The following is a 144,179-nucleotide window of genomic DNA, read 5'->3' on the forward strand; positions in this document are numbered from 1 at the left end:
AGCGTTATCGTAAGATCTATACTGTTATTCTGGAGGGCTCTATCTTTTAACATGGGCTGGGGGGGTGGTCCTGAAGTAACAGAGACGCGAAAAAATCTCACGCTAAAACTTGTGACTGGGGTGGCCCTTTTTGTGTTACCGTAAGATCTATACTGTTCTTCTGGAGGGCTCTAGCTTTCAACATGGGCTGGGGGGTGGTCCTGACGTAACAGAGACGCGAAAAAGTCTCACGCTAAAACATGCGGCTGGGGTGGTCCTAGCGGTTAGCTGGCGACGTGGGTGTCCGACCTTTATCGTAGGGCCTTCCAGCTTAACACGGTTCTGCTCTCGTCTTCTGTTCTCGTTTCTCCCCTTGGAACTGCGTCTGTCTCACGGCGGGAAGGTATGACATGCATTTAGGCATTCTTGTCTTAGTCTGTGGTATTCCATTTGCTCAGTCGTTACTCGTATTACTTTGGTTAATTTAATGTCACGATTTATTCGGAGCTATGTGACATACTACTGGATTTGCTTATCATGTCAGGGTTTTCATGGAAGGTGTTGGATTTGCCTGACACCTTACATATCACCACCCATCGAACTTAATTTTTGTACTGAAGTTCGGCAATGATTGAATCGTCGAAGCCAGTCAAAAATTATTCCGTTATCTAAATTTTGTTGCCTACTGTTCAGCCACGTTATTCTGTTCTATGCTAGTTTGTATTACTAATTTATATTTTTATATTCTTCCACATTATTCTCAAAAATGACAAGCGAAGAATAATTTAATGCTATTATTAATTTTTAATTATTTTCTTTCTTTATATAAGTGTGAAGTTTGTTTTTTAATAAGTTAATTATCGAAAGTGAGGAGTCTTTCACATCGATTTTCTTAGAAATATATATATTTTTTTATAAATGTAGTTATGAAGTAAAATGTATTCCTAACACATTTCCTAAATATCATGTACAAGCTGCCTGGAAATCGAGTTTGTAGACCAAGAAATAGAAGATGAACTCGCTGCTAAAGCTTTAATTTGTCAGGTAGTTTCAAATAACTCCACAATACGCTATAGAATAAGTAGGATGCCCTTGGCAGTTTAGATGAATCCACTTTTTGCCAGTCTGCGCTGAAGTCTGAAAAGCCTAAGATGGTGGAGGCAAGAAAGTTAAAAAATGTAAGATAACGATAATGGGGGTAATTTAAACAAAAAAATGCTAAATGGGGAACATTTACGTCTACATCTACACTACTGGCCATTAGAATTTCTGCAACAAGAAGATTTGCAGATAATATAAGAGTATTCATTGGAAAAATATATTATACTAGAATTGACATGTGATTACATTTTTACGCAATTTTGGTACATAGATCCTGAGAAATCAGTACCTAGAACAACCACCTCTGGACGTAATAACGGCCTTGATACGCCTGGGAATTGAGTCAAACAGAGCTTGGATGGCACGTGCAGGTACAGCTGCTCATGCAGCTTCACACGATACCACAGTTCATCAAGAGTAGTGACCGGCGTATTGTGACGAGCCAGTTGCTCGGCCACCATTGAACAGAGGTTTTCAGTTGGTGAGAGATCTGGAGAATGTGCTGGCCAGGGCAGCAATCGAACATTTTCTGTATCCAGAAAGACCCGTACAGGACCTGGAACACGCGGTCGTGCATTATCCTGCTGAAATGTAGGGCTTCGCAGGGATCGAATGAAGGACAGAGCCACGGGTCGTAACACATCTGAAATGTAACGTCCACTGATCGAAGTGCCGTCAATGAGAACAAGAGGTGACCGAGACGTGTACCCAATGACACCCCATACCATCACGCCAGGTGATACGTCAGTATGGCGATGACGAATACGCGCTTCCAATGTGCGTTCACCGCGATGTCGCCAAACACGAATGCGACGATCATGATGCTGTAAACAGAACCTGGATTCATCCGAAAAATGACGTTCTGCCATTCGTGCACCCGGTTTCGTCGTTGAGTACACCATCGCAGACGTTCCTGTCTGTGATGCAGCGTCAAGGGTAACCGCAGCCATGGTCTCCGAACTGATACTGATAGTCCATGCTGCTGCAAACGTCGTCGAACCGTTCGTGCAGATGGTTGTTGTCTTGCAAGCGTCCCCATCTGTTGACTCAGGGATCGAGACGTGGCTATACGATCCGTTACAGCTATGCCGATAAGATGCCTGTCATCTCGACTGCTAGTGATACGATGCCGTTCGGATCCAGCACGGCGTTCCGTATTACCCTCCTGATCCCACCGATTCCACATTGTGATAACAGTCATTGGATCTCGGCCAACGTGAGCAGCAATGTCGCCATACGATAAACTGCAATCCCGATAGGCTACAATCCGACCTTTCTCAAAGTCGGAATCGTGATGGTCACCATTTCTCCTTCTTACACGAGGCATCACAACAACATTTCACGAGGCAACACCGGTCAACTGCTGTAGGTGTCGCCACCGGCGCCAACCATGTGTGAGTGCTCTGAAAAGGTAATCATTTGCATATCACAGCATCTTCTTCGTGTCGGTCAAATTTCACGTCTGTAGCATGTCGTCTTCGTGGAGTAGAATTTTTAATATCCAGTAGTGTACATCTATACTCAGCGAACCAATGTGAAGTGCAAGTCCTACTGTACCAATTATTATTGTCCTTTTTCGTTCCACGGAAATAATAATTGTTTCAGTGTTTCTGTACATGGTGTAATTAGTCTGATGACATGGGAGAGATAGGTAGGAGACTGTACTATATTCCTGGAGTCATCATTTAAAGCCGTTTCTTCAAACTTTGTCAGTAGACTTTTTCGTCATGGTTTCCGTCTATCTTAAAGATCCTGTCAGTTTAATTCTTTCATCATCTCTCTGAAACTCGCTCACGGGCCAACCAAACCTACGGCCATTCGTGCTGCCCTTAGCTGTAGACGTTCAATATCCCCTGCTGATCCTATATGAATCAGGTCCCACACACTTGAGCGATATTCTGGGATGTGTTGCATGAGTGGTTTGTCAGCAATCTCGTTTGTAGACTGATTTTATTCTACCATTTAACCGAAGTCTGCTTCCTGACTTTACCCATGAATGAGCCTATGTGATGGTTCCACTCCATTTCTCTACCAAGTTCTACACCGAGGTATTTGTATGAATTTAAAGATTCTGACTATGACTCTCTGATGTTATTATATTCATAGGATACTATGAGTTGTTGTTTTGTGAAAGACACAGTTCTACATTTCTGTACACGAGGCAATCTGCCAGTCTTCCCCCGACTTTGAAATAGGTCTGATTGTATTTTTACAGGTTTGTTCCGACTGTACATCGTTCTAGACAACTGTATCACCTGCGAAAAGTCTGAGGTTACTATTTATTTTGCTTGTCGAATAATTAACGTATACCGTGAACAGCAAGGGAACCAACACACTTCCTAGGGTGCACCCACAGCTACTTCTAACTTCGTCGATGACTGTGCAAGAAAACACGCTACGTCCCCCCTACCAAGGAATCCTCAATCCAGTGACGAATTTCATCTGATACCCAACATGATCGTACTTTTGTAATAAGCGTAAGTGTGTTACTAAGTCGAACACTTTTCGACTATCGAGAGATACTGTCTTCGTCCACGGGTTTCAGGATGTCATGTGAGGAAAGTACGAGTCGGGTTCCACGTGATAGGCGTTTTCGGAATCTATGCCAGCTGGCACGGAGGAGAGCGTTCTGCTCGAGATTCTACAACATAATAATAATGTCGTGTGACTAGGGCCTCCTGTCGGGGAGACCGTTTGCCTGGTGCAAGTCTTACGATTTGACGCCACTTCGGCGACTTGCGCGTCGATGTGGATGAAATGATGATGATCAGGACAACACAACACCCAGTCACTGAGCGAAGAAAACCTCCGACCCAGCCAGGAATCTAACCCGGGCCCTGAGGATTGACATTCTGTCGCGCTGACCACTCAGTTACCAGGGGCGGACTATTCTACAACAAACAAATATCAAGGGTTTTCGACGGTGGTTTTGTGGATCACCTGTAGTGTAGGCAGGTGCAACCTTTGCTATTCACGTCTCAATCGGTATGAAATTTAAATTGGGGCAATACTCCCCGGTGTTTCTTTTTAAAGGAATACTTGACAACTGAGTTAAGCGTTTCTGCTTTTGTTACTCTTAATTTCAGTCGCTGCCTCGCCTATGAATGACTGGATGCTAACTTTCGTGCCACTAACAGCCATTACATATGACCAAAATTTCTTTGTGTTTGAAAGATCTTTCGACAATATTCTGCTGCGGTTGTCGTTGAACGCTTCATGCATCGCTCACTTGAATGTCAAATTCGTTTCATTCAGCATCTCTCCCTCTACAGGGTGTTACAAAAAGGTACGGCCAAACTTTCACGAAACATTCCTCACACACAAAGAAAGAAGATATGTTATGTGGACATGTGTCCGGAAACGCTTACTTTTCATGTTAGAGCTCATTTTATTACTTCTCTTCAAATCACATTAATCATGAAATGTAAACACGCAGCAACAAAACGTACCAGCGTGACTTCAAACACTTTGTTACAGGAAATGTTCAAAATGTCCTCCGTTAGCGAGGATACATGCATCCACCCTCCGTCGCATGGAATCCCTGATGCGCTGATGCAGCTCTGGAGAATGGCGTATTGTATCACAGCCGTCCACAATACGTGCACGAAGAGTCTCTACATTTGGTACCGGGGTTGCGTAGACAAGAGCTTTCAAATGCCCCCATAAATGAAAGTCAAGAGGGTTGAGGTCAGGAGAGCGTGAAGGCCATGGAATTGGTCCGCCTCTACCAATCCATCGGTCACCGAATTTGTTGTTGAGAAGCGTACGAACACTTCGACTGAAATGTGCAGGACCTCCATCGTGCATGTTTACACAAGCACCGAAGTGAATATTACCTTCCTCCAATTGGGCCAACTGGCGGTGAATCGAGGAAGTACAGTACATTCTGACGAAACTAAAATGAGCTCTAACACGGAAATTAAGCGTTTCCGGACACATGTCCACATAAAACATTGGCAAACAATCTAAACAAGAACCCTAAAAAGTTTTGGTCATATGTAAAATCGGTAAGCGGATCTAAATCCCCTATTCAGTCACTCGTTGACCACGATGGAACCGAAACAGAGGACGACCGAAGAAAGGCAGAAATACTGAATTCAGTGTTCCAAAACTGTTTCACTGCGGAAAATCGTAACACGGTCCCTGACTTCAGCCGTCGCACGGACGCCAAAATGGAAAATATTGAAATAAACGATATCGGAATTGAAAAACAACTGCTATCACTTAGTAGCGGAAAAGCATCCGGACCAGACGAGATACCCTTAAGATTCTACAGTGATTATGCTAAAGAACTTGCCCCCTTTCTATCAGCAATTTATCGTAGATCGCTGGAAGAACGTAAAGTACCTAGCGACTGGAAGAAAGCGCAGGTCGTTCCCATTTTCAAGAAGGATCATAAATCAGATGCGAATAATTATAGGCCTATTTCGCTTACGTCAATCTGTTGTAGAATAATGGAACATGTTTTGTGTTCTCGTATTATGACGTTCTTAGATAATACAAATCTCCTTCATCATAACCAACATGGATTCCGCAAACAGAGATCATGTGAAACTCAGCTCGCCCTATTTGCCCAAGAAATTCACAGTGCCGTAGACACTGGCGAGCAGATTGATGCCGTATTCCTGGACTTCAGGAAGGCATTTGATACGGTTCCGCACTTACGTTTAGTGAAAAAAATACGAGCTTACGGAATATCGGACCAGGTTTGTGATTGGATTCAGGATTTCCTAGAAGAAAGAACACAACATGTCATTCTTAACGGTTCAAAATCTGCAGATGTAGAGGTAATTTCGGGAGTACCGCAGGGAAGCGTGATAGGACCTTTATTGTTTACAATATACATAAATGACTTAGTTGACAACATCGGTAGCTCCGTGAGGCTATTTGCAGATGACACGGTTGTCTACAAGAAAGTAGCAACATCAGAAGACTCGTACGTACTCCAGGAGGACCTGCAGAGGATTAATGCATGGTGCGACAGCTGGCAGCTTTCCCTAAACGTAGATAAATGTAATATAATGCGCATACATAGGGGCAGAAATCCATTCCAGTACGATTATGCCATAGGTGGTAAATCATTGGAAGCGGTAACGACCGTAAAATACTTAGGAGTTACTATCCGGAGCGATCTGAAGTGGAATGATCACATAAAACAAATAGTGGGAAAAGCAGGCGCCAGGTTGAGATTCATAGGAAGAATTCTAAGAAAATGTGACTCATCGACGAAAGAAGTAGCTTACAAAACGCTTGTTCGTCCGATTCTTGAGTATTGCTCATCAGTATGGGACCCTTACCAGGTTGGATTAATAGAAGAGATAGACATGATCCAGCGAAAAGCAGCGCGATTCGTCATGGGGACATTTAGTCAGCGCGAGAGCGTTACGGAGATGCTGAACAAGCTCCAGTGGCGGACACTTCAAGAAAGGCGTTACGCAATACGGAGAGGTTTATTATCGAAATTACGAGAGAGCACATTCCGGGAAGAGATGGGCAACATATTACTACCGCCCACATATATCTCGCGTAATGATCACAACGAAAAGATCCGAGAAATTAGAGCAAATACGGAGACTTACAAGCAGTCGTTCTTTCCACGCACAATTCGTGAATGGAACAGGGAAGGGGGGATCAGATAGTGGTACAATAAGTACCCTCCGCCACACACCGTAAGGTGGCTCGCGGAGTATAGATGTAGATGTAGAACGTCTTTTGTTTATTTGTGTGTGAGGAATGTTTCCTGAAAGTTTGGCCGTAGCTTTTTGTAACACCCTGTATATCCCCCGCGCTTTGTTTTATACCTACTATGCAGTAGAGTATTCCTTAGAAGTTTCTATACAGTTACTGTATGCCATCGAGTATCTCTTCCATTGTGATATATTCTATTGTGTATATATCGACCCAGTGCATAGTGAATTATCGTTTTAAACATAAGCCATAGTTCCTGTCCATGTTCCTATCACAAACTAAAAGTTTCATGTTACTCACGCAGACATGACAGTAGCGCTTTTCAATCTAATATGCTGAAAAAATAAATCTTTCTGCCTGTTTTAGTTGATCTTTGTACATTCGTATTCGTCATTTCTATAAATGGTTCATGGTCACTGATAGCAGTTGCGATGTGGACTTCCTCAAGGAGGTCACGTATGTTTGCTGCTATTAGATTTCCATCATTTCTATCACGAGTGGGGCTCTGAACTATGTGCTCAGTTTTCAGACAAGCATTTAGTGTCGTTTTAGAAGATATCTTCTCATGCCTCATACTAACAAAACTTTAATTATCCTCATTGATTTTCGAATGACTGAAGTATCCTCCAGCGATTACAGTGTCAGGAAAATTATGTACAAGCAAAGGGAGGTTTCCTCTATACTTTTAGGTTATATCATCATGTGAGCATGGTGATCGATAACAGGACCCTATTATAATTTTATGCGCATGCTTGCTGCTGAGTGTCACCGGAAGTATCACACATGCAGCTCTAATTTCTATTTCAGTGGATTTAAATTTCTTGTTCACTGCAGCAAATACATCACCTTCATTACACATATACCTGTTCTTTTGGTATATGTGTAATTTTCCCCAAAGGTCTAACTACAGTCAGCTCCAGGCTTTAATCAGTTTGCTGTATCTAGTATTAAGAAACCTTCATTGGTTTTTAGGAGGGCTTCAAACTCAGGCACTTTGTTGAGAATGTTAGGATTTTAACACTCTCAGCTGCAGGAGACATGTCTAGTTGATCTTGCACTCTTACTTCTAAGGTTGCAACAGCTATCGTTATCCGAAATGGCTGAAGAGTCGCCTAATCCAAAAATCCCTTGTGTGCAGCCTACACACAGTTGGCTACTTGAGTCTCTGGTGTCTAGTGTACACAATTTGAGTGGGGGGGGGGGGGGCTAGAACTATCAGCCCTGTGGCGCAAGTCTAGAACGTCACAGCCTAGCTTCTCACAGAAGCTTCTGAGTCTCTAGTTCCAGCCTTCCATTCAACTTAGAATCACGGAACCATGACAAGTTCTGGGGAAAATGCTGCAAATTGTGAGCTTCGTTGAAACTGCGTGAGTAACGCTGGTATTCTCAACCCTCTCTGCTGGTCACTGGAATGATCGAAGCATGTCTTCAGAACCCAGACGACAGGCATCGTTTGTTCGAAGGTGCGCCACTTGCACACTGTTCAATCAATGGCTGCCTGAACAGCCTCTCAAACACGCTGAATGAGGCCTCCAGGCATACACACTGAGGCCGCAGATGTTCCTCCCCGTCCCTTTCTGCGATTTTCCTGTGGGGTACCATTATTCGCTTCACTTGTGAACTGTCGATGGTTACAGTCCCGATACCCAATTGATACAGGACACAGCATGTTTCCCAATACATGGAGTAAGTCTCACTGCACATCCACTCTCTTCCTCACCCTCTCTTCTATGAACCTCTCGCTCTCTCCCCACACCCTTCCCTCCAAACCCCTGTGCCTCTCCAGATGATCTCAGTGTAGTATTAAAATCAGTAGTCATTTATTTGAACTGTGTAAAAGTGGCACCAAGTTCGAAGATATGTAGTATTTACCAAAAAAATATGTAAGCTTTCGTTGAATTCGTCTCATGTTCTAAGACATTTGCGTAAAGTGGCGTCATGTTCAAAGATATTTGCCTGTGAACTGTACACACACACACACACACACACACACAAACACACACACACACACACACAAACACACACACACACACCCACCCACCCACACACACACACACACAACCATGATGTTTGACCTCTGTGTGGTACTGTCTCGACACTAACTTTCATGTCTTATGTAAGTGCGCAAAATATTTTCACATCTTCGTCATCATCATCATCATCATCATCATCACTCTCTCTCTCTCTCTCTCTCTGTTTCTCTTTGATGCTTATATTAGTAAGGCAACAACATTACAGAATATTACAGTAGGAATTAAAGGAATACTTTTTTTTTCAAAGTAGTTGAGATCTCCCCTTTAGTAGACATCCCCCAGTACCTGACCCTCTACCCAGTATCTACCGCACTGTGGAAACAAATCCCCATTTAAGAGTCTCAACATCTTTAGGGCATTTTCAAATAATTGTAAATAGTGAAGCTTCAAACTTATGATCACATACAAAAATGGCAATCATAAAACATCCAACAAAGAAGTTTACAGTAAAATAGAAAATAGAAACTCTTAATGAAATGAAAGGTTGAATCGAATTTAACGTTCCCTCACAAAAATTGACAGAAATATTGGGACAGACCGTTTGCATCGTTACCAGATCTCCCACATGGTTAAGGTCAGAGTCACCACTCCACCTCCATTCCCCCCTTTCCCACAACGACAACCCAGGTAGATGAGATAAAAGGGCACAAAATCCAAAATTTTGTGTTTCCATTGGTCTTGAAAGTTAGGACAGCTCGCATGGTCGTCAAATTTAACAAGGTAGATGATGAACAATGGTATAGCTGATGACAAGGTACACCATGTCCATTGTTTATTACCCAAAAATAACTGTTGTCAAAGATGTTTACAACAGCATCAGTCCAAAACAGTTGTTCTAGTGAGTATAATTTGTTGTTGTTGTGGTCTTCAGTCCTGAGACTGGTTTGATGCAGCTCTCCATGCTACTCTAACCTGTGCAAGCTTCTTCTTCTCCCACTACCTACTGCAGCCCACATTCTTCTGAATCTGCTTAGTGTATTCATCTCTTGGTCTCCCTCTACGATTTTTACCCTCCACACTGTCCTCCAGTACTGAATTGGTGATCCCTTGATGCCTCAGAACATGTCCTACCAACCAATCCCTTCAACTGGTCAAGTTATGCCACAAACTTCTCTTCTCCCCAATCCTATTCAATACTTCCTCATTAGTCATCTGATCTACCCATCTAATCTTCAGCGTTCTTCTGTAGCACCACATTTCGAAAGCTTCTATTCTCTTCTTGTCCAAATTATTTATCGTCCATGTTTCACTTCCATACATGGCTACACTCCATACAAATACTTTCAGAAATGACTTCCTGACACTTAAATCTATACTCGATGTTAACAAATTTCTCTTCTTCAGAAATGCTTGCCATTGCCAGTCTAAACTTTATATCCTCTCTACTTCGCCCATCATCAGTTTTTTGCTCCCCAAATAGCAAAACTCCTTTACTACCTTAAGTGTCTCATTTCCTAATCTAATTCCCTCAGCATCACTCGGCTTAATTCGACTACATTCCATTATCCTCGATTTGCTTTTGCTGATGTTCATCTGATATCCTCCTTTCAAGACACTATCCATTCCGTTCAACTGCTCTTCCCAGTCCTTTGCTGTCTCTGACAGAATTACAATGTCATCAGCGAACCTCAAAGTTTTTATTTCTTCTCCATGGATTTTAATGCCTACTCCGAATTTTTCTTTTGTTTCCTTCACTGCTTGCTCAATATACAGATTGAATAACATCGGGGATAGACTACAGCCTTGTCTCACTCGCTTCCCAAACTGCTTCCCTTTCATGTCCTTCGACTCATATAACTGCCATCTGGTTTCTGTGCGAATTGTAAATAGCCTTTCGCTCCCTGTATTTTACCCCTGCCACCTTCAGAATTTGAAAGAGAGTATTCCAGTCTACATTGTCAAAAGCTTTCTCGAAGTCTACAAATACTAGAAACGTAGGTTTGCCTTTCCTTAATCTAGCTTCTAAGATAAGTGGTAGGGTCAGTATTGCCTCACGTGTTCCAACATTTCTACGGAATCCAAACTGATCTTCCCCGAGGTCGGGTTCTACTAGTTTTTCCATTCGTCTGTAAAGAATTCGCGTTAGTATTTTGCAGCTGTGACTTATTAAACTGATAGTTCGGTAATTTTCACATCTGTCAACACCTGCTTTCTTGGGGATCGGAATTATTATATTCTTCTTGAAGTCTGAGGGTATTTCGCCTGTTTCATACATCTTGCTCACCAGATGGTAGAGTTTTGTCAGGACTGGCTCTCCCAAGGCCATCAGTAGTTCCAATAGTATGTTGTCTATTCCCGCGGCCTTGTTTCGACTCAAGTCTTTCAGTGCTCTGTCAAACTCTTCACGCAGTATCGTATCTCCCATTTCATCTTCATCTACATCCTCTTCCATTTCCATAATATTGTCCTCAAGTACGTCGCCCTTGTATAGACCCTCTATATACTCCTTCCACCTTTCTGCTTTCCCTTCTTTGGTTAGAACTGGGTTTCCATCTGAGATCTTAATGTTCATACAAGTGGTTTTCGTTTCTCCAAAGGTCTCTTTAATTTTCCTGTAGGCAGTATCTATCTTACCCCTAGTGAGATAAGCCTCTACATCCTTACATTTGTCCTCTAGCCATCCCTGCTTAGCCATTTTGCACTTCCTGTCGATCTCATTTTTGAGACGTTTGTATACCTTTTTGCCTGCTTCATTTACTGCATTTTTATATTTTCTCCTTTCATCAATCAAATTCAATATTTCTTCTGTTACCCAAGGATTTCTACTAGCCCTCGTCTTTTACCTACTTGATCCTCTGCTGCCTTCACTACTTCATCCCTCAATGCTATCCATTCATCTTCTACTGTATTTCTTTCCCTCATTCCTGTCAATTGTTCCCTTATGCTCTCCCTGAAACTCTGTACAACCTCTGGTTCTTTCAGTTTATCCAGGTCCCATCTTCTTAAATTCCCACTTTTTTGTAGTTTCTTCAGTTTTAATCTACAGGTCAGAACCAATAGACTGTTGTCAGAGTCCACATCTGTCCCTGGAAATGTCTTACAATTTAATACCTGGTTCTATATATCTGTCTTACCATTATATAATCTCTCTGAAACCTGTCAGTATCTCCAGGCTTCTTCCATGTATACAGCCTTCTCTTATGATTCTTGAACCAAGTGTTAGCTATGATTAAGTTGCGCTCTGTGCAAAATTCTACCAGGCGGCTTCCTCTTTCATTTCTTAGCCCCAATCCATATTCACCTACTACGTTTCCTTCTCTCCCTTTTCCTACTACCGAATTCCAGTCACCCATGACTATTAAATTTTCGTCACCCTTCACTATCTGAATGATTTCTTTTATTTCATCATACATTTCTTCAATTTCTTCGTCATCTGCAGAGCTAGTTGGCATATAAACTTGTACTACTGTAGTAGGTGTGGGCTTCGTATCTATCTTGGCCACAATAATGCGTTCACTATGCCGTTTGTAGTAGCTTACTCGCATTCCTAATTTCCTATTCATTATTAAACCTACTCCTACATTACCCCTATTTGATTTTGTGTTTATAACCCTGTAGTCACCTGACCAGAAGTCTTTTTCCTCCTGCCACTGAACTTCACTAATTCCCGCTATATCTAACATTAACCTATCCATTTCCCTTTTTAAATTTTCTAACCTACCCGCCCGATTAAGGGATCTGACATTCCACGCTCCGATCCGTAGAACGCCAGTTTTCTTTCTCCTGATAACGACATCCTCTTGAGTAGTCCCCACCCGGAGATCCGATTGGGGGACTATTTTACCTCCGGAATATTTTACCCAAGAGGACGCCATCATCATTTAATCATACTTAAAGCTGCATGCCTTCGGGAAAAATTACGGCCGCAGTTTCCCCTTGCTTTCAGCCGTTCACAGTACCAGCACAGCAAGGCCGTTTTTGTTATTGTTATAAGGCCAGATCAGTCAATCATGCAGACTGTTGCCCTTGCAACTACTGAAAAGGCTGCTGTCCTTCTTCAGGAACCACACGTTTGTCTGGCCTCTCAACAGATACCCCTCCGTTGTGGTTGCACCTACGGTACGGTTATCTGTATCGCTGAGGCACGCAAGCCTCCCCACCAACGGCAAGGTCCATGGTTCATGGGGGGAGGGATTATAATTTATCGGCCAGTTATTGCACTGCAATATATTACCCTGTTTAATACCCTTTATTGCTTTAATTTACTATAACGTTAGTTGCTTTAAGATCCAAAACATGACTGCCAAGAATTTATCACCGAATAGGTTTTTTCCGATGGGAAATTAAATTATGCTGGGAAAAACCAAGAGGTCTTGTTTATTCTAAGGACAAATTCAAACAACCTACTAAAACCCACTTGCGGCGGGAAATTAAAACAATCATAATAGTTTGATTGTTAAAACAGTTAAAAAAAGCTGGAAATTGTTTACCATACTGTCTCTGGAGAAATTAAGCGTAACATATAAAGTACGTTCTTGCTGTGTAACATTTACAGTGTGAAGATGCGTAAAAAATTACAATGCTTGCATCTTGTGCATGTTAACAATTTCCATAGGCTATTTATTTTATGGGTATCACCTAGTGTAGCATGGAGGAAGGTAATACATTTAGTTTCGTTATTGATGCTTACAAGCAGCCCTTATGTAACATATGAAGTAGAGCTTCGCCAAATAACAATTAGACTGTGGAGATCACAGGGCAGCATGGTATATTTATTTAGAATTTTCAAGGTTTAGGATTGGACTGGGGGAGAGGTGTGCACTTGCATCCCTACTGTAAAAAAATGGGGAGAGGGGGTGACAATCTCACCAGTAAGGATCTCATCGTTGTGTACGTATCCTGTGCCACACAGCACTGCACCAGTTCATATCACGTCGTGGGCGATGTACTTCACAACCACCAGCCACTACTGCGCATCCACGAGGGCTGCTCCAAGTAAGGCCTTTGTTGACATCTAACACAATCTCCCTGCGTCCCATCACCACACCACAGTCTGCTGGTTTTGATATCCCACCTCCTCTCTCTTGTAACAGCCACCATATCCAGGTGTGTATAGGCAGACAGTATCTGCTTCCAGCAACGTCCTCATGTGAAAAACAAATAACAAGAAATCATAGCTCAAATAGAAACTCTTAGGTATGTAATAAACACATTTCTTGGACCCAAATATACTCTATATTAAAACTCGTTAGTTATGTGAGAACTTATAACGTAGCAGCGCGTCAGCAAACGTGAATAATTTAATGAGCATAAAAAATCCGCCTCTATTACAAATAGAAACCGGATGCTGACCTAGGTTTCGGCGCGGATAACCATGCCTTCTTCGGAACAGACTAAAACTACAAATTGCCTAAAGAGGCATGGTCCAACATTAATACAGACCTCCCAAAAGGGCGAAAGACTCGCATAAAATGTGAAATAAAAGGCACGAGTGTACCATGTCAATAGTTGTACTTAGGTCAAACGTCAGAAGCGTGCTTCCTCTCCGCAGCCAACGTTCGGTGGGCCGCGGGCTCTCAGGTAAACTGAGGTGGCACCGGCAGCTAGGCTGTGAGAATGTCAGAAAGGAACGCGCATGCGCAAATTGAGAAATCGTCTTCTTCCATGTGACTGGCACAAAATGTGTTGCGAAAGTGATCCGATGACCGGGTCAAAGGCGTGGGAAGTTAATGCGTGTTTGTGTATAGTGTCCTAGCTCGAGGACGATTTTATAGAAGTATAGAACGTGTATAGGCTGAAACTATATAAGTGGGATAGCAAATTCCAAGGATGGTCAAAACGCATGCACGCAGGACAGACACAATGCCAGTAGCTAGAAGAAGGCTAAAAGTATGGGGGATGAGTAACCCATTTTTCAATTACTTGGGGCCGGTGATAGTATTTGATGACTACGCTTGGATAAGCGTGTAAAGTTACTATATTAAATTCTAAGCGCTATTGACCAGAAAAGGGTCAAATTAGTATGACAGGCTTAATGTGATTGCGTGAAAGGACGTACACGTCGCCTTAATGACCTTTAATACCTAATGACCGACAGAGGTCATTTTGAATAGTGCTATCGAATATGTACCACAATAGTGTAAAAAGAACCTCAAGCTAAACTAGTTTCTTAAAGTCAGTTACTTGAGGTACTGAACCGTGAAGTTTCATCAAGTGAGGTCTGTGAACGCATATAGCGTGGAACAGACAAACTACCTTTATGTTCTATAGCTGTTGACGTGAAAGGTCAAACAATGTAACGGGCTTAATATACATGCGTGAAAGGACGTACAACGTCGTTTTCATCGCCCTTATTGTCTATTGACCGACAGAGGTCAAAGTAATTTGTGCTATCAGGTGTTACCAAAATGGTATGCAAAGTTATGTGTATATGCGTGAAGAGACGTACGACGTCACTTCAACGTTTTTTTTAAAAAAAAAGGTTAAGAATTTATTTCCTAATTTAAAGCTAGAGCTCGGACTTGGAATGAATAAGACTAAAAACATCCTTCCGTCGCCATATTCAACTTGGATAATTATAACTAAGTGGGAATGGCTATTTGGACCATATTAGAAATATAGGAGCTTGTAAGAAATGAGAATACTGTGAACATGTACAAGAATCACTCCCTATAAGGCGTTAGATGAAAGAAAAAAGCATGTGTATTGTTTTAGTGTGCCCACGTTCGTAAGGGCAGCCGTCATAACTAAAATTAAGGAAACCTAGAGCGTGATTACCATAATTATCGCTGGTCACAGTAAATAACTTTCAACAACTACAGAAAGACCCCATGTTTTCGAATCCGAAAGTAGCTACTTCTGTGTTCATGTATGCATCTGTCTATCAACCAATATGCGGTATTTCCCATCACAGGTCCACAGACCTATATTGTTCTTACATATTTTTAACAAGCACCAAGAGATAATAGGTCAACATTTGGAAGCTATTGCCAATACTTCTAAAACGACGGTTAACACTTGACAAAACCTAGTATATTCATATATTTCTAGACAAAACGCACGCCATTTTCATCTTATTCGCATGATCACCAAGCCAGATATACTATGGTGATGGCAAAACGGTCTCACAGACTTTCTTGAACACAGTTCCTCCAAATTTACGCAGTACCATAAACGACGAACGCAGTCTGCTCTGTGACGATACAGCCTCTAAGAAGGCACATTACAAACATTGTGAGCAGACGCGATCGAGAGCGCGGAGTTCGTTACGCCTTGTGCGACAATTGTCAGCGTGCGAGTTACGTTTGACAGATAAGAGGGGATGGCAGCAAGCCACTTGGCGGCTGAAGTTCGCCGTCCAAGCGGCAACAACTTTGTAACTCGTCCGTCAGACGTCGGCGCTCACTAAGCTCTACTACTGGAGCGGACGCCAACTATGAGAAATTTTGATGCTAGCAGACGACTGACTCATCCTAGAAGCACGTGGCCTAAATTCCCGCCGCTCTAAAGCCGTTGGGGAGAAAAAATGATGGAAAGGGCCCCTATGACAGACTAAAGGATCTTGTCAAAGACTGAGAAATTAGATATGTTCTAATAAAATTTGAACCCTGTAAGTTACTGAATAGCCAGTACCAGAGAAATAAAGGGAAAATTTTAGCATGTTCGAGGGCATAAGTTTGCCCTCGGTGCGATGAACGATTTTTGAATTATTCTATGCTAAACAACTTACAAACTGTATGAATTAAAAAACATTGTAACTCAGTGACAGCTAAACCGCTTTTCATAAACTAAGTGTCAATGGATAGGTCTCATAGAGACCTATCAAAGAATTAAATAAAAATTGTGATAAACATTAGCATTTTTGAACGGTAATTCATATCGTAAAATAGTGGCACCATTAAAGAATAACAATAGGAAAGTAGAAACAGGCTCATAATTAGTTGTTTAAAGTTATAAAAAATAATGTCACCAAAGTAAGTTTTTCTTGCTAAAAGTGTAATTTATTTGAAAATCAGTGTGTGTGCTAAAAATCCAAGTTCAGTACTGAAAAGCTGACAAAGTTTGAAAGTGATTTCTGTGTCAGACTTTTATATATCAATAGATTTATGTTTTTACCTGATCAGGAAGCAAATATACTTGGTTTGACAGTTTTGCACGTGGCTGTTACTGAGCTGCAGTATACTAGTTTCAACATGGGATTATACAGCCAGCCGGTTGCATGTAACTGGTAGGTACAGTGACCTAGGTTCCGGCACCTGCTAGGGGTGTCCCCATCAGAATGAAATTTTGTCAAGTCGTAAGTGACGTTTCTAAAAAGCAATGATGATAACGTAGAACAGTTATGATCAAGTCAAAACTGAAATAAAACGTTCCAGCCTTTCCCGCGTATGCCCAGATGGAAACGACATCTGTCTGATTGCTTTCAGTTACATGCAACCGGTTGGCTGTATAATCCTACGTTGATGCTTGATTTTACTCATCACGTATGCGAGAGTGTTAATACCTGGCCACCATCTTGAATCAGGCTGGCTGGTCTGGATAGTACGCGCGAGCATCTCTGTATGAGTTGGATGGGTGGCGAGTTGGTCATCTCGTTAAAGTATTGAGTTTTTTTTAACTATCATGTTTTAGACTTAGACAATTTTCGCTTGTGTCGCCAGTGAACATTTGATACTATTGTCGAGCTGTGGACTCAAAGTATTGGTGACGAGTGTGAACTCTGATATTTTACTGCAAATGTAGGGTGTGGGTTTAGCTGTGGTATCGATAAGTATGTAACATACTTTTAACGTCAGAATCTAGCACCTTACAGGCTGAGCTGTAACTCTCACACATCTTTATAACCCTTATGAGCGCATTTTATTTCCACAGTTGGGGAGTGATTTAACAGGAAAGTTATTACTATGCTTTTATCAGTAATAGGTTTCCTTATTAGCTCAACAGCCGCAAAATGCTACGTCTCATAGTAATGAATTCTGAACGCAGCTGCTGTAGCAGATGATGGTTGATTTCTTTAGTACCCAACTCTCTCATACGCATTCCCCATCCAGGGAGTGCCTCCACGAACGATTCTTCATCTTCCTCCAAAAGTATACCCAGAAAAACTTCCGTGAACTCTCAATGTTAGCTGACAAACAATTATATACACAAAACCACATGAAGTGTACTCCCGACACGTAACACATGTTGCTGCTCTAACTACATAGACATATGTCAATATACGTGGAAGTGTGTTGCACCATCTGCATTGATTGCATTTTTTAACAAGTTAGGTGCTATTATTATTATTCTTATTGTCATATGTCAGACTCTACATCTACATCCATACTCCGCAAGCCACCTGACAGTGTGTGGCGGAGGGTACCTTGAGTTCCTCTATCGGTTCTCCCTTCTATTCCAGTCTCGTATTGTTCGTGGAAAGAACGATTGTCAGTATGCCTCTGTGTGGGCTCTGATCTCTCTGATTTTATCCTCATGGTCTCTTCGCGAGATATACGTAGGAGGGAGTAATACACTGCTTGACTCCTCGGTGAAGGTATGTTCTCGATACATCAACAAAAGCCCGTAACGAGTTACTGAGCGTCTCTCCTGCAGAGTCTTCCACTGGAGTTTATCTATCATCTCCGTAACGCTTTCGCGATTACTAAATGATCCTGTAACGGAGCGCGCTGCTCTCCGTTGGATCTTCTCTTTCTCTTCTATCAACCCTATCTGGTACGGACCCCACACTGCTGAGCAGTATTCAAGCAGTGGGCGAACAACCGTACTGTAACCTACTTCCTTTGTTTTTGGATTCCATTTCCTTAGGATTCCTCCAATGAATCTCAGTCAGGCATCTGCTTTACCGACGATCAACGTTATATGATCATTCCATTTTAAATCACTCCTAATGCGTACTCCCAGATAACTTATGGAATTAACTGCTTCCAGTTACTGACCTGCTATTTTGTAGCTAAATGATATGGGATCTTTCTTTCTGTGTATTCGCAGCACATTACACTTGTCTACATTGAGATTCAATTTCCATTCCATGCACCGTGCGTCAATTCGCTGCAGATCCTTCTGTATTTCAATACAATTTTCCATTGTTAAAACCTCTCGATATACCACAGTATCACCCGGAAAAAGCCTCAGTGAAGTTTCGATGTCATCCACAAGGCCTTATATGTATATTGTAAATAGCAACGGTCCTACGACACTCCCCTGCGGCACACCTGAAATCACTCTTACATTGGAAGACTTCTCTCCATTGAGAATGACATGCTGCGTTATGTTATCTAGGAACTCTTCAATCCAATCACACAATTGGTCTGATAGTTTATATGCTGTTACTTCGTTCATTAAACGACTGTGGGGAACTGTATCAAACGCCTTGCGGAAGTCAAGAAACACGGCATCTACCTGGGAACCCGTGTCTATGGCCCTTTGAGTCTCGTGAACGAATAACGCGAGCTGGGTTTCAGACGATCGTCATTTTCGAAACCCATGCTGATTCCTACAGAGTAGATTTCTAGTTTCCAGAAAAATGATTATACTCGAACATAATACAGGGCTATTACAAATGTTTGAAGCGATTTCATAAATTCACTGTAGCTCCATTCATTGACATATGGTCACGACACACTACAGATACATAGAAAAGCTCATAAAGTTTTGTTCGGCTGAAGCCGCACTTCAGGTTTCTGCCGCCAGAGCGCTCGAGAGCACAGTGAGACAAAATGGCGACAGGAGCCGAGAAAGCGTATGTCGTGCTTGAATTGCACTCACATCAGTCAGTCATAGCAGTGCAACGACACTTCAGGACGAAGTTCAACAAGATCCACCAACTGCTAACTCCATTCGGCGATGGTATGCGCAGTTTAAAGCTTCTGGATGCCTCTGTAAGGGGAAATCAACGGGTCGGCCTGCAGTGAGCGAAGAAACGGTTGAACGCGTGCGGGCAAGTTTCACGCGTAGCCCGCGGAAGTCGACTAAAAAGCAAGCAGGGAGCTAAACGTACCACAGCCAACGGTTTGGAAAATCTTACAGAAAAGGCAAAAGCAGAAGCCTTACCATTTACAATTGCTACAAGCTCTGTCACCCGATGACAAAGTCAAACGCTTTGAATTTTCGGCGCGGTTGCAACAGCTCATGGAAGAGGATGCTTTCAGTGCGAAACTTGTTTTCAGTGATGAAGCAACATTTTTTCTTAATGGTGAAGTGTTTAAACCTCCTCTACCAAGAAACGTGCCAGAACTACGAGCTCGCATCAACGATGCTTTCGAACTCATTGATGGGGACATGCTGCGCTGAGTGTGGGAGGAACTTGATTATCGGCTTGATGTCTGACGAATCACTAAAGCGCCACATATCGAACATTTGTGAATGCCTAAAAAACCTTTTTGAGTTTTTGTATGTGTGTGCAAAGCATTGTGAAAATATCTCAAATAATAAAGTTATTGTAGAGCTGTGAAATCGCTTCAATCATTTGTAATAACCCTGTACGTGTTCCAGAATTCTACAACTGATCGACGTTAGAGATATAGGTCTATAGTTCTGCACATCTGTTCAACATCCTTTCTTAAAAACGGGGATGGCCTGTGCCCTTTTCCAATCCTTTGGAACGCTACGCTCTTCTAGATACCTACGGTACACCGCTGCAAGAAGGGGGGCAAGCTCCTTCGCGTACTCTGTGTAAAGTCGACCTGGTATCCCATCAGGTCCAGAGGCCTTTCCTCTTTTGAGCGATTTTAATTGTTTCTCTATCCCTCTGTCGTCTATTCGATATCTACCATTTTGTCATCTGTGCGACAACCTAGAGAAGGAACTACAGTGCAGTCTTCCTCTGTGAAACAGCTTTGGAAAAAGACATTTAGTATTTCGGCCTTTAGTCTGTCATCCTCTGTTTCAGTACCGTTTTTGTCACACAGTGTCTGGACATTTTGTTTTGATCCACCTACCGCTTTGACATAAGACCAAAATCTCTTAGGGTTTTCTGCCAAGTCAGTACATAGAACTTTACTTTCGAATTTATTGAACGCCTCTCGCATGGTCCTCCTCACATTACATTTCGCTTCGCGTAATTTTTGTTTGTCTGCAAGGAGTTGGCTATGTTTATATTTACTGTGAAGTTCCCTTTGCTTCCGCAGCAGTTTTCTAAGGCGTTTGTTGAACCACGGTGGCTCTTTTCCATCTCTTACGCTCTTGCTTGGCACATACTCATCTAACGCATATTGTACGATGGTTTTGAACTTTGTCCACTGATCCTCAGCACTATCTGTACTTAAAACAAAACTTTTGTGTTGAGCCGTCACGTACTCTGAAATCGGCTTTTTGTCACTTTTGCTAAACAGAAAAATCTTCCTACTTTTTTTATATTTCTATTTACGACTGAAATCATCGATGCAGTAACCGCTTTATGATCACTGATTTCCTGTTATTCGTTAACTGTTTCAAATAATTCGGGTCTGTTTGTCACCAGAAGGTCTAATATGTTATCGTCACGAGTCGGTTCTCTGTTTAACTGCTCAAGGTAGTTTTAAGATAAAAAAAATTAACTGGATTCTTTGTCCCTGACACCCGTCATGAACGTTTGAGTCTTCCAGTCTATATCCGGCAAATTAAAACCTCCACCCAGAACTATAACATGCTGGAGAAATCTACTCGAAATATTTTCCAAATTATCCTTCAGGTGCTCTGCCACAACAGCTGCTGAGCCAGGGGGCCTATAGAGACATCCAATTACTATCTCTGAGCCTGCTTTAACCGTGACCTTCACCTAAATTATTTCTCATTTCGGATCTCCGTCAATTTCCTTCGATACTATGGCACTTCTTATCGCTATAAATACGCCTCCCCCTTCACTGTCCAACCTGTCTCTGCGGTATACATTCCAATCCGAGTTTAGAATGTTGTCATTTACGCAGACATAAATTGGAATAGAAATTTATCGAAACACTGAATACTACACCTTTGGATAGTCGAAAAGTGACATAAATATGAGCACACAGCCTTCTTCAGTTGCACTATTCTGTAAATTCAGAGAAACCATGTTTGCTTGGAGTGGACCTCCCAGATGCATTGTGGTGGACGGCAGCGGTGGCAGTACGCAGTCTGCGAAGTGATGTGAGTTGGTACAGTGCAGTGCAGAAAGGTTCCTAGTAGTGAACTTTGTGACGTGATTTGAAAAGACTGTCCCACATTTTGCTTGATTTAAGTAAATATGATGGAGCTTACATGTTCCAGTACTATCCTAGGTTCTGAGATCTTCTTATATAAATAGGCTGTGCTATCTTACGATCTGCGTAGTCTAATCGTCCTGGGGCAAGATTGTACTCGATATTTTACCTAGGGTTTGTGCGCAGACTGCTTTCTAATTCCAGCCGTCTTTTACAACGGGATATGTCTACTGTGATGATAGTGTCATAGTAATTGAAACTTTCTGCCACACAAATTGTGTGCTGAACCGAGATTCGAGGTCGGGACCTTTGCCTTTCTTGGGCAAATGCTCTACCGACAGAGCCAAGCACGACTCACGACCCGTCTTCACTGCTTCACTTCAGCCAGTATCTCGTCTCCTACCTTCCAGTCCTCACAGAAACTCTCCCGAGAAACATGAAAGACTAGCACTCCTAGAACAAAGGATATTACCGAGGCGTGGTTTAGCCACAGCCTGGGGGAAGTTTGCCGTATGAAATTTCCACTCTGGAAGAGTGCTAATCTTGCAAGTTTCGCAGGAGAGCTTCTTTGAGGTTTGGAAGGTAGAAGATGAGGTACTAGCAGAAGTAAAGATGTGAGGACGGATCGTGAGTTGTGCATGGGTCGTACAGTAGGTTGAGCATTTGCCCACGAAAGGGAAGGTCACGAGCTCGATTCTCGGTCGGCGCACAGTTGTAATCTGACAGGATGTTTCATATCAGCGCACACTCCACTGCGGTGTGAATATTTCATTCTGGTCATAGTAGTTGTTTTAACGCTCAGAATAACTTACTTTTATTTAGCTACTGTCATTTTAAACATGGAATAAGTAAGCAGTTCGAATTTTCTTTTAGAACAAGCAAGACATCTTTGATTTTCCTGCCAGATTAGAATTTCCCACTGGAAACAACAATATCTGGGGAACAATTCCTTGGCAGCCAATTCTGAGTCATGTATTACACTAACTGGGTAATAAATTATCATGAAAAGACCAATAAACTGCATAGTATATCATAATGAAGCAGTTGGGTAATAAATTGTAGGAACAAGTTATTCTGATTGAAGCATCTATTTTGGAATGTTGTTTCTCAGACATTATTTTTGGGTAATAAACCATAGGAGAGGCATGGCAGGTCATCAGTTGTACGATATCCGAAATAATAGATAAATCTGGCAATCACGCATGCTGCATGAATTTTACAGGAATAAGTCTGACAACCACACAGGTTTTCACAATTTCCCCAACCACTAAGATACCGATCCCAACTCTAGTTTTTGAATTTACTGGCTGTGCTGGGGGAAAGGCAGTTATTTGTGGATAATAATGCATAGAGGGATGGGACAGAATATCAGTTCTAATAATTGGGTAATAAATTATATCTAGCCAGCAACGGTGGCCGAGCGGTTCTAGGCGCTTCAGTCCGGAGCCGCAGGTTCGAATCCTGCCTCGGGCATGGATGTGTGTGATGTCCCTAGGTTATTTAGGTTTAAGTAGTTCTAAGTTCTAGGGGACTGATGACTTCAGATGTTAAGTCCCATAGTGCTCAGAGCCATTTGAACTAATAAATTACATAGGCGGCATGGCTGGAAATGACATACATTAACTGACGATAAATTCTGCATCCATGCAGATGTCTCAGCATTCAAGACTGATTGGAATGCACATTTTTCAATTTTAAGACTTTTTAACTCACTCCATTGGCCAACAACGCCGTGATATGAGGAGTCGGAGAGGTGACTTTTACTGTGACCCTGAGAGTGATCTTGTTACTGATGGAAAGGTTAACTACAGATATATTTGTTACTTCTGACACAATCTGCAATGTATACTTTACAATCACAACAAAAGCTTGTGTTTTGTCACGTACCAATGTTGCTATACCCTTACAATACGCTGTGTTTACTAGTTAGCACTGCGAAAATTTATGCATGATGTTACGAAAGTAACTGAGCACTGAATTAACTTCCACTGTCTGTGGCTTTCTGGTTCTTGTGAGCGAACAGAGGTATCTGGGATTCACACAACTCTCTGCGCCCACGTTAAAACGTTTTTCTGACGTCACATGTTGACATCAGTACACTCAATGCTGTTTCTCAAAATATCAATATGTCATGTTACGTGCATTAATATTTCTCACCTAACATGACTACGGTTTCTCGGAGAATCACTTTATGTAGCGCTGCATTGTTCATTTTGTCTAGTGGCTACCTGATTTTTTAACTAGCAAGACTGAAATCTGTTAAACGGTTATCCACCAACCTCTCAAATGGTTCAAATGGCTCTGAGCACTATGCGACTTAACTTCTGAGGTCATCAGTCGCCTAGAACTTAGAACTAATTAAACCTAACTAACCTAAGGACATCACACACATCCATGCCCGAGGCAGGATTCGAACCTGCTACCGTAGCGGTCGCTCGGCTCCAGACTGCAGCGCCCAGAATCGCACGGCCACTCCGGCCGGCACCAACCTCTCAAATTATCACTTTGTTGTATGTTGTACGATCTTGATATGTTTCGAGGAACTATTTAATATTTTCTTGTTTATAGATCCTTTGTTTCCTGTAACACCCAAAGACACAAGTAACGTCTTGGAACAGTAATAGTGAACATAGATCGTACAATGAAAAACAATTTTTTTTTCCTTTTGTAATTATATGTTCTCATGAAAGTGTTGAAGCAGGTGATTTTCACAACATGTAGCCCAAGTTCCATATTCCAATACAACGAAAACTGATGTCATAGTTTTGAATACATATCAGGCTCTATTTTTGGTGTTTTCCATTTTCAGGGTGTCCTAAACCTGGGAGAGTAAAAATAGTCAAGTGCAACGTTTGCATCTGCAGCCGTACATGGATATGGATTTGTAGTAACTTCGATTGCCGATCACGATTACGCTGTGCGTACCATTATCATCATAACTGTTTTTAAAAATTGACCTATAAATTTAGCCTTTTCGTTGATTTCTAAGTTTTTGTTTCTGCCAACTACTACACAGATTTATTTTAGTTAGCTGTTTGTGCGTGTGACAACAGAAACTACCTGGTAATCTATTTCCTAAAGTCATTGACTGTCTAGTTTTCCCTATCTCTTTGTCTGTCTCATCTTCTACAGTCTTCTGCACCTCTAAGTCTGTAACTGATTCGTAGAAACATTTCATTGTAGGCTTGACTAGACACGTGCTGACTTCCTGTTCCGAGAAACTTCAGGTGTCTTTCTAATGGTATTTCTGAAGGTGAAATGAATATCGATTCTGCTATGTGTAGTTCAAGCTAGCTGAGACAAACAATTCTCATCATACGTTTCATTTGCCTCGAAGGAAAACTTCAGGTTCATTTTCAGTACAAGCACCAGAGGAAAGGAATCCGGAGTTTGCTGTGAAGTTCACTCAGATAGCAAGTTGTGCGGAGAGAAACGGATAACTCCGGCACACTGCCCGACTGTGCAGCTACAAGTGAACAAACGTCTCCTCTGTCTATGCTGTCAGCAATACATTCTCCACGTACATCTATATTCCACAAAGTACTGTGATGTGCTTGGCAGAGTGTACTTCCCAATCTACCAGTTATTAGAACTTCTTTACGTTCCAGTCACATATATGGAGCCCGGAAGATAATAAATCTGCTGTCTTCGGAAGTACAGTGGTTCAAATCCTTGCCATTCCATCCACATTTAAATTTTTTGTGATTTCCCTAAATCGTTTGAATCGAATGCTGGAATGGTTCCTGTGGAAGGGCGTGGTCGTCCGCTCCCCCATCTTTCCCAGTTGGAACTTGTGCTGCGTCCGTAATCATCTTGTTACCGACAGGAGGGTGATTTATCCTCTTCCAGGTTTCCTATTGCCTTTGCTTGCTAGGTGTGGTTAGCAGATCCCAGGTAGCTAGCTTGCCGTCGCATAAGTCATCCATCTTCGAAGAACGAGACACTGATTTCTAAACAGGCTATCAGAAGAGTCACAGAAGAGTAAGAGCTTATACTTATTTGCTTTGGCACGCCATCGTCTTTAACATGTGGAGTCAGCGTATTTCAAACTGACTAGATCAGTGGACAGATTGTCTGACAGTCGTATGCGCTAGTATCCGAATAAAGATTGTGTCTTTCCAAGCGCGCAGACCACCTTCAAAGGATATCACAGAAAGATGATTCGGTGTATCGTCACACAGTTTAAGATCAAAGCAAATCACCAAGAGATATTCAAACATTAAACCGAGAGGATGTGAGGATCGGCGAAAGACCCCGAAATGCGCACAGAACAGAAGGCTGGATAGAATTGATTGGTGCGTATAGTCTGTCGGTAAACTGAAGAGCGAGCTAGCGAGTCCCCACTCTGCCAACCAAGCTACGTCACAAGGCACTTCTACGGGCCATTTCACAACGCAGTACCGGCCCTGCCGCGGCGCGCTACTTAAATCTGTGGCGACGCCGTGTATAGATACATCTCGGCTGCGTTCATTTTTAGACAAATGTATTAAGACCATACAAAAAACGATACCTTCTTCCGAAAAACAATATTACAGAGTAAATAATGTTAAGATAAGAATGGAAGTCAGAATTATACTACAAACATAGAACCGAATGCCTGTTCGTGTGAATGTAGTGTATGTTCCTCTATTGCTATTCCTAAAACGAACCCCATATAATGCAGTCAATCTATAGAATTTGAGGCTTGTTCTTACTTTGTGTTTCTACTAAAAGGTAGATGTTTTCTTTGAAGGACTGCATTGAAACTTAACAATTTTTGCAACATGAAGAGTGTTTGAAAAGTAAGCAGAAATGTATAATTTTGCGTGTTGTATTAGTCCGATTTGCACTACTTTTTGTCACTGTCTTCGTAAACATGTCTCAAAAGTATGTGTACAATGTTATGCATATTGAGTATTCACTCTGTTGTCAGCTGTCAAAAAGGTTACATGTGTTTTGGTAGCATCAAAGATTATTTGTTTTGTATAAAAATAGAATAGAGATTCTGTATTAAATTTTGTTATAGAATTGAAATGAAGTGTATGAAATTTTTAGAAATGTTAAATATTGCTTTTGGTGAGCCTGTTATAAGTGAACCAAGTGGTATAAACATTTCAAAGCGGGCCTTAAAGGACAGCGGTTTTACAAGGATGGATGAGATTAAAAATGCACAGTTAAGAGACCTGTAAACTACCCCGAAGAAACAGTTCCTAAAGAATTCCGGAAATTGGAAAAAGTACTGGCACAAGTGTATAGTATGTAATGGGGAATATTTTGAAGAGGATAACATTGCTGCTACGGTCGCAGGTTCGAATCCTGTCTCGGGCATGGATGTGTGTGATGTCCTTAGGTCAGTTAGGTTTAAGTAGTTCTAAGTTCTAGGGGACTGATGACCACAGATGTTAAGTCCCATAGTGCTCAGAGCCATTTGAACCATTTGATAACATTGCTGTAGATCAACAAATAAAGTTCTTACCAAAAAATAAAAATTAATACGTGAACGCATCTCGCATGTCAAGCTTTTTGAGTTCCAGAATCCACGTACATGTTTCGAAGAAAATTTCAGCAGTGTTTAGAATTCAAGCAATATGCCTCAGAATCAGGTGAAGAGTGACCAAGATAGAGATTTAGTGTTCCATAAGCATCAAAGGTTTTACGTGATTTAGAAACTGTCTATTACGATCGATTTACTCCCAAGATTACTGGTATTCCTTCGTGGCAATTCCACTAAACCATGCGGCTTATTTTCGCGTTCCTGCCTTATGCGTCCTATTGGACGCGGCTGACGTTTGCATAAATTGCAGCCCTTTGATTGCGACTGGTAATATTAGCCAACAGTTCTTTTTGGGTCGCCTCTTTAATACACAATGTAGTAACATTAGAGACGATCGAACGCTCGTTACTCCGCAAGTACCTCCTCTTCCTCGTATTCTGCACTTTTTCTTGCAATCCTAGACGATTATCCATCACTTCCGGAAATCGAAGTTCGAGAAATGGCTCTGAGCACTATGGGACTTAACATCTATGGTCATCAGTCCCCTAGAACTTAGAACTACTTAAACCTAACTAACCTAAGGACAGCACACAACACACAGTCATCACGGAAATCGAAGTATATCAGTAAGTATACAAAGTTAACTGACTGACACTGGCAACTAATATCATACGAACAGAAACTACGTATATCACTGCACGCCGATCTACATCTCTAGACAGGTAACGGGCAACAGATTTTGGGTGGCCTTGTAGGCCGGTGGCAGCGTTCTTCCGGGAAAGGCCACTTCCCCCACCAAAAGCGCTGCTCGCTCTTGAGTTTACAGACAGACTGTAGTTGTAGTTTCCTCTCCTGTATCAACCTCTTCATCTCAGAGTGCACTTGCAACATACGTCCTCATTGATTTTCTGGATATATTCTAATCTCTGTCTTTCCCTACAGTTTTTACCCTCTACAGATTCTTCTAGTACAGTGGAAGTTATTCTCTGACGTCTTAAGAGGTGCTCTATCATCCTGTCCTATCTTGTCAGTTTTCCATATACTTCGTTCCTCGACCGTTCTGCGGAACACCTCCTCATTCCTTACTTTATAAACCCGCTCTATTTTCACCGTTTTTCTGTAGCTCCCAGTGGCGATGCGTCCAGTAAGGCACTAAGGCATAGCCTACACATAAAAATTCCAAAATAATTCGTTCACACTAAATTTAATCGAATCTGATCACGTACCCTCGTAAATGTCTTCAAATATTTTACATCTGAACTTCGTATATGCACCCGCCAGTATTACAATCCACCACTCCTCTAGCTTTGCAGTGAATAGCAGCTCTGAATTCCAAGTTTCTTACGAGTGTGCGCAGTAAGTCCGTTTCTTTCACGTGGGGCAATGGGGTTCCTACAGCGTGGATACCGTTTATAAAAGGGGCAATGGGGTTCCTACAGCGTGGATACCGTTTATAAAAGCTAGCGTTTGATTTCGTTTCTTCTTCTCGCCAGCAGGCGGATACACGCCTTGGAAGGACAAGTCATTCAGCAGCTCAGTAACAGGTAGCGCTACTTCGCATCGTCTAGCACGCTAGCAGCAAGCCGAGCAAAATGAGAAACCATTAACTTTTAATTTAAATGTTTAATTAAAATACAAAGAACAAGAAGGCATTCATAATTCAGAGAACATAAATGTGAATGCATCATTGGATGTTGTTGCATGATAATAGGGAACAGCCTATGTATTTTCATTGTTCCTCAGATTAAAATTTAGTAGCCTTACATATTTCGAAAGTTTGGTAGTTCCCTAACGTAGCTGTAGGCTTTCATATCAACAATACTAGACGTGCTTGTGGTGAAACCTGGAATCTGGATTCTGTAGTTAAAATGTATTAAGTAATGGAAGTGATTAACTGATTGTGAAGTACGAGTATATTTCGGTGTGCCCCGTCACGTGTGAGGTGTCATCGACAATTTGTCTTGTCATTGCGTTGTCGAGAGGAAAACTTTTAGTTGTCTAATATTGAAATCATTATCCTGTAACGCATGGTATTGATGACTATCTCACACTGCATGGTCGCTTTTATTTTATCACAAGGCCCACTGAATTTTTAATAGAAAACCCTGCATTCTTCTGTCGCCTTTCTTTGGAAGGTAAACTCCTGGTGAAGGAACGAAAGCTGAAGCTAAGTCTGTTTATTAAAATGTCTTATGGAAAATTTTTAAGACGTTTCCAAACACAATGATACAATTCAAATCGTTGGATAAGTGGCAGTGTTGTAAGGAACAAACATTTTTGTTATTACTGTGTATTATTGGAATGGGTAACAACGGTCTTGAATAACGTAAGTGGGTAGTAGGCGAAGAGAGTCTTCAAATTTTCCTTTCGAAAGATAAATGGCATGGATCATCCATTTCACATATCACAGCAGCTGTTAAATACAGTCAGCTAGCTACAGTACTACAGTAAGAACTGACCATGCTCTTTCAGAAGCAACACGCCTGCAGTTTTCCAAACATAATGAGAAGATTGATCGAAACAGATATATTACGAAGACACTTATTTCGACTATCGGCTTTTTAGCACAGCAACAGTTAGCTCTTAGCTGGGTGTGTGTGTTTGTCCTTAGAATAATTTAGATTAAGTAGTGTGTAAGCTTAGGGACTGATGGCCTTAGCAGTTAAGTCCCATAAGATTTCACACGCATTTGAACATTTTTTCCTTTTATATAAGTACAAATCGACGAAACAACGGATGTCTCGACTAGAAGTTGAATGAGTGTAATTTTTCGTTTCGCAAATAACGAATCAGGGGAAATACAAGAGAGATTCGTAGGGTTGTACGACATATCAAAAGACTGGAGCGCACGAGGCATAGCCACTGTTTTGTTGCAAGTGCTAAGCAGCTGGAATATCGAAAAACACAAATTAGTGTCGCAAACATACGACGGCTGCAGTACAACGGCAGGGAAAAATTTACGGTGTCCATTTTACTGTGCTCTCTTTATCCACTGCTACGCACATCAGCTGAACTTGATTTTCCTCTATGCTTGTAAAAAAAAATCACGCAAGTAGAAATTTTTGTGGCTAATCTATCAGGATTTCATGCACTTTTTAGTCGTTCCAATAAAAGAAGTGAACTTCCGAGGGAAAGGGGATTTACACTACCAAATCCTTGAGAAACAAGGTGGAATTTTCATTCACGTGCTGTGCAAACCATTATTCTTCAGTATACAGACACGATAGCAGCGTTTAACGATGTGATAAACAATAAAGAGCGCAACTGGGCTAAATACTACACTGCATAATGAAACTTTTCTTTTTCTACTGCAGCTGTACAGTTTGAATCTCCAGCATACAAATATCTTGTCTGACGTCTTGCAAAGCAAAACGGCGGGCATAAGATGCTGTGAGCTCGGAATTGGAAACTGCGTTAAGGCAACTGAAGTACTAAGATGTGAGGAAATTATTCTGAAATGTGTAGTGGAAGCTAAGAGCCTTATAAATTCAGCAGGAGTATCTGGAATTAATTTTAACGAAACAGAAGCAAGCATTCAGAAATTGAGAAGGTCAGGATTCGAAATAATTGACATAATACTAGTAAACATAGAATCTAGATTCCAGGAATTTCGTGAAACAGGCTTTCGAGAAATTGTAAATGAGAAAAAGTTCTCAGGTTATGGCGGACCAAACAATTTCCAGATACGTGAAGTTGAAAAACTGCCTGAAATATATACTTTCCTTGACTTTTGAAAACTGAAAGGAGAACTTACGTCTATTTACAGCACTGAGGATAAACGTTTACAGCCTCAGGACCTCCTTAAATACATTATGAACAAAAGGAGTAAAAACATCTTCTCGGAATGAATGAAATTACTGTCGTTGGTTCTTGCAATTCCAGCAACAACTGCGTCTTGCGAAATAAGTACGTTAATACGTACATTCGCAACACAACGACAAATAACAGACTATCAAACTTGGCGATTTTGGCAATAGAGATACGAACTGTTAAAAAGCTTCTTATCTCCTGTTATCGATTTTTACGCCCAGAAAAATTACAGGAGGATAGAATTAATATATAAGAAGATGTAACGGTGTGCTAATATGTGTTACACTTTTATTAATATGCAGCTGTTTAATATTTTGATGTATTTATTTATAACAATTTCTATAGTAGTTTCAATGATAGTACAAATATGTAATTAAGTTACTTCTGCAGTGTTTCTGTTTTACAAGTTTTTGTTTTAAGATTTATTCTTTTTTCGATATTCGCAATTCTCGGCCTACCCTACAAAAAATGCCACGCTTCGCCTCTGGTAGATTCACATCTCAAATGCTTCAATTTTCCTCCGTTCCGGTTTTCATACAGTCCATGTTACACTACCGTACAGTGATGTGCTCCAACGTACATTCTCAGAAATTCCTTCGTCAAATTAAGGCCTATATTTCATGCTATCACACTTTCTTTGGCCCAGAATGCCCATTTTGCCAGTGCTAGTCTGCTGTCGATGTCCTCCTCGCTCCGTCCATCATGGGTTATTTTTCTGCCTGAATAGCAGAATTCCTTAGTCTATTTCGTGATTCCCCATTCTTATGTGAAATGTGTCGCTGTTCTCATTTCTGCTACTTCTCATTCCTTTTGTCTTTCTTCGATTTACTCTTCATTTATATTCTGTACCCATTAGACTGTTCATTCCATTCTAAACATTCTGTAGCTCTCTACTTTCACTGAGAACAGTAATGTCATCAACAAATCTTATCACTAATATCCCTTCATCCTGAATTTTAATCTTGCACTTGAATCTTTCTTTCATTTCCGTTATTGTCTCTTCGATGTACAGATTGATTAATTGGGACGAAACACTTCACCCTTTTTAATCCGACCACTTTGTCATTGATCTTCCACTCTTACTGTTCCCTCTTGCCCCTTGTACATGTTCTGTACAACCTTATTTCCACCGTACCTTGTCCCCATTTTTCTCAGGGTTTCAAACATCTTGCATGATTTTGCACAGTCTAACGTTATTTCCATATCGACAAATTCTTGATTTCTCTTCATTCTTGCTTCCATTATCAACAGTCAAAACTGCCTACCTGATGCCTTTACCTCTCCTAAATCCAAACTGATCGTCATCTAGCTCATCCTCAATTTTCTTTCCGTTCTTCGGTACATTAGGCAACGGCCTTGCCACAGTGGATACACCGGTTCCCGTGAGATCACCGCAGTTAAGCGCTGTCGGGCGTGGTCGGCATTTCGATGGGTGACCATCCAGGCCGCCATGCGCTGTTGGCATTTTTCGTGGTGCACTCAGCCTCGTGATGCCAATTGAGGAGCTTCTCGACCGAATAGTAGCGGCTTCGGTCAAGAATACCATCTTACGACCGGGAGAGCGGTGTGCTGCCCCCACTCCACCCCCCCCCCTTATCCGCATCCTCCACTGAGGATGACACGGCGGTCGGATGGTCTAGTTCTAAGTCTAGGGGACTGATGACCTCAGATGTTAAGTCCCATAATGCTTAGAGCCATTTGAACCATTTGACTCTATTGAACAACTTTTACATCGGAAATCGGAATAACACAGGCACTGCAATATCACATTCATCTGACACCGGGCAAGTGAATTTCAAGTAAAACATCTCATCCTGTGCTGGAATAGACTTAGTGGATGTACGAGTACAGGTTGCAGGCACATGGTTGACGACATGTGGAAGTTCGGGTGTGGCACTGATTCGTGCTCAGCTAGGCAAACGGTAAGGCGACCGCTCGCGATGAGGGGAAAATCCGGGTTCGAGGCCCGGTCCGGCACGAAGTTTCATTGTCATAATTCCATTATACAACTGATTGTTGTTCACTTTCGCAACTGCGAATACATTTCGTGCACATCATTTAAAGTGGGCATTATGGCACTCATTGTTTACATTTTGGGACGAAGCCATATCTCCTTTATCTGCAGCGTCATCATGTCAAAAGCACGACCCCCTTTCCCAGTTCCTTTCACCTCACCATTCTTCCTTTTCCCCTCCACTATCCCTTCTGCTGCCAGTCACTGTTTAGTATTAAAATTATACCGCTTGTCACAGCTTAATACTTCACAGATCAGCCGGCCGAAGTGGCCGTGCGGTTAAAGGCGCTGCAGTCTGGAACCGCAAGACCGCTACGATCGCAGGTTCGAATCCTGCCTCGGGCATGGATGTTTGTGATGTCCTTAGGTTAGTTAGGTTTAACTAGTTCTAAGTTCTAGGGGACTAATGACCTCAGCAGTTGAGTCCCATAGTGTTCAGAGCCAACCACTTCACAGATCACTAAAATGGAACAGCCAATCGCGATATAACCATATTCTCTGCACTGAAAAATATCCGAACGATCTGAATTTTTTTTTGTGCCATATTTACCCCAACCATTACATTAGGGGTGTAAATTGCGGTGTTTCGGCTGTCCTCGAATTTGTCTGACTGCTTTAAAGTGTTAGTTACGATCGAAAGTATCTAATCGAAAAATTATCTAGAGTGTATAACATGCACTATTTAGAAACACTTTACGGTTGTGCAAAAGTATGTGAGCTCAAAGTTTCTGATGTTTTTTCAAAAGTACTCAAGCAACTTCTTAAAGCCGTACTAGTCTAGTTACAAATCTTAATTTGTTTTCCTCAGGCACAGTGAAGGCTCACATTAATAATTTCGTACATATAAATTGTACTACAAAGCTCTTCAAGTGTTACAAGGCAGGCAGCTAGGCACAGCCACCACTGAACTCGCTGATTGAGTGTTTTTGTGGTGAAACAAGCCTTGTTCTGACGTGGTATCCAGTTGGCGCAATTAAGAGACGAGTTTAGAAGTAAAAGTAAGTTCGGAAATACCCATAGAGAGTGTTACAGGTCTATTGTTGCTTTTTGCAATACCTGTAAATAACATGGTAGAGAACTTTCATGACGGTTTTTCCGGATGATGCTGTTTTATACAGATAAGTGGCAGGAGATTTTCGCGAAAAGCAGGAAGACCTGCTGAGGCTCGACACTTGGCGCAGAGAGTGGCAACTGACTCGCAACATAAACAAATGTAACGTTGTGTGTATAAGTAGAGAGAGACCCATTGTTCTATGATTACGCTAATGCAGAACAATCTGTAGAAGAAGTTACTTCTATAAAATATCTAGGAATGTGCATACAGAGCGATTTAAAGTGGAACGACCACCTAAAATTATTCGCAGGAAAGGCAGATACCACACCGAGACTAATTGGAAGATCCGACGGGAAATGTAATCCATCAGCAGAGTAGGTAGCATGTTTTGAAAGAAAACACTGCTCGAATACTGCGTATCGGTACGTGGTCCGTCCAAGACAGAATTGATAGATGAAACAGATAAACAGAGCGTTTCATTACACGTTCATTTACCAAGTACAAAAGTTTCAGAGGAATGATCTGCCGGCAACCGTTCTTCCCACAAACTGCTTGCAACTGGAACAGGAAAGGGGTGACGTGACAGTGCTACACAAAGTACCCTCCGCCACATACGTCAGAGTGTGTTTCGGGGTACATACGGAAATGTAGTAGATGTAGATGTAAGAGTAAGACGCAGATGCCGAATGTCTTTGGCAGGCGTTTGTTGACTGCACATTTTGCTTGATCCGAAAAGTCTTCTTTTATTGCTGATATCTGTATTACAAGCATTACGCCGTTGGTCCGAAGCATAATTTTATGCCTATTTCGTCTTCCAATGCTGAAGACATCATCAGAGGCTTTAACGACTCAGGAAACTGTTACAAACAAGATCAGCAAGCCTAACTACACGTAAGTATAAATGCAACAGTCGGTTCGCGACATCAGCAGACCGCTGTCTAAGATTGCAGAGTCGCACCAAAATATGTTATGGAGCTTGTAGTGGGAAAGAGTTGGCGGTGATAGTTTTATTTATCACTAAGGCCTACCACCTGTGTGATTTCAATCCGTCTTTTCAAATAGTTCAAATGGCTCTGAGCACTATGGGACCAACATCTGAGGTCATGAGCCCCATAGACTTAGAATAACTTAAACCTTACTAACCTAAGGACACATCCATGCCCGAGGCAGGATTCGAATCTTCGTCTTTTCTGTTTAAGTTCTTTTTCGTGTATTCGTATTTCTGTGGCCTCTCTGTTCATCATAGTGTAATAATTATTAGATCTTGCTAAAACCACAGTGTCAGGGAAACGAAGTTGGAAGTTCTCCGATCCTACTTTATGATCTGCCACTGATGATTTATCCGTCTTACTCAGGCGAAAGTTGATCTTATATTCCTTAATGTGGGTGATAGTACTTCTTTTCCTAGCTTCTATTCACTTGGCTGCAAGTGTAAAGGATTTAGGATTCACCTGCTGTGGAAAGCGTTGGGCATAGGTCTTTTACAGTGTTCTAATATTCGGGGAATATTCTTGTTGGTTTAAACACTACATCAGTACCGTGTTTTCTGAGATCCATTACAGTTTTTAGAAATGGAAGGAAAATATTACCTTTAGATGGTTCTTTCTGTTAGAAGCCGGCTGGGGTGGACGAGCGGTTCTAGGCGCTGCAGTCTGGAACCGCGAGGCCGTTAGGGTCGCAAGTTCAAATCCTGCCTCGGGCATGGATGTGTGTGATGTCCTTAGGTTAGTAAGGTTTAAGTAGTTCTAAGTTCTAGGGGACTGATGTCCTCAGAAGTTAAGTCCCATAGTGCTCAGAGCCATTTGAACCATTTGAACCTGTTAGAAGTTCTAGGCCTTTTAAAGCAGTGTTACAAACACTGTGAGTGTTGACACACTATTTATCACTTGGCCAGAGCAGCCGTTTCTTCTTAAAGCTGTTCTTAAAGGATCGAGCTCGTCTTCCTAGTACTATGGTTCAAAAATTCTTTTAGTCCAGTCCACATCTAAAATACGTAAAGGGTATTCTCATTTCAATCTCAGTAAATATTACAGAACATAGTGTCATCACCTAAGGGTTTTCAGTATTGTCTCACCACCAGTTTATGGAAGATGGAGGTAATCTAACAAAATAACAACAATATACATTAGAAGATATGTAATTGAATGGTCAACTGTACTTGAAATGTGTGTTGTGTGCTTTGAACCTTATATTTTTATTTTGGCGGGAATTATGATTCTTCGAGGTCTGTGGTTGTACTTTGTATTATCATAAGCAGCCTATGCATGTATCTTAGGTTTATTAGAAAAATAATAAATAGTTTTATGATAAATAATTTTACAACAAGTTGTACGTTTGAGATGTCGACTCTGTCACCTTCATTGGAGATGTTAGATCCCTGTCCCTGTCTGTGGTCGTGTTGTATTTGAACATACGAAAAGTTGGACAGTTTAAATGATGTAGTACAAACACATTCTTCCTTCCTCCGATACTGAAATGTCGTGCGGCTGTGTGTGCACGTCGGTGTGGTGTTTTACAGCATGTATTTTTATTAGAGGTTGGTGTTATTTAATAGTTTCCTGGAGGAAATACAGTCTGTAAACGTTTTAGAGGGTCATGGTACTGTAATTATGATTGATAAATATTACAGCAGTTCGTTTTGTGCATAACCTCATCTAGGCCCAGTCATATGTAATAAAAAACAATGCTTGCAAGTCAGTACCATCAATCAGAATTTTTTAGTGATAGTTTATCTTCTTTTTCCCTAAGTTGGTTGTGAACATTACCGAAAAACGTTAGATGATGTTAGTGTTTTCTGTGCTATTTCCTCAGATTGAAATGAAAGTAGCATACACGTATTTTAAACGTCAGGATAGCATTTGAAAGACTTAATAAGGATCACAGAACAACCACTGTCAGTCACCAACCATTATCAATGGCTGTGGAGATCACAAGATCCAATATGGATGAAATAAAATTTAGATTTAATTCAAGAGTGTGGTGCGACTAACATCAGGCTTTGGACTAATTAATTACACTCTTTCCGTAATTCAGAATGTATATTTGATTGTATGTTTGCTTAGAGTTTAGCCAACATATATTTTCTGCAATTATAAGCTTCGTCAGGATAAACATACCACACCGATCATGAGGCCTGACTTGTAAGGTCAATGTATGTTTAGCACGTTACTTTTTAGACAGATATGTTTAGGCATGAAAGTAGCATTAAGACACAAAATTTGACGGCTCATAGTCGTGTTTTAAGCATCAATTTCATGGATATGTGTGAGTGTACGTATATGTAGAAAATATAGGATTGCGGTACTTGACATACACTTTTCAATCCCTTGCGTTGCTGACGTGCTTTTGGAGATATTTTAAAGGTTGAATAACACTGTAACACTTACAAAGCATCAAAAATGAGGGAATTCATTTAATCTGAACTCTGTTGTACCTTATGCTATGATACGTTGATAGAACTGTTAGCACGAACAAGTGCAGGCATCTTCTGGTGACGGGGAGTATCAGGAGCTTAAAGCAGTACGTCGCACATTTAAAAAATGCAACGCCTTAAAGGCAAAAGAACGGAGGCCAGAACGTATATGTTTTCTAGAATGTCCCCAGAGTACAAAGAAGACACAACAGGAAGTACGTTGGTTTGGTCGTTGTCCGGAAATGTTACACATCGAGGTATCACGTGAGTTCAAATGGAGAAGCCGTGAGCTGCGGCAATGTCCCGTCAGTGTCCATGTGTCGTCACACAAGATGCCATGCAGGGCTCTGGCAAGAAACACGAATGTTGAAGGGGTGACATAGCCGGCTGCTCAATATAGACACAGAGGTGGTTGCGTCCAAGGGAGGGAGTTTAGTTCAGAAAGCCGCTCAGGAAGGACTTCTCTGTAGGTCAGGACCAGTGCTTGGACATTCAGTATTCTCTCTGGCTCTGCTCACGTTCGTACGTAGTCACATACCTCCCTCCAGGGGACTTAGGACAATTAGGATTTGTGTATTCAATCAAGTCATTTATTGGTTTTTCCTCATACGAGTGTTAAAGGTCGTAGTTATTCAAGTCTTGCCCTTTGTTCGCATATTTCCCCTACCGAGTTCCGTAACTCTTTCAGATTATTCTGTTAACAATCTCAACGTTAGCTAACTGGGCGGACTATCCTTAGTTTCCTATGTCATTTAGCGTTTAGGTCGCGCACTGGATGGGACAAACAGTTGATTTTATTTCATGTTTAGAAGTAATGCAGAATAGTATTTAAAGCAAAACTCATCTTCAGAGATTATGTAGTATTCTCTTTAGCCGCTTTCATGTCGTATCGTTGTCTCTGTAGAGCTGTACCATGCGAAGCAAGGAGAGGATGTTGGTTGGTGTCCGGTATCCTCCTTCTATAACACAGACTGCACGCAATTGATAACTGAGTTCTTTATTCATAAACAAAGAGCTACTTAACATTAAGTTTAATTGCGGTGTGGTACAAGATCTCTTCTGTACAGCCCATCGTCATCATCATCATCAGTTATCTGCTATATTAGCAGGTCCTTTGCCTCTCCATTTTCTGCGATCCATTGCTTCCTTCTTAACGCTGCTGTATGTTGCACCGTTCATCATGTCATCCAGTATCTGGAATCGCTTCCTTCCTCGCTCCCTTTTCCCTTCTACATAACCTTCTAAAACTGTTTTTATCAGTCCGTCATTATTTCTTAATATATGCTCAAACCAATTTCTTTTTCTTCTCTTTATTACATCTGGTAACTATCCTATCTCTCCCACTCTTCTCAGTACCTCTTCATTTTTTACTCTGTCCGTCCAACTCATTCTTTCCACCCTCCGCCATGTCCAGATCTCAAAAACCTCCAGCCTTTCTCTGTCTTTCTTCCTCATAGTTCACGTTTCAGCGCCATATAGAAAAACATTCCATACAAGACATTTTATGAGTCTCTTCCTGAGTTCTCTGTCCAGACTACTGCAGAAAATTCTCCTTTTCTTATAAAACCCCTCTCTTGCCATTGCTATCCTTGTTTAAATTTCTGTGGTGCACTTCCAGTCGGTGTTTATCCTGCTTCCAAGATAAAATTTTTCCTCTGTTTTAGTATTTCTCCATTCAGCACTATTTTTATTTCCTTATTTCCACCTAGTGCCAATAGCTTTGTTTCATTTGTGTTAATTTTCATTCGATATTTTTTCCGTTAGTTTCAATGGTGTCCACCAAATCCTGTAATTCTTTTTCCCATGTGACTAGAAGGACCATGTCATCAGCAAACCTCAATCACCCTACTCTTCTTCCTCCAATTTCTACTCCTTTGCCATCTAATGAGCATTGTTCAATCATATTTTCCAAGTAGAGGTTGAAAAGAGTAGGTGGTAGACAGCATCCTTGACTTACCCCTTTTCCTAGTCCGATCCAGTTTGTACTTTCTCCTCTCACTTTAATTCAGGCTTTTTGATTAAGATATAATGAGTTTACAAGTCTTCTGGTTTTACTGTCCACTCTCTTTTCCCTCATTATAGTCGCCAGCTTGTCCCAAACCACATTGTCAAATGCCTTTTCTAGATCGATGAAGCACATATATAGGTCTCTTCCTTTTTCAAGAAACCTTTCTCCCAGGATTCGTAGGAGCCCGTATTCTGTCTAAAGCCAAACTGCTCCTCGCCAGCCCACGTAACCTCAATGCTCTTGAAGTAGAAGTCCGCTGTTTTCAGTATAAGGTTGCTATGTGCTGTCTGTCTCTGTGCTAGAGGCTAACTTTGCAGCTCCGTCGCAGTGACACACTGGAACTCCACCGCATACAGACCCGAACTAACTGACATAACGGTCTTGAACTGACTAACCAAATGGCTCTCCGGTCCCCAGCGGCGATCCTAAATACTGGCGGCTGAGAGGACGTTGGCGGCGCATTTCCAGCGAGTCTTGTCGTTGGCCTCTATCGATACTTTCGTAACCTCTATGCCGCATGGTGTGCTGGCGCCAGTGTACACCAGCACAGATTATGTATTACTAATTTAACAAGTACTTTGCATAATCAGACTTTTATTCTTATCTATTGATGAGAGTATGTATTATAATCATTCTCATGCTCATAACAAGTTTACATGTTTGAATAGCACTATTTATTTGTTCACATACGTTTAGCCACGAAAATACCGGAGGGGTAGTTACTTTACAGTGCAGAATCAAGTTGTGGACAGCTATTTGACGGATATGTGCAGATGTGGGTGTAATATTGTGTCATATAACATGGTGACAAATGTAAAAATCACTGTTTTTATGTTGATGACGTACTTCCCCAGATGTTCTAGATGTGGAAAGACGTGTGTGATACTTGGTAAACATTCAGATTTGGAAAAAAATTAATTTTGCGGTAATTATAATGTTTGACGGTCTTTGATATTTGTGTTAGAGACTAGTTTTTGACATGGCAATAACACCGTTTACTCTGACTGACAGCTGCACTGTATGCTATACAGCAGATCGGCGCTAGTGACCATTTGTGCTTTGAAAAGTAGCATGCATGTCATACACTCCTGGAAATTGAAATAAGAACACCGTGAATTCATTGTCCCAGGAAGGGGAAACTTTATTGACACATTCCTGGGGTCAGATACATCACATGATCACACTGACAGAACCACAGGCACATAGACACAGGCAACAGAGCATGCACAATGTCGGCACTAGTACAGTGTATATCCACCTTTCGCAGCAATGCAGGCTGCTATTCTCCGATGGAGACGATCGTAGAGATGCTGGATGTAGTCCTGTGGAACGGCTTGCCATGCCATTTCCACCTGGCGCCTCAGTTGGACCAGCGTTCGTGCTGGACGTGCAGGCCGCGTGAGACGACGCTTCATCCAGTCCCAAACATGCTCAATGGGGGACAGATCCGGAGATCTTGCTGGCCAGGGTAGTTGACTTACACCTTCTAGAGCACGTTGGGTGGCACGGGATACATGCGGACGTGCATTGTCCTGTTGGAACAGCAAGTTCCCTTGCCGGTCTAGGAATGGTAGAACGATGGGTTCGATGACGGTTTGGATGTACCGTGCACTATTCAGTGTCCCCTCGACGATCACCAGTGGTGTACGGCCAGTGTAGGAGATCGCTCCCCACACCATGATGCCGGGTGTTGGCCCTGTGTGCCTCGGTCGTATGCAGTCCTGATTGTGGCGCTCACCTGCACGGCGCCAAACACGCATACGACCATCATTGGCACCAAGGCAGAAGCGACTCTCATCGCTGAAGACGACACGTCTCCATTCGTCCCTCCATTCACGCCTGTCGCGACACCACTGGAGGCGGGCTGCACGATGTTGGGGCGTGAGCGGAAGACGGCCTAACGGTGTGCGGGACCGTAGCCCAGCTTCATGGAGACGGTTGCGAATGGTCCTCGCCGATACCCAAGGAGCAACAGTGTCCCTAATTTGCTGGGAAGTGGCGGTGCGGTCCCCTACGGCACTGCGTAGGATCCTACGGTCTTGGCGTGCATCCGTGCGTCGCTGCGGTCCGGTCACAGGTCGACGGGCACGTGCACCTTCCGCCGACCACTGGCGACAACATCGATGTACTGTGGAGACCTCACGCCCCACGTGTTGAGCAATTCGGCGGTACGTCCACCCGGCCTCCCGCATGCTCACTATACGCCCTCGCTCAAAGTCCGTCAGCTGCACATACGGTTCACGTCCACGCTGTCGCGGCATGTTACCAGTGTTAAAGACTGCGATGGAGCTCCGTATGCCACGGCAAACTGGCTGACACTGACGGCGGCGGTGCACAAATGTTGCGCAGCTAGCGCCATTCGACGGCCAACACCGCGGTTCCTGGTGTGTCCGCTGTGCCGTGCGTGTGATCATTGCTTGTACAGCCCTCTCGCAGTGTCCGGAGCAAGTATGGTGGGTCTGACACACCGGTGTCAATGTGTTCTTTTTTCCATTTCCAGGAGTGTATAACACCGAATCGACGTCAGCAAGACAGGACTTGTTGGAACAAGCAAAACGCTCTGTCAGTTAGCGTTTGTGCTTGCCTGCCTACCTTGTGGCTCTTGAAAAGCATCACAGAATAATTTACACGTGGAAAATAATTAATTTGAAGTCTTGCTGTGCCTATGATAAAGAAACTAAGCACTGAATGTATACAAGTATTATTTAACGTAATTTTTCAGCAAATTCTTTTGATGTTGTTGCGGTCTTCAGTACAGAGACTGGTTTGATGCATCTTTCCATGCTACCTTATCGTGTGCAAGCTTCTGTATCTCCCAGTACCTATTGCAACCTACATCTTTCTAAATCTGCTTAGTGTATTCATTTCTCGGTCTCCCTCTACGGCTTTTACCCTCCACGCTGCCTTCCAATACGAAATTGGTGATCCCTTGATGCCTCAGAACACGTTCTACCAACCGTTCCCTTCTTCTAGTCAAGTTGTGCCACAAATTTCTCTTCTCTCCAATTCTATTCAATACCTCCTCATTAGTTATTTGATCTACCCATCTAATCTTCAGCATTCTTCTGTAGCACCACATTTCGAAAGCTTCTATTCCCTTCTTGTCCAAACTATTTACCATCCATGTTTCACTTCCATACGTGTCTATACTCCATACAAATACTTTCAGAAACGACTTCCTGACACTTAAATCTATACTTGATGTCAACAAATTTATCTTATTCGAAACGCTTTCCTTGCCATTGCCAGTCTACGTTTTATATTCTCTCTACTTCGACCATCATCAGTTATTTTGCTCCCCAAATAGCAAAACTCATTTCCTACTTTAAGTGTCTCATTTCCTAGTCTAATTCCCTCAGCATCACCCTACTTAATTCGGCTACATTTCATATCCTCGTTTTGCTTCTGTTGATGTTCGTCTTATATCCACCTTTCAAGACACTGTCCATTCCGTTCAACTGCTCTTCCAAGTCCTTTGCTGTCTCTGACAGAACTACAATGTCATCGGTGAACCTCAAAGTTTTTATTTCTTCTCCATGGATTTTAATGCCTACTCCGAATTTTTCTTTTGTTTCCTTTACTGCTTGCTCAATATACACACTGAAAAACATCGGCGAGAGGCTACAACTCTGTCTCACTCCCTTCCCAACCACTGCTTCAATTTCGTGCCCCTCGACTCTTATAACTGCAGTCTGGTTTCTACACAAATTGTAAATAGCATTTCGCTCACTGTTTTCTACCCCTGCCACCTTCAGAATTTGAAAGAGAGTATTCCAGTCAACACTGTGAAAAGCTTTCTCTAAGTCTACAAATGCTAGAAACGTAGGTTTGCCTTTCCTTAATCTATCTTCTAAGATATGTCGTAGGGTCAGTATTGCCACACGTGTTCCAGTATGACTGCGGAATCCAAACTGATCTTCCCCGAAGTCAGCTTCTACCAGTTTTTCCATTCGTCAGTAAAAAATTCGTGTTACTACTTTAGCACCCGTGACTTATTAAACTGATAGTTGGGTAATTTTCACATCTGTCAACACCTGCTTTCTTTGGGATTGGAATTATTATATTGTATTTGAAGTCTGAGGGTATTTCACCTGTCTCATACATCTTGCCCACCAGATGGTAGAGTTTTGTCAGGGCTGACTCTCCTAAGGCTGTCAGTAGTTCTAATTAAATGTTGTCTACTCCCGGGGCCGTGTTTCGAATTAGGTCTTTCAGTGCTCTGTCACACTCATCACGCGGTATCATATCTCCCATTCCATCTTCATCTACATCCTCTTTCATTTCCATTTTGTTGTCTTTAAGGATATCGCCCTTGTATGGACCCTCTATATACTCATTGCACCTTACTGCTGCTTTCCCTTCTTTGCTTAGAACTGGGTTCCCATCTGAGCTGTTGATATTCATACAAGTGGTTCTATTTTCTCCAAATGTCTCTTTAATTTTCCTGTAGGCAGTATCTATCTTACCCCTACTGATATATGCCTCTACATCCTTACATTTGTCCTATAGCCATCCCTGCTTAGCCACTTTGCACTTCCTGTCGATCTCATTTTTGAGACTTTGGTATTCATTTTTGCCTGTTTCATTTACTATATTTTTATATTTTCTCCTTTCATCAATCAAATTCAATATTTCTTCTGTTACCCAAGGATTTCTACTAGCTCTCGTCTTTTTACCTACTTGACCCTCTGCTGCCTTCAATATTTCATTCCTCAAAGCTACCCATTCTTTTTCTCCTGTATTTCTTTCCCCCATTCCTGTCAATCGTTCCCTAATGCTCTCCCTGAAACACGCTACAGCCTCTGGTTCTGTCAGTTTATCCAGATCCCATCGCCTTATATTCCCATCTTTTTCCAGTTTCTTCAGTTTTAATCTACCAATCATAACCAATAGACTGTGGTCAGAGTCCACATCTGCCCCTGGAAATGTCTTACAATAAAAACCTGGTTAACAAATCTCTGTCTTACCATTATATAACCTATCTGAAATCTTCCAGCATCTCCAGGCCTCTTCAATGCATACAACCTTCTTTCATGATTCTCGAACCAAGTGTTAGCTATGATTAAGTTATGCTCTATGCTAAATTCTACCACGTGGCTTCATTTCTTACCCCCATTCCATATTCACCTACTATGTTTCCTTCTCTTTATTTTCCTACTACCGAATTGCATTCACCCATGACTATTAAATTTTTCTCTCCCTTCACTATCTGAATAATTTCATTTATCTCATCATACATTTCATCAAGCTAGTTGGAATATACACTTGTACTACTGTGATGGGCGTGGGCTTCGTGTCTGTCTTAGCAGCAATAATGTGTTTACTATGCTGTTTGTAGTAGCTTACCCGCACTCCTATTTTTTATTCATTAATAAACCAACTCCAGCATTACCCTTATTTGACTTTTGTATTTATAACCTGTATTCACCTGATCAGAAGTCTTGTTCCTTCTGCCACCGAACTTCAGAAATTCTCACTATATCTAACTTTAACCTATCAATTTCCCTTTTTAAATTATCTAACCTGCCTGCCCGATTAAGGGATCTGACATTCGACGCTTCGATCCGTAGAACGGCAGTTTTCATTCTCCTGATAACGACGTCCTCTTGAGTGGTCCCCGCCCGGATTTCGGAATGAGGGACTATTTTACCTCCGGGATATTTTACCCAAGACAACACCATCATCATTTAGCCATGCAGTAAAGCTGCATGCCCTCGGGAAAAGTTACGGCTGCAGTTTCCCCTTGCTTTCAGTACCATTACAATAAGGCCGTTTTGGTTAATGTTACAAGGCCAGATTAGTCAATCATCCAGCCTGTTGCCCCTGCAACTATTGAAAAGGCTGCTGCCCCTCTTCAGGAACCACACGTTTGTCTGCCCACGCAACAGATACCCCTCCATTATGGTTGCACCTACGGTACGGCTATCTGTATCGCTCAGGCACGCAAGCCTCTCCACCAACAGCAAGGTCCATGGTTCATGAAGGGGAATCTATTGATATTCCGCAAAAATTTCTGTGTGTTAGGATAGTTTTGAACAGACTGTAAAGTTCTTTCAGAAACTAAAAGGTGCACTTGTTACTTACTTTTGTGTATAAGTACTTTTGATCATGGTGAAACCAATTCAGAGCGGTCAGATAAATTCGAGCTGAGGCGAAAATATTGCAAGCTACCCCGTCTATATAATTTTTTTTTCTATAAATATTGAGCAAACCAGAATTCAGGACATTCGGATGCTGTAGAGCGCAAACCAAGAAGGCTACACTGCGATTGGATTTCTCATTTTAATCGTCTGTAAAATAGTAAGCTGTGTATCACCATGTTTTACTAGTATTCTATGAATGGAGTGGAGTAGTGGAAGGGAGAAGGGTGGTGAGGGGAGGGTACATGGAGGGGTGGAGGGAGAAGTGAGAGAGGGACGGGGCCTATTACTTGATAATTTTATTGATTACGTGACGCGTCTTTGCCGCAAAAAGTGAACAGTGTGTCCCTAAATGTCCAGTATAAACATTGTTGTACAGGTAGTACGAAAGCACTAATACCATGGATTATCCAGAAATTATACGAGCGGTAGTCGCAAAGTTTTAACTGTAATCTAAATTAAACCAAGACATGATCATAATGTCGATGGTGTTTCTCTACTTATTCATCACTGAGCATGAGGCACTTGTCTCAACCATTACGGAACTGCAACAAAACGCATTGCACATACTTTCTGATACGGAATTCTTGTAAAAGCAAAATTTTTATGTCCCCAAGGCGGTCAGTGAGTGAAGTCTAAAAATGGTTCAAATGGCTCTGTGCACAATGGGACTTAACATCTGAGGTCATCAGTCCCCTATAGCTTAGAACTACTTGAACCCATCCAACCTAATGACGTCACACACATCCATGCCCGAGGCAGGATTCGAACCTGCGACCGTAGCAGTCGCGCGGTTCCGGACTGACGCGCCTAGAACCGGCGAGTGAAGACTTCCACTTTAAATTCTTAGCACTGACGGTATACTGAAGCTGACTTGGCACTATAATGATCCACATGATATGCAGAAACTGATTGCTGCTGACTTAAATATAGGAATGCTCTCTTCTGTCTAACGCATTGAAACGCAGACCCTTCGTGTAGATCACTGTTCAGGTGTGTTGTAGCTCTATTTCTATCATACCTGCACTAATATTCAATCATCGGATTTATTACTGACAACAGTCACTTATTCAGAAGAAACTGTAACATTCATTCATTGAACACTATAGACAGCAAAACAGTATGCACTTGGGTAATGCTTCCTTAAGGTTTCTGCAGAATGGTTGTACTATTCAGCAGGACCACACGCAGGTAGCAGGTTTCTACATTTCTGCAAAATTTTCGACAGTCTAGGACACTGGCCGCCTCTCGTAGTGTAGTCGATAGTGTAGCTGCCTGTAGATCGCGCAGTCCCGGGTTCGATTCGCGGCCAATCCTCTACTTAAACTGTTGGGAAGGCGGCCAAGTGACACCCTTTGCAGGTGACCCTGTTGTGTACGTAAAGGTCTCGATGTTCAGAGATATTCTGGATAAGTTGCTCAGAACCTATATTTGATGTGATGAATGGCAGCTTGTTTTGTAATGGTTAGACGCAACTTGGACAACCTCCTCTGCAATGGTCTGATATGATGATTATGGTATGTTGCTTGTCTCAATCACGTCTCTTGTACATCTAGGCGTGTAGTTTCGAAACGGTGCGTTATGGAACGAGAATATCAAGAGAGTTGTGTAGAAAGTGAAGGTTCCATCACGACTTATTTCAAGAGTTCTGGGTAATTGTACAACACTTACGAAAGAGATCGCACAATACACGCATGATCGTTCCATTCTTCAGTACTGCTTCAGCGTTTGAGATCTCCACTGCATCAGACTACAGGAACACATCGAAGCGACTGGAAGGCCTCCTCCTGGTTTCGTTATCAGTTAGTTTTGTCAGCAGGGGAGTGTTGCAGAAATGCTCAGTGAGATTAGATGGGAGTCCTAGGAGAGAAATGCGAAAACGCTCCTCTCCCCCCCCCCCCCTCTCTCTCTCTCTCTGTCTCTCGGCTGTAAAAATAACTGTCTATAGTTTTTCAGCAGCGTGGAGAGGTAAGTAAACTAAGCTGCACATCCCTTACACATTTCTTTCTTGTTTCCTCCAAGGGTTAATTATCGAACTTCCTTTCCTGTTATTCTCTCCGGCCAGTTTTTGTATCCTCTCTGTGCCTGCGCCCTTAGCCAGGACTCTTAATACTACCCTCTCGCTAAGTCACTGAGAATCACAGTCTATTATTTCACCCACCCCTCCATTCGCGTGTGGAACAGGATAAGTTATGACTAGTAGAGGTTCAAGGCACAATGTCCTGCGCAGTGCATAACATATGCTGATTTTTGTTTCTCGTAAGATTCAAACAGAAATGTTGAAATAGTTTTCTCGATTCTAAAATGTTCCCTAATTATATAATATTGGCGTGAAAAGAAGAAATACGCTTTACCGACAAAACTACTCATTTTTTTCCTGTATGTCTCTCTAGATGTGGACTGCGAGGCAACTGCAACGCCATTTAGCCATTTGGAAACGGTGAATGGGAATTGTCCGCCAGGTACCACATTTCGACGGAACTGTAATCTGTGCTATTGCTTGGAGGATGGTACGTCAGCAGTATGCGAGGGCCAATCTTGTAAGGACGTCATAGGTAAGTTTCAGTCTGCCAGAGCAGACACTGGTAGCTCTGTATGATGGAAACGGTGGGTCAGCTCCATCATCAACATCGTCGTCACGCACCTGGCAGCCACTGCTAGACTGAGGGCTCCACGGGACTTTTTTCTTTAATCAAGGACTTCTATTACGCATACATGTAGCTTCTACATGGTATCTCACGTCATTCACTCAGTTTACATTACATCATCGTCTCTGTCTCTTCCAGTCTCTTCAAAATCCAGCAAATAGAATTATAGATTTATCTGTCATCTATGTACTATAATGCGCAAAAGTATCCGAAAGACCTGAATTGTTATCCCCCTGATTTGCATGCAACAAACATAACGTAGATGTCTAGCGGGTCCTCTAATCGCTCTGCGGTACAATATTTCGACTATACAAAAGGGATATGACGAGAGGCCACTAGACAACACTGTTCTTTAAGGCAATCCGTGCGATATAACGTCACACCGTGATACTGCAAAAACTAGGAAAAACACGAAATTAGAGGTGACTTAGTCCCTAACGCTTGTACAGGTTACAACGATTTTCAAAACCTTTACCATCTCATTAAAATCTGAACAAATAACTATGGCACATAAACTATGTAGCAATCCTTAAACAAAATAAATGTTTGCATGAACAAGATGTTCTGAGACAATGTCTGGACTAAGAAAGGTCTATGACAGTTCGAAGTATTTTTCCTCTGTATAAGGTTTTCCTGCACCTGCTAAATGTCCCAGTGACGATTAGTTTTTGCATAAACTAGTCGTTAAAGGAACTAGTTAAGGAAAACGCAATAAACAGCGGTAAACGCTGTATAGAAACCGCAATATTAATTATGTATAATCAGTAACGTCACTGTACTAATTATTCACGAAGAATTATTTGTCCACATGTTTGAACTATAAAGACACGACGAAATTTTTTGTTGAGGATATGGACTGAAACCCAGTAGACGTAGCCACTGTTAACTAAAATACACTTACGCACCTACCCGGGACTTGATCGAGGCGACGATCATCAATGCTGACTAGCCGTAAAGAGACGTGAAATATAAAGGTTTTCAACAGTATTAGTTAACACATCTGAACTTGTAACGAAATGACGAAATTATTTCTACTATATCAAAACAATTATCGCCTTGTTAACTAACCACAGCTGGCCGGGGTGGCCAAGCAGCTATAGGCGCTACAGTCTGGAATCGCGTGACCGCTACGGTCGCAGGTGCGAATCCGGCCTCGGGCAAGGATGTTTGTGATGTCCTTAGGTTGGCTAGGTTTGAGTAGTTATAAGTCCTACGGGACTGATGACCTCAGAAGTTCCATAGTGCTCAGAGCCTTTTGATCCATTTTTGAACTAACCACGAAAGACGTTTAATGTGCTCTCCTTCACAAGTAACCGTGTATGCATGTGCTGAAAACTGGAATGCTGTGATTTAAAATGTTGTGACAGGATTTTCTACCAAGCAAGTTATTGGATTGTTAACTAAGTAAAATCAGATGTTTGAAATCGAATTTATTTACCAGCAGCGAGCTGTATCAATATGAGATGAGGGTACAATTTGTTTTGCTTGCCTAGGAATCGAACCCAGGGCATACTGCCGCTGTTTCCCATCCATAAACAGACGTTAGGTATAAACTGCTTGCACACCATTAGTGAGATGCTCGCGTGTTTCACTAGAAATAGCGGTACCTATCGTTATTGTTGACTATTCATGAACAGACATAAAATATGCAATTTATTTTTGGTGGTAGGTCAGTGGGCACAAGCTAGGGCGTAAAATGAAATTATGAATATGTTTGTGCTGGACTGGGATTACAACCCAGATACGTTCCATTCCTAGAGATGCGAATTCGAATTCCAATCGAGGACCAAAAACTGCTACTTCTCAAGTTCAAATTAAGTATGAATACCGTGAACGAAATAAGCATTCCCAAATTAAATGAAATAAACTTTTTAGTGCTAGTTTACTGACGACAGAGTTTGTGCTACCGGCGACTGCCGCCTTTGTTGTGGCGCCATTTAAACAGGCTCTGACTCTGTTGGTAGTGAAGGGATATTGTGTTTATTGCGGATTCTGAACCAGTGTGCGACCTAACATTCTGGACTTGGCATTACCATGTTGTTGCTGTAGTGGTCTTCAGTCCTGAGACTATTTTGATGCAGCTTTCCATGCTACTCTATCCTTTGCAAGCTTCTTCATCTCCCAGTACTTACTGCAACCTACATCCTTCTGAATCTGTTTAGTATATTCAGCTCTTGGTCTCACTCTACGATTTTTACCCTTCACGCTGCCGTACAATGCTAAATTTGTGATCCCTTGATACCTCAGAACATGCCCTACCAACCGGTCCCTTCTTCTTGTCAAGTTGTACCACAAACTCCTCTTCTCCCCAATTCTATTCAATACCTCCTCATTAGTTAAGTGATCTACGCGACTAATCTTCAGAATTCTTCTGTAGCACCGACTTAATTCGACTACATTCCATGATCCTCGTTTTGCTTTTGTTGATGTTCATCTTCTATCCTCCTTTCAAGACACTGTCCATTCCGTTCAACTGCTTTTCCAAGTCCTTTTCTGTCTCTGACAGAATTACAATGTCATCGGTGAACCTCAAAGTTTTTATTACTTCTCCATGGATTTTAATACCTTCTCCGAATTTTTCTTTGTTTTCTTTACTGGTTGCTCAATATACGGATTGAATAGCATCGGGGATAGGCTACAACCCTGTCTCACTCCCTTCCCAACCACTGCTTCCCTTTCATGCCCCTCGACTCTTATAACTGCCATCTGGTTCCTGTACAAATTGTAAATAGCCCTTCGCTCCCTGTATTTTACCCCTGCCACCTCAGAATTGGAAAGAGAGTATTCCAGTCAACATTGTGTAAAGCTTTCTCTAAGTTTACAAATGCTTATCCTTAATCTCTCTTCTAAAATAAGGAGTAGGGTCAGTATTGCCTCACGTGTTCCAACGTTTCTAAGGAATCCAAACTGATCTTCTCCGAGGTCGGCTTCTACTAGTTTTTCCATTAGCCTGTAAAGAATCCGCGTTAGTATTTTGCAGCTGTGACTTATTGAACTGATAGTTCGGTGAATTAGATCTCTTCGTGAATGTTAGAAATGGACACGATGAGTGAGAATCAAACCTATACCCTGCAAGTATCAAACTACGATCAACCCAGCATACCACTGCAACTCACAGTTGGCAACGTCCTGATCGTGTTGTTATGTCCGACGGTCCACCTAGAAGCTGTGAAAAAATCCGGCTCTCTCGATTAACTGGTCAATTACCTGCTATTTTCTAATGCCGGTATTATTCTCATCTCAAGACCGCATGATATAAGGACCATTCTGGTCTTCATAGCTCCGATTTGAAGCCTATATCAAATTTGTTCTATGGCAACTAATGTTTTAGTTCGAGAAATACAACTGCAGCGTGTGAGGATACCAGATAATTCGATGATTACTGTCATGACTGCTATTAATATCTTCATTATGCTGCTACTACACATGTGATTGAAGGAAAGGTATATGCCCTTTGATAATTTTTAGAACCATCTGCCAAATGTAGTAATTATGTAGTTCGTTCCATGTATAGGGAACACCTTACGATTTAATTTCGGAAATATCCAATTCTTCGTTAATCACATTAAAATTAAATTAACTACTGAAACCTTTATTTGAGAGCAGAAATCATGTTGCTTTTCTATATTTATTTGCTCTTAGCAACGATACTTGTGAAATGCGAAATCTGGAGGTAAAACACTATTCAAAATGCAGGGATGTTAATGTCTGCCGTTAAATGTCAAGTGTATGATTTACAGATGACTTGGTCAGACTGTTATGAATCATATTTTGCTGCTGATTAAAATCTCCCTTATTTTTGTGTGTCGTGTTTAATAAACTACCGAAAAGCCATATCCAGTATGCAATGTAGTAATATAGTAATTGGTTACAATGTACCATGATAGCGGTACAGAAAAGTCTACCATCTTAAGAAAAAATACCCCAAACTTGACAGAAGCAGTAAGAAAGGGATTAACATGTATGTAATTCTGTAAATGTTATGTCTATACATCTATGGACTAGAGAGTAGTAGCGATATAATGGCGGAGAGGTTTTAATTCGATGTCTTACTGTTGACCTGCCTTCGAGATTCTATTTTACAGAGGAGGAAAAAGCATTGTCACCTCCAGTAGCTGAACCGACAATAGGCGCACTTTGCAATATCCTGTCCAAACACTTTACCCCTAGGCTAGCAGCCATCTGCAACAAACCTGCCACATTGCTGCCAAATGTATGCTGCAATGTTGCCAATTCTCCATTTGACTGGTGACAGGGAGAAGACGCCTGCTAAAGCAAAAAGACTCTTCAGCTTGTAACCATAGGACAAGCTCGCGCGACGTCTACATCTACATTTACATTTAAACTCCGCAAGCCACCCAACGGTGTCTGGTTGAGGGCACTTTACGTGCCACTGTCATTACCTCCCTTTCCTGTTCCAGTCGCGTATGGTTCACGGGAAGAACGATAGCCGGAAAGCCTCATTGCACGCTCGACTATCTCTAATTTCACATTAGTGATCTCCTTGGGAGGTATAAGTAGGGGGAAACAATATATTCGATAAGTCATCTAGAAACGCACCCTCTCGAAACCTGGACAACAAGCTACACCACGATGCAGAGCGACTCTCCTGCAGAGTCTGCCAATTGGATCTGCTAAACATCTCCGTAACGCTATCACGTTTAACAAATAACCCTGTGACGAAATGCGTCGCTCTTCTTTGGATCTTCTCTATCTCCTCAGTCAACCCGACCTGGTACGGATCCCACACTGATGAGCAGTACTCAAGTATAGGTCGAACGAATGTTTTGTAAGCCACCTCCTTTGTTGATGGACTACATTTCCCAAGGACTCTCCCAGTCATCTCAACCTGGCACCCGCCTTACCAACAATTAATTTTATATGATCATTCCACTTCAAATCGTTCTGTACCCATACTTTCAGATATTTTAGAGAAGTAACTTCTACCAGTGTTTGTTCTGCTATCATGTAATCATACAATACCTTATCCTTCTTTCTATATATTCACAATACATTACATTTGTCTACGTTAAGGGTCAGTTGCCACTCCCTGTACCAAGTGCCTATTCGCTACAGATCTTCCTGCATATCGCTGCAATTTTCTAATGCTGCAACTTCTTTGTATACTACAGCATCATCCGCGAAAAGCAGCATGGAACTTCCGACACTATCTACTAGGTCATTTTTATATACTGTGAAAAGCAATGGTCCCGTAACACTCCCTGTGGCACGCCAGAGGTTACTTTAACGTCTGTAGACGTCTCTCCATTGAAAACAACATGCTGTGTTCTGTTTGCTGAAAACTCTTCAATCCAGCCACACAGGTGGTCTGATATTCCGTAGGCTCTTACTTTATTAGGCGACAGTGCGGAACTGTATCGAACGCCTTCCGGAAGTCAAGGAAAATGGCATCTACCTGTGAGCCTGTATCTAATATTTTCTGTGTTTCATGAACAAATAAAGCGAGTTGGGTTTCACAACATCGCTGTTTCCGGAATCCATGTTGATTCCTACACAGCAGATTCTGGGTTTCCAGAAATGACATGATACGTGAGCAAAAAACGTGTTGTAAAATTCTACAACAGATCGATGTCAGGTATAAAGGCCTATAGTTTTGCGCATCTACTCGACGATCATTCTGGAAATCTGGAACTACCTGTGCTCTTTCCCAATCATTAGGAACCTTCCGTTCCTCTAGAGACTTGCGGTACACGGATGTTAGAAGGGGAGCCAGTTCTTTCGCGTACTCTGTGTGGAATCGAATTGGTGTCCCGTCAGGTCCAGTGGACTTTCCTCTCTTGAGTGATTTCAGTTCCTTTTCTATTCCTTGGACACTTATTTCGAAGTCAGCTATTTTTTCGTTCGTGCGAGGATTAATGAAGGAACTGCAGTGCGGTCTTCCTATGTGAAACAGCTTTGGGAAAAGATGTTCAGTATTTCAGCTTTATGCGTGTCATCCTATGTTTCAATGCCATTATCACCCCAGAGTGGATATGCTGTTTCGATCCACTTACTGATTTAACGTAAGACCAGAACTTCCTAGGATTTTCTGTCAAGTCGGTACATAGAATTTTACTTTCGAATTCACTGAACGCTTCACGCATAGCCCTCCTTACGCTAACTTTGAAATCGTTTAGCTTCTGTTTGTCTGAGAGGTTTTGGCTGCGTTTAAACTTCGAGTGAAGCTCTCTTTGCTTTCGCAGTAGTTTCCTCACTTTGTTGTTGTACCACGGTGTGTTTTTCCCGTCCCTCACAGTTTTATTTGGCACGTACCTGTCTAAAACGCATTCTACGATTGCCTTGAACATTTCCATAAACACTCAACATTGTCAGTGTCGGAACAGAAATTTTCGTTTTGATCTGCTAGGTAGTCCGAAATCTGTCTCCTATTACTCTATTTTTAAAATTCCTATTTACTTCTATATTCATGGATGCTGCAACGGCCTTATGATCACTGATTCCCTGTTCTGCTCTTACAGAGTCGAAAAGTTCGGGTCTGTTTGTTATCAGTAGCTCCAAGATGTTATCTTTACAAGTCACTTGTCTGTTTAATTGCTCGAGGTAATTTTCGGATAGTGCACTCAGTATAATGTCACTCGATGCTCTGTCCTTACCACCCGTCCTAAACATATGAGTGTCCCAGTCTATATCTGGTATCTCCACCTAAGACTATAATATGCTAAGGAATTTTATGTGAAATGTATTCCGGATTTTCTCTCAGTTGTTCTGTCACTAATGCTGCTGAGTCGGGAGGTCGGCAAAAGGATCCAATTATTAACCTAGCTTGGTTGTTGAGTATAACCTCCACCCATAATAATTCACAGTAACTATCCACTTCTATTTCACTTCAGGATAAACTACTACTAACGGCGACAGACACACCACCAACGGTTGAATGAAATCTATCCTTTCCAAACACCGTCTGTGCCTTTGTAAAAATTTCGACAGAGTTTATCTCTGGCTTCAGCCAGCTTTCCGTACCTATAACGATTTCAGCTTCTGTGCTTTCTATCAGTGCTTGAAGTTCCCGTACTTTACCAACGCCGCTTCGACAGTTTACAATTGCAATATCGATTGCTGCTTGGTCCCCGCATGTCCTGACTTTGCGCTGCACCCTTTGAGGCTGTTGCCGATTCTGTACTTACCCGAGGCCATCTAACCTAAAAAAAATAACCGCCCCGCCCACGCCACACAATCCCTGCTACCCGTGTAGCCGCCTGCTGTGTGTAGTGGATTCCTGACATATCTAGCGGAACCCGATACCCCACCACCCTATGGCGGAAGTCGAGGAATCTGCAGCCCACACGGTCGCAGAACCGTCTCAGCCTCTGATTCAGACCCTCCACTCGGCTCTGTAGCAAAGGTCCGCAGTCAGTCCTGTCGACGATGCTGCAGATGGTGAGCTCTGCTTTCATCCCGCTAGCGAGACTGGCAGTCTTCACCAAATCAGATAGACGCCGGAAGCCAGAGAGGATTTCCTCCGATCCATAGCGACACACATCATTGGTGCTGACATGAGCGACCACCTGCAGATGGATGCACCCTGTACCCTTCATGGCATCCGGAAGGACCCATTCCACATTTGGAATGACTCCCCCCGGTATGCACACCGAGTGCACATTGGTTTTCTTTCCCTCCCATGCAGCCATATCCCTAAGGGGCCTCATTACGCGCCTGACGTTTTAGCTCCCAACTACCAGTAAGCCCGCCCTGTGCTACCGCCCGGGTCTTGCAGACTGGGAGGCAACCTCTGGAACAGGACAAGCAGCCATGTCCGGCCGAAGATCAGTATCAGCCGGAGACAGAACCTGAAACCGGTTCATCACAGACGTGGCAGGGCCGACGTTGACTCTAGCGGCGATTACTACCACTTTGACGGGGACCTGAATTAACAAACGTAAAGGCCAATTAGCTACCGATTGCAATTTGAACATCAGGTATAAATATCGGGGGAATAATTTACGTAGCTGTAGTAGCAATTTTTGTTATTATGTCTTATAAGAACTGCAAACTGAAGAAAATCATTCTCCAGAAGTGATTAGGTTCTGCAGCATCACCTGACGCCGTTAACAGAATGAGTAAATAATATTCGTTTTGTAATATAATACGTGAAAATAATTTTTATTACATAGGATTTCTTTGGCACTACTGCTGACACATAATAAAACACATGAATCCACAACATGACACTGATTACAAAACGCGAACATCAACAAAGACATTTCATAAACTGCGAATAACACATTGTTTCATCTACATCTACACTCCTGGAAATGGAAAAAAGAACACATTGACACCGGTGTGTCAGACCCACCATACTTGCTCCGGACACTGCGAGAGGGCTGTACAAGCAATGATCACACGTACGGCACAGCGGACACACCAGGAACCGCGGTGTTGGCCGTCGAATGGCGCTAGCTGCGCAGCATTTGTGCACCGCCGCCGTCAGTGTCAGCCAGTTTGCCGTGGCATACGGAGCTCCATCGCAGTCTTTAACACTGGTAGCATGCCGCGACAGTGTGGACGTGAACCGTATGTGCAGTTGACGGACTTTGAGCGAGGGCGTATAGTGGGCATGCAGGAGGCCGGGTGGACGTACCGCCGAATTGCTCAACACGTGGGGCGTGAGGTCTCCACAGTACATCGATGTTGTCGCCAGTGGTCGGCGGAAGGTGCACGTGCCCGTCGACCTGGGACCGGACCGCAGCGACGCACGGATGCATGCGAAGACCGTAGGATCTTACGCAGTGCCGTAGGGGACCTCATCGCCACTTCCCAGCAAATTAGGGACACTGTTGCTCCTGGGGTATCGGCGAGGACCATTCGCAACCGTCTCCATGAAGCTGGGCTACGGTCCCGCACACCGTTAGGCCGTCTTCCGCTCACGCCCCAACATCGTGCAGCCCGCCTCCAGTGGTGTTGCGACAGGCGTGAATGGAGGGACGAATGGAGACGTGTCGTCTTCAGCGATGAGAGTCGCTTCTGCCTTGGTGCCAATGATGGTCGTATGCGTGTTTGGCGCCGTGCAGGTGAGCGCCACAATCAGGACTGCATACGACCGAGGCACACAGGGCCAACACCCGGCATCATGGTGTGGGGAGCGATCTCCTACACTGGCCGTACACCACTGGTGATCGTCGAGGGGACACTGAATAGTGCACGGTACATCCAAACCGTCATCGAACCCATCGTTCTACCATTCCTAGACCGGCAAGGGAACTTGCTGTTCCAACAGGACAATGCACGTCCGCATGTATCCCGTGCCACCCAACGTGCTCTAGAAGGTGTAAGTCAACTACCCTGGCCAGCAAGATCTCCGGATCTTGCTGGGACTGGATGAAGCGTCGTCTCACGCGGTCTGCACGTCCAGCACGAACGCTGGTCCAACTGAGGCGCCAGGTGGAAATGGCATGGCAAGCCGTTCCACAGGACTACATCCAGCATCTCTACGATCGTCTCCATGGGAGAATAGCAGCCTGCAATGCTGCGAAAGGTGGATATACACTGTACTAGTGCCGACATTGTGCATGCTCTGTTGCCTGTGTCTATGTGCCTGTAGTTCTGTCAGTGTGATCATGTGATGTATCTGACCCCAGGAATGTGTCAATAAAGTCTCCCCTTCCTGGGACAATGAATTCACGGTGTTCTTATTTCAATTTCCAGGAGTGTATATTTCACAAGCCACATTAAGGTGTTTGATACAGGGCAATATATATACCACTATCATTTCCCCATTTGTTTACTCGAAGGCCCGAATATTTCGTAGGAAGAACGATTGCTAGTAAACCTCTGTGTGTGCAAGAATTTCTCTAATTTTACCTCCATGGTCTTTTCGACTGATGTAAGTAGGAGGAATCCATGTATTAGCTGACTATTCATGTGACGTTAGCTCTCGGTATTATACAGCTGTGCATACCGTCATGTGGGATCCCTCTGTTGCAGCGTCTGCAACTAAAAGTGACTAAGCATCTCTCTGAAGCTTTCGTGCTTACTAAATAACCGTGTAACTAACGGTGTTACTCTTGTTTGGCTTTTAGAATGATGATTAGCTTTCAGCTAATTGCCAAACGAGTGATTTGTAAACTATCAGTTAACACACCTGAACTTGAAACTAAATGGCGAAATTTTTTGTGCTAAATCAAGACCCTTATCTCCCTGTTAACTAACCACGAAAGACGTTTAATATACTTTTCTTCACAAGTAACCACATGAACATGTGTTGAAAATTGCGATGGTGTGTTGTAAAATTCTGTGACAGAGTTTTGTACTCAGTATGATATCGGATGGGTAACTTAGTAAAAGCAAATGTTAAATATCGAATTCACCAGCAGCGAGATGTATCAATATGTAGTAACGATACACTCATTTTCTGCCCAGGAAACGAACCCGGCACCCACTGTCGCCCTTATCAATCCATAAACAGATATAAACTATTAAATGTTTGCTCATCAGTAGTAAGATGCTCACATATTTGACTAGAAATAATGGCAGCTATCGTTATTGTTGACAATTCATAAAGGGCCATTAAAAATGAAAATGAAAATTATTTTTTGCTGCTATTTCGGTGTGCACACACTATGGCTTACAAGGAAATTATAAATATTTCCGTACTGGACCAGGATTCCAACGCAGATACGTCCCATTCATAGAGAACCGAATACTAACTCCACTCCATCACCAAAATTTTCTGCGTCTCAAATTTACATTAATTATGAGCCCTGTGAACGTAATGCCCATTGGGTCATTAAATGAAAAAAAAAAAAATTGTGCGTGTTTACGCGAACAGAATTTCTGTCTTCTGCAACTACCGCCTTTCTTGTGGTGCAATTCTAACAGGGTCTGACCCTGTTGCTGGCGAAGGGATATGATGTTTATGCGGATTCTGAACTATGGTGTAACATAATGTTCTTCACTTGGCGTTACCAGAGATGCAGTAGATCCGTTAGTGAGTGTTAAAAATAAACGATCTAGGTGAGAATGGAACCCACACCACGCAATTATCAAACTAGGATCCACCACTGTACCATAACGGTAATTTCGTGTGCAATGGATACACACCGATTGCAGAATTTAAGAATTTAAGGCTCTGCATCAATTCCTGTTCAGGTAGTGCAACATCAGACACCAGCTCGTGATGCCAACTCATTGCTCTTTTCACTTGATTCTGTAATCACTGAAATAAAATCACATAACCTCCCAACACGAGAGGTTTAATTTCGTTCCTCCATTCGTGCTGGGAGATTTATTTTCTTATCGATCAGCTCTTTTCCTTCCTGCCAGCGAAATGTGAGAAAATTTGCCCTGTAGTAGATCCACAGCTCGCTATTTTAATGTTGTTGTAGGTGAAGGACTATAGTTTCCTCTTAAACGTCTTAAGCAACAACGTTCTCTGATTTCCCAAAAGTGAAATGCTCATTGTCGAGGTAGGAAGACTTCTAAATCAAAGTCCCCAAAGTCTGGGGCAGGTATATCTCTTCGTCTGACGGCACTACGTAAGTACTTATCCTAAGAGGCATCACAAGTTGTATTCGTATAGCTGTAGAAATCGTTAGTTGAAGCAAAGTTTAGCACCTGTAGTAATCGTTCTACTATAAATAGAGAAGTATTATATACTGAAGGCTGAGTTCATCTTGAAATTGAGGCGTATTTATAATACGGAAGCTACTGGAGATTAAATGTTCTTGATTTCCTCCACAGAGCATTCGAAGTCGTATACACACAACACTACAAATAATGTAAACGATAAAAGCAGCATTGTCCATCTAAACTAGTAACTCTTTGTTTACAACAAATTAAAAAAATAATTATAATGCAGGATTGGTAGTTCATTCTAAGACTTTTCAGACCTAGCGCTTTAGTTGCTATGCTATCCCGGCTTGGCTGAAAATGTTGTTACAGACGTGTATGGCGTGCTTTAGCGAGATCACCATGACCTGAATCACTACATGAATATAAATGTTGCTTTAAACCTCTGAAAACGATTTATTCATTTCTATGTATGAAGATTAGAGACAAAATAATTGTCATGATACTCAAAATAATACTTAAGAGGAATTTATTTATGAAATATTTTTCGTAGTATGTAGACAGGGATGGATGTGCCTTCTGAGGCAAAGAAACGTCCACGGACTACCACGGAGTATCAAGACAATAGTATACTCCAATGCAGTGATGATGACCCATTCAGGACCAGCACAGAAAGAAGGAACATCCTTCAACTAAGCGTGAGCAGGTCGACTATACGACGACGTCTCAACGAGAAGGGAAGGTATGGACGAAAATCCGCGTTTATGGAAATGTTGAAAGAGCAACATAGGGCTACTAGGTTAAACTTCGCTCTGGAGTACAGGAATAAGTCACTTTCAAACTGGGAGCAACTTATATTTAAGGACTAGAAGGTGTTTTCTACTGCGCCAAATAGTTCTGTCCTTGTATATCGCCCACGTCGAGCGAGATTTGACAGAAACTATGTTCATCAGAGGCAAAGGTGTGGCCGAACTTCTGTCACGGTTTGGGGATGGATATCAGCAGATTGTTGTGACGTTTTCTGGGAAGTGGACCGTCCGCTTGCTAGTCATTGCTGCTGCCAAATACTGGAGAATATAATGCTTCCTTCTGTTCGTCAGAGGTTTTAGGGAGGCAGTATAATATTCCAACATGACCGTTCCCCAGTCCATACAGCAAATTGTGTAAAGCAATGGTTTCAAATAAATGGAGACATCGATCTCCTGGACTGGCCTCCAAAAGCTACTGACCTCAATCCTGTAGAGCACGTATGGGCAGAGATGGAGAAAATTGTTAGGTGTAGAAGGTCTACACCAACAACCAAGGCATCGCTGTCCGAAGCAGTTCATGATTCATGGGAAGAGCTGTCGCAGAATAACAGATTCATCCGGAAACTTGTTGCCTCTGTTCCCCGGCGGCTAAATGCTGTTGTAGAGGGGGATGGAAACTGGACGCTGAATCCATTGTGTCATTGGGGAGGAATCTTTATTACAAAAGAACGTTTTGTTTACCGTTCGATTGCTCTTATTGAGCATTTATGTTACTATGAAACAAAAGAAAAGTGTGTTTACCCTAAACTTTTTTTCAAATGAAGGTGTGATATAACTAAATCGAAAAAGATTGATCATCACCAGCTAAGACATTTAATTGAAAGAAGAAGATCATAACTCAATTAGTCTATTTCACTCTTTTTCAGTCATTCAAAGGACTATTGATTTTAAATTATTTTGTGATAATTGATCAAGAAGATCAAGACGACTATGAGAACAATATTTTTTTTTCACATGGCAAATGACGTCAAATCCGACGAAGCCATCAAAGTGAAAGAATTAATTTTGTTTGACGTCAGTGAGAAGGCATATTACTTTTAGTTATTTGTGCAGGCAGGACTCCAGTACCGACGGGAGCATAAAAGAGAGATTATTTTTATTTAATACTGAGTGGAAAACACAATACCAAAAGCGAATAATCAGAAAAGTGCGAGTATGGCTCGCACTATGTGAGTTCTGTACAAACAAAATTACGTACTTAGATAACAGTAATTCCTTTTGATTGGTACCATCGTGCAAGATTTTGTATTGGACACCACTCCGGTGACTTGTGTGGCTGGCCGGTGTGGCCGAGCGGTTCTAGGCGCTTCAGTCCGGAACCGCGCGACCGCTACGGTCGCAGGTTCGAAACCTGCCCGGGCATGGATGTGTGTGGTGTCCTTAGGTTAGTTAGGTTTAAGTAGTTCTAATTCTAGGGGACTGCTGACCTCAGAAGTTAAGTCTCATAGTGCTCAGAGCCATTTGAACCATTTTTTGACTTGTGTGTCCCAAAACTACTCCAGTCATCCAAGCGGGGAGAAGCCAAGTACAGTTAAATTGATAGACCGAAACACGCGATGTTTCTGCCCAATCGTTACATCGTTGAGAGGTGAACGCTAGGTTAAAATGAAGACTGAAAAATCCATGGTATAAACGAGATTCGATCCTGAAACGTTTCTAATTGCAAGCGCGCACTTTACCACTAAACCAGGATGCCGGAAGCTTCCGACCAATATTCATCCGTAACTTTTATGGATTACGTTTGCGAGTATCAGACCGTTTGACATACCAGGCTGTATCTTTCGAGAGAAGCAACTTAGGAGCTTAAATTTATTTACGCCGTACGGGACCGTAGACCTTAGCACGTGGCACAACTTCTACTTAATATCTTTAGATGTCCTGAGAACAAGAGGTCTTAACAGACGGAAAGACAGGCAGGTGGATAACAAATGGCAAAGAAATTATATTTGTGCGTGCATTTCATTACAAATCAACAATCTTCGAATTTATTCCTTTACTTGTACTTTATTATTTTATGTATCTGCACACATGCTAAATTCCAAACATTTGTGGTAGTTCCATGACGCTCCTGTATGACAAAGAGTATTTCGCGGCCGAATTTACATAATCTGTTGATAATCCTTAACGACTTGTGGTACTTTGAATTAATCAGACAGGCGTTTTTTGTACCTTTATCGTGATGCGTTGTATTTCATTTTTCTGGGTATAGTGCATACTAAATATGGACTTTAGTTATTTCTGTACACGAAACATCGTCGCCCCTATAAATCGTCGCATGAACGAAAAAATAGATATAGAACTACGTGACCACGGGATAGTAGAGCTACAGAAATCACTCATCAGAAGAATGGGCACTGCACCTGCAAGTACACCAACTGGATTATACACGAAGTATATGAAAGAACTGGCTCCTTTCCTAATATCATTTTACCGTAGATGTCCTGATGAGCCATCCTAATGATAGGAAAAAAGCAAAGGTTATTCTCATTTCCAGGAAGGGTCGTCGGAAAGATGCACAAAACTATAGGTTTACATTTCTGACGTCGGTCTGTTGTAGAACTTCGTAATATGTTTCCTGCTCGCACATTAAGCAGCTTTCAGAGTTTCAAAACCTACTCTGTAAGAATAAACACGATTTCAGTAAACAAGGATCGTGTGCAACTCAGAACGCTCTTTTCCCCCACGAGACTCCAGAAAACAGTAGAAACAGGAGACAAGGTAGATACCTTGACTTCTTACAGTCTTGACTTCTTACAATCGTTTGACAAATACTTAAATATTACTCATCATCTGAGATCCATACCATGTAGGATAGCCAAAATAGAGAAGATCCAAGTAATCCTGTAGTTACTCGATTATTTAATAAGCACGAAAGCGTCAGAGAGTTGCTCATTCAATTCCAGGTGAAGACGTTGGAAAAGAGGCAGCTTCCACGGCGGTATGTTTTACTGTTTAATACCAAGACCGTAGGTAACTTGAAAAATCGGACAATAAATTGTTTCTTGCTACTTATATCTCGCAGAAAGACCGTGATGATAAAATTAGAGAGATTATAATGCACATAGATGCTTACCAGCAATCGTCCTTCCCACGAAACATTCGTGCCTAGAGCAAACAATTGGAGAAGTGATAGTGATGTAGAAAGTGCTCTGTATCACACACCGTAACACGGCTTGTGAGATGTAGATGAAACAATGTGTTATTCACAGTTTATGAAACGTCTTTGTTGATGTTCGCGTTTCGTATTCAGTGTCATGTTGTGGTTTCATCTGTTTTATTGTGGGTCAGAGGTAGTGCCAAAGAAATCCTACGAAATAAAAATTGTTTTCACGTATGTAATAGCAAAAAGAATATTATTTACTCATTCTGTTAACGGCGTCAGGTGGTGCTACAGAACCTAATCGCTTCTGGAGAATGATTTTCTTTAGTTTTCAGTTCTTATAACAGATAATAAAAAAATTGCTACTATAGCTATTTAAAAGGAGGATCCCGTAGAATATTCCCCCGATATTTATACCTGATGTTCAAGTTGCAATCAGTAGCTAATTGGCATTTGCGTTTGTCAATTCGGGTCCCCTTCAAAGTGGTAATAAGCGGCGCTAGCGCCAACGCCGGCCCTGCCACGACTGTGTTGCGTGAGCTTGTCCTGTGGTTACAAGCTGAAGAGGCTTCTCGCGTTAGCAGGCGTCGTCTACCTGTCACCAGTCTAATGGAGAATTGGCAACATTGCAGCATACATTTGGCAGCAGTGTGGCCTTCGAATTACTTCCTGGACTGGTGCAAAAGTTTCCTTCTAAATTCACTCACTAATATCTTATCATTCTCATTAAATATCCTGAATGATTCTCCCCTAGAGGATGATACAGAAGGTATGAAATGAATAATTTTGATGCCAGGAAGCTGGTTTCAACAGAAACTGCAGCTGGTTTCGCTATTTACGTCGCTGTTTAGCTGACGAATCTACGATAGCGACGACAACGGGGCAATGTTTATTGCAGATGGACGCTAGTGTAGGGGTAAAGTGTGCGGGCAGGAAATTGCAAAGTGCGCCTATTGTCGGTTCAGATACTGGAGGTGACAATGCTTTTTCCTCCTCTGTAAAATAGAATCTCGAAGGCAGGTCAACAGTAAGACATCGAATTAAAACCTCTCCGCCATTATATCGCTACTACTCTCTAGTCCATAGATTTATAGACATAACATTTACAGAATTACATACATGTTAATCCCTTTCTTACTGCTTCTGTCAAATTTGGGGTATTTTTTCTTAAGATGGTAGACTTTTCTGTACCGTTATCATGGTACATTGTAACCAATTACTATATTACTACATTGCATACTGGATATGGCTTTTCGGTAGTTTATTAAACACGACACACAAAAATAAGGGAGATTTTAATCAGCAGCAAAATATGATTCACAACAGTCTGACCAAGTCATCTGTAAATCATACACTTGACATTTAATGGCAGACATTAACATCCCTGCATTTTAAATAGTGTTTTACCTCCAGATTTCGCATTTTACAGCCGTCGTTGCTAAGCGCAAATAAATAAAGAAAAGCAACATGATTTCTGCTCTCAAATAAAGGTTTCAGCAATTAATTTAATTTTAATGTGATTAACGAAGAATTGGAGATTTCCGACGTTAAATCGAAAAGTATTTCTCTGTAGATGGAAGGAACTACATAATTACTATATTTGGGCACATGGTTCTAAAAATGATCAAAGAGCATATGCCTTTCCTTCAGTCACATGTGTAGTAACAGCATAATAAAGATAATAACAGCAATCATGACAGTAATCATCGAATTATCTGGTAACCTCACATGCTGCAGTTGTATTTCTCGAACTAAAACATTAGTTGTCATAGAACAAATTTCATATTTGCATCAAATCCGAGACATCAACACTAAAATGGCCCATATATCATGCAGTCATGAGATTAGACTAACATCTGCATTAGAAACTAGCAGGTAAGTAACCAGTTAATCGAGAGAGCCGGATTTTTTGTCACAGCTTCTAGGCGCATCGTCGGACATAACAACACAATCAGGACGTTGCCAACTGTAAGTTGCAGTGGTCTGCTGGGTTGATCGTAGTTTGATACTTGCAGGGTATCGGTTTGATTCTCACTCATGGCGTCCATTTCTAACATTCACGAAAAGATCTAATTCACCTATGGTAATGCCAAGTCCAGAATGTTAGGTCGCACGGTGGTTCAGAATCCGCAATAAACACAATACCCCTTCACTATCAAGAGCGTCAGAGCCTGTTTAAATGGCGCCATAACAAAGGCGGCAGTCGCCGATGGCACAAAGTCTGTCGTCAATAAACTAGCACTAAAACGTTTATTTCATTTAATTTAGGAGTGGTTGTTTCATTGACAGGTTCATATTTAATTTGAACTTGATACGTTGCAATTTTTGGTCCTCGACTGGAATTCGAATTCGGATCTCTAGTAATGGAACGTATCTGGGTTGTAATCCCGGTCCAGCACAAACATATTCATAATTTCATTTTACGCCCTAGCTTGTGCCCACTGACCTACCACCAAAAACAAATCGCATATTTTATGTCTGTTCATGAATAGTCAACAATAACGATAGGTACCGTTATTTCTAGTGAAACATGCGAGCATCTCACTAATGGTGAGCCAGCAGTTGATACTGAACGTCTATTTATGGATGGGAAAAAGAAACAGTATGCGCCGGTTTCGATTCCCGGGGAAGCAAAACAAGTTGTACCCTCATCTCATATTGATACAGCTCGCTGCTGGTAAATAAATTCAATTTCAAACATCTGATTTTACTTAGTTAACAATCTAATAACGTGCTCGGTAGAAAATCCCGTCACAACATTTTAAATCATAGCATTCCAATTCTCAGCACATGCACACTTGATTACTTGTGAAGGAGAGTATATTAAACGTCCTTCGTTGTTAGTTAACAGGACGATAATGGTTTTGATATAGTAGAAAATATTTCATCATTTCTTTACAAGTTCAAATGTGTTAACTAATACTGGTGAAAACCTTTATATTTCACGTCTCTTTATGGCTAGTCAGCATTGATGATCGTTGCCTTGATCAAGTCGCGGGCAGGTGCGAAAGTGTATTTTAGTTCGTAGTGGCTACATCTGCTGGGTTTCTGTCCAGATCCAGAACATAAATTTCGTCATGTCATTTTTATAGTTCAAACATGTGGAGAAATAATTCTTCATGAATAATTAGTACAGTAACGTTACTGATTATACTCCATTAATATTGCTGTTTCTATAGAGTGTTTACCATTGTTTATCGCGTTTACTTTAACTAGTTTGTCTAACGACCAGTTTATGCAAAAACCAATCGTCACTGGGACATTTAGCAAATGCGAGAAAACCTTATACGGAGGAAGAATACTTCGAACTGTCACATACCTTTCTCAGTCAAGACACTGTCTCAGAATTTCTTGTTCACGCAAACATTTATTTTGTTTAAAGATTGCTACATAGTTTACGTGCCATAGTTAGTTGTTGCAGATTGTAATAAGATGGTAACCTTTTGAAAATCATTGTAACCTGTACAAGCGTTAGGGACTAACACGTCTGTAATCACGTGTTTTTCTAGTTTTCAAGTATCATGGTGTTATGTTACATCGCACTAATTGCCTTATAGAACAGTGTTGTCTAGTGGTCTCTCGTGGTATCCATTTTGTTTAGTCGAACCACTGTACCGCAGAGCGACTAGAGGACCCGCTAGACATCTATATTATGTTGGTAGCATGCAAATCAGTGGGATCACAATTCAGGTCGTTCGGATACTTTTTCGCATGACAGTACATGGCTCGCGTCCAGTACATCTGTCCATAATTCTTTTTGTTCTCATAATTCGCTCTCCAATACCTGGCTGCTCCTGTCTCATAATAACTCACAGTATGCATTTCTCGTTCTTTATCGAACAACCATCAGTTGTTAAACGACCTTCGCATTAAAAATCCACATGTACCTTCCATCTGTCAACACTAGTAATTCACACTGATGGTCAAATTACATTTCCAAGCAACTGGGAAGCTCAGCCTTGAATACCCTACTAAGATTACTCCAGGACATTTTTAGTCCTTTGTTTATTTCATATCTTACCCATTCAATCACTGTCTTCGGCTTCTTTGTGAGCTGGTTCTTCGATTTCATTGTTATTAGACACAATTTTGCTTTCGATTTATGCATCATGCTTTATTTTACTTTGATTGTGTTCGATTTTGAGGTTTAGTTTCGAACCTGCTCTTTTAAGATCTTTCATTCTCTGTTGGATTTATCTACACTTAAGACTGTTTCCAGATTAATGAAGATGATTTGTACTCGGGTGACAAAAGTTATGGACTACCTCCCAATATCGTGTCGGTTCACCTTTTTCCTGTCGTAGTGCAGCAACTCGACCTGGCGTGGATCCAACATGTCGTTGGAAGTCCCCTGCAGATATATTGAGCCATGGCTTTATAGACGCATTTATTACGAAATTGTTGCCGGTGCAGGAGTTTGTGCACGAACTAACTTCTCGATTATGTACAACATGTGTTTGATGGGATTCGTATAGGGCATCTGGCTGGCCAAATCCTTGATTTGAAATTTCCAGGAGTTTCTTCGAACCACCGCGAAGAGTTGTGGCTCGGTGACATAGCGCATAGATATCTATCAAAATTCCATGGTGTTTGGAAATATGAAGTCCATGAATGGTTGTACAGTCGTGGACAAAACGAGCGAGACCCCTCATCTTTTCGTTATGCTGATCCGCATAGCTCTAAAGTGTGCTACAAAGCATAACAGGCAAGGGGATGAAGTGATACTAACATACTATGCAAGTTCGCTAAGCTGATGTGCTGAGATAGCTAGCACTGGCGAAACTCGCGCTTCGAAGACGCCACAGCATCGTCTGCCACCCCTAAGTGGGAAACTAAATACGTCAAATATAAGCCAATGTGTTGTATTCGCATATCTGTGATTATGACTTGCATCTGAAGTGTGGTTATGGATAGCACGTATGCTCAGATTGCGAATCTAACATCACGAATAAAGACAAGGGGAAATGAATTAGGCGTCCTTCCTCTTCCGTAACATCAAGTATATTTTAGTTATTCTTTTTTAAATGAACTGCGCAGAAAATCATTCACCAGATGTGAATAACTTATTAGTTACACCAGATGACATTAACAGCTTGCCGGCGCGGGTTAGCCGTGCGCTCAACGGCGTCACATCGCGGACCGCGCGGCCTCTTGCGCCGTCAGTTCGAATCCTTCCCCAGGCATGGATGTGGGTTAGGCGACTGATGACCTAAGCAGTTTGGTGGCATAGTTCTTAGAGCCATTTTTTGACGTTTCGCGTAAATTTTCTTTACATAAACGACCGTATCTTCAGATTGCGTTGACATAGATCACTTTTTTACACAACCAAGGGATCGTAAACCGCAGGAACTGCGATACATTTCCGCTTATTATGTCCACCCGTACTCGAGATGAACGGGTTTTAAGGGTTGGGTAGACAGATGGACGGTCAAGAAATTGAGACTAGTAGGGTTCCAGTTTTATCGATTTACGTGACGAAATCCTAACAACGAAAATAGCTACCACAGTTACTGAAGATGAGGGCCACATAATAATTTCACCTACTCTTTATTAGAAATGTTCCAGTTGCAGTCGATACATCAGCACATTAATCGTAGCTACGCTTTCGACCCAAATTACATTTACAGGAATGCAAATAAAATCCATTTGCCTATACACGTGGTAATTCAGATCCCATGATTAATGCCACCGTGTTTTGGATGTGCGAGCATTTCCATTGCTAGATACCTTAAGGAACACCTCGGCTAATGAACGTTTTCTGGCTGTGGCACGTCTAATGGAGAATTCGAAACATTGTAGAATACGTTTGGCAGCTACGTCTCCGTTTATTTCCTGGGGTGATGCAGAATTATCCTACCAAATTTACCCGCTAATAACAGCTTATTGTTATTTCGATAAACGTCCCGAATGACCGTCACATAAGCGGTGACATGAAGGTAGACAATTCATGTTTTTGAGTCCAGAAAGCTCTATGCTACAGAAACTGCAGATCATTTTGCCATTTTCATTGCGAAATTGCCGGCTTATTCATGTCTGGGGTAATAATAGAGGGCTGTTTGCCTGGGTTGTCTGCTAGCGTAGTGAAAGGTGTTTGCTACTGCAAGGGAGGTCTGGTTTGTTTTCAGTTATAATCTCGATGGAGGCAGATAGGCTATCAGTAAAGAAATCTTAAGATATTCTCGCAACCCCAATACATTTTATTGCTACCTTCATTCTGTACCGGCGCCCTGTGGATGTCGAAATGAAACTCTTGTTGAATTTCATACTTCTTACTGCCTACTTTTTCCGCTTTTGTCAATAATTGAATTGACTTAAGTGTGGCACTGAATGATTTTTAACTGAATTTCGTTATGAATCTTCACGCATTGCTAAATTTGCACACTTTCATTCTAGGTCAGCAACGGTAATCCAGTATGACTGGTCTGAACGTTGACACAGACCATTTCGCGGCCGAATGCGCATAGTATTTTGTTAATTCGTTACGATCTGGTGTCATTTGTCTCTCTAAAACAGTTATGTCATCTCGATAAGCTGAAATTCATTTTTATTAGTACAGTTCATTCTAATTAGCTTTTCTTCTTTCTTTTATATCTTATATTTAGATGTTGTGGTAAACAAACTAATCAGCATTAATATAGTCTTACACATGACTGAAAACAGTCTGACAAATTTCGGATAGGTTTTCAATTTCACGCCTGTGCGTAGGATGTTGATAGCACTTCGTCGCCTTGCCTGTTATGCTGTGTAGCAGACTTTAAAGCTGTGCGGATCAGCATAACGAAAAGGCGAGGGGTCTCGCTCGTTTTGCCCACGACTGTACATGGTCTCCAAGTAGTCAAAAATAGCAATTTCCAGTCATTGGTCGGTTCAGTTGGACCAAAGGGCCCAGTCTATTCCAAGTAAACCCAGCCTACACCATTATGAAGCCACCAGCAGGTTGCTCACTGCCTTGTTGACAACTTGTGTCCATGGCTTCGTGGGATCGAGCCCTAACATCAGTTCTTACCAACTGAAAATCTGGAGTCATCTGACCAGACGACAGTTTTCCAGTCGCCTAGGGTCCAATACACGTGATCATCGGCCCAGGAGAAGTGCTGTAGGCGATGTCGTGCTATTAGCAAAGGCTCTCGGATCGATCTCTTCTGCTGGCATACACCATTAACGCCGAATTTCCTCGCGCTGCCCTAACGGCTACTTTCGCCGAACGTCACACACTGATTTCTGCGATTTTTCACTGTTGCTTGTTTGTTAGCACCGACAAGTGCACGCGAATGTCGCTGCTCTCTGTCGCTGAGTGACGACCGTCGGCCACTGCGTTGCCCGTGGTGAGAGGTAATGCCTGAAATTTGGTATTCTCCGCACACACTTGGCACTGTGGGTCTCGGAATATTGAATCCCCAAACGATTTCTGAAACGGAAAGGCCCATTAGTCTAGTTCCAACTACCATTCCTCGTTCAGACTCTGTTAATTCCTGTCGTGGGGCCATAATCAGGTCGTATAACTTTTGACATGAATCACCTGCGTACAAAAGACTCATCCGCCAACGAACAGCCCTTTTATACCGTAGTTAAGGATCATATCGCCATCTCTACATGTCCAAATCGCTATCCCATCGCTTTTTGACACTTCAGCGTAGGTATTCAGTGAAGGCTTTCACAACCGGATGTCTTACTGCTAATTACTCTCCCGCGTCGTATGGTCGTGGTCCTCTAAACCTTTCTATTCCTAACGTTTCGTTCTCAGCTGCACCGGGCATTCTCAGATGTGCTTCTGGTTCGGTGAGTCTTGCCGACTGGTGGACTGGACGTCGCAAAGTGACATCAGTACAGCAAGAAAAGGACGTGTACAAGTTTACACATTTCGACAGACATAATCATTGTGAAAGCTAGAACTCAACTATCGACTGTCGTCTGTGAATTATAAAACTTAACTATCGCTATTGTGGAGGTACTGCCCACACATCACTAAGTGTCTTGGCTTCATAAGTTCTATTAAAATTACCTCCATATTTATATGTTTCGTTGGCTTCTTTACGCAGCCGTGAATAATACACTGTCCAGTCGCATAAACGTGACCACACGTCACATGCCTGAAGAGCCACCTATTGTAGTGCGGATCAGTGCAAGACGTGGAGGAGAGATTGAATGTGGTTCTGGAAGATACCAACACGCATATGGAGCCATGCCGACTTCAGTGCTGTGACAGCTGCGCTAGATTTGTCGATAGTAGATCCATGGGCCAGAGACCAGTTGGGATGGTCGCCCAGATTTTCGATTGCGTTTAAATCCGGCGAGTTTGGTGACCAGTGGAGTACGGTAAACTTACCCTGGTGCTCTTCGGACCACGCACGCACACTGCGAACTGTGTGACACGTTGCATTATCCTACTAGTAGGTGGCATCGCGCCACCTCGCTCTGTTTAAGTACAGGCTTAATCTTCTCAGCTTGTTCCATTAACGGATAATTTCTGTTCTTTCTGGTATCACATCTGAAAGTAAAACCAAAGAATAGCTGTTTATTAGAATTTTTAGTTTCTTTTACGTTATGATAACCCATTATCATATTGTTGTGCCTTTTTCTCTCATTTCTTTCTTTCTAACTCTTTCTATGGGTTTCGTACCTCATCACCGGAATGTGAGAATGTTGTAGCGCAGTCTTAAAATACTTCCACAGGCTATCTTTTATTTATTATTACACTGAAGTGCCAAAGAAACTGGTACAGACATGCGTGTTTACGTACAGAGATATGTAAACGGGCAGAATACGGCGCTGCGGTCGGCAACGCCTATATAACACAACAAATGTCTGGCGCAGTTGTTAGATCGCTTACTGACGCTATACTGACAGGTTATCAAGATTTAAGTGAGTTTGAATCTGGTTTTACACTCGGCGCACGAGCGAATGGGGATTTTCCCGTACAACCATTTCACGAGTGTACCGTGAATGTCAGGAATCCGGTAAAACATCACATCTCCGACATCGCTGCAAGAACCGGACCAACAACGACTGCAGTGCTACCCTTCCGCAAATTGCAGCATATTCTGAAGCTGGGTCATCAGTAAGTGTCAGCGTGTGAACCGTTCAACGGTACATCGTCGTTATGGGCTTTCGGAGTCGAAGGCCCAGTCGTGTACCCTTGATGATTGCACGACACAAAACTTTACGCCTCGCCTGGACCCGTCAACACCGACTTTGGACTTTTGATGACTGGAAACATGTTGCCTGGTCGGAAGAGTCTCTTTTCAAATTATATCGAGAGGATGGACGTGTACTTGTATGGAGACAACCTCATGAATTCATGGACCCTGCATGTCAGCAGGGGACTGTTCTGGTTCGTAGAGGCTCTGTAATGGTGTGGGGTGTGTCCAGCTGGAGTGATATGGGACCCCTGATACGTCTAGATACGACTCTGACAGTTGACACGTACGTAAGCATCCTGTCCGATCATCCGCACCCATTCATGTCCATTGCGCATTCCGACAGTCTTCGGCAATTCCAGTGAGACCATGCGACCTCCCACACGTCCAGAATGGCTGCAGGGTGGCTCCAGGAACACTCTTCTGAGATTACACACTTCCGCTGGGCACCAAACCCCCCGGAAATGAACATTATTGAGGGTACAGTATCTGGGGTGCGCTGCTGAGAAGAGATCTCCACCCCCTAGTACTCTTACGGATTTATGAACAGCCCTGTAGGATTCATGGTGCCAACTCTCTCCAGCACTACTTCAGACATTAGTCGAGTCCATGCTACGTCGTGTTGCGGCACTGTTACGAGCTCGCGGGGGCTCTAACGATATTAGGCAGGTGCACCAGTTTCTTTGCTCTTCAGCGGAAAATAAGTTTTCCGTTTCTGTCTGATATTCGTAATACTCATTTTCTTTTTCCTGCTAACAAAAACGTTTGTTCCTGAACATCCGCATACCTCTATTACCTTTAAATAAAACGCAAGATTACATTTTGAAATTATATGGTCTTCATACAATCTTCACCTGATACTATTGCCCATTATAAATTAATATGTCTTGAGATTATTAACTAATGTAATTTTTTGTATACAGATAATTAAAAAGTTTTAACCTACGCAACTTCTTGTTTGTAAATGATGTTTGATGATGTTTGGTTTGTGGGGCGCTCAACTGCTCGGTCATCTGTGCCCATACAAAGTTCCAGTTTTTGACTCAGTCGAATCTAGCACGAATGAGGATGATGATGATGATAAAGACAACACAAACACCGAGTCCCCAGGCAGAGAAAATCCCCAGCCCGGCCGGGAATCGAACCCGGGACCCCGTGATCCAGAGACAGCAACACTACCCACTATACCACGACCTGCGGACTTATATCTAAAAGAGAAGTAGTGAAAGAAGTTACGTTTGAAAGGTTATTGTAATTGTTAGTACACCCAGTTATCGTGTTGGTGCACCGAAGTTGCTCGGCCTGCCCACGGGCCAAAGGCATCGTCTGTGTTTCCTTGTGTCCACAAATCATAGTTGTTTTTCGCACGGACCGGGATATCATCGTTCCTGGTTGTATCAGTTGGCACCTGGGACCCAAAGAACCGTACGCTATTCCGTAAAGTCCCGAACTGTGGTGAGACACTTGCAGGTGTTACACCTTGGCAGACGTACACCCACAGTAGAAATAGCCTGGGCTTCTTTTCTTCTGAATCTCAGCGCTATTTCTAGACATGAGCTGAGCTCCTGCCCAGAGAGTGTCCTAGCAGCTACACCCCCAATTTCCTTACATTGTGTGTCTCCATCGAGAGGATCTAGAAAAGACGCCAGAACCATAAAGACTTCGTTCAGTCTTCTGCTCTGTCATACAGAACAATAAGGAGTCCAAATACCCCATAAAATGGTTTTCTTCGTGAGACTGCTATTAACAGTCTACTATTGGGCTCATACTTTAATAACTTTTGTAGAAGTCCCACGTTTGACTAAACATATGACTGTTAGATAATAAAGAGGTTCGTGCAGTCTGTTGGTGACATGGCATAAAGGAAGAATAAAGTTTAGTATCTAGTGGTCAGTCACTGAAGATGGAGTACAAGTTTAGATTACGAAAGGATGGGGAAATAAACCACCCTGGCATTTTCCTGGAGCAAAGTAAGGAAGTCAAGGGAAACCTAAATCTGCATGGATTGGTTGGGATTTGAACCATCGTCCCCCCAAACACAAACCAATTGTGCTATACCAAACAACAGTGGTGGCTTGTGCAGAATTATACTAATATGCTACAATGTTGTGGCCTATAGGCTTTCGCTTTACAATTAAATTGAATGTATTCATTTTTTGTGTATAAATTGAACTGCTTAAGTTTATTTCAGTTTTTTAATTAATCGTTTAACACTATGAGGAATAAAGTAAAATGAAAGAAGTGTGCTAATAACGGAGACAGTGCCCAAGCAGATGAACTGCCAGTCGATGTACTTGACCACTGGCATACCACGCCAGTATTTGAACAGCTCACGAAAAGTCCCTCATCCTCTACATGTAAATCCTTAGCCCTTATTTCACCTTTTGCTATGGCTCATTCAGGCGAAATATTGTAGGAACTTGAAAGGGACATCTACCTGCTTCTACCCACATAGTTTGAGCCAAATTGCTGATCGCTGTCTGACGCCCTCCTGTTTTTAGATTTATATTTGTAATAGACCTGCTTAACTCTTTTTAAGGCTCACTTGGTCTCCCGATGATCTGCTGGAAGAGTTAAGCTATAAAATCTACACGGTGAAAAGTTATTAGGTAACACAAACAGTGCTTTTGTTCAAATGGCTCTACGCACTATGGGACTTAATATCTGGGGTCATCAGTCCCCTAGACTTAGAACTACTTAAACCTAACTAACCTAAGGACATCACACACATAATCATGTCTCCCCGTGTTGGCAGCTGTCAACAAACGTGTTCCCATTCCAGAGGCGAAGATTGGAGATGAGAGATTTTGTAAGAAAGTCTCTTCGCAACGAAAAGCGCCTTTGTTTTAATGATTGCCGCCTCAATTCATTTATCATATCTGTGTCGACATCTCACATATTCCACTATAATACAAAATGAGCTGCCCTTCTTCGAATGTTTTCGATGTCCTCCGCGATTCCAGTTTCGTAAGTATCCCTCACTGCCAGCAGCCCTCTAGCAGAGGTCAGACAAGCACAGTGTAGATAGTCTCTTTAATAGACCTACAGCATCGACTAAGTGTCCTGGTAATAAACGCTGTCTTTGATTTATCTTCGGCTCAACATTATCTACAACAGTGTCAAAAATTAAGGAAACAATCGGAAATTTTCAATGTTGCGTTTATTTTGCCACAAAACATTATAAACAGGTGATAGTAAAGTGGAAACAATGTATAGAATACAGAACGTATTCAGCTGGAAAATGCATAACGGTAGACAAAAATGTTCTTGTTTTTTTTTTTCGAACTTAACGTATTTGAACACACATTCTGACAACTGGTTAATATGCTCAGTATGGACTGTGACCACCTCTGACATCGATTCAGGCCTGATAACGACGGGATCTTATGATGAGGCAATAACCCCCATTCTTCCTGCGGAGTTGCTCACAAGTCCTGGAGAGTGGTTGGTGGATGCTGACGTGATGCAGACACGCACTATGGGACTCAAATCCGGAGAGCGAGCAGGCCACGATATGCGTTTAATGTTTTCTGTTTCCAAAAAAACATCAACCACCCGAGCTCTGTGAGATCGAGGATAATTGTGCATCATTACGAAGTCTGGACACACAGCTACTGGCAACAACTGCGCACGTGATCCCAAGATCTCATCGCGGTACGTGGCAGGAGTTAAATCTTGCTGATTCACCCACACAATTTCATGAACAGGTGTTCGAGTGATCAACATTACCAGTGACCACAACATTAAGGATCATCCTCTATATCGGTCTCTTCCTACAATGTTTGGGTCCCTCGTGCCCTCCAGATGCGAATCCGTCAGGAATCAATCTCCAGACCAAATCGGGATTCATCTGTGAAAAGGACATTGACCCACCGTTCGACCGACCAGATGGCAGGTTGACGGTTCCACTCTAGACGTTTCGTTCTGTGAAGACACGCCAGAGGAAAGCAGACAGCAGGTATTCAACAAAAAAGGCCACTCTGCTGAAGCCTTCTGTACACCGTTTGCGTCCAGGGGATGTTGCGAGGTCAGATGCCAGTTGCATTATAGTACTAAGGCGGTAGCGTCGTCCCTTTACAGACAAATAACGGTCCACTCTTTGTGATGTCACACGTGGTCGGCTAGTCCTGGTCTCCAGGATGCAGTTTCGGTATCTATAAACTGTCGCTTCAACCGAGAAACCACAGACCGATTCACATTAAGCCATTGGGCCACATCAGTTTGTGACTCTCCTGCTTCCATTCTTCCTATGGCCCTCCGTAACATTAAGTCTTTATGCGTCTTCTCTGTGTCATATTCCACCGTCTCTGACTGTGTACACAACGACTGTGGATGTGACACTACCCAGCAAACACTACCCCGCTTGATAGGTGCTCTGACGGCATTGCTGGCGTGCTTGTCAATAGATCGGAATGCCATCTTCCGTGCAGAACACAATCATAACGACATCTGTTGACAGTTTGTATGATTATATCATGAATTAGACACAGGACGGGGAAACAGAAGTTTATTACTTTAATTTCGGACACCAGTGTATGTGATCGTCCCAGTTTCAGGTGTTCGTAATTGTAATTCGTAGGTATTTAGTTGAATTGACAGCCTTTAGATTTGTCTGATGTGTCGTGTAGCCGAAATTTTGGGTCTTCCTCTCAGCACTCATTATCTAGACTCAGTTGCCACTTTTCGCGTCCAGGCAACCATTGTAGGCAAAACCACCCCTTCCGTCTCCTTGATTTTTATATCACTATCTACGGTCGTCCTATCAACCGCACCCCCACCCTCAAGTACTTTGGCGTCACCCTTGACCGTCGCCTTTCCTGGACCACCCATTCCCAGACAATCCAAGCCAAGGCACGCTCCTGACTCCGCCTCCTCAATCTCCTCTCTGGCTGCACATGGTGCTGGGACCCCTCCAATGTCCTCCACACTTACAAATACCTCATCTGCCCTATACTCATCCCACTTGGATCTCCGCCCCTCCTACCTACTACTTCTAATCCTGGAACGCCTCCTATCCCCCAAGCGGTTCCTCTATGACTTAATTCCTTTCCCTTACCTCCTCCTCTTTCTTGAACGGATATGGATCCTTTACACCTCCTGTAAACTTGATCCCACTCACCCGCTTGTCTCTCCTGTCCCTTCCCACCCCAATCCGCTGCCACGCCTGTACTCCTGCATCCCACCCTCTCTCCATCTCACCACCCTCCATACCCTTGCCCAAGGTGGCTTCCACCAACTCCCCCTCCCAGATGATGCCCACCTCCCCTCCATTTACCCCTCCTACCAGATTTGATCCTCCCCTTCCTTCTCATGAGATTTTCCTCGAGGGCTCCCTCTTCGCTCCCTCCTATTTTCCTTCCCTCTCTTCTCTCCCTCTCCTCGCCCCCCTGGTCTTCCACACACACCCTACCCTCTCCCCTCCCACTCACATCCTTTCTCCCATTGGCGTCCTCCCGACCTCCCTCCTACCCTCCCCTATTCCATGTGGCAGGCCACCCTCCCCCCTTTTTCGTACAGTAGTGTGTGCAGTGCGTCAAAGATCATTGTCAGTGTTTTCTGTGCAGTGTTTCTCCTTCCAGTGTCATTGTGCCTCGTCAGTGTCCTCCACTCATTGTGCCTTCGTGTACAGCTGCACTTGCTTACGCAATTCAGTTTCTTCCATTCAAATGTTTCTGTTATTATCATTATGTGTGTCACCTGTTTTTTCATATTCGTATTTTCTGTATATCTGTCTACATGTTATCTGTTCTATGGTTTTCTGTGGCTGAAGAGCGGCGTAGATAGGCCACCGCCAGCCTACCTTTTGTACAAGGCTTTACAATAACAATAAAGGAAAAAAAATTTCTCGTCATACATGGTGGCTGCACCCCTCTACCATCCTCCATACATAGAGATCATTAATCCCCAAATTCTATAAGTCCCTACAGATCCTCGAGCGCCATGGACTCCACCTCGCCTTCAGTGTACACCTCCGGTCCCCCACGCAGATCCTCTTTGACCTGATTCCTTTCCCCCATCTGCTCCTTTTACTCGAACATTCCTGCGTCCACTAAAGCTCCCTCTTACTTGATCCCCATCCTCCCATGGTTGCTGCTCTCCTCTTCAACCTCTGTCCGCTGCCCTCCTTCACCATTGTGTCCCTCCTACCCTCCACACTACACCCTTCATATCCATTCCCGAGGTGGCTTCTGTCAACCCCCCATCCCACATGATGCCCTCTCTCCTTCCATTTATTCCTCCTATCAACTATGATCCTCACCTCCCCCACCCTCCCTCTGCCCTTTTCCTGTGCTCCCTCTCCCCCCTTCCATCCTCTTTTTTCTTGACCTACCCACTCCATGACTCCATTCTTTCCCCTTTGGTCCTTTTCCTTTCCCCTCCACTGCCTTCCCCACTCCTTCTCGCGACCAACATGCCCCCTTTTCCTGTGTCCTCTCCCTCCATCAGCTCCCCCTTTTCTCCTTTCCTCTTCTCCCTCATCGGTCCAGGTTCCCCCCCCCCCCCCATCTGCTGTCGTGTCTCTTGTATAGTGCTGTTTTAAGTGCGTGTTCAGGGTTGCGCATCCCTTGTCATTGTTGTGAACAGACACCATACTGTCGCTAGGTTAGGTTTTAAACTGTTGCCAACAGAAACCAGACTATCGCCGTGTTTTTAATTGTGCCTGTCTGTTTACTATGTGTTTTAATCAGCATTACCGACCCTTTGTTTTTATATTCTCTTCGCAATTTTTCATCTTGTTCCAGTTTTCATCAGTCAGCGTCTTATTGCCTGTTTTTATTTTTATGGTATCTCCTAATTTCGTTTATAATTTTTCTGTAGGCTGCAGAGCAGCATATTACGCTTCTGCCAGCCCCCCCCCCCTCCCCCCTCTGAGGGCCAATCGAAATCCAATAAAGGAAAACAAATCGTGTAAATCATTTTCCAATTGGTTTTGATCCTCTGTTGTTCTGCTGACTGTGAATGACAGCATCACTTGTAAACAATATAAGATGACTGTTCAGATTGCCTTTTAAATCTTTTATAGCAGATTAGGAAGAACAGACGGCCTACAACACTTCGTTTAATGACGCCAAATGTCTTCCATTTTACTCGATGACTTTCTGACAATTACTATGGCCTAGGACCTCTCTGATACGAAATCACGAATTCAGTGGCACAACTGAGATTGAACGCCATAGGCACGCAGTTTCATTAGATGCTGCTTAGGAGTAAAGCTACCAAAAGGTTTTTGGAAATTTAGAAACAAGGAATCAGTCTGAAATCTTTTATCAATAGCAGTCATTACTTTGTGCGAATAAAGTGCTTGTTGTGTTTCACAAGAACGATACTTTTCCTGGAGCCAATTCGTTATAGTCGATCACAATACATGTTCCATAATCCTACTGTATATCGATGTCAGGGATATGTATCTACAATTAACTTGATTACTTCTACTCATTTCTAGGATATCGGTGTGATATGCGCAGCTTTCCAACCTTTACGTAGGGATTTTTCATCGACGAGCGATTGTAGTTGATTGTTAAGTACAGAGCTATTGTATCAGCATACTATGAAAAAAATCTAATTGGTACACAATATGAAGCGGAGGATTTGCCTGTATTAAGTGATTTAAGCTGCTTTGCTACACTGTACTTATCGAATCCAAAGTTACTCATGTCGACAGCAACTCTTGATTCGAATTGTGGAATATTTACTTTGTCTTCATGGTGAAGAAATTTCGGAAACTGCATTTTGTTAGTGTGCGCTGTCATCGGCAACACTACCATCGGCATCGCGCAATGAAGGTATTGGCTGTACAAGTTTGAGTCAGTAACTCGCAAGCTGGGATAGACACATCAAAGCAGCCTAAAATTTATTTTCCCTTGTAAACTTGAACACTTATCCTGTCGTTCGACAAAGCGTTAAAAGGCTGCAGCACAGAATTCTTGTGGCAGCGTTCATACATAACGAGTGAGCTGTCAGGATATAACAAGTTTATTTGGTTCCTTAAACTGTTGCAACTCTCAAGATCTATGTGTCCTCTGGGTAGCGAAATAGCCCTAGACAGGATAACAAGTGCGACCAGTTAGTTAGTTAGTCAGTTAGTTGGTTGGCTGTGTGTTCCATTGATCAATCGCATGGTACAGTAGCTGTTATGATGTGAAATGTGACATGTGCTCAAGAAATGCACACATGAAACAATATTTTTTGTATATATTTATTACAATATAGAGTTAAAGATTAATATTTTTATTATTTACCCCATTCCCTTAAATGGCACAAAATGCATATACTATATTTATAGATTTATTTATTCCTATTCAAGAATTCATTTATGGTATAGAAGGAGTTGTCAAGGAGATACGATTCCAATTTATTTTTTAAGCTATTACTGCTGTCTGCCAGACATTTTATTTCATATGGTAATTTGTCTAAAATTTTTATAGCAGCTTATTTTACCCCTTTCTGTGCCAAAGATAGGTTGAATAAAGGATAGTGTAAGTCTTTCTTTTTTCTGGTATTGTAATCATGAAAGTCACTGTTATTTTTAAACTGGTCCATGTTGTTGAGAACCAATTTCATTAGTGAGTAAATGTACTATTGTAAGAATTCCGAATCTTTTAAAAAGATGCCTACAATACGTGCGACTATGAACCCCACACATAATTCTAACCACTTTCTTTTGAGCAGTGAATACTTTTTGTCTAAATGTTGAGTTACCCCAAAATATTATTCTGTATGACATCACAGAGTGAAAGTATGCAGAATGTGTTAGCTTACTAATCTCTGTATCCTCAAAACTGGCAATTATTGTTGAACCTAGTTGCTTTAGAAGATCCAAAATATGATTTTTCCAATTAAGAGTCTCATCCATATGTACACCCAAAAACTGAGTGTGCTCTACCCTGTCTATTGACTTCTGGTGATGTGTTATGTCTATTGAAGGAACTGTATTTTTAGCAGCAGAAAATTGGATGTACTGTGTTTATTCAATATTTAGATCAAGCCCATTTGCAGAAAAGCGATTAATGACTTTTCCAAAGACCTTATTTATATAATTTTCAATTGGAGTTTCTTTTACTGGATTAATAATGATACTTATATCGTCAGCAAACAGTGTCAGTTCAGCCTCCCGTTTCAGATAGGAAGGGAGGTCGTTCACATACATCAAGTACAGAAGGGGACCCATGATTGAACCCTGTGGAACACCTACTGTAATGTCACCCCAGTTAGATGAAATGGCAAAAATATTTTAATCACTTTACCCATATAAGGAACCTTTTTGTTTCCTGTTCTGTAGGTATGACTTAAACCACTCATATGCTATTCCATTTATTTCATAGAATTGTAATATCTGTAACATATTGTCATGGTTCACACAGTCAGATGCTTTGGACAAGTCACAGAAAATTTTTATTGGTGACATTTCACTATTTAAAGACTGTATTATGTGGACAATGAAATTGTATATTGCTGTCTCAGTGGAACAGCATTTTTGAAATCCTAACTGTCATTTACAAAGTATCCCATTACTGTTGAGGTGGCTAACCACTCCTGAGTACATTACTTTCTTGAAGATTTTTGAAAATGCTGTAAGCAAGGATACTGGGCGATAATTATTGAGATCTGTGGTGTCCCCCTTTTTGTAGAGAGGCCTGACAATGGCATATTTTAACCTGTCTGGGAAAATACCTTGAGTTAGTGATGCATTACATATGTGACTCAGAACATCAACTGTAATTCCTCGACATTGTTTTAATACCTTATTAGAGATGTCATTTACTCCAACAGAATATTTATTTTTCAAAGATTTAATAATTTCAATTATTTCACAAGAGGTTGTTACGTGAAACTTAATCTGACTACATTTGTTCAAAATAGTCTCTTCTTGTACTGCCTGGCTTTTTCTTTTGAACTTGTTCTCACCAATTTTTTCTCCTACACTTAAGAAAGTTTGTTAAATACATTAGCTACTTGTGTGCTTTTGGTTAGGATAGTCTCGTTCTCTTTAATGGTAATACTACCTACCCCAGTGGTTACTTTTCCTATCTCCCTTTCTAACAACATTCCATATTGTTTTTATATTAATGCTGGAGTTGTTAATTTCTTCCCTAACATATATATTTCTTGATTTCCTTATAACTTTTCTCAGTATGTTACAATAATTTTTATAGTGTAAAACTACTTCTGGATCTTTACTAGTTCTTGATGTCTCATACAGTTTTCTTTTTCTTTCAGAATACACTTTAATACCTTTAATAATCCAAGGTTCCTTTGAAAAATGTGTGGTGTTGCATTTAGTAGTTTTCTTTGGGAAAGAATGTTCAAAAAGGGATATAAATTTATCAAGAAATATGTTGCATTTGTCATTAGTATTTGGCTCACTATATACATCTCCCCAATTAACATTTCTTAAGCTTTCTCTGCAGTGCTCTATAGATACTGGGTTGAGTGACCTCACACTTTTACTTAATGGTTTCCGACCTGTACACCCTGTTAGGTTTGATAAGTTAATCGGTTGTGCATCATGGTCTGACAATCCATTTACCACAGGGAAAGCATGTGTTAGTTTTACGTCCTCTTTCTGTATGAATACATTAGCTGTTAGTGTGCTACTGTCTTGAGCTATATGTGTAGGGAAATTGATCACTGACTCTAAGTGATGTTAATAACACTTCTGGTTCACTTTTCCTATCAGAATTACTTAGAAAGTTTACACTAAAATCACCACAGATTAATAACTTCTTCTTTTTGTCTGACAAACAGCATAATAGGAAGTCAAACTTTTTTATGAACAGCTCCCAGTGTCCTAATGGGGACCTGTACACTGTTGCTAATATCAATACTACATTATGTAGCTGAAGTTCACATGCAAAAACCTCGAAGTGATGATCAACAGAAAATTTGCTTATTTCTCCAGTTTTGTATTTATACCACTGTTTTATGAAAATAGCAACTCCTCCTTTATGTATCCTAGATCTATAAGATGCTAAATTATACGCACTTATACTGACACTATTCATGCCCACAGTTACAAGGTGTTCAGACAGATAGCGTATATCAATCGCATTCTTATTTTCGAGATTATCTAAACACACTTTCAGCTCATCTACTTTTTTATTCCCCTAATATTTTGATGAAGTAAGTTGATACTGTCCTTAGCTTTACCCCTGTTTGCTGTACATAAAGTTTCTTTTGTTCTATTTATCTTGATTGTCATCTGTCCGGACTTTGGCTTTAACTTAAAAAACCTGTCTACCAGGACCCATTAACCACACGGATCACCCCTTGTGTGACTGTGGACCCCATTACAGTTTCTTCTAACAGAGAAGCTAACTCATTTTGCCCATCCTATTCAGGTGCAGGCCATGTGTAGTGTATCCCCACCTACCAATAGCATTTATAGGATCAACAGTTATGTGAGATTTTGCCGGTTTCTGGAGCATCCTGTATCCCCACCTACCAGTACCATTTACTGGAACAACAGTTATGTGAGATTTTTCCGGTGTCTGGAGCATCCTGTTCAGCTCAGCAATGTTTACCCAGGGCTGATCATGGCGCTAAAACACCTCCACAAACCCCACGCTTGAGTGCTCAGTTTCTGCTCCTATTTTATCCAGGTCACTCCTAATACTGTATCTTGGGTTCATAGCCAGGCTGTTTCCTGCTCCTCCAACTATAATTACTTGATCTTCCTTCTCAAAGTCCCTGCATAGCTGACTGAAGGTTGCTGTCATCTGGCTAAGGCTAGCGTGATTTTTCCTCCTTTGCTGAATTCCTGTATCCAACTGAACAAAATTGTCCATTAAATTCAGCTCTAAGCAAATACGGGACGAATTTCGCTACAGACTTGCTCTGTGCATATTCCCTCGGCTCACAAAAGTCGCGGTTTTCTAGTAGAGTATGCACTCATAGCACACCTACCATCTTCGTCTTACTCACCTCATTATGCATTGGCTGCGGAGTACTGTGGATCGGTTACCTTCCACGCGACACAGGCTTTCTTCCTTCCTTCTAGATACGCAAAGGAGCGAAATTTAGAGTCATACACCGAATTCTGGCTGTTAAAAATCATTCAACAGCAAAGATTGCAAGGAAATCGCTATCGTGTACCTTGTTTGTGTGATATAACAAACATATGTGAGCAACATGTATATGCACATGGTGGCCTTTTGCTGAAGGTGTTTTATGTTTTTAATTATTTTAGGATGACAGACCTTTCATAATGCTGATTTTTATACACTTGACACCTTGTGCGTGATGTTCAGCGCAAAATAAACATTTTTTAAAAGAAAAAGATTTTTGGGACCTGAAGGCAACAGTAAAGTCCGTTGAAACCGGTTGTCTTCAGTGAAGAAATATTTTAAGAGATCTTGGTTGTTGAATGGATTAAAACAGATCGCTCTTCAGTACTATCAAAATGAGAAAATTCAGCAGCAGTCTGACATCTGCGACATATTTTTTTATTCACTCTCGTATTCAGTCTTCTCTTTCGTATTTTACAGATACGAGGCGATGAAATATCGAACTGAGAAGGTGCTTGTTTGTGGCTTTCTGAAAGCGGCGAGCTTGCAGTGATTACCATATCAGCAGCTATGGTTTTTCTGTAGATGCTAAATAATTAATTATTTTCTTGTACTAATATCAACAGTAAAGTCCCATAAATTTATAGAAGAGCCTCCCAATTCCAATCTAAATAGAATTTTCTGATGTTGTGAGTCGTACTTCCCCCCCCCCCCCCCCCCACCTCCACTCTGCTTTTTTCCTTAATGTAGGCGCGCGCACACACAACACACACACACACACACACACACACACACACACACACATACGCTCACACTCTCACATTGTAAACGTTAGCTCTATCGAACAAATCAAAGATTACCGACGTTAGAGGTTATCAACAGTGAAATTAGTAATCAATGGGTGACGTAGTATTAAATCTGTCCCTTTGTTTCTTGACAAGGTTTCCACGCAGGGTATAAGCAAAACCCTCCATCTCTATTTCCTAGGCTACTTGCTAATTTAATTTCAATTACTTGCTTAATAAACTATCCTGGAAGTGCATGCTACAATCTCAGTGTCGTTATATTACATAGGTTGACCAGTGTCGAGACAATGTTGCTCGGCTGTTGTAAGCACGTGTGACGCTTATGTTCAGTACATCATCCTCCACAGTCTTCCTGATAGTCTCAAAAATATACTAGGTGCCACCACTGCAAGGAACACTATAGAAACCCGCCTCGCGTAAACCAAGATCATGCGTAACGGAACCTAAAAGGACAGTGATCTTAGATGTAGGTCTGAACACTCGTTCATATCGTATTTCCGCAAAACAGGACTAATCTTCTTGTAAAAGCTCCCTGCGCAAGGGCCGGCCGGAGTGGCCGAGCGGTTCCAGGCGCTTCGCGACCGCTACGGTCACAGGTTCGAATCCTGCCTCGGGCATAGATGTGTGTGATGTCCTTAGGTTAGGTAGGTTTAAGTAGTTCTACGTTCTAGGGGACTGATGACCTCAGATGTTAAGTCCCACAATGCTCAGGGCCATTTGAACCATTTCAACCTGCGTAAGGTGCCAACTAGGTGTTATCACTCATCCGGTGCATGTTTGTTCGATATCGCAAATCGCGTCATACTTGTCTTTCACTATATGCATCCTGACAAGAGATGATCTCGAATTGAGTTAACTTAGCTGACAAACTCTCAAGGTCTGAAACATCGTGGGCCTTATGAACCAAAGTACGAAGTACACCACAACGCTGAGGCGCTTGGTCACAACCACCAGCCGGTAGATGGGAGTCAGTGTGAGCAGGCTTTCATTACACAGCAGGTCTCACGCCGAACGCATTTTAATTGCAAGCCTCGAATTCGTTGTGTTCGATTTCTGGTGGATTCCAGCATTCAAGGCAAGAATGGCCACTCCTCTGTGGCACCACGGGACTCTTGTCGGTGGAACATAGCTTTGACGCACCCCTCCTTGTTTTCACAGAAGAATACTGCATCTCTTCATGCTTGGCAAAGTTTGGTGAGCCACTTTCAACCAGCCTTCACCCGCACACCGTTTCCCGACGTCCTCATCACACCTCACAATGAACAGGGTTTGTCTTATTTATTTGCACCACTCTATTACAGTGGTTATTGTTCTGTAATCAAGTTCTACTCCTGTGTAAGTGTAAATGTATATTTGGATCGGCATTAAGTAGAAATTTTTGCATTAAGAATTCTGCAGTGCCTCTTCTCCCGTAGATTCACCTGTGGTAGTCTGACCTTATTATTTATTCCGCTGAAATTTTGTTCGGTAATCGTTAAGTGTTTCCCAGTGATTGTGTTTGTGTTACGTTTTTCCAACGTAGTTTCTATATCTAAAAATGGCAGTCATGTACCTGCTTCCCTTCTATCTGTACATTTATGGCCTTGCCTGCTGTTCACTGGCTTTATTTGCACGTTCGAAATATTTTCTATAAGGGGCTCAAAAATTGTTCAAATGTCTCTGAGCACTTGGGACTTAACTACTGAGGTCATCAGTGCCCTAGAACTTAGAACTACTTAAAGCTAACTAACCTAAGGACATCATACACATCCATGCACAAGGCAGGAATCGAACCTGCGACCGTAGCGGTCGAGCGACTCCTATAAGGGGCGTTCAAAAAGAAAGGAACCGGAGGCATAATTACCCTGGCTGTTGAGACAGTTGTCAAGGCAGTGAATGGCTGTCTCATTAAATTCCCGGGGCTGCGATGTTAAAACAGTTCCACACGTACAGCTGGACGTCTTCATCCGAAGTGAATCGTTTGCCATACAGTGGCTTTTTAAGGGGACCAAAAATGGCGTAATCACAGGGAGAGAGGTCCATACTCTATGCAGGGTGGCCGAGAACCTCCCATTTGAATTTCTGCAAGAGTGCGGCAACGGTTTTGGCCGTAGGAGGCTTTGGATTGTCGAGGAGCAGAAGGACCCTACGGGTGAGATTGCCTGGTCTTTTTTATTTGATCGCTTGGCGAAGAGTGGTCAAGGTTTGCGAGTAACGCTGGACGTTCACCGTTGTCCCGTGTTGCACGAAGTGAATCAGAAGGGGCCCATCATGGTCAAAGAGGAACGTCAGCATAACCTTTCCAGCAGTCGTGTGGATGACCTTGGCTTTTTTGGTGGTGATGACCCTGGATGCTTCCACTAGAGACTTTGTCGTTTTGATTCTGGTTCGAAGTGATGACACCATGACTCATCTCCAGCTACCACTCGTGCCAGCAACGCATTTCCTTCCCGAACATAGTGTTGCAGATGAGCAAGACAGTGGGCCATTCGACATGCTTCCCAGTGTGGTTCAAGACCTCTCACACTTGGAGCATGTGCAGTCGTTCCTTTATGATGGTGTGACCTCTTCTGACACTCAGCCCGACCACGGCGGCTATGGCTTTCACAGTCATTCGGCGGTCCTGGGTAATGAGTGTATCCACCAGCTGCACGGTGTCATCGGTAATGCAGTGTGGCGCTCCAGACAGTGCATCATCGGCCAACGACACCCGTCCTTCCATGAAGCGCTTGTGCCACGTCTTGACCCTTGCAAAAGGACATGAAGTGTGACGTCGACGAATCTCCGTTCCTCCTACTCCTTCCTCTGTCAGAAAACGGACAACATCTTTTTGCTCTTTCCTTTTGACACCTCCATGTCACTGTTTGAAATGCGACTGGCAGCGTTGGACGAATGATGCACGTTGCTGCTGATTCTGTATAGTAAGGTGACGTGCAAGCGTGCCCCTCTAGCGACGGGCTGCGAACTTCCACGCTCTGGTCGTAGCCACATCTCGCTACACACGCCACGATATTACCCTCCTGCCACCGTTTTACGCGTTCCAGACTCCGGCTCGTTTCTTTTTAATGCCCCTTATGGTTTCTCTTGTTTGTTATCTTAGGTTTGTGAGCGCGTGTGACCGAGGGATTTTTGACTTAGTTTTGGTTTATATTATGTGTGTGTGGTATTTTGTATTTTTTATTTTCTGTATCAGCCCAATCAATTTATGAAAATTTGTAGTCAAAGATTCCTGTTACATTATGTAGAAGATAATATAACATGATTTTTTCGTAAACTACCCTAGTCTAAGTTATGCAAGGTGCACTCCACTGACCCCTGGTCACAGGAGAGCCCTTAATGCCTGGTATCAAGACCACAGTACACGGTCATTGGAACAGTGGTCCCAGGCTATGTTCACAGACGAGTCCAGGTATAGTCTGAACAGTGATTCTCGCTGGGGTTTCAATGGCGTGAACCAGGAACCAGATACCTATCCCTTAATGTCCTTGAAAGGGAGCTGTAAGGAGGTTCATCATATACTGTGTTGCGGTTTTGTGTTCTTGTTGTAAATACGTTAATGTTATATTGTATAGTAGGGACAAACAGAGTGTTATAGCACTGGTTTTAAACGGGCTGGCCGGCCGGTGTGGCCGAGCGGTTCTAGGAGCTTACAGTCCGGAACCGCGCGACCACTACGGCCGTAGGTTCGAATCCTGACTCGGGCATGGATGTGTGTGATGCCCTTAGGTTAGTTAGGTTTAAGTAGTTCTAAGTTCTAGGGGACTGATGACCTCCGATTTTAAGTCCCATAGTGCTCAGAGCCATTTGAACCACAAACGGGGTGGCCTTATACCAGGGACAGTGCAGGTTCATAAAAACATCAGGCCATTCTGTTTTGGGTAACTGTGGTTTCCCCGAAATTAGCTAATGCGAATGCCAGTATGGCTCCTCCTATAAGGCCAAGGCTGCCTACTTGTCCCATGTTTGTCAACCCAAATCTGTTTGTTATATAGTGCTTGTAATACGAGGGCGTTCTGGAATATAATGCCTACGAATTAGTTATGTTAAGACTCTTAAGACTTTTTAAATGAAACAAGCTTAATTAACATTCATACAGCTATATTATACATGTCTACAAATTTGTAGCCCTTTGTCACTAGAGGGCACCGAAATGTGGCAAGCAACATAGCGGTGTGTAACGCAACTATGTCGGTGCGTGTGAGACAGCGTGCCTTAATTGAGTTTCTAGCTGCAGAAAACTTCGTCCGCATATGGAGCACCATCCCCTTCAGCACGGTAATTCTCCAAACCACACACGAGCTGCGCTGCATCTGCACACACTGTCATCAATCATGCTTCACACGATCCAGACTTGGCCCCACCTGATTTTCATGTGGCCGGAACTTAAAGAATAGGTTGGAGGACTTCACTTTGATAGTGATGCAGTGGTACGAGCAGAGGTGAGGTTGTGGCTCCAATAAAGTAAAACATTCTTCATTGACGGTATCATCAAACTGGTCTCTAGTTAGGGACTAACGTGTTCGTCGTTGGGGTGAGTGTGTCGAGAAATATACACGTAGACATGAAGAACAAAGATGTAGATCGTTAATAACGGTTGTTATAGTTAAAGAAGATTGTATACCTGGAAGAATCCTGGAGATACTAAAAGGTATCAGATAGATTATATAATGGTAATACAGGGATTTAGGAAACAGGTTTTAAATTGTAAGACATTTCCAGGGGCAGATGTGGATTCTGACCACAATCTATTGGTTATGAACTGCAGATTCAACCTGGAGAAACTGCAAAAAGGTGGAATTTAAGGAGATGGGACCTGGATAAACTGAAAGAACCAGAGGTTGTAGAGAGTTTCAGGGAGAGCATAAGGGAACAATTGACAGGAATGGGGGAAAGAAATACAGTAGAAGGAGAATGGGTAGCTCTGAGGGATGAAGTAGTGAAGGCAGCAGACGATCAAGTAGGTAAAAAGACGAGGGCTAATAGAAATCCTTGGGTAACAGAAGAAATATTGAATTTAATTGATGAAAGGAGAAATATAAAAATGCAGTAAATGAAGCAGGCAAAAAGGAATACAAACGTCTCAAAAATTAGATCGACAGGAAGTGCAAAATGGCTAAGCAGGGATGGCTAGAGGACAAATGTATGGATGTAGAGGCTTGTCTCACTAGGGGTAAGAAAGATACTGCCTACAGGAAAATGAAAGAGACCTTTGGAGATAAGAGAACCACTTGTATGAATATCAAGACCTCAGAAGGCAACCCAGTTCCAAGCAAAGAAGGGAAGGCAGAAAGGTGGAAGGAGTATATAGAGGGTTTATACAAGAGCGATGTACTTGAGGACAATATTATGGAAATGGAAGAGGATGTAGATGAAGACGAAATGGGAGATATGATACTGCGTGAAGAGTTTGACAGAGCACTGAAAGACCTGAGTCGAAACAAGGTCCCGGGAATAGACAACATTCCATTAGAACTACTGATGGCTTTGGGAGAGCCAGTCATGACAAAACTCTACCATATGGTGAGCAAGATGTATGAGACAAGCGAAATACCCTCAGACTTCAAGAAGAATATAATAATTCCAATCCCAAAGAAAGCAGGTGTTGACAGATGTGAAAATTACCGAACTATCAGTTTAATAAGTCACAGCTGCAAAATACTAACGCGAATTCTTTACAGACGAATGGAAAAACTGGTAGAAGCGGACCTCGGGGAAGATCAGTTTGGATTCCGTAGAAATGTTGGAACACGTGAGGCAATACTAACCTTACGACTTATCTTAGAAGAAAGATTAAGAAAAGGCAAACCTACGTTTCTAGCATTTGTAGACTTAGAGAAAGCTTTTGACAATGTTAACTGGAATACTCTCTTTCAAATTCTGAAGGTGGCAGGGGTAAAATACAGGGAGCGAAAGGCTATTTACAATTTGTACAGAAACCAGATGGCCAGTTATAAGAGTCGAGGGGCATGAAAGGGGAGCAGTGGTTGGGAAACGAGTGAGACAGGGTTGTAGCCTGTCCCCGATGTTATTCAATCTGTATATTGAGCAAGCAGTAAAGGAAACAAAAGAAAAATTCGGAGTAGGTACTAAAATTCATGGAGAAGAAGTAAAAACTTTGAGGTTCGCCGATGACATTGTAATTCTGTCAGAGACAGCAAAGGAATTGGAAGAGCAGTTGAACGGAATGGACAGTGTCTTGAAAGGAGGATATAAGATGAACATCAACAAAAGCAAAACAAGGATAATGGAATGTAGTCAAATTAAATCGGTGATGCTGAGGGAATTAGATTAGGAAATGAGACACTTAAAGTAGTATAGGAATTTTGCTACTTAGGGAGTAAAATAACTGATGATGGTCGAAGTAGAGAGGATATAAAATGTAGATTGGCAATGGCAAGGAAATTGTTTCTGAAGAAGAGAAATTTGTTAACTTCGAGTATAGATTTAAGTGTCAGGAATTCATTTCTGAAAATATTTGTATGGAGTGTAGCCATGTATGGAAGTGAAACATGGACGATAACTAGTTTGGACAAGAAGAGAATAGAAGCTTTCGAAATGTGGTGCTACAGAAGAATGCTGAGGATAAGGTTGGTAGATCACGTAACTAATGAGGAGATATTGAATAGGATTGGGGAGAAGAGAACTTTGTGGCACAACTTGACTAGAAGAAGGGATCGGTTGGTACGACATGATTTGAGGCATCAAGGGATCACAAATTTAGCATTGGAGGGCAGCGTGGAGGGTAAAAATCGTAGAGGGAGACCAAGAGATGAATACACTAAGCAGATTCAGAAGGATGTAGGTTGCAGTAGGTACTGGGAGATGAAGAAGCTTGCACTGGATAGAGTAGCATGGAGAGCTGCATCAAACCAGTCTCAGGACTGAAGACCACAACAACAACATCGTTGAAGAGCCTTGCGAGTTTTCGCATGAAAAAGTTCGGGGGCATTACTTTTCATGACGCCCTTGTACTGCAATTACATTTGATATGTTGTTTTAAAACTGTAGTAATATAAAAGCTTAAATTTTCTCTTAAAAGTCGTCCATGAAGTAATGAAACTGCTACTACTAATAAACAATCCACACCTACAAAGCCTTGATTCCTTGTATGCCCCCTTATGCTTCTTTAGCCAGAAATTTCCTCCACTAGAATTCTACAACCTTTCCAAATTCTCGTTCGCCACGCAATTCTCCTTGTCTTCAGTATGCATCTTACCTCCCCTCCCCCCCCCCCCACCCCCACCACCTCACCTGCCCGTCCTGTCGAATTATGTGTGAGAGTATTATCTTTCCCCTTTCTTTCTCAAACTCTAAACCTCTGAGCATTTCATACACTTACCGCAAACTAGGCATCAATAACAATAATCCCTGATGATCCCTCTACTCAAACTTACCAAAGATTTCCCCTACAGCTCTATGTATCTATCATAGCTGTTCGATCCTCTGAGCGTTATTGACACTATAAATTGTCAAAACTATCAATAACTCATTTCAGGATGATACTCTATGGCCAGAGCGGCCATTATCTGTTCTTTCTAGTCCCAATCCTACGTGGGTTGTCCAGAAAGTAAGTTCCGATCGGTCGCGAAATGGAAACCACAGTGAAAACCAGAAACGTTTTATTTCCAACAGTTATGTACACCTTCCATCTACTTCTCTACATAGTCGCCACTCCAACTTCGAGTTTGGCTTAGTGTTGTATCAACTTTCCAATATCCTCCTCATAGAAAGCAGCCGTCTGTGATTTCAGCCAGTTATCTGCACTTGTCTGCAGCTCGTTGTATGTGGAAAAATTTTGTCTTCATAACCAGCGGTTCTTGTGAGCAGAAATGAGACCTAGGAGAAGCCAATTACGGACTGTATTGTGGGTGATCAAACACTTCTCATCGGAGACGGTGCAGGGGCGTCTGCATTGCTCCTGCAGTGTGCGGCCGAGAATTGGCATGAAGAAGGAACTGCTTGACAGTTGTGTTATGTGGGCTCCATGACACAGGTGAAATCTCTAACCAGGTCCTCATACTTGGCGGGCGACGCTATTTCCTACGCTCACTGTTCACTTCAAAACTGCAAAGAGCGACGCGACACGATCGACGGGCATACTAGAGACACTGCCCAACACATCTGTGCTAAGCTTTACCGGGTTTTCCCAGTGGTTTCCATTTCGCGACCGATCTGAACTTACTTTCTAGACAACCCTCGTATTTTAATGAAGCGTGACATCCAATCATGTGGAAAGACCCTGGGAACATCGCATGATGTTACCCAGTTCTCCAACTCTCCAGGCTGGTGGATTGCATAATTTCGCCTCAACAGCATTGTGGCACCGCCAGAGGAATTCTGAAGGCAGCATGCTGGCTTGCTTGGATAAAGGTTGTGAGTCCTGCGAGGAAAAGGTGCAGGTGTTACAAATATCCCAGTTACAATATCATGTTACTTTTCCTCACCATTACAAAGCCTGCCTTGTACCACCTTTTCTCCCTTCCTATTCAAGTGCTTCCCATTATTTACCATTTCATATGCTTTCCAACACACTCAGAAATTTCAGTCGATAAATGATCTCCTAAAAATTAATGAAACATTTCATCATTTCAGCTTCTCAATTCTTTTTAAAACGATGCGCCAAAATATTATTAACATTCTCAACTAATGAGCAGGAATGTAGTGCTGCTACAACTTTCTGTGTAACAATAACACAAAACTGTAGACAGAAAAACTTAATTTTAATTTGTCCTTTTTTACAGGAATGGAACTTCCACTGAGTAAAAGTGGTGGTGGAGGTGGAGGTGGAAATGGAGGAGGCGGTGGTGGAGGTGGAAATGGAGGAGGCGGTGGTGGAGGTGGAAATGGAGGAGGTGGTGGTGGAGGTGGTGGTGGAGATACTGGTGGAGGTGGAGGTGGAGGTGGAAATGGAGGTGGCGGTGGTGGTGGAGGTGGAGGCTCTGGTGGAGGTGGAGGTGGAGGGGGAGTTGGAGGCGGAGGAGGAGGAGGAGGAGGAGGTGTTGGCGGTGGTGGTGGTGGTGGCAGTTGGGGTGGAGGTGGCAGCTGGGGTGGAGGTGGAGGTTGGGGCAACTGGACTGGTTGGATTGGCTGGAGTGGTTGGAATTGGGCTAGATGTCAAGCTCGAAGCCTTTGTCTTTCTAAAAATTATGCAGTCCTGTTGATGCATAACTCCACTTGCTTACCAGGACAGGCTATCTGCAAAGGCTCCGTTATCTGCTATTGCTTAGGAGAAGATAGACTTGCCTTGTGCCTTGAACTGCTGTGTGAATGTGCAGACATAGGTGAGTTGACTTTTAAATACAACATCACACTCTTTTCTGTTAAACTTAAATGTAAGTCATTTTCTCCATTACACATGTAGTAAGCCCAAACGCATACACTTGTGCAAAGAGAGCCGTGGTGCGCCTTTTCTGGCACACCAGCTCTTTGGCACGACACTATCGATTACCCAGCTCTACTAGGATCTTTGCCCCTGTTGTGATCTCGCGGGTGTTTCGAGCTCGGGGCAGTCGGCATTGGACTCGCTACGAGGCGTAAGGACGTGCTTGCGTGCACGATAGAGGAAAACACGCGTGCTCGGCCGGCAGCGGCACGGTGGTCTACCTCGTAAGACGGTCGCTATTTTGTGGCGAACCTGCCGGATGTCAACGCAGGGTGCTGTTCGTCGCATTGCTTTGGTGCCTGCTTTCCCGGAGAGACCCATCCCTGGAGACCATCTCGAACAACGCTCTCCATCGAAGGTGTAAGTGTTTTTGGTGCCCTCGTTTCGTTGAACGATTTGCGTTGCAGCGAGTGTACATGTTGCTTGATTGCCCTAATGTACAGGTTGTTGAAGTAAGAGCAGCCGATAGTGTGTGTGATCGCATGGAAACCAGCAGATAATATTTCTTTTAAAAATCCGCTGATTGGATTACTATTAGGAAGCTGATTAGCACGAAGGTGTGTGTGTTATATTTTGGGCTTTTGGGACAGTATCCAGAAGTTTTGTATTGTCTGTATGAGATTTTCAGTGTATTTTGATTGCCATCAAATCGACGTCCCTTGTATATTGCCGTAAAATTTGGGCCACTTCTATTGAAAGCACTTACTCAGTTATTACTAAAGACTCGTATTGTGTAAAGCCAGTCATTTGTACATAGTTCCTTTATATACCTGTATTTATTTGAAAGCACAAACTCTGTTATTAGTAAAGGCTTGTATTCTGTAAAAGGCAATCATTTGTACACAGAATTTTATAGGCATGCCTTTATTTGAATACACTCACTCAGTATTAGTAAAAGAGCAATTGGTTCTTCATTTATATTGTTGTTTATTGATCTCTTAACTTATATTAATGGATGTTTGGTTGCTGTTTGCCGTGTCTTCTGCGGGCTGTTTGGGTTCCAGTTTTCTGCGGGGTTGGGGTATGTGAGAGTGGCACCACGTTCTGCTTCAGTGCACAGAAGCTGTGATGTGGTGCCATCTAATGGGAAGTGACTCCCGGTTGGGCCCCTGCGTCTAGGTGTTGTTTTGGACGGCTGGTTTGCTGCTTTCGGCATTTTAAGTTAAGTCACCTTTTGCCTGGGCCAGCCTGGCATCACTGCCCATTTGGTAAACATTTGACGTGTTTTATGTATATTAAAAATATAATGTTTTTTTATTGCTTGGGAATGAATTGTATTAAATTTTAGCTTGTTGTACAGATGGTGTTATTTGGGTTCTTAACGAACTGGTGTGCGTTTCATAAATCATTGTCGTCTTTCAAATTATTGCTCTTTTAAATAAATTATCTGTGCCGCATTTCTTTAAATCACTATCAGATTGTAATTTATTGTTCCTTTAAGTATTGAAATCTCTGTGGCTCACATCTTTAAGTCACTTTTCGTAATTGTAATTTGCTGCCTTGCTTAAGAAGCAAGCTATCTGTGATATTTTGGTATTGTCTTAAAAGATGGCCACGTGTTGATTGTCTATTAGCTATTTTATAAATATTGTCTTTGACTAAATTGTTAATTTTTTGATTTGGTAGTTGTTGTGTTTAAGGAGTGAGATTATAAGGGGGGTCCTTGATCTTCCAAGCTAAGTGTACCCCTCATCCTGATTTCCTGAGTCACACAATGGCAAACATCGTTGTCAGGAAATAAAACAGGTTGTCACGTTTCGATTTTGCTGCAGTATATACTGCCACCCCATCATGAACCACGGACCTTGCCGTTGGTGGGGAGGCTTGCGTGGCTCAGAGATACAGATGGCCGTACCGTATGTGCAACCACAACGGATGGGTATCTGTAGAGAGGCCAGACAAGCGTATGGTTCCTGAAGAGAGGCAGCAGCCTTTTCAGTAGTTGCAGGGGCAACAGTATGAATTATTGACTGATCTGGCCTTGTAACACTAACCAAATCGGCCTTGCTGTGCTGGTACTGCGAATGGATGAAAGCAAGGGGAAACTACAGCCGTAATTTTTCCCAAGGGCATGCAGCTTTACTGTATGGTTAAATGATGATGGCGTCCTCTTGGGTAAAATATTCCGGAGGTAAAATAGTCCCCCATTCGGATCTCCGGGCGGGGACTACTCAGGAGGACGTCGTTATCCGGAGAAAGAAAACAGGCGTTCTACGGATCGGAGCATGGAATGTCAGATCCCTTAATCGAGCAGGTAGGTTAGAAAATTTAAAATGGAAAATGGATGGGTTAAAGTTAGGTGTAGTGGGAATTAGTGAAGTTCGGTGGAAGGAAGAACAAGACATTTGGTCAGGTGAATACAGGGTTATAAATACAAAATCAAATAGGGGTTATGCAGGAGTAGGTTTGATAATGAATAAAAAAATAGGAGTGCGGGTAAGCTACTACAAACAGCATAGCGAACGCATTATTGTGGCCAAGACAGACATGAAGCCCACAACTACTACAGTAGAAGTTTATATGCCAGCTAGCTCTGCAGATGATGAAGAAATTGATGAAATGTATGATGAGATAAAAGAAATTACTCAGGTAGTGAAGGGAGACGAAAATATAATAGTCACAGGTGACTGGAATTCGAGAGTAGGAAAAAGGAGAGAAGAAACATAGAGGGTGAATACGGATTGGGGGTAAGAAATGATAGAGGAAGCCGTCTGGTAGAGCATAAATTAATCATAGCTAACACTTGGTTCAAGAATCATGAAAAAAGGTTGTATACATGGAAGAACCCTGGAGATGCTAAAAGGTATCACATAGATTATATAATGGTAAGACAGAGATTTAGGAACCAGGTTTTAAATTGTAAGACATTTCCAGGGGCAGTATGGACTCTGACCACAATCTGTTGGTTATGAACTGTAGATTAAAACTGAAGAAACTGCAAAAGGTGGGAATTTAAGGAGATGGGACCTGGATAAACTGACTAAACCAGAGGTGGTAGAGTCTGAGGGGGAGCATAAGGGAACAATTGACAGGAATGCGGGAAAGAAATACAGTAGAAGAAGAATGGGTAGCTCTGAGGGATGAAGTAGTGAAGGCAGCAGAGGATCAAGTAGGTAAAAGGACGAGGGCTAGTAAAAATCCTTGGGTAACAGAAGAAATGTTGAATTTAATTGATGAAAGGAGAAAACATAAAAATGCAGTAAATGAAGCAGGCAAAAAGGAATACAAACGTCTCAAAAATTAGATCGACAGGAAGTGCAAAATGGCTAAGCGGGGATGGCTGGAGGACAAATGCAAGGATGTAGAGGCTTATCTCACTAGGGGTAAGATAGATACTGCCTACAGCAAAATTAAAGAGACCTTTGGAGATAAGAGAACCACTTGTATGGATATCAAGAGCTCAGATGGAACCCAGTTCTAAGCAAAGAAGGGAAAGCAGAAAGGTGGAAGGAGTATATAGAGGGTCTATACAAGGGCAATGTACTTGAGGACAATATTATGGAAATGGAAGAGGATGTAGATGATGATGAAATGGGAGATACAATACTGCGTGAAGAGTTTGACAGAGCACTGAAAGACCTGAGTCGAAACAAGTCCCCGGGAGTAGACAACATTCCATTAGAACTGCTGACGGCCTTGGGAGAGCCAGTCATGACAAAACTCTACCATCTGGTGAGCAAGATGTATAAGACAGGCGAAATACCCTCAGACTTCAAGAAGAATATAATAATTCCATTCCCAAAGCAGGCAGGTGTTGACAGATGTGAAAATTACCGAACTATCAGTTTAATAAGTCACAGCCGCAAAATACTAACGCGAAATACAGACGAATGGAAAAACTAGTAGAAGCCGACCTCGGGGAATATCAGTTTGGATTCCGTAGAGATGTTGGAACACGTGAGGCAATACTGACCTTACGCCTTATCTAAGAAGAAAGATTAAGGAAAGGCAAACCTACGTTTCTAGCATTTGTAGACTTAGAGAAAGCTTTTGACAATGTTGACTGGAATACTCTCTTTCAAATTCTAAAGGTGGCAGGCATAAAATACAGGGAGCGAAAGGCTATTTACAATTTGTACAGAAACCAGATGGCAGTTATAAGAGTCGAGGGGCATGAAATGGAAGGAGTGGTGGGGAAGGGAGTGTGACAGGGCTGTATCCTCTCCCCGACGTTATTCAAACTGTATATTGAGCAAGTAGTAAACGAAACAAAAGAAAAATTCGGAGTGGGTATTAAAATCAATGGAGAAGAAATAAAAACTTAGATGTTCGCCGATGACATTGTAATTCTGTCAGAGACAGCAAAGGACTTGGAAGAGCAGTTGAACGGAATGGAAAGTGTCTTGGAAGGAGGATATAAGATGAACATCAACAAAAGAAAAAGGAGGATAATGGAATGTAGTCGAATTAAGTCGGGTGACGCTGAAGGAATTAGATTAGGAAATGAGACACTTAAAGTAGTAAAGGAGTTTTGCTATTTGGGGAGCAATATAACTGATGATGGTCGAAGTAGTGAGGATATAAAATGTAGACTGGCAATGGCAAGGAAAGCGTTTCTGAAGAAGAGGAATTTGTTAAGATCGAGTATAGATTTAAGTGTCAGGAAGTCGTTTCTGAAAGTATTTGTGTGGAGTGTAGCCATGTATGGAAGTGAAACAAGGACGATAACTAGTTGGGACAAGAAGAGAATAGAAGCTTTCGAAATGTGGTGCTACAGAAGAATGCTGAAGATTAGATGGGTAGATCACGTAACTAATGAGGAGGTATTGAATAGAATAGGAGAGAAGAGGAGTTTGGGGCACAACTTGACAAGAAGAAGGGATCGGTTGGTAGGGCTTGTTCTGAGGCTTCAAGGGATGACAAATTTAGCTTTGGAGGGCAGCGTGGAGGGTAAAAATCGTAGAGGGAGTCCAAGAGATGAATACACGAGGCAGATTCAGAAGGATGTAGGTTGCAGTAGGTACTGGGATATGAAGAAGCTTGCACAGGATAGAGTAGCATGGAGAGTTACATCAAACCAGTCTCAGGACTGAAGACCACAACAACAACAACATGTACTGCCAGCTGTCATGCTTTCCATTATTTATCCCTAGTTTTTGCTTCTCCAGCATCAAAGTAGTCTATATTTGTTTATTTACTCAGACATTGTTCTCAGTCTGTCCAGAGCCTTCAATGAAGTAAGATCTCTGAAGATGCAAGCTACGGACCAAAGAGACTACTAAAATACGTATGTGACCACCACACAGAGGATAACATCCTGACACCTTGTTGATAATAATGGTCAATAGACACTGTTGTGTCACAGGGGAGTGTCTAGAACCGCTGCTGGTCGTTTTGTACATTATTAAATTAGCAGTTATTACTGCTGAATTCTCACCTAGGAAAACTTCTGACTAAAAACATACCTTTTTGGGTATATCATGAGCACACGTTTTACGGAATTTTCATCATTTAATAAGCATAACGTTAGCTAAGCTTCACTGAAGCTTACAGTTGGAGCTAATTAATAATACAGCAAGATTAACACCAAATAACTGATCCAGTAACGTGGTAACTGGTTCAGACACGGTTTAAACATAGTTCACTGAAACAGTCAAAAGACCAATAGCTTCATAATGTGGCGGTCCACCTTCAGAATGCAGCAGGACACTGATCATGCACCGCGTGGTTTCGAGAAATCGTTGGTAGCGTGTCGATGGTATGTGACAACAGATATCTACATACAAGTCATGCCAATACGATAAACTACGGGGCGGTGGTTTGTTAGCGAAGAGATGGCGCCTAATAGCCTCCGAAATTTGTTTCGTTGGTTTCTTATCAGGTGAATTTGGCAGTGAAGATATCAACGTGGCTTCACAACCCTGATTCTCAAACCACTGCAACAATCATGCAGCTCTGGCAGTTTGTGAAGATATGGATTCTTAGACTAAGAATTCGAATTTTTCATTGTGTAGCACAGCTGTATTTGGTAATAATGTGAAAACGTAACTGCAGTTTATTTCCTTTTCTCTAATGGATAAATATGCTTTCTTATTATTACCTGAAAACAGAAAGACTTTAAATTCTTTCGTTACCGAGAGTAAGAGTAGAGCAGCGATAAACAGTGAGGAAGTGTTAGTGTGTGTGCGTCAGTATGGCGTGACGCATGTTGATGATTTGCGGAGATGGTGGTTGACGATTCGGATTACCGCCGCAGTGAGTAATGAAAGGGTGGTCAATATGAACAGAAAGGTCGTATGGATTAAGTATTAAAACTGGACTGTGTCTCAACCGATACTGACAATGTTTTCGCTAGAAGACATTACAGTTACTGCTAGCATTGCGTGATCCAAGACCGTATAAAACAGAGTAGTATATTTGTCTCCTTAACAAACAACCAAGCATCTGAAGCCGTAACTATCCCGGTGAATATAATTACAGTCGCGAATCAAATTTAAGAATTGTGTAACTATCATAGACACCTCTGAAAGATTCGGAACAACCGCCAGAAACACCTTCAACTGTTCCACTGTCAGCCATCTTATTTTTAGACCTTCAACTGTTCCACTGCCCGCTATGTTTGTTTTTACAGCTGGTAAACAGTGAAACAGTGGCAGTGACAGTGGCAACTCAGTATATAGTGTTTGAGCGTGATGAAGATGAAGAAAAAGAAAATGTAAATGAAACATTATGTAAATAGACACACACACACACACACACACACACAGACACACACACACACACACGCAGACACACACATAGAATTAAATAATTTCAGGCACAGAAATAACAGTTTTTCAAATCGTAATTTTGGTCACTTCACTCATTTTTGTACGTGTTGAGCTTGGACCGTTCAGTATTTCTATTTAGCTTTTCTTTCATAGTTCAGTATATTCTCTTCCTGTTTTCATAGCTGATCTGTCCACTGGTCCGTCTTACCACTAAATCTGAATGGGGTGCTGCGGGGAGGTTACTTTGTTAGTCGACGACCAACTCCCAACAGTGCTACAGTGATAGTGGTGTTGATACAAACCAGAGCAATTGCAAGGATAAAAAAAGCAAATATTGCATTATATCTACAACAACAGTTGCTGAAGTTGGCTTTCGGGCAGACAGGAACCCAACGAATTTTGCAGAATGAGAAAGCAGTAGCAATTGAAATATTAGCGTCGAACCCAAGAAATTTCGCAGAATGAGAAAGCAGCAGCAAATGAAATATTAGCGTCAGTGAATTGTGCGGTGTTGTATACACTCGACCGTGCGGAGAGTTAACGTAAGTAGTACAGTGATGATGATACGTGCTTAACAAGTGGAAGTGATACTGAAACAGGCGTCGAACCACGTAGTTCATCATCCTTGTCTGACAGTGAAGCGCAGTAAAGGACAATCGTCGTCCAAGTTACGGGTAGTAAACATAATTATATACTTGGAAGATCGTCCGCAGCGTAGTCAAAACAACAGTGATGAACAGATTTCGAGTAAGTCCGCAGCAAGTGCGCAAGAAAAACTGCTGATATTCATGGGAGGACAAGGCGCCGCGTTTCAAGGATGCTCGATACAATTTACAAGATGTGTTTGATAGTGACCACCTAAGTTATGCCCTTCAGATTGCGAGTGACACAGATTACTGTGGTTTCAAGGGAAGCAGTGGATACATAACTTCAAACAGTACTACAGAACTGGAAGATGTAACATAGCGAAATTTCAAGCAAAGTGCCAACTTGACGATGCACAGAAAACTGCGGAATCGGCTCGAAAATTTGTTGATGAGATAAAGTTACCCCACCGTTCAGTAAGGAATTTGTTTTCAACTCTGACCAGTCGGGATCTGAAGAGTAAATACATACGAAATGAACACTGAAAATTAGAGGCAACAAGAGAGTTGTATCAAGAACAACCAACGCTAATGCCGTAACGCATTCGTATAAAACTGTGCGGACTGTTAATCCGGATTACAAATTGTGTGGAAAGTAATTTATTGCTCTGCGAGAATTCTGAAGTAATCCGCCCCCTACGGTTCTTTCTCGTGTACGTGATCTTGCAAAGGCAATAGGAAATATTTACGTCACAGAATGGGAAAATGGACGTGAAAGAATTGTAACTGTGTTGTTAGCACTGCTTTTGACGAACAACTGCTTTTTCTTGATACCTGGTCTACGTTTGAAAATCGAACTCCCTTGGAGCAAACTATCCCTCCTGGAAAGTGTGTGACATTGCAATTCATACCACCTGGAACCACGGTCAAATTTAGCCTCTGGATGTTTGTATGTAGGTTTGATACGAGGAAAGTAGAAAGTTAGATGAGTTTTCTGCTGCGCTATTGAAAGAACGCCTTATGGTATGTAAACGAAGCAAAGTTGCTGAAGTGAGTTTTCGGAGAACGTTTTAAATGAAGCAAAAATTATAAAACATCGTATATTTTGGATTCGTGTCTTTTTTCGTTATTCAATTATTCTCGAACGACTGCAGGGAAACTATTGGTTAAAAACACTTGATGATTTCCGGTTGTGAGTCTCACATCACAGCCTGATGATGAGCTCATTTAATTATTGGTCATATTTATTACGAGACTTCAAACTTGAGTAACTCATTTCTTTTTTTACAGAAATCTGCAGTGAATTGAGAGTGCGAACTGCGACTATTAACCTGAGGGAAGCAGAAAATGGCAGTCTGAAATTGTGGTCACATTTCGAAATACTTGTAGCGTAGAATCCGCATCGATCCCCATATCGTTGAGAGGTGAATGCTGGGTTAGAAGGCAGAGTGAAAAAAAAATATATCTGACCAGAATTCGGTGCTGAAACCTTTCGGTTCTTAGTAAAACGCTCTACCACTAACCCAGGAACCAAGATGCTAATTAGGTCACGCGTTCTGCCATCTCAAGTCACTGCTTCTCTCTCGAGTTATGGACGCTGTAACTTTAATTCATAGTAATTCACACAATCTATATGAAATTTTTTATAAATTATATTCAAAAACCTACCTCGTAGGTCAGTGTGTATATCAGTGAAAACCGGATAAAAACCTGTAGAGTAGTTATTCAGATTAGACTGCACATACAAAAAGACGCTAAGAAACGACCTAAGTTTATATACAGAGAGGTAAACTGTTCGCAAAATCATTCTTCATAATAAATTTTGAAACTTGCCCACTTCGTTTGGCATCCCTGTAGCTCTGTGGGAGAAATGCGACGGTGGGAGCAGGCTTGTGCACAGCACTCGTCGCACACCTGTTATCTAAATTTACCGAATAAAATTTCCTGAGCAGCGTCACCTTTCTACCAGAGTCTATGAACGTTCCTTTGGTGTCTTCTGTTACACTTTCGTATCCACTGCATCAACGTATTACGAATTCGTTCCACGTCTGCTGTCATACCCAAGGGATCCAAACGCTGAAACAGTACTAGAGTTCGCAGCCTCGCGCGTTGTTTGTTGTGGCTCCCGTTATGGGATCACTGCACTTCCTCAGAATCCTTCCGATAACTACAAGCCTTGCATTCGTCGTCAGGACTACTAATCTTAGTGTGTCCAGGGAGAAATGGTCAGTATTCAGGGATATGACAGTAAGGATTATTCGAAGCAAAGAAGTCTAAAATATGGTAAAAAATGCTTACCATAGCAGCTAAGAACACATCTACATTTTCGATAGAGTGAAACAAATCATTTACACTGCAAACTACTTGCCTTTCACACTTAGACATGGTAGTATGCACCAAAACAAGGAAAAAAAACAATCCAGTTAACATGGGCTCTGAAACGCCTACCTTAAGAGCTATGAGTACACAATCAGTATATACATCTACATCTACATGACTATTAGTTGAGGACCAATTGGATGAAAATCAGTGTGGGTTTAGGCCTCTTAGAGGTTGTCAGGACCAGATCTTTAGCTTACGGCAAATAATGGAGAAGTGTTATGAGTGGAACAGGGAATTGTATCTATGCTTTATAGATCTAGAAAAGGCATATGACCGGGTTCCTAGGAGGAAGTTATTGTCTGTTCTACAAGATTATGGAATAGGAGGCAAACTTTTGCAAGCAATTAAAGGTCTTTACATGGATAGTCAGGCAGTAAATTGAGTTCATGGTTCAGAGTAGTTTCAGGGGTAAGACAAGGCTGCAAGCTGTCTCCACTGTTGTTTATATTATTTATGGATCATATGTTGAAAACAATAGACTGGCTGGGTGAGATTAAGATATGTGAACATAAAATAAGCAGTCTTGCATATGCGGATGACTTAGTTGTGCTGGCAGATTCTATTGAAAGTTTGCAAAGTAATATTTCAGAGCTAGATCAGAAATGTAAGGACTATGGTATGAAGATTAGCATCTCCAAAATGAAAGTAATGTCAGTGGGAAAGAAATATAAACGGACTGAGTGCCAAATAGGAGGAACAAAGTTAGAACAGGTGGACGGTTTCAAGTGCTTAGGATGCATATTCTCACAGGATGGCAACATAGTGAAAGAACTGGAAGCGAGGTGTAGCAAAGCTAATTCAGTGAGCGCTCAGCTACAATCTACTCTCTTCTGCAAGAAGGAAGTCAGTACCAAGACTAAGTTCAATCTTTCGACCAACTTTGTTGTATGGGAGCGAAAGCTGGGTGGATTCAGCTTACCTTATCAACAAGGTTGAGGTTACGGATATGAAAGTAGCTAGGATGATTGTAGGTACTAGTAGATGGGAACAATGGCAGGAGGGTGTCCACAATGAGGAAATCAAAGAAAAACTGGGAACGAACTCTATAGATGTAGCAGTCAGGGCGAACAGGCTTAGATGGTGGGGTCATGTAACACGCATGGGAGAAACAAGATTACCCAAGAGCAGTAGAGGGTAGGAGGAGTCGGGGCAAACCGAGGAGAAGGTACCTGGATTCGATTAAGAATGATTTTGAAGTAATAGGTTTAACATCAGAAGAGGCACCAATGTTAGCACTGAATAGGGGATCATGGAGGAACTGTATAAGGGGGGCTATGCTCCAGACTGAACGCTGAAAGGCATAATCAGTCTTAAATGATGATGATGATGATGATCTAATTACTTAATAAAACGACAAATGGCAGCACCATTTGCAAACAATCTATGAGTACTACTCAGATTGTCTCCTAAATCGTTTATGTAGATCAGGAACAGCAGAGGGCCTATAACAAACCCTTGGCGCACGCCACATATTACTTCTCTTTTACTCGATGACTTCGCTCCATTTACCCTGAACTGTGACCTGTATGACAGGAAACCATGTATCCATTAGCACAACTGGAACGATAGTCCATAGGCAAGCAGTTTGATTAGACGTCGCTTGTGAGATACGGTGTTAAAAGCCTACTGGAAATCTAAAAACATAGTGTCAATTTGACATCTCCTGGCAATAGCACTCATTACCTCGTGAGAATAAAGAGCTAGTTCTGTTTCACAACCAAACCCACTTAAATGAGCAAACCGAATTCAGTTATTCACCTCTTTTAAATGAGATCACAACCCCAGTCCATCGTAGTTAACAGTGTCTTAGATGATGCAAGACTTTAGCCCGGTCATTGTAATACAATTGGTAATGTGTATTAATGGATATAATTAGTTATAAAATGGTCATTGATGTAAGTGTACATTAAGCCAAGGATCGATACCTAAGAAGTTGAGATTATCTTTGCCTTGTCATCGTATTTATCGATCTATTATCATCTTTGGGAATCAGTAATGTACTTGAAAATGGGCTTATAACCCGAAACCTAGGTTGTGCAATAACATTAATAATAAACTGTGAGACAAGGCTAAAAACAGTCTTTGTTTAGTTAATTTCACGAGAACTTCATTTTCTGCATCCGTGTTGGCTGTTTGTAAATAAATCGTTTTCTTCTAAATAGTATAAACGTTCCAAAATCCTACTGCAAACCGACGTCAGCGATATGGATCTGTAATTTAGCGGATTACTCCTATTTCCTTTCTTGTGTATTGGTGTGACTTGTGCAACTTTCCAGTCTCTGGGTACGGAACTTCCTACAAGCGAGCGGTTGTATGTGATCGCTAAGTATGGAGCTGTTGTATCAGCATCCTCTGAAAGGAACCTGACTAGTATACAATCTGGATCGGAAGACTTGCCTCTCTTAAGTGATTGAAGCTGCTTTGCTGTACAGAAGATACTTACTTCTAAGTTAATCTTGTTGGCGGTTGTTCTTGATTCGGGTTATGAAACATTTACTTCGTCTTCTTTGGTGAAGAAATTTCGGAAAAAACACATTTAGGAACTCTGCTTCAGTGACATCGTCATCACTATCAGCACAGTTGTTATCGCGCAGTGAAGGTATTGATCGTTTCTTTCCGCTGGTGTACTTCACATGCGACTAAAATCTCTTTTTGTTTTCTGCCAGATTTCCAAACAGAGTTTCGTTGTGGAAAGTAATAAAGGCATCTCGCATTGAAGTTCGCGCTGCATTTCAAACTTTTGTAAAATTTCACCAATCTCGAGGATTTTGCGTTCTTTTAAATTTGGCATCCTTTCTTCATTGCCTCTGCAACAGTGTTCTGACTTGTTTTGTACACCGTGGAAGATCAGTACCATTTCTTATTAATTTATTTGGTGTAAGTCTATCAATATCCATCGATACGATTTCCAGGCTGAATACGTAAGCGTATGCCAGATTTGGTTTATCTGGTCTATGCTTACATATGTAGCCTGGAAGGCGTGGAGACTGTCCTTAGGAAGGCCTGAAGCGAACTTTTATCTTATTTTTTAAATATATGTATTTTGCATTTATTATTGGTGGGCTTGGATGTTATGGTATTTACTCTCTCCACAAGAGCCCTCTGGCTACTAATCCCTGTATCCGTCACGATGCTTCCTATTTGCGCAGGATTATCTGTTGCTAAGTATTTTTTCGCAACCCATTTACACTTCGAGTAGACTCCTGAACTGATTGTTAAATATAATTTCTGAGAACATATTCAGAACGATGTCGGACGACGTTTTATGCCTACCTCCGCGTTAAACATGTATTTTTGCCAATATATTGATGGAAGATTGAAGTCACCACCAACTGTACTTATATGAGAGGGTACCTATTTGAAATGAGGCTGAAGTTAGAGGTTTTTCTCACATTAGCGAAGATGAACAAGTGCACATAGCTCCTAAGACGTGCATTTTAGGGACCATGTTTACCAGACAACTTGTTCTTGTTTTGATCCATACTACCTCCTCCAAAAATATGGAAAGCAAAGAGATTGCACTAGAAGAGATATGCTTCACAGTATCGAAGTTGAAGAAGTGCTCGTAGTTCTTAAGGTATGCATTTGACAGACCATACTTTCTACACTTCTATGCTCCGAATGATCGTTCCAATCATATCCTCGAATACTGACCATTCTTCTTGGAACACCCTAAATAAAATATATGACTTTCTCTGAGTTTTGGCCACTTACCATGTAACCAGATATTTTCTCCTGTATATATTGCGCTTATACAGAAATTGCAGACAGCAGTTATTTAATGTACAAACAGGAAATACTCTTCAAGTCGTTCTGCACTTCCTGAGGAAGGCCCAGCAAAGGGGTTTTCGCGAGGCCAACAGCACGTCAGCGAACACTCCAGCAATTTGAATGTGCTGCTTACTAATCTGATAAATCCTTTCTGTAGATTTAAAACATTACTAGAGATTCTACTATGGTAGTTTCGATGTTACTACATAGTATAGCACACTGAGTTCCATCAGTCATAAATCTATCGAGCCCGTCGCATTCCTGTGACGACAATGCTGAGGAGTATGTCTTATCCGTCAATCGACAATGTGGTACAGATTTTGGAAATCTGTGTTGACAGAACGCTTCAGTTCATTTTCACGTACCGTTTGTTAATAAACCAAGTACAGATACAAATAAATGACTTTTCTGGTACCCATATTTACCCTTTGAGAGAAGGTAATTTTTTAACAGAAATATCACATTCTTTCAACTTCTCAGATATGCTCTAGGATCCAGTAACAGACGAAATTTTCCGATTTTCGTCTATATTCTGCCTGGAAAAGGCAATAGTAGCTTGTAATTCTTTTCTAGACCTGTCAACGACATTTCGAACCTGCATTTTTGTTCCAGACTGAGGATAATACGTAAAACGGAAAATGTAATGGGTTACAGAATGGAAATATGCTAACCATGTTTGTTTCTCTAGTGCCGGACGAGAAGCCAGATTACGGCCCGCTATTCCCTAATAAGATGATGAGCATTCACTTAACTCGTAAGGAAGTGGACTGCACCAAATCACCCACAGTGTTTAAGGACGACTGCAACTACTGCGTTTGCGGGGAGACTAAGAATTCAGCCCTGTGTACGGTCTGGAATTGCCAAGCCCCCGAAACAGGTGAGTACAACCCCGTCTTTTATGTTAAATGTAAACTATGCCCAATATCTAGATCACAAAACTTGCTCTTCTGATCCTCACTGTTTTAATGTAATCACTCACCGGGAGGCGCTGCAATGTCTTCTGCGTTATAAACGATTCCCCACAAGAAACAATCAATTTTCGAACCCCTTATAGGCAATGTGTGTGGAATACATAACGGAAATACATTTTTATTTAAGGTTCCTCATACCCGACGTGAAAGCTAAGGCGAGCGTCTTCTCTGCTACACCCGGGCCACCATGCGCACACGTTTTGTTCACGAAAATTGGGAAAAGGAAGAAGGATGAGAATTTAACGAGCAGTTCGACAGCGTTGTCATCAAAGATGGAAAACAAGCTCACATTATGAAACGTTGAAGAATGAACTCGGTCGTGGCCTTTTCAAAGGAACCATCCCGGCATTTGCCTGGAGCCATTTACGGAAATCATGGATATTCTAACCTGGTTGGTTAAGGATGCACGCAGAAAATCCGTTACAACTTCGTCGAAGCCTCGATGGATTCAAAGACACTTAAAACGAAAAGAGAGCTCTCAATTTTTTCCATTTCCTCCAAGAAACAATATCATCAAAACACAGTTAAACTAGTAAACAAACTTTGGAACATTTGTCTTGACAACTTGAAATTATATGTCTTGTCAGGAATCGGATATAACGTCCTAAAATACGCTTCAAGTTCACGTAGTGCACTTATCACCAAAATTTTAAATTTTAAATTGGTTGTCTCCTTGCCATCCGATTTTATCTAGAGCAAAGTATTTTCTTCTACATTATCGACAGAATCACACTCAGAATTTAAATTGATGAATGTCACTGAAGTTTTGTAATTCCATTCTTTGCATTGGCACTTTTATTGTTACTCTTAACCACAGGAGTAACGTTTCCACACTTTTTTTTACTACGAATCATACCATCAACGACACGTTTCTCATGCACACTGAGATAGCAGAAACCGCGGGATACCCGCTAATATCAAAAATGGTTCAAATGGCTCTGAGCACCATGGGACTTAATTTCTGAGGTCATCAGTCCCCTAGAACTTAGAACTACTTAAACCTAACTAACCTAAGGACATCATACATATCCATGCCGGAGCCAGGATTCGAACCTGCGACCGCAGCGGTCACGCGGTTCCAGACTGTAGCGCTAATATCACATACGATCTCCTTTTGCCAGACGTGGTGCAGCTATACGACGTGGCATGGACTCAACAAGTGGATGGAAGTCCCTGCAGAAATACTGAACCGTGGTGCCTCTACAGCCATCCGTAAATACGAAAGTATTACCGGTCCAGAGTTTTGCCACCATATGATCTCTTGATCATGTGGCCCTGTGACATGGCACTCGGTCATCCGTAAAAAATCCATCGTTGTTTGGGAACATGGAGGATATGAATGGCTGCAGATGGACTCCAAGTAGCCAAACATAACCATTTCCAGCCAATAATCGGTTCAGTTGGGCGAGCACCCAGTCCATTCCATGAAAACACAGCCTACAGCATTATGAAGCCAGTAGCGGCTTGTGCGTCTTGTTGACAATTTGATGACGTAGCTTCGTGGAGTTTGCACCACATTCGAACCCTAGCATCAGCTCTTACTAACAGAAACACGGGGTGACCTGACCAGGCCGCGGTTTTCCAGTCGTGGAGAATCCAACTGGTATGATCACGAGTCCAGGAAGGCACTGCAGGAGATGTCGTGGCGTTAGGAAAGGCACTCGGGTCGGTGCGTCTGCTGCCATAGTCCATTAACGCCATACTGCGCCGCAGTGTCCTAACGGATACGTTCGTCGGACGTCCCACACTGATTTCTGCGGTATTTCAGGCAGTGTTGCTTGTTTGTTAGTACTTACACGTTTATGCAAACACCCCTGTTCTCGGTGAAGGCAGTCGGCCACTGCTTTGTCCGTGGTGACAGGTACTGCCTGAAATTTAATATCCTCGGCACACTCTTGGCACTATGGATCTCGGAATACTGAATTCCATAACGATTTACGAAATGGAATGACCCATGCATCTAGCTCCAACTACCATTTCGCATTCAAAGTCTGTCGATTCCCGTCGTGGGGCCATTATCACACGGAAACTTTTCCACATGAATCGCCTAAGTACAAATGGCATCTCCGCCAGTCCACTTGCCTTTTATATCTTACGTAACCAACGCTACCGCCATCTGTATATGTGCATATCGCTATCCCACTGCTCTGATCACCTCAGTGTAGATTTAATGTCCCGGTGCCTTGAAACAGCATAGCACTATCTTGTAAGTGCTCATAAAAGAACTATAAATATGCACAATATCTTATCCGTCGTTGTAACGTCTGTACTGTTACTAATGATTTGCCAACTACTGTTGGCTGTAAGAATCCGGTCCACTTAATTCATGTCACATTATATAAATGTATTCCCTATTGCACGGAACACCTTGGTTCTGAACTGACTCACTTTCCCTAATTATACACTAGTGGCCATTAAAATTGCTACACCACGAAGATGACGTGCTACAGACGCGAAATTTAAGCGAGAGCTTTTCAGAGCTTTTCAGAGCATTCACACAAGGTTGGCTCCGGTGGTGACACCTACAACGTGCTGACATGAGGAAAGTTTCCAACCGATTTCTCATACACAAACTTCAGTTGACCGGCGTTTCCTGGTGAAACGTTGTTGTGATGCCTCGTGTAAGGAGGAGAAATGGGCACCACCACGTTTCCGACTTTGATAAAGGTCGGATTGTAGCCTATAGCGATTGCCGTTTATCGTATCACGACATTGATGCTCGCTTTGTCGAGATCCAATGACTGCTAGCAGAATATGGAATCGGTGCGTTCAGGACAGTAATGCGGAACGCTGAGCTGGATCCCAACGGCCTCGTATGACTGGCAGTCGAGATGACAGGCATCTTAATCGCATGGCTGTAACGGATCGTGCAGCCACGTCTCGATCCCTGAGTCAACAGATTGGGACGTTTGCAAGACAACAAACATCTGCACAAACAGTTCGACGACGTTTGCAGCAGCATGGACTATCAGCTCGGAGACCATGGCTGTCGTTACCCTTGACGCTGCATCACAGACAGGAAGCCTGCGATGCTGTACTCAATTACGAACCTGGGTCCACGAATGGCAAAACGTCATTTTTCGGATGAATCCAGGTTCTGTTTACAGCATCATGTTGGTCACATACGCGTTTGGCGACATCGCAGTGAACGCACATTGTAAGCGTGTATTCGTCATCGCCATACTGGCGTATCACCCGCCGTGATGGTGTGGGGTGCCATTGGTTACACGTCACGGTCACCTCTTGTTCGCATTGACGGCACTTTGAACAGTGGATGTTACATTTCAGATGTGTTATGACCCGTGGCTCTACCCTTTATTCGATCCCTGCGATACCCTACGTTTCAGGAGGATAATGCACGACCGCATGTTGCAGGTCCTGTACGGGCCTTTCTGGGTACAGAAAATGTTCGACTGCTGCCCTGGCCAGCACATTATCCAGATCTCTCACCAATTGAAAACGTCTGGTCAATGGTGGCCGAGCAACTGGCTCGTCACAATACGCCTGTCACTACTCTTGATGAACTGTGGTATCGTGTTGAAGCTGCATGGGCAGCTGTAGCTGTACACGCCATTCAAGGTCTGTTTGGCTCAATGCTCAGGCGTATCAAGGCGTTAGTACGTCCAGAGGTGGTTGTTCTGGATGCAGATTTCTCAGGGTCTCTGCACCCAAATTGCGTGAAAATGTAATCACATGTCAGTTCTAGTATAATATATTTGTCGAATGAATACCCGTTTATCATCTGCATTTCTTCTTGGTGCAGCAGTTTTAATGGGCAGTAGTGTACTATTCCCACCAACTCAGTAGAACCTCTCATCGTACTGTTAGAAAATCATTGGTGTAGAAATCAGTGACAAAAAAAAGTCAGAATCGGGCGTGGAGGCATGCTGACACACACTAATAGTCAATGCCACCGGTCGACACCTGGTGGATGGTGGAACACATTTCCCTTTTTCACAAGTTCACTCCATTGGAAATCGATGTTTTTTAGATTTATGTCAGTGATAACATTTCATTTTGTTGTATCTTCGTAGATTTTTCCCCTACTTCCTCGATAAATTTCATGCCAGCGAAATTAATTCTGTCAAAACGGGCGTAGCACCAGCCATGTTGGAGCTAAACATTGAATGCTTAGTTGTTGTCCCTAAGCAGCTGGCGGTCGCTGCGACTATTGTCAAGCAGCTGGTATCTGCTGTGAATGGATGCATTGGGAGAGCTAGTGAGAGTTTTTTTATCAGAGACACTTTCACCAGTATCCTTTCCTCTGAGCCCTGTCGCCCTAGATGAAATACAGTATCTATCAGCATTCGTCCGCCTGTGAGTGATGTGTCTATGGTAGAGCTGGGAACTCCATTCAGGGGAAACAGGGAGCACGGAGAACGCGGAGTGCTAACATTTTCACATGACCAACAAGTTGAAAGCGCTGTCTGCCACCGAAGCTGAAACTAAGGCTGTGGGGCTCATTTCACCTACTGGGAAACTTGCTGTGTCCCTTGTCAAGTGCAGAAAGGCAGTAAAGGACAAGGGCCAGTAAGCAATTTAAAAGTACCTCGGTTAATCGTCTCCCCAAAGGAAATGACAGAAATGAATGGGAAGGAACACCAGCTGAACGGTATGTATGTCACGGGGGGCTCATTTATCGTGCCGAAGAGGCAGTTTCAACATGCTCTGAGGGAACAGGGTGCAACCAGCCGTAGACTGTGACACATCTAATAACGAACGATGTCTGTCGTCTGGACTCTAAGGTCATATTTGTATCTTTCCCAGCGGCTGGCAGAGAAAGCTGGAAAGAACAGCGCAGATAACGGAGGTTGAACGAAGTCGTAGTACGACAACTGGTCTATTATATCTTAAATACGTTTTTTCGACGATGACACGTCACAGACAGGTGAGACAAAAAATGGTTCAAATGGCTCTGAGCACTATGGGACTTAACTTCTGAGGTCATCAGTCCCCTAGAACTAGGAACTACTTAAACCTAACTAACCTAAGGACATCACACACATCAATACCCGAGTCAGGATTCGAACCTACGACCGTAGCGGTCGCGCGGTTCCAGACTGTAGCGCCTAGAATCGTTCGGCCACCCCGGCCGGCCAGGTGAGACATATTTTGACATTTCGGCATGAGCTTGACTATAGCTACAAGTCGAAATCATGATTGTAATAAAATAAATTAACAATTAACAATTAAATGATGGGAAGTTCTTTAAAAATATTGAGTCATTTGATGTATGTCCAGTGTGCATGCTTTTGTATCAAGGCGGCCAGAGGAAAAACTAGGTGCTTAATCAATTAATGTTCTATTTCTAGGGATAATTAAGACTTTTTGTTGTTTTATTTAAATTTGATTTCGTGAATTCGGAAAATGTTTCATAATTTACTTTCAGTAATGCTGCTAGACGAATTAAGGATTAATGCGGCATTTGTGGACAGGGGCTTTTAGATCACGAGACGATAATAATTAAGCATATTTCGCGCTTAGAGTAGTTCTCTGTGCTGCAGTTCTGATTCTCATGCGTCACTTGTGAGCCACCTTAATGAACAGGACATGTGGAACTGCGGCACACAAATTTCGGTCATGATATAAAAAAAATCATTCGTTCTTTTACCATAATTGTGAAGCGATTTAAGTTTTAAACCCCTAGTGAGATAAGCCTCTACATCCTTACATTTGTCCTCTAGCAATCACTACTTAGCCATTTTGCACTTCCTGTTTGAGGTTTTACGCGAATTAATTTCGAAGTTATTTGTTTGTGAAATGTTTGGTCGTACAGCAACTCCGCGTGTCGTGTTTCATGACCATTCGTAGAATATTATGGAGAGCACTTATTTTTGAGGAAGACCACTAAACGACTCCAAGTAGTAACTCGTGAATAGCAGAGGGCCGGTGACTGTGTTCGGGCCGGACCTACATAGTTTTTTCAACTTTTCAGTGAAGACTTCTAGTAAAATACTCACAATCTTGCAACGGTGATAGTTTTGACAGTAAATTAGACTTGCTAGACATTTAAAAGTTTTTCGGAGGCAATAAAGCCTAATTAATTGAACATTAAACATTTAACACAGGTACTTACAATTCCGAACGCTCAATATTTTCTTAAAGTCTTACAGATACCTCCTCCAAGACTGAGTTACGTGCCCTCTGTTTTCTCAACTTTACTTTTCATCAACGGAACAGTACCTATCAACACAGAGTGAGGGGAATGGACTTCAAAAAGCCTGATGCCGTTGGTGGACTAAAATATCTACACGGAAAGTAACAACGCAGAATTTTAGACCAAACTGTAATCTAAAGTGTCCGTGGGAGGCTAGAGGCAAGAAATTGCATATAATTTATCAGATTTTAAACAACTGTTACTTAACATGGAAGCACTTTTCTCTAGCAAAGGGACATTTAGTCAAAAAATACTATCCGTCCACAACACTGACGTATGTCTCCTATTAAAATATTTCATGTAAATCGTCCGAAATAACTAGGCTTCATACATCAACAAATAAGAAATTGATATTACGTAACGTGCTGTGAGCACTGTATTTAGGGATTCAATCTGAGTTGAATTCTGTCTTTGAAAGTATATTCGGGACCACCAGTTAACATTTACTTCCATTCATTTATATCTAACAACATTTATGTTTGTTAAAATTCTCGATTCAAAACTGCCGCGGAGAGATTTTTGCTAAGATGGCGGCAGACAGACGATAGTCAATTTGTCTATCGTTATTCTCAGTTTATTTTATATCAAGTAAATATATTTAGATAAAAGTCTCTTGTTCTCTATTCTTTGCCATTTAAAATTATGCTCAATGAAAATGTTTCATGTTTTTTATACTAATAAACTCGGCTGTAAGTTACTAGCGCTAATGGCTGCGCACCTAATTGCAGAGCTGAAAATTAACGATTAAAAACATTAATTAGATTGGATTATAATTGATATAATACAAATCCACGTCTAGACAATAGCGACTCTACTTTTCAAATAATAATTAACAATATATATAGTTTCAGGTTTTCTCTTTACAGACCTCACACGTCTCACGTCCGAACAGTTCATCCGTTAGCACAGGAAGAACAACTGAACCACAATAGTCACAGATAACAGAAAAAGAATATAACTGTCGTTGTCCATGAGTGTAGTTCTCTGATAATAGTTTTAATTCACACAGAAATTAAATTATTACAGAAATAATGAAATAATTATCGCCGTTTTTACACGATGCAGCCTTTTTTATACCTAGTATCGATAATATTTGTTGAAGTTTGTACACTTACTTCATTTTAACATCTTGTGGCTAGAACATAGTGTCGTGGATATTACACTCCTCAGCTGAGCTTAGTAGTTGCAATCTACGTCGTGAATTACATTTGGATGTATTCTACTCTTTTTCCTCCTCTAGAGTTTTTCCCATCAACAGCTTCCTCGGTCCCATGGAAATCATTACCTTATGTTTTCACAGATGTCCTATCGTCCTGTCCCGTCTCCTTGTCGGTGTTTTCCATGTATTCCTTTCCTCTACGATTTTCTGCAGAATCTCCTCACTCCTTACCTTATCAGTCCACCTAATTTGCACATTCGTCATCTCAAATGCTTCGATTCTCTTCTGTCCCGTTTTTCCCACAGTCCATGTTTCACTACCACACAATGTTATGTTCCAACGTACATTCTTACAAAGTTCTTTCTCAAATTAAGGCCTATGTTTGATACTAATAGACTACTCTTGGCTAGGAATGCCTTTTTTGCCATTGCTAGTCGCTTTTGATGTCCTCCTTGCTCTGTCCACCACTGCTTATTTTGCTTTCTAGTTAACAGAATTACGTAACTTCATCTACTTTGTGACCACCAATCCTGATGTTAAGTTTCCCACTGTTCTCATTTCTGCTATTTCTCATTACTTTCGTCTTTCTTCGATTTACTCTCATTCCATATTCTGTTAGACTGATTACTTCATTTGGGAAATAATCTAATTCTTTTCCACTTTCACTCAGGATAGCAATGTCATCAGGGAATCGTGTAGCTGATATCCTTTCACCTCGAATATTAATTCGACTCCTGAAGTTTTCCTTTATTTCCACCATTGCTTCTTCGATGTACAGATTGAAGAGTACAGGCGAAAGACTGCATCCCTGCCTTGCATCCTTTTCGATCCGAGCACTTCGTTCTTGGTCGACTAGTCTTATTATTCCCTCTTGGCAGGTATACATATTCTATTATTACCCGTCTCTGCCTTTAGCTTACCCCTACATTTTTCAGAATTTCGAACATCTTCCATCATTTGACGTTGTCGAACGCTTTTTCCAGGTCGACAATGGGGAGTCTTGATTTTTCTTTAGTCATGCTTCCATTATCAACTGAAACGTCAGAACTGCTTCTCTGGTGCCTTTATCTTTCCTAAAGCCAAAATAATCGTCATCTAACACATCTCCAATTTTCTTTTCCATTCTTCTGTGGATTGTTCTTGTCAACAGCTTGCATGCATAGGTGTTAAGCTGATTGTGCGATAATTCCCGCACTTTTCAACTCTTGCTGTCTTGGGAACTGTGTGGGTGATATTTTTCCGAAAGTCAGATGGTATCTCGTCAATCTCATACACTCTACACACCAACGTCAATAGTCGCTTTGTTGCCACTTCCCCTAATGACTTTAGAAATTGTGATGGAATGTTATCCATACCTTCTGCCTTATTTGAGCTTCAGTCCTCTAAAGCTCTCTTGTACTCTAATTCTAATACTGTATCCCCTATCTCTTCTAAATCACTCCTGTTTCTTTTTCCATCACACTAGAGAAATTTTCCCCATCATAGGGGCCTTCAATGTACTCTTTATGTTACCTCCTTTGCTTTTAATTACACTGAAGGCTATTTTGACTTTCCTGGATACTGAGTCTGTCCTTTAAGCAATCAATAACTCTGCGATTTCTTCACACTTTTCATGCAGCCATTTCGTATTAGCTTCCCTGCACTTCCTGTTAAATTCACTCTTCAACGACTTGTACGTCTGTATTTCTGAATTTCCCTGAACACTTTTGTATTTTCTTGTTTCATTGATCAACTGAAACGTTTCATTCTGTTACTCGTGGTTTCTTCGAAGTTACCTTCTTTGCACCTATATTTTTCTTTCCAGCTTCTGTGATTGCCCATTTTAGAGATGTTCATTCATCTTCAACTGTACTGCCTACTGAGCTATTCCTCATTGCTGTTTCTTAGAGAACTTCAAGCATATGTTGTTACTCCTTAGCAGTTCCTAAGTGCTTCTGTATGCCACTTCTTAGCGTATTCATTCTTCCAGGATAGTCTCTTAAACTTCACTCTGCTCTTCATCACTACTTCATTGTGATCTGAGCTTATATCTGCTTCTGAGTTCGCTTTACAATCCAGTATCTCATGTCGGAATCTCTGCCTGGTCATGATGTAATGTAACTGAAATCTTCCTTTATCACCCGGCGTTTTCTAAGTGTACCTCCTCCTCTTGTGAGTCTTGAACAGAGTATTCGCAATTGCTAGCTGAAATTTATTACGGAACTCAATTAGTCTTTCTCCTCTCTCTTTCCTTCACCCAAGCCAATATTCTCCTGTAACCTTTCCTTCTACTCCTTTCCGTACAACTGCATTCCAGTCACCCATGACTATTAGATATTCATCTCCCATTACGTACTGTATCAACCTTTCTAAATCGTCATTTATTTTCTCAATCTCTTCAGCAGCTTGCGACGTCGCCATGCATAACCGAACTATCGTGGTCAGTGTTGGTTTGCTGTCGTTTTTGATAAGAACAACCCTATCACCGAACTGCTCTCAGTAACACACTCTTTGTGCTACCTTATTATCCATAACGAATCCGACTGCTGTTATACCATTTTCTGCTGTTGTAGATGTTGCTCTATACTCATCTAACGAGAACTCCTTGTCTTCTTTCCATTTCACATCATTGATCCCTGCTATATTTAGATTGAGCCTTTGCATTTCTCTTTTCAGATTACCTAGTTTCCCTACCATGTTGCAAGCTTCCGACATTTCATGCGCCAAGTCGTAGAACGTTATTCTGTCCTTGATTCTTCCATCTTTTTCTCATGGTCACCACCCCCTTGGCAGGCTCCTCCCAAAGATCCGAATGGGAGCTATTCTGGAATCTTTTGCCAATGGAGAGATCCTCATGACACTTCTTCAATTACGGGCACGTGTCCTGTGGATACACGTTATATGTCTTTAATGCTGTGGTTTCCATTACCTTCTGTATCCTCATGCTGTTGATCATTGCTAGTTCTTCCTTCTTTAGGGGCAGTTTCCCACAACAAGGGCCACAAAGTGGCCTGAACTTCTGTCCACTCTCCCCGCCCTCTTCGACAAGGCTATTATAAGAATGAGGGTGACTTCTTATGCCGGAAGTCTTCGGCCGCCAGTGCTGATTATTAATCAAAATGTAGGCAGTGATGGGGTTCGACGCTGGGACCGATGACATTTTGAATATTAATCAAAGATGCTATCCCTCCCTGTTCTTATTTTTTATTTCTTTCTTTATTTACTTTTGCATTTTGTTCGTACTCATCATGTTATTTGGTCGTAGCGCACATCACATGACATCTGTTGAAGCTCGTTGTTGATCCCTTCACTCAGTATTTTATTACAGATACAACCCAACTGACCACGCTTTTCATTGTTTTGGTTCTTTTTTCTTGCATTTTGTTTGTAATGGGGCTTTTTAGGTTAGAGGACCACGCCCTCTGGAGCAAACACGATTTGCCTGTTAAATCAGCAACAGCGAAATCAGACAATCTTGGTACTCGCAGATCAGGGATAGAAAAGAATAATATGATTTTAGTAAACTGCAGGAGTATTCAAGGAAAGGTCCCAAAATTAATATCGCTTTTTGAAGATTATAATGTACAGATAGTATTGGGAACAGGAAGCTGGTTGAACCCAGAAGTCAATGACAACGAAATCCTAAGTTCAGACTGGAATGTTTATCGTAAGGATAGGTTAATCGCCAATGGTTTCGGCGTGTTTATTGCAGTAAAAAATTCGACAACATCTAGCGAGGTTATCACGGATTCAGAATGTGAATTAATCTGGATGAACAGAGTATCAAAAATGGTTCAAATGGCTCTGAGCACTATGGGACTTAACATCTGAGGTCATCAGTCCCCTAGAACTACTTAAACCTAACTAAGCTAAGGACATCACACACATCCATACCAGAGGCAATTTCCAACCTGCGACCGCAGCAGTCGCACGGTTCCGGACTGAAGCGCCTAGAACCGCTCGGCCACCGCGGCCGGCAACTGAGTATCAAACGGTGATCGGATGCTCTTATAGGTCACCTGGGTCAGGATCTATAGTTGTAGAGCGCTTCAGACAAAGCTAGCAGAATATCATTAGTAATTTTCCTGATCATGCCGTTGTAATAGGTGGTGACTTCAACTTGCCAGGTATAGATTGGGAGTGTTATGCCACCAAAACTTGTGCCAGAGACAGGGAATCCTGCGGCATTGTTCTGGATGTCTTGTCCGAAATTTACCTTCAGCAGGTAGTTAGAGACCCAACTCGTTAGCGTAACGTGTTAGACCTCCTGGCAACAAACAGACCTGAACTTATCGAATCAGTTAACGTAGAGGAAGGTATCAGTGATCATAAGGCTGTGACAGCACCTATGACAACGTGACCTACAAGGAATGTTAAGAAGGGTAGGAAGATATATTTGCTGAGCAAGGGTGACAGGATACAAATTTCAGAACATCTCAGCAACCAGCTGCAAGTATACGAAGATAAGGACGAAGATGTTGAGAACAAACAGAAAAAAATCAAAGGCATCGTTCAATATGCCCTAGACAAGTATGCTTTGAGTAAGGTTTTAAGGGATTGCGAAGGTCCACCTTGGCTTAGTGTCCGTGATAGAAGAGCGCTACATAAACAAAGAGCACTTCATCTCAGGTTCAAGAGAAAACCCAGCTGACAAACAACAGCTGAACGAAGCGAAAATGAGTATGAGAGCAATGAGAGAAGCGTTCAATGATTTCGAAAGTAAGAAGTTGTCAACCGACCTGATTAAAAATCCTAAGAGATTTTGGTCATATGCAAAATCAGTGAGTGGAACAAAATCATCTATTCCTTCTCTCAGCGAGCACGCCGGCACCAAACGGAAGATAACAGAGAGAAGCCCGAAATACTGAATTCAGCCATCTGAAGTTGGTTCACCGCGGAAGGTCGTAACACTGTCCCTTCCCTCAATCGGCGTGCGGATGTCGAAATGGCAGATACTGAAATAACCGATCGCGGAACTGAACTGCAGCTAGTCGCTTAGTATTGGAACGGTGCAGACTTTGGCAGTTGACCCTGAACGTAAATAAATGTACCATATTGGGCATACATAGGGAAATAAATCCACTGCTGTACAGCTACACTACTGGTGACAAACAGCTGGAGACCGCGTCTGCCGTAAAATATCTACGCGTAACTATCCAACGCGGTCGTAAGTTGGAATGCCCATATAAAACAGATGGTGGGAAAAGCAGACACAATACTCAGACTCATCAGGAGAATCTTAAGGAAATGTAACTCATCCACGAAAGAAGTAGCTTATAATTAGCTTGTTCGCCCGATTCTTGAGTATTTTTCATCATCTGGGATCCCTGTTAAGTTGGAAAATAGATGAGATAGAGAACATCAAACGAAGAGCGGCGCGCTTCTTCACGGGATCGTTTAGATGGCGAGAGAGCGTTACGGAGATACTAAACTAACTCCACTGGCAGACATTTTCACTTATATGTGGTAATTTATTTACTGTTGTTGTATGAATGTGTTATCATCAGTTCTGGCCTTGGCATATTGTTGATAAGTGTATGTTATTTTATTTAAAATAATACTTGATGTTAAATTGCATGCGTTCTTGAGTGTCCACTGATGATGCGGTTATCGTGCCTTCGCCCTCAATAAACTTATCAGTATACCTCACATACTGTATATACAGCTTTCCACAATGTTATATGTAGATGCCTATATTTTATCAAGTCGTCAACTGCAGAAGGTGTTCATACGAACTCCAAACTGAAATTCTTGATCTGTGTGTGTATGTGTGTGTGTGTGTGTGTGTGTGTGTGTGTGTGTCTGTGTGTGTGATTGAGGAGGTGTGCTTATCCCGCAAAGTGTTCTTTCCTTATTGTTGCTAATAGTGAATTCTTCGGTCATTTTAATACAGCTGGTGAAACTGCACAACGAGTGAAACGTGCAGTACAGTTGGCAGGGCTGTGTCAACCGAATTCGACGTTCAAGAGGGGCTGCCACACATGTCTCTGCAATGCGGAAGGCAGTGTTGCCACTTGCACACCTAAAAACTGCGAAGCTGTCAGGACAACAAGTAAGCTCCCTGTGCTTAGATATTTCTACCTAAAAAGTGGTAGCCAGTAAGCAAATTAAATAAAATCTTCTTTTTTCAATTTCAGTTGCATCAGTGGTATTAAACTAATACTGTGTTCTATTAACGTTAAGACTAATCATTTATACGTATGATATAAAATGCCTCGTTCCACTGGAATTCAGATGATGTACGAAGCATTTAAGTAACTAACTAGCTGTAAACATGCAAGCTCAGCCACAGCAGAAGTTCAGCAGCATAAGGCTTCACACGGCGCCTCAGATGTTTTCCTCTCCTAGCCTTTTTAACTCTTTGCCCATATGGTGGATTTGACGGACGTTAACGAGGAGGTCGGGTGTAATCCCACCCGTGTAGTGCGTACCGCGGAGCGAGCGACCCCTAGAGTACTGTGTGACGGGCTAGAACGATCAACTAGCTGTACATTGACACAAATAGGGTGTGTTAAATGTAAATTTGATTCGCGCCCGCCCCCAAGACGAAACTAAATTCCCTTGACGAATATAGTCAACGTGTGCATAGGAAACAGAAAATTTTTCTGAACCTTTGATGCATATAACCTGAGATAAATCGGACGTGTCCTATCAGTGCAAGACGACATCTGAGAATAACATATTGGTAATTAAAAACGTTACGCTTTTTTGATTTGAAACAATTTAGTAGACTTGGCTCAAGAAAGTTTTATTCCTGATTTACGAGCGTATTGTGTGGGAATTTATGTAGGTCCGTTGAAAAATTAAGACTCTATTTACTTTTAGTATAAAGAAAATTTGGTGACATGGTTCACTGAGCCGAACGATTTAAACCGATATCATGGAGGTAACAGTTAATGGTCAGTACGCAGTTGCTTATTGCACATTTCCACGGAAATGAAGTGACTCTTAGAATATATTGTTATTAACGTCCAGCGCCTAGAGAAGCATACAGAAAATGACGTTATAAAATCCAGTGCAAGATATTAGGATGCTGTATCGATATTGACGAAGTTTCAACATTATAATATCGACATATGTATTCCAAAATTATCTTTGTTTGAAATACACTAATATACGGTTTCATTTCTGTGAGAACACTTCGCTCTTAAAGGATCAAAATCGACAGACGTAAAGGTAATTTCCCGATACCCCAAGGAAGCGTGATAGGACGGTTGCTGTTCAAGAGAAAACCCAGCTGACAAACAAATGCTGAACGAAGCGAAAATGAGTATCAGAGCAATGAGAGAAGCGTGCAATGATGTCGAAAGTAAGAAGTTGTCAACCGACCAGATTAAAAACCATATGAGATTTTGGTCATATGTAAAATCAGTAAATGGGTCATTCTCTCAGCGACAACGCCGGCACCGAAACGGAAGATAACAGAGAAAAAGCCGAAATACTGAATTCAGTCTTCCGAAGTTGGTTCACCGCGGAAGATCGTTAACACTGTCCTCCCTTCAATCGTCGTGCGAACGTCGAATAGGCAGATACTGAGATAGCCGACATCGTACTCTGAAAAGCAGCTACAGTCTCCTTGTAGTAGAACGGCTTCAGGACCAGATGAGGTACCTATAAGATTCTATAAGGGTTATGCGAAAGAACTTGCTTCCCTTCTAGCAGTAATTTATCGTAGATCGCGTGAGCAACGAAAGGTACTCATGACTTGGAAAAAGCGCAGGTCATTTCCGTTTTTAAGAGTGGCCGTAAGACAGATCAACTTAATTATAGACCTATATCGTCGACGTCAATCTGATGCAGAATTACGGAGCAAGTTCTATGCTCAAGATTTATGACGTTCCTGGAAAACGAACATCTCCTCTATGAAAAACAACATGGATACCGCAAACAGAGATGCTGCGAAACTCAGCTCCCTCTGTTCCTCCATGAGATACACAGCGCAGTGGACAACGGCGCTCAGGCTGATGCCGAGTTTCTTGATTTCAGTGAGGCTTTTGACACCGTTCCACATTGTCGATTAATGAAAAAAATACGAGCTTACGGAGTACCGGAACAGACCTGCGACTGGATTCAAGACTTTCTTGCAGATATAACTCAACACGTCGCTCTTAACGGAACTAAATCGACACATGTGAAGGTAGTATCCGAGTACCACAGGGAAGTGTGATAGGATCGTTCCTGTTCGCGATATATATATATATATATATATTATCTAGTAGAAAGCGTCAGGTGCTCTTTAAGGCTATTCGCAGATGATGCAGTTGTTTATACGAAAATAGCAGCGCCAGAAGATAGTAAGAATTTGCTGAGCGACCTGCAGAGAATTGATGAATGGTGCAGACTTTAACAGTTGACCCTGAACGTAAATAAATGTACCATATTGGGCATACATTGGAAAAGATATCCGCTACTGTACAGCTACACTATTGATGCCGAACAGCTGGAGACCGCGTCTGCCGTAAAATACCTACGCGTAACTATCCAACGCGACCGTAAGTTGGAATGACCATATAAAACAGATGGTGGGAAAAGCAGACACAAGACTCAGACTCATCAGTAGAATCTTAAGGAAATGTAATTCATGTGCGAAAGAAGTGGCTTATAATTCGCTTGTTTGCCTGATTCTTGAGTATTGTTCATCATCTTATATCCCTATTAGGTAGGACTGATAGATGAGATAGAGAACATCCAACGAAGAGCAACCCGTTTCGTCACGGGATCGTTTAGCTGGTGAGTGAGCGTTACGGAGATGCTAAACTAACTCCACTGGCAGACGTTACAAGAGAGACGTTGTGCATCACGGAGAGACTTACTACTGAAATTTATGGACAGAAATGTTCAGGAGGAGCCAGACAACATGTTACTTCCCCCACATTCATCACGCGTATTGACCACGTGGAGAAAATTCGATAGATTAGAGCCAATACAAAGGCTTACTGACATTCTTCGCTCGATTTTTTCGCGAGTGGAGCAGGGTTGACGGAATCAGACAGTGGTGTAGATAGTAACCTCCGCTACACACCATTAGGTTTCTTGCGGATTACGATATAGATGTAATTGTTCGTTGAATTTGGTCGTAGCGGCACCATATGACATTCGTTGTTGATCCCTTCACTCAGTTTGTCCGCAGCTCGTGGTCGCGCGGTAGCGTTCTCGCTTCCCACGCCCGGGTTCCCGGGTTCGATTCCCGGCGGGGTCGGGGATTTTCTCTGCCTCGTGATGACTGGGTGTTATGTGATGTCATTAGGTTAGTTAGCTCTAAGTAGTTCTAAGTTCTAGGGGACTGATGACCGTAGATGTTAAGTCCCATAGTGCTCAGAGCCATTTGAACCTTCACTCAGTTTTTTTATTACAAAGGCCATTCAGCGCTCTGAAAGAAGACGCTGACCTACCGTGCCTGCATTCCCCTAAACCACAGCTGCATCGTCTCAACAAGTCTTACAAATCGGGTACTTCAACCGCAGCTCCGAGCCAGACGCCCTTCAGCGTGGATTCCAGTGATCCCAAACCAACGCGACCATAGTGCTGTCAAGCGGGAGCTGTTTGAAGAGCGCGGTGGAGGTCTGTTGTGTTTTCTGATGAAATCCGGTTCTGACTTGGTGCCATTGATGGCTGTGAGTTGGTTAGAAGTGGACCAGTACAGTGCCTGCAGCCAACCTGTCTGCGTGCTAGACGCACTGGCCTTACACCTGGGATCATAGTGTGGAGTGTGATTCGTATGAAGGCAGGAACACTCTGGTTGTTATCCCACGCACCATGACTGACAATTTAAAGGTCATCCCGGTGATTCGACCTGCTGTGTTGCCATTCATGAACAGCTTGCGAAGGGGTGCTTTCCAACAGGGTAGCGCTCGCCAACTCATCGCTGTTGTAACCCTGCGTGCTCTGCAAGGCGGCGACGTGTTGCCTTTAGCCTACTCGATCACCATATCTGTCGCCCGCCGAACACAAATAGGACATGATCGGACGATAACACCACGGTCATCTTAAGAAAGCAATAGCCGTCGCTGTATTGACCGACCAAGTGCAGTGGGCATAGAACTCCATCCCTCAGTGTGATGCCCGGCATCTGTACAACACAATGCATGCACGTCTGTGTGCTTGCATTCAATATTCTGGCGCTTACACCCGTAATTAATGTACCAGCATTTCATATTTGCAATTTTTTATCTGGCACCTACATTATCTTGTGATCTTGCAGTATTCATTACCTGCATATGTTACCTAGACAAATGTATTGCCGAAATTTCATTACTGTACGTTAATTACTTTTTGGTGTTGTCATGGTACATCGACATTTTCACTTATATGTGGTAATTTATTTACTGTTATTGTATGAATGTGTTATCATCAGTTCTGGCCTTGGCACATTGTTGATAAGTGTGTGTTATGTTATTTAAAATAGTTCTTGATGTTGCATTGCATGCGTTTTTTCAGGTCCGCTGGTGACACATTTATCGTGCCTCCACCCTGATTAAACTTATCATTATACCTCACATAATGTATATACATCTTTCCACAATACTTTATGTACAAGTCTATAATTTATCAAGTTGTCAACTGCAGAATTTATTCATATGAACTCGAAACTGAAATGCATGGTGTGTGTGTGTGTGTGTGTGTGTGTGTTTGTGTGTGTATGTGTGTGTGCGTGTTTGTGTGTGAGTGTGCGTGGATGTGTGTGAGTGAGGAGGTGTGCTGAAACCGCAAAGTGTTCTTTCCTTTCTGTTGATAATAGTGAATTTTTCGATCATTTTAATTTAGCTGGCGAAACTGCACAACGAGTGAAACGTGCAGTACAGTTGGCAGGGCTGTGTCGACCGAATTCGACGTTCAAGAGGAGCTGCAACACATGTCTCTGCAATGCTTTTGGCAGTGCTGCCACCTGCACACGCACAAACTGCGAAGTTGTCGGGAAAACAGGTAAGCTCCCCGTGCTTACATATTTCTACCCAAAAACTGGTAGCCAGTAAACAAATAAAATAAAATCTTCTTTTTTTAAAATTCAGTTGCGTGAGTGGAATTAGGATAATACTGTGTTCCATTAACATTAAGATTAATCGTTTATACTTATAATACAAACTGACTCGTTCCACTTCATTTAAAATGATGTACGGAGCACGTAACTGACTAGCTAGTAGCATACATGTAAGATCAGCCACAGCCGACGTTCAGTGGCATAAGACCGTACGCGGCGCCTCAGAAGTTTTCCTCTCCTAGCCTTTTTAACTCTCTGCCCACATGGTGAACTGGAAGGACGTTAACAACGAGGTCGGGTGTAATCCCGCCAGTGTACTACGTACCACGGAGCGAGCGACCCCTAGAGTACTGTGTGACGGGCTAGAACGATCCACTAGCTGTGCACTGACGCAAATAGGGCGTGTTAACTGTGTATCTGATTCGCGCCAGCCCCCCAAGACGAAACTAAATTCCCTTGACGAATATAGTTAACGAGTGCATAGGAAACAGAAATTTTTTCTGAACCTTTGATGCATAGAACCTGAGATAAATCGTACGTGTCATATCAGTGCTAGACGACATCTGAGAAGTAACATATTGGTATTTAAATACGTTACACTTTTTTGAGTTTAAAAATAAATTGGAAGATTTTGCTCAAGAAATTTTTATTCCTGAATATAGTGATGATTTACAAGCGTACTGTATAGGAATTTATGTATGTCCGTTGTAAACTTAAGACTCAATTTTAGGTTAAAGAAAATTTGGCGACATGATTCACTGAGCCGAACGAATTAAACCGATATCAGGGAGGTAACAGTTAACCGACAGTACGCAGTTGCAGTTTGCACATTTTCACAGAGATGAACTGACTCTTAGACTCGTGGAGATAACATATTAGACCTTCTGGTGACAAACAGGCCCGAACTATTTGAAACAGTTAACGCAGAACATGGAATCAGTGATCATAAAGCGGTTACTGCATCGATGATTTCAGCCGTAATTAGAAATATTAAAAAAGGTAGGAAGATTTTTGTGTTTAGCAAAAGTGACAAAAAGCAGATTTCAGAGTACTTGATGGCTCAACACAATAGTTTTGTCTCAAGTAGAGATAGTGTTGAGGATCAGTGGACACAGTACAAAACCATCGTACAATATGAGATGAGTATGTGCCAAGTAAGATCGTAAGAGATGGGAAAGAGCCACCGTGGTACAACAACCGAATTAGAAAACTGCTGCGGAAGCAAAGGGAACTTCACAGCAAATATAAGCATAGCCAAGGCCTAGCAGACAAGCAAAAATTACGCGAAGCGAAATATAGTGTGAGGAGGGCTATGCGAGAGGCATTAAATGAATTCGAAAGTAAAGTTCTATGTACTGACTTCGCAGAAAATCCTAAGAAATTTGAGTCTTATGTCAAAGCGGTAGGTGGATCAAAACAAAATGTCCAGACACTCTGTAACCGAAATGGTACTGAAACAGAGGATCACAGAGTTCTCTAGATAGTGGGACAGATGACAAAGTGGTAGATATCGAAATAGACGACAGAGGGATAGAGAAACAACTAAAATCGCTCAAAAGAGGAAAGGCCGCTCGACCTGATAGGATACCAGTTCGATTTTACGCAGAGTATGCGATGAAACTTGCCCCCCTTGCAGCGGTGTACCATAGGTCTTTAGAAGAGCGTAGCGTTCCAAAGGTTTGGAAAAGGGCACTGGTTATCCCCGTTTTCAAGATGGGACGTCGAACAGATGTGCGGAACAATAGACCTATATCTCTAACGTCTATTACTTGTAGAATTTTGGAACACGTATTATGTTCGAGTATAATGACTTTTCTGGAGACTAGAAATCTACTTTATAGGAATCAGCATGGGTTTCGAAAAAGACGATCGTGTAAAACCAAGCTCGCGCTATTAGTCTACGAGACTCAGAGGGCCATAGACGCGGGTTACCAGGTACATGCTGTGTTTCTTGACTTCCACAAGGCAATTGATACAGTTCCCCACAGTCGTTTAATTAACAAAGTAAGAGCATATTGATTATCAGACCAATTGTGTGATTGGATTGAAGAGTTCCTTGATAACAGAACGCAGCATGTCATTCTCAATGGAGAGAAGTCTTCCGAAGTAAAAGTGATTTCAGGTGTGCCGCAGGGGAGTGTCGTAGAACCGTTGCTATTCACAATATACATAAATGACGTTGTGGATGACATCGGAAGTTCACTGAGGCTTATTGTGGATGATGCTGATGTATATCGGGAGATTGTAACAATGGTAAATTGTACTGAAATGCAGGAGGATCTGCAGCGAATTGATGCATGGTGCAGGGAATGGCAATTGAATCTAAATAGAGACGAGTGTAATGTGTGCGAATACATAGAAAGAAAGATCCCTTACCATTTAGCTACAATATAGCAGGTCAGCAACTGGAAGCAGTTAATTCCATAAATTATCTTTGAGTACGCATTAGGAGTGATTTAAAATGGAATGGTCATATAAAGTTGATCATCGGTAAAGCAGATGCCAGACTGAGATTCTTTGGAAGAATCCTAAGGAGCTGCAGTCCGAAAACAAAGGAAGTGGGTTACAGTACAGTTGTTCGCCCACTGCTTGAATACTGCTCAGCAGTGTGGGATCCGTACCAGATAGGGTTGACAGAAGAGATAGAGAAGATCCAACGGAGAGCAGCGCGCACAGGGTCATGTAGTAATCCCGAAAGCGTTACGGAGATGATAGATAAAGTCCAGTGGAAGACTCTGCAGGAGAGAGGCTCAGTAGCTCGGTACGGGCTTTTGTTGAAGTTTTGAGAACATACCTTCACCGAGGAGTCAAGCAGTATATTGCTCCCTCCTACGTATATCTCGCGAAGAGACCATGAGGATAAAATCAGAGAGATCAGAGCCCAGACAGAGGCATACCGAGAATCCTTCCTTCCACGAACAATACGAGACTGGAATAGAAGGGAGAACTGTTGGAGGTACTCAAGGTACCCTCCGCCACACACCGTCAGTAGGCTTGCGGAGTATGGATGTAGATGTAGATATATTCTTATTAAGATCCAGTACCTAGAAGAAGCATACAGAAAATGACGTTATAAAATCGAGTTGCAAGATTTTAGGAAGCTGTATCGATATTGACGAAGTTTTAACGTTATAAAATCGTCACATGAATTCCAAGATTATCTTTGCTTGGAATACACTAATATACAGTTTCATTTCTGTGAGAAAACTACGCTCTTTAAGGAACAAAATAGACAAACGTGAAGGTAACTTCCCGGTACCCCAAGGAAGTGTGATAGGACAGTTGCTGTTTACAACATGTATAAGCGATATAGTAGAAAGCGTCGGATGCTCTCTAAGGCTGTTCGCAGATGATGCAGTTGGCTATATCAAAGGAGCAGCGCCTGAAGATAGTAACGATTTACAGAATGACCTCCAGAGAATTGATGAATGTGGCAGGCTCTTGCAGTTGACCCTTAATGTAAATAAATGTAACATATTGCGATTACGTAGATAATTAAATAATGTAATTTTGTTTAGTTGTTAAGTTAAAGTGATAGACAAAGGAACTGTGATGCTCACGTTGTCCCTCATTTTTGTGCAGCTGGAGACACGACATCAATTCAGTGCGCGCCGAATTCAACATTCAAGTACGGATGCAACATATGTTACTGCGGTGGAAATGGAACTGTGGTTGCCTGCACCCAAGCTGACTGTTCCAGACGTGGCCCTCCCAGTGAGTTTCGTACCTCTACGTTTATCTTTTATGTATACTCACAGCTCATTTCGTCCCCGTTTCTCCCTTCTAGAATGAAACATTGCGGAGATACAGTGGTCGTAGCTAAGGATCTCCGGGAACAAAGCGCCTTCAGTAACAACATAATATTGTTAATTGAAATGAGCTGGCCGCTGTGGAAGAGCGGTTCTAGGCGCTTCAGTCTGGAACCGCGCGACTGCTACGGTCGCAGGTTCGAATCCTGCCTCGGGCATGGATGTGTGTGATGTCCTTAGGTTACGTAGGTTTCAGTAGTTCTAGGGGACTGATGACCTCAGATATTATGTCCCATAGTGCTCAGAGCCATTAGAACCATTTCTTGTACGTGCACCCCACACCATCGAAACACGATCTCCATACAGGTCCCTTTCAAGGACATAAGGTGTTGGTATCTGGTTCCTGGTTCACACCAGATGAAAATCCGGCGAGAATCGCTGTTCAACCTACACACGGACTCGTCCGTGGACGTAACCTTGGATCACTGTTCCAATGACCATTTACAGTACTGTGTTCTTGACACCAGGCTTTACGGGCTCTAATGTGACCAGGGGTCAGTGGAATGCACCTTGCAGGTCTCCGGGCGGATAAACCATATCTGTTCAGTCGTCTGTAGACTGTGTGTCTTGAGACAACTGTTCCGTTGGCTGCGGTAAGATCCTGAGCAAGACTACCTGCAGCACTCCGTGGCCGTCTGCAAGCACTGATGGTGAGATATTGGTCTTCTTGTGATGGTGTACACTGTGGACGTCCCGTACTGTGGCGCCTGGACACGTTTCCTGTCTGCTGGAATCGTTGCCATTATCTTGAGATCACACTTTATGGCACACAGAGGGCCCGTGCTACGACTGCTGTATTTGACCAGCCTCCAGTCGCCCTAGTATTCTACCCCTCATAACGTCATCAATATGGGTTCTTTAAGCCATTTAAACGCACAGTCACCATTAGCACGTCTGAAAACGTCTGCACACTTACTCGCTGCACCGTACTCTGACATGCACCAACACACCTCTGCGTACGTGGACTGCTGCCAGCGCCACCGTGCGACGACCGCAGATCAAATGCACCGCATGGTCATACCCTGAGGTGATTTAAATCCGCAAACCGCCCACCAGAACGTTGTTTAACCGTGTATCAGCATTATCATTACCCTTAATTTATGAGCATGAGTATGAGTAAGCGACACAACCAACTATCGAGTCATTTTATCGCACTTATAGTCCACTTAGTCCCATAAAAAAAAAAAGATCAGTCTGCATCCCCACCACTGCGTGGTTCTTGGCTATAAGCAGGATCAACTGTAATACTTCCGAAGCTACTCGACGCGGATCTCTTCTTTTTCATTCGGGTTTCGTTAGAGAAGCCAGTGGCCAGGCACTAAACTGCTTTGGCTCCAAAACTTGTTCAATGCCGCGTATACTAATTTTGTGTCTGGTTGCTGTGCACAAGAAAATCAATTTCAGCCTTCCTGCAGTATTACTGGGTGGCTGCACTACAACCTGTCCTTTAGATGCGGTTCAAATGGCTCTGAGCACTATGGGACTTAACATCTGAGGTCATCAGTCCCCTAGAACTTGAACTACTTAAACATAACTAACCTAAGGACACCACATACATCCATGCCCGAGGCAGGATTCGAACCTGCGACCGTTGCGGTCGCGCTGTTCCCGACTGAAGCGCCTAGAACCGCTCGGACACTCCGGCCGGCTGTCCCTTGCATAAAGGTCTCATGAACGGAATATAAGCTATGTTACACTATGTTACATGACAGGTCTCTGAAGGTATCCGGTCATCCTGAGTGTTACCAAAAGTATTCTGACAGTATTTTTTTTAAAAAAGAGAACGACGAGATATATTAGAAAAATTTCTCTGTATTCCCATCCTGACTGCAGGTCTGGAGGACCACGGCCGTTCACTATTGTAAGAAACTGAAACCCCTACAGCCGTCCTTATGATGTCATTTATTGTGTAACTACTAGTTTCGGTGCATCAAGGCGCCATCTTGAGGCCTTAGTTGATGCCGACCACTTCGGGATCAACTGAGGCCTGAAGGTGATTCATTGAAGCGCCGAAACCGATAGCTACACAATAAATGACATCGTGAGGACGGTTGTGGTGTTTCAGTATCTTAGGATGTTAGAACCAAAGTCTGTAATTATCGAAAATATGAGGAAGTTTCTGTGTGCATGTGATGGATGTATCTTTGACTTCAAGGCATCTCCCTCGCCACAGATAAACCCGTCCAGTCCTCAAATCTTACTCGACACGTAGTTGTTGCTGTAGATGTACGTATAAGTGTCTCATGCTGCTTGTTTTTACTTCCAGAGTAAGACCTGTTGGATGCCCAGCGTCGTCTGCTCACCATACTGGCAATATCTAACAGAGCTATGGCGACGGGAACATGGCAGATGGAGATTAGTACGTGATTTTTATCTTTTCAGCAATTTACGCTGTACACTTCTGTAACAAAAATAAATTACTACTGACACAAAAGACTTCCAAATTCTCATTTCAGGCCTCGGTCCCAACCCGTATGTCTCTGCGTTTGTCATCTCCCTCTCTTTTCCTCTCTCGTCTTTGTTGTTGTTTTGTGTGTGTGTGTTTGTGTGTGTGTGTGTGTGTGTGTGTGTGTGTTTGTGTACGTGCGTGTGTGTGCATATATGAGAGATAAGGGAGGGAAGGTGGGAGGGAGGGAAATAGAAAGAGCATTAGTAGTAGCATTAGGAGTAGGCAGAATATTTAAAACTCGTGTGGGTAACTCAGGTCTGTTAATACACTACTGGCCATTAAAATTGCTACACCAAGAAAAAATGCAGATGATAATCGGCTTTCATTGGGCAAATATATTATACTAGAACTGACATGCGATTACATTTTCACAGAATTTGGGTGCATAGATTCTGAGAAATCAGTACCCGGAACAATCACCTCTGGCCGTAATAACGGCCTTGATACGCATGGGCATTTAGTCAAACAGAGCTTGGATGGCGTGTACAGGTACAGCTTCCCATGCAGCTTCAACACGATACCACAGTTCATCCAGAGTAGTGACTGGCGAATTGTGACGAGGCAGTTGCTCGGCCACCATTGACCAGACATTTTCAGTTGGTGAGAGATTTGGAGAATGTGCTGGCCAGGGCCGCAGTCGAACATTTTCTGTATCCAGAAATGCCCGTACAGGACGTGCAATATGCAGTCGAACATTATCCTGCTGAAATGTAGGGTTTCGCAGGGATCGAATGAAGGGCAGAGCCACGGGTCGTAACACATCTGAAATGCAACGACCACCGTTCAAAGTGCCGTCAATGCAAACAAGAGGTGACCGAGACATGTAACCAATGGCACCCCATGCCATCACGTCGGGTGATACGCCAGTGTGGCGATGACGAATACACGCTTACAATGTGCGTTCACCGCGATGTCGCCAAATGTGGATGCAACCATCATGATGCTATAAACGGAACCTGGATTCATCCGAAAAAATGACGTTTTGCCATTCGTGCGCCCAGGTTCGTCGTTGAGGACACCATCGCAGGCACTCCTGTCTGTGATGCAGCGTCAAGGGTAACCGCAACCATGGTATCCGAGCTGAAAGTCCATGCTGCTGCAAACGTTGTCGAACTGTTGGTGCAGATGGTTGTTGTCTTGCAGATGTCCCCATCTGTTGACTCAGGGATCGAGAAGTGGCTGCAAGATTCGTTACAGCCATGCGGATAAGATGCCTGTCATCTCGTCTGCCAGTGATAAGAGGCCGTTGAGATCCAGCACTGCGTTCCGTATTACTCTCCTGAACCCACCGATTCCACATTTTTCTAATAGTCATTCGATCTCGATCAACGCGAGCAGCAATGTCGCGATACGATAACCCGCAATCGTGATAGGCTACAATCCGACCTTTATCAAAGTCGGAAACGTGATGGTAGGCATTTCTCCTCCTTACATGAGGCATCACACCAACGTTTCACCAGGCAATACGATCAACTGCTGTTTGTGTATGAGAAATCGGTTGGAAACTTTCCTCATGTCAGCACGATGTAGGTGTCGCCACCGGCGCCAACCTTGTGTGAATGCTCGGAAAAGCTAATCATTTGCATATCACAGCATCTTCTTCCTGTCGGTTAGATTTCGCGTCTGTAGCACGTCATCTTCGTGGTGTAGCAATTTTAATGGCCAGTAGTGTACTATGCAGGCTTAACTTGAAGGGTTATTAGCTGTCTTGGTTTTATGGCGTGGATCCGTTATCCACTAATTTTTAATCAGACTGCATGTTATAATAATGTAAATAATAAGATCAACTATAAAAGAAATGTGTTATCCTAGTGATATCGTCATTCGTACTGAGCTGTAGCTGTAAACAAAATGGAATAGCAAGGAGAGAGAACATGACCGCCATGACGCATTCCTTGCTGGAAATGCGTACGGCGAGAGGTCACCGGCTCCCGTCTATGTGGAAGAACCGGACTGAGTTCTCCTTTCTTTGGTAAGCGTGGACCGTATACAGATCACGTTTCTTGACTTGAGTGTTCCAAAATGTTAATACTATGTTACTGCCGGTAAACTCCTGTATTCTGTGGACAAACGGTGTACGAAAACCTTTCCATTCTAAACAGCGTCTCGGAACGTAAAAATACATGTCCTGTGTAGTTTTCAAAGGAATCTTATACAGTTCTTCCTGCAAAACATCCAGGTAACAGCGATGGAGGTGGATAGCGAACGAGGAACCTTCTTTCCAAAGTAGATCCGAAAAGTCTCAATAATTTTGAGATCCGGTGAATGTGGTGGTCAGAGGAGATGCAAAAATTCATCGTCGTGCTCACAAAACCAGTCCTGGTCCATGTGAGCTCTTTGAACAGGGGCCGCGTCATTTTCCGACACAGTATCACCACTGGGAAAAACACTGATCAGCCAGGACGGATACATTATCCTTGGCAGTAATGTGCCCTTGCAGAGTACCCATTCGACCCATGAAATACCACTATATGACCGCCTAAATTATCTCCGAACCCCCGCCATGTTTCACTCTCGTGCCGCAAACTCGGACAAAAATTGAAAACAGTGTGAAATAAGACTCATCTTACCTAACGACATTCTTCCAAAGCTCAATAGTGCGGTTCTTATGTCTTCGGCACCACGTCTTCTTTTTACGGACATTTGCATCACCGATGTGTGGTGCTGGAATTCCAGCTCGCCCTCCAGTTCCTTCCTTATCGAGCTCCCTTCGCCTTTTTTTGGCGCTGACAGTAAACGCGAGTGCGACATTCAGTTCTATAGTGAGTTTTACAGCTGTCGTACTCTTATTTTTCGTCACAATCTTTTTCAGTGGCTATAAATCACGATTACTCAACACATACTTTAGCCCGTGTTGTGACTTAGCGGACGACGTTCCTCCGCCATTCCTGTGTGCGGTGTAAATCCGATACGATTCCTTTCGAAACACCAGACACTACGGATACCTGAGTTACGGAAGCACTCACTGAAAGATCACTAACAATTTGCCAACAATGTGAGGTTATTCACAGTCACTGAAGGTGGCTGTGCAGCCAGCAACCTGTCCCACCTTTGTAGCAAGAAGTTTCCAAGGATACAACACACTGCGTGCGTGTGTCGTCAGGACGACAGTTTCGGGTCGAAGATGGCCACGTGGTTTCAATGATCATCTCCCGCGCCGGCCGCGGTGGCCGTGCGGTTCTGGCGCTGCAGTTCGGAACCGCGGGACTTATACGGTCGCAGGTTCGAATCCTGCCTTGGGCATGGGTGTGTGATGTCCTTAGGTTAGTTAGGTTTAAGTAGTTCTAAGTTCTAGGGGACTTATGACCTAAGATGTTGAGTCCCATAGTGCGCAGAGCCATTTGCACCTTCATCTCCCTCAAATTAGTGGTCGAATTCGTAGTTTTGTCCAGCGAGTCGTAATTTTCATTGTTTTTAACCAGGTCTGGGAGAACTGTTGAGAAATTCTTCTGTAGAGCTGTTCTGTAAGTGCCGAGTTACATGTAACCGGTGTACCGTGAAGAGTATGTTGTTTATGAACTAAAGACTGAAACTGAAGCCGTTTTAGAAACTTAGGAAATAAGGATGTGGGATCTACTAAAAACGAAGAAGTAGAAGTTGTTGCATGTTTCTACGGGAGAAATACGCAATGAGTAAATTAAAGAGGGGATACGAAATACTGAATCCAGCATAGTATCGAACAGGCATAAAAGATGTGTGTGAAATCTTATTGGACTTAACTGCTAAAGTCATCAGTCCCTAAGCTTACACACTACTTAACCCAAATTATCCTAACGACAAATAAACACCCATGCCCGAGGGAGGACTTGAACCTCCGCCGGGACCAGCCGCATGACAAAATAACGACAAATTCAATTTGTTTTACGAAAGGAGTAAATAGAAAAACCCACAACAAGAAGCAGACAAACTGCAAGAGGCTCTTGTGAAAGACGCACAGAAGATGAATAAGATAAATACGTAACCATACAAAATCGTTGACATGTGTCGAGTCAAGCTGTCAAATCTATAGGAAACGAAAATGTACGTTGATGGAAAACACCAAGATGGAGTTGTATGACATCAACGAATGTTGGTAGGAGTATTTTTACATCTGAAAGACGATGTCTATTCAAATTTCGCGCTTGTCGAATAAGAGCGGATAGGCACTTGGTGCAGGGAGTGGCAACTGACCCTTAACATAGACAAATGTAATGTATTGCGAATACATAGAAAGAAGGATCCTTTATTGTATGATTATATGATAGCGGAACAAACGCTGGTAGCAGTTACTTCTGTAAAATATCTGGGAGTATGCGTGCGGAACGATTTGAAGTGGAATGATCATATAAAATTAATTGTTGGTAAGGCGCGTACCAGGTTAAGATTCATTGGGAGAGTCCTTAGAAAATGTAGTCCATCAACGAAGGAAGTAGCTTACAAAACACTCGTTCGACCTATACTTGAGTATTGCTCATCAGTGTGGGATCCGTACCAGATCGGGTTGACGGAGGAGATAGAGAAGATCCAAAGAAGAGCGGCGCGTTTCGTCATAGGGTTATTTGGTAACCGTGATAGCGTTACGGAGATGTTTAACAAACTCAAGTGGCAGAATCTGCAAGAGAGGCGCTCTGCATCGCGGTGTAGCTTGCTCGTCAGGTTTCGAGAGGGTGCGTTTCTGGATGAGATATCGAATATATTGCTTTCCCCTACTTATACCTCCCGAGGAGATCACGAATGTAAAATTAGAGAGATTAGAGCGCGCACGGAGGCTTTCAGACAGTCGTTCTTCCCGCGAACCATACGCGAGTGCAACAGGAAAGGGAGGTAATGACAGTGGCACGTAAAGTGCCCTCCGCCACACACCGTTGAGTGGCTTGCGGAGTATAAATGTAGATGTAGATGTAGAGTGGCGCTAGTGGCGTTACTGTGAGGACACAGTACACGCTGTAACTGTCGTAAGCGTTAGTTACATTTGAAATGTTGATGATACCCAAGAACACCTTTAAAGTGACGCAGACGGCGTTATCAACACCTGGATGAGTTTGAACAAGGTCGTGCGAAAAGACTTGATAGGAATGTAACCACAGCACAGGATTGCTGGCAGTGGTTGTCAGGAGAAAGTACGGTCGCAAGAAGATAGGGCTCTGGACGGCCACGTGGTACTACCCAGAGGGATGATCATCGTGATCCGCTTATAGCTCTGGCGCATCATATTGCATCTGCAGCAGAATTATGAGCAGCATTTGGCACCACAGTGACACAACGAACCCTTCCAAATCAGTTACATCACAGACTTCTGATAAACATTTGATACACAGTGAAAAGGCATTACAGCAAAGAAATATGCCCATTCACCCCATATCCTGAGGTCAGAGACGTCTAATATCCTAATCATTTACAATGTACTGGTGTATGAACTGTTCTCTGCCCAGTGATTTACCCCTGCTCTATCACCCATTTGGTCTCAATCATCAAACACATATATTCCCAGATTTTCAGTGAACAAGGAAATCACATGTGTAATCTGTCTTATTATCTAAGTTGCGTAAATTTATGTATTATTTTCTATGACTTGAAAACAAATACAGGCACATAATCAGAGCATTAATAAACGTGCAGACAAATATATATCTCACAATCAGGGCAGTTCTATTGATGTATACAAAAAGACAAAAGATATTACGTAATGATATTACAGAAAGGTATCCTATCGCTCCCTCCACAAGGCTCCCAGGGGAGACAAATTTACAAACAAAAATGTCATACGAATTGAGAACATGGCACTAATGCACACGCACAATCTGTGACTGGTAGGACTGAAGAACAGCAATTTTCGCTGGAGTGGAATCACCTCTCACTCAGCACGTTACGTGGCAGAAGTGGCAGCAGACATCTCTGGCGTTCCCTCTCGTCTGAAGGTAGCATCTAGCGGCTGGGCAGCAACTGGCATCTTGGGTAGCTTCTGGACCACAGCTGGACCATTGGCCTCATTCTGGTCAGGCAGCAGTTAGCCATCAGCGACTAGCGTGGCGGAATTGCATTTGGCATCAACATTCCCCCCTGGCGTAGAAATCCATTCATCATTAGCGGGACGCGGGGCACCCCATTCTTCCAGGTCACCTCTTCATAGGAACACACCTGCCGGTGCCTCACATTGGATTAGCTCGCCTTTTGTCGACGGGACACATCACTCTCGGCAGCCGACTGAGTCGGTTAGGCTCGGCGAGTGCGTCGACTGTGGCACTAAGTGACTCACTTGTCCCTATATTGGCGGCTTGGCGGGTCGTTGACCTCTAGCGGGTTGCTGCCGGCACCTGCTGGCGTCCCACTGTTTGAGCTGGCTTGTGACGTTCTGCCTCCACTGGGGCTGCATGATGAGGCGCATCAATTGGCTGGCTGGTTCAGTGGGGGGGGGGGGGGGGGGGGTCCTGTCCCCCGCACCTGCCACAGCTGACTCATTATGGCTCTCCGCTGCACTCGCCCCTTGCTGGCTGGCGTGGGCCGTGACGTCAAGTCTGCCATGTTGGTTCCGGAGTCTGCACAGTCCACAAGTGCGGTCAAGTGCCGTATTCTTTCACAAATGTCGTTATATCGATATAATCCATTTACACGATAGAAAATAATTATGGATACAAATTTTTCTTTACTTAATATATTTATTTATTTTATTACTAAGGACACAAATCCAAAAATAAATTTAATGACTGCAGTGCCCTGTTAACGTTGTATGGACGTAAATTATGTGGTGTGAGATGTCTTTGTTTGTGTGTGCACGAGTTTTTGTTAGTTTTTGGTTAGTTCTACTCCTATCATGCACTCTAATTTTACGCTGGTGCTATATGTATACCTCCACCAAACGTGCAGACTTCTCCTAATACTAAATATTAACTTATTGTACTACCCTACGACTTTGCTAACACTACTGAAGCGAATTTTCATGCATTTTATTCCTTGCATACAACTCTTTTATTTTTTTATGTCCGCCGGAGTTGTCTACTGACGCTTAAGTGGCCAGGAAGTGAGTCTACTCACTCAAGTGCTGGCGATTTATCTGAAACCTTTGTAGTAATGTTTATGATTATGCACACGTCATTTTACATAGTACAAGGATGCCTCCTGCCTCCTCTGTCAGGATCGCTGCTGCTGAAATGAAAGAAAAGCATACTGAAATGTAAATATATACATACATAAATTTTTTTTTCTAATTCAAGTTTCTTCCGTGGTGCATAATTTCGTTTCTCCTTCCTATTTCCGGCTCTGGGGTTCGCCACTTTACCATGACTTGCACTTGTTCTTGCTAATTTCCAATATACAGTATTTCACCGACGGCGCCACATAGCGCTAGAAAAATTCCACTACGAGACAGGCTACATCGCACAACAGGCGATGGCTCATATCAGACCGAGTCTTAGCGTCGACACGCGCCCAAAGCGTTCACCGCTAACAGCATACGAAATATACTCGAAAATCGAGACGCACATGCTCTATGGCACGATTTACCATCTAGACACCACGAAAAACATTAAGTGACGTACATCCGTTCCTTGGGCAGAGTACAAGAAAACACGGAAAGTAAACAGAAACAACTTCATTGACCGTGGTGACAATTATGAGGACTCTTCTACGAGAATGCTATGACAGAAAGCAATGCTCAATTGCGGAAATCGGACAACAATGTGGGGTCCAAAGACATAACAGCAGTAGTTCGTTGTTTGGAGTACTCGGTATTGAAAAATGCCTGGTATTGGTGATGACTGATGACACATAACTGGCAGCGGAAATTCAATACAATCTGTCTCCTGCCAGCGAATGTTGGTTTGAAGATGTCACAAATACGCAATTCATTTGAACACGTTCAACAAGGACTCATGCTGAAAACTAATGGAAATGACAAACAAATAAAATAACACCGAAATAGAAAAAATGGAAAATTACGCTAAGCAACACAATATCGATATTAAATTACGTGAAACAGTTCATCCATGGAGACTATTTACATACTGCACCCTCTCTTCCTGTTGCAGTTCTCTTGTATCTTAGTGCCCTAACAGGTTAATATCGCTCTTTCCGATAGTTTCTGTGCCATTGTTTCTAGCTGAGTCCGCAGCGGCTGTTCATTAATTCCTGTTAGAGTTTTTCTCCGCGTGACCCCTGCGATGGCTTAGGTGGCCTCAATTCAATTACACATATTCGATACTTTCGTCATTCCACTATCCTTGACCGTTCTATGTCCAGCTATTGCTTTGCTGTTGCTCTCTAGAATCCTGCTGATCTTGGTTCAAGTTCTGTTGCTCCCTCCAGTTTCCGTTTCGTCGGTAGTTGTTGTTGTTATGATTATAATTTACTCGTCTTCTTCTATTTTCCCATGGTGGTTGGTTATTACCATCGAATTATGAATTTTGGTTTCGATTCGATCGATGTATTTCTCCATTTCGTCCATCGTCATTCCTCTCTGACAAATCTGGCCAGTTACGGTCATAATTTCTACTTTTGTCTCGAGAGTTGTGAATTTCATTCACGTACTCGAGTTCGCACAGCGCACCCTTGAAAGCTTCGATTGAATCGCTGCATCTACCGATGAGCAGTTGTCGGTAACGTTAAGGTAATTTAATGTAGCAGTGCCTTATAATTTCCTTCGGTCTGTACGGTACATCCAACAATCGGTTCTTCTTGACCAGGGTTTCGAAAAATTTGACAGGACTGCGGAATCCTGACGCTTCTAAGTCGTTTCCTAACATGATGTCCTGTTTTATCCTCTCCTGTGTGTCTTTCGACCAATATGTGCGAAGGTGTGCGTCCTTGAATTCTTGGTAGGAGCGGCAACTCTCCGCAACTCCACACATATGTTCTGCAATCGACCTTTCTAAGAATTCACAGATAAACTGGAGCTTGTACTTCAGTGGCCAAGATTCTGGTAGCACGTGATCGTATTGTGCTATCTAGGTCTGTAGATGTATTGCGTTGTTTGCCTCCTTGCAGACGTGAAAATTTTGGATGGTCTAGAAAAATTTGTGGTGGAAAGGTTCGACGTACCCACCGTACGAATTTTCCCTCTCGTCTACAACGCGTGATTCCATGTATCCGTGCCCCAACGATCCTCATGCACCGTTATATCCCCTCGTGTTGTCAGATTCACGTAATAACGTTTCTGACCTCCGTAGACGTGTACAATTGCTTTCCGGCTGTGTCTCTAACGTGATGTGTGTTACCGACGGAGCATTTTCTATTACGTGTTCCGCCGCAGCAGGTGCATATTCCTGATGCATTCGCCAATGTCCAGAGGATGTGTCCTCATCAGCGGTTCAGAGAGTCGCAAAACATTTTCTTCACTTCTGCGATGCTCTCGATGGCGCTCTAGCGGACGAGTTTGTGTTTGCAATTGCGCGACCCGCTCATGTGCCTGCCGAACCTCCTTAGCCAACACGTTATGTTGTGCGGCGACCCGGGTCTGCGGATCTTTAACTTAAGATATTTCGGCCTGTTTGATTTCTATCTGTTCAATTCGCTTTGCGGGCTCACTAATTTTTTCCTGCGTTTCTTGAACTATTTCTTTACCTTGCTTTTGGAGAGTTGCAAGTATCTTTTGTGTCTTACACACATTAGTTCCTGCTAGTTCTTTGTTCTTTGGCCACTGATGCGCCCTTTCGTGCTACTTGCGCTACCAATCGTGATCGCGCTGTTTCGGCATCGCGCTTCGCCTGGTCCGCGACCCCACGCGTTTCTACGGTTGTTTCCCTGACATTCCCTAGCTCTTCTTGGATTCCTGCGATCTCTTTCCTGACTCCATCTATATCGTGTGCGGCCGTTCTTATGACTAATTTGTGTCCTTTCCTCCTCTTGCCCCCGTATCCGTTTCTCTACCTCTTGTCTGTTCCTTTCTGCCTCTTGCCTCTTCCTTTCTGTCTCTTGCATGACTTGCATGCGAGCCTCCAACTGAGATTCACCGCTAAAACCTCCAGGACTGGATGTACGAGTTTCTTTCGTTCTGTGACGTTTCGTTCGTGATTCTCGTCTGCCAGTCTCACTGATGGTGCTTCTCGTACCAGCAGC

The 144,179-nt window shown here is 42.4% G+C and overlaps 2 long non-coding RNA genes across 2 annotated transcripts; both read left to right on the forward strand.

Moving 5' to 3' along the window:
- The first annotated feature begins 2,403 nt into the window (after positions 1-2,403).
- On the forward strand, positions 2,404-94,606 carry LOC126418996 (uncharacterized). Its single transcript, XR_007575925.1, has 3 exons — positions 2,404-2,491; positions 48,203-48,364; positions 94,561-94,606. It is a non-coding gene; the product is annotated as an uncharacterized LOC126418996 (long non-coding RNA).
- Positions 94,607-122,874: 28,268 nt separating this feature from the next.
- LOC126418464 (uncharacterized) lies at positions 122,875-134,094 on the forward strand. Its single transcript, XR_007575852.1, has 4 exons — positions 122,875-122,966; positions 127,679-127,837; positions 131,475-131,606; positions 133,968-134,094. It is a non-coding gene; the product is annotated as an uncharacterized LOC126418464 (long non-coding RNA).
- The last annotated feature ends 10,085 nt before the right edge of the window (positions 134,095-144,179 follow it).

Source organism: Schistocerca serialis, chromosome 9 (assembly GCF_023864345.2).
Source record: "Schistocerca serialis cubense isolate TAMUIC-IGC-003099 chromosome 9, iqSchSeri2.2, whole genome shotgun sequence".
NCBI classification, from domain to species: Eukaryota; Metazoa; Arthropoda; class Insecta; order Orthoptera; family Acrididae; genus Schistocerca; species Schistocerca serialis.